The sequence below is a fragment of the Dasypus novemcinctus genome, chromosome 6 (genome assembly GCF_030445035.2).
Source record: "Dasypus novemcinctus isolate mDasNov1 chromosome 6, mDasNov1.1.hap2, whole genome shotgun sequence".
In the NCBI taxonomy this organism is placed as follows: Eukaryota; Metazoa; Chordata; class Mammalia; order Cingulata; family Dasypodidae; genus Dasypus; species Dasypus novemcinctus.
In genome coordinates, this window is record NC_080678.1 from 96,433,045 (window position 1) to 96,577,223 (window position 144,179).

Genomic DNA, 144,179 nt, shown 5'->3' on the forward strand with positions numbered 1-144,179 from the left:
CCATCTACTGGCTCTCCTATATTCAACTTCCCACCTCCCTTTCTTCGATCCACGAAGGGTCTAAGTCTTAATTTCTAATACCTATGCTTTGTTTTCTGTCTGTTATCCACTCTTGAAACTATTACCTTTCTTTTCTCTTTCCCTCTCTCACGAAATCAATAGCTTTTTAGCTCATACCATATTCCTCCCATATTCAATCATCTACCTCATAATAGGTACTCTACCTACTGCTATAACTCTACACAATTTACATGAATCTAAACTCCATCCTCCCAGATCTCATATTCTTGCTTTGTTAACATATATCACCAATACTACTTTACACTTTTCCCTTGCTTACATAATTGCCTTTCCCCAACACTAATACTTTCCTTTAAAGTGAACTTAACCAACAACAAGAAACTAGAATAAGAAGAAAAAAGTGACAAAGAGAAGATATAACACCTATGCAAAAATAACAGCTAATTAACCTCCAAGAGCGACAAAGAAGCTAAAGAACTGATTAAATCCATCAAGATAAAGAGATGACCAGAAAGCAACAAAAATCTACAAACCAAACCAGTAATCAGGAAAACATGGCTGAATCCAATCAACAAACCAATAATCACAAAGGGGAGCAAAACTTGGCACAAGCAATGAAAGATCTCAGAACATTTATCACCGACAAATTTGATGAAGTAATGAAAGAGGTTAACAACATGAAGACATCACTTGGAGGGGAAATTGCAGACATACGCAAAAACATAACAGATATGATGGGAATGAACACCACAGTTCAAGAAATCAAAAATACACTTGCAGCAAATATCAGCAGACTAGAAGAGGCAGAGCAGAGAATTAGTGATGTGGAAGACAGTGCATTGGAAATCAAACAGATAGTAGAAGGGGTCAATAAGAAGATAGAAAAAATCCAATTAGGATTTAGGGACCTGAATGACAATGCAAAACGCTCAAACATATGTATTATAGGCATTCCAGAAGGTGAAGAGAAGGGAAAGGGGTCAGAAGGAGTGTTGCAGGAAATAATGGCTGAAAATTTCCCAAATCTACTGAAAGAGACAGATGTACATATCCAAGAAGCACAGCGCACTACACTAGTCATAAACCCCAACAGGCCCACCCCAAGACATATACTTGTCAAATTATCCAATGCTCAAGACAAAGAGAAAATCCTAAAAGCAGCAAGAGAAAAGAAAACCATCACATACAAGGGAAGCTCAATTAGATTAAGTGCTGATTTCTCATCTGAAACCATGGAGGCAAGAAGGCAGTGGTATGATATAGTCAAGGTACTAAAGGAAAAAAATTTCCAACCAAGAATACTCTATCCAGCTAAACTAGCATTCAAACATGATGGAGAGTTCAAAATATTCGCAGACAAACAGAAACTGAAAGAGTATACCAACAAGAAACCTCCCCTTCAAGAAATTCTAAAGGGAGTTCTGCAGGAAGAAAGGAAAAAACAGGAAAAGCAGAGTTGGAGGAGAGTATAAGACCAACAACAACAACAAAAAAATATACAAACAAAATATGACAAACACAAATCCAATCAAAATATGGCTAACACAAATAATTCCTTGATAGTAATAACACTGAATGTCAACGGATTAAACTCACCTATCAAAAGATTCAGACTGGGACATTGGATAAGGAAATATGACCCATCCATATGCTGTCTACAAGAGACACATCTTAGACCCAGAGACGCATGGAGATTGAAAGTGAATGGCTGGAAAACAATCATAAAGCTAACAATAACCAAAAAAAGGCAGGAGTAGCTATATTAATATCAGACAAAATAGACTTTAAATGTGAAACAATTGTGAGAGACAAAGAAGGATACTACATTTTAGTGAAAGGGAAAATCTGTCAAGAAGATCGAACAATCATAAATATTTATGCCCCTAACAAGGGTGCCTCTAAATACATCAGGCAAACGCTGGAAAAACTAAGTGAAAGAATAGATACATCTACAATTATAGTGGGGGATTTTAATACACCACTATCAACTCTGGACAGAACATCTCAAAAGAGAATCACCAAAGAAACAAAACATCTGAATAGTATATTAGAGGAGCTGGATCTAATAGACATATATAGATCGCTACACCAAACACAGCAGGATATACATTTTTCTCAAGCACACATGGATCATTCTCCAAGATAGATTATATGCTAGGCCACAAAGAAAGGCTGAACGAATTCAGAAAGATTGAAATCATACAAAACATTATCTCTGACCACAGTGGAGTCAAGCTAGAGATTTGCAAGGGACAGAAGCCCAGATTTCACACCACGATTTGGAAATTAAACAGCACACTCTTAGAAAAACAGTGGGTCAAAGAGGAAATCTCAAAAGAAATCAATGACTACCTTGAAACAAATGATAATGATAACACAACATACCAAAATTTATGGGATGCTGCAAAAGCAGTACTGAGAGGGAAGTTTATAGCCATAAATTCATATATCAAAAAAGAAGAAAGAGCAAAAATTGAAGAACTAACTGCACATTTGAAGGAATTAGAAAAACAACAACAAAGTAACCCAACAGGAAGAAGAAGGAAGGAAATAACAAAGAGCAGAACTATATGAAATAGAAAATAAGAAAGCACTTGAACAGATAAACAAGACCAAGAGCTGGTTTTTTGAGAAGATTAACAAAATTGACAAACCTTTAGCGACACTAACAAAGAAAAAAAGAGAGAAGGTGCAAATACACAAAATAAGAAATGAGAAAGGCAATATCACCACTGACCCCACAGAAATAAAGACTATCATAAGAGGATACTTTGAAAAACTATATTCCAACAAAAATGACAATTTAAAGGAAATGGACAAATTCCTAGAAACACATAAGCAGCCCATATTGACAAAAGAAGAAATTGATGATCTTAACAAACCAATCACAAGCAGAGAGATAGAATCAGTTATTAAAAATCTCCCAACTAGGAAGAGCCCAGGGCCAGATGGCTTCACAGGTGAATTCTACAAAACATTCTGGAAAGAACTGACACCAATCCTGCTGAAACTATTCCAAAAAAATTGAAACAGAAAGAACATTACCCAACTCCTTCTATGATGCCAACATTACCCTAGTACCAAAGCCAAACAAAGACATCACAAGAAAGGAAAATTAAAGACCAATTTCTCTAATGAACCTAGACGCAAAAATACTTAACAAAATACTTGCTAATCATATTCAACAACACATTAAACGTATTATACACCATGACCAAGTGGGATTCATCCCAGGTATGCAAGGACGGTTCAACATAAGAAAATCAATCAACGTAATACATCATATAAACAGATTGAAGGAAAAAAATCACATGATTATATCTATTGATGCAGAAAAAGCATTTGACAAAATACAGCACCCTTTCTTGATAAAAACACTCCAAAAGATTGGAATACAAGGAAATTTTTTGAACATGATAAAGAGTATATATGAAAAACCTAAAGCCAATATTGTTTACAATGGAGAAATCCTAGACTCCTTCCCTCTAAACTCAGGAACAAGACAAGGATGCCCACTGTCTCCGCTCCTATTTAACATTGTCTTAGAAGTACTTGATCGAGCACTGAGGCAAGAACCAAAAATAAAAGGCATTCAAATTGGAAAGGAAGAAGTCAAAATTTCATTATTTGCAGATGACATGATCCTATACATAGAAAACCCTGAGAGATCTACAACGAAGATTCTAGAACTCATAAATGAGTTTAGTAAAGTCGCAGGTTATAAGATCAATGCGCAAAAATCAGTAGCATTTCTGTATACCAATAATGAGCAAGATCAGGAGGAAATCAAGAAACAAATACCATTCACAATAGTAAATAAAAAAATCAAATACTTAGGAATAAATTTAACTAAAGAGGTAAAGAATGTATACACCGAGAAATATACAAGATTGTTCAAGGAAATCAAAGACCTGAATAAATGGAAGACTATTCCTTCTTCATGGATAGGAAGACTGAACATTATTAAGATGTCTATCCTACCAAAACTGATCTACACATTCAATGCAATCCCAATAAAAATCAACGCAGCCTTCTTTAAGGAACTAGAAAAACTAACTACGAAATTTATTTGGAAAGGAAAGAGACCCCAAATAGCCAAAGACATACGGAAAAAGAAAAACAAAATTGGAGGAATCACACTACCTGACTTCAAAACATACTACAAAGCTACAGTGGTGAAAACAGCATGGTATTGGCATAACGAGAGACACATAGACCAATGGAATCGAATTGAAAGCTCTGATATAGAACCTCACATATACAGCCACATAATATTCGATAAAGCCACCAAACCCTCTCAACTGGGAGAGAGTGGCCTATTCAACAAATGGTGTCTGGAGAACTGGATAGCCATATGTAGAAGAATGAAAGAGGATTACCATCTCACACCTTATACAAAGATCAACTCAAGATGGATCAAAGACCTAAATATAAGAGCCAAGACCATAAAGATCTTAGAAAGCAGTGTAGGGAAATCTACAGGACCTTGTAATAGGAAATGGATTTATGAATATCTCACCAAAAGCACGAGCAGCAAAAGAACTAATAGATAAATGGGACTTCCTCAAAATTAAAGCCTTCTGCACCTCAAAGGAGTTTGTCAAGAAAGTAAAAAGGGAGCCCACACAGTGGGAGAAAATATTTGGCAATCATATATCTGATAAGAAACTTATAACTTGCATATATAAAGAACTCCTATATCTTGAAAATAAAAAGATAAACAACCCATTTAAAAAATGGGAAAAAGACTTAAACAGACACTTCTCCGAAGAAGAAATACAAATGGCAAGAAAGCACATGAAAAAATGTTCCAAATCTCTAGCTATCAGGGAAATGCAAATCAAAACTACAATGAGATACCATCTTACACCCATAAGATTGGCAGCTATGAAAAAAACAGAAGAATACAAGTGCTGGAGAGGATGTGAAGGAAGGGGAACACTCATCCACTGCTGATGGGAATGCAGAAGGATCCAACCATTCTGGAGGATAGTATGGCGGTTTCTCAAAAAACTAGCCATAGATTTGCCATATGACCCAGCAATACCACTGCTGGGTATATACCCAGCAGAACTGAAAACAAGGACACAAACCGATATATGTACACCAATGTTCATAGCAGCATTGTTCACTATTGCCAAAAGTTGGAATCAACCCAAATGCCCATCAACAGATGAGTGGATCAATAAAATGTGGTATATACACACAATGGACTACTACTCAGCTGTAAGAACAAACACACTACAAACATATGTGATAACATGGGTGAATCTTGAGAACCTTATGTTGAGTGATGAACCCAGACATTGAAGGACAAATACTACATGACCTCAATGATATGAAATAACCAAGCTGCCCTAGATAGCAAGAGACTGAACGATAGGCTTACAAGAAATTGGAGGGTGGAGGAAGGATGTGAGCCGATGTCTGCAGGGGTGGAATATAAGATGAGATGGTGGTAAGTATGAACACAAAGAAGAGATAAAAGGGGGGCAATGGGTTGCCTTTGGTTGGGGCTTTGCAGGTTTGAGGGTGGCTGGGGAGGGACGGATGGGTAACATTGCCCAAAAGTGGGGGGAGGGAGGGGTAGCATACAAACACAGGAGAGGGTCAGGTGTTGGTGGAGAGTAAACTGCCAAGAAAATCATATCAAAATATAATAAAGAGGGTTACCTGTTTAGAATGCTCGGAGTGGAGGGTCTGATGCAGGACGGGCTCCTGGGGAATGTCTAAATGTTCATTCTGCCAGAGTGGGTGACACCATGGGGTAGAAACCCAAGTAGTGAGAGTGGGGGTGGACCCACATCCTGGGGAGGACTAATGCCATCAAATAGAGGGAACTGTATCCCTCGAGAGAAAGGGTGGCTCCCAGGGCATTGGGGCAGTTGAGCAAGTTAGGCCCTGAACAATATTCCATCTATCTCTGGAAGTGGCTCCTCAGGAAACGGAGGTTGGCTGTCACTGTGGGCACCAAGCTGGAAGGGAAAATGGACGGTAATTGTGTGGAACCAATGTAAATGGGGGGTAAGAGAGGAGTTTCTTGAGAGTACACAAGGATGGATATAAAACATGTAATATTACACCATAACATATAGGAGATGACAGACTGATAATGTAAACCATAATGTAAAACATAGGATAACTAAGAATGTAAAAAACTGTGTATCCTAAAGTATGCACCATAATGTAAGCACAGATGTCACCTTGTTAGAAAGCTAGTGTCTCAGACTCTGTACATCACGTTAAGTAAATATGATGTGAATAGGGTGTAAGAGTATCGCTGTGGAAGGGAAAAGGTTTTGTGGTGGATGTATGGGAGTGCTGTATATTATATATATGCACTGCTGTGGTCTAGGGCTCCTGTGAAGAGAAGCTGAAAAATTAGGGGAAAAAAAAAAAAAAGAAAAAGATAGGATGTAGAATTTTTTCCAAGTCAACACGTGTTCTTTATCTAAACTTTAAACCCATCGCTATATGCCATTCCCTAGTAAGGGACCCTGACATTATATTGGGCTTCAAATTTCAGGGAGTTCTGGATCACAGAGTGTTTCAACAATGGCAATGGAGGGATACTGGTATGGGATGCCATTGACAGGTGATATATGGCTGACAGGGAGCTGTACAGAACATATGTCCAGGGTGCATGGTAATGTTTGGATATACTCATAGTGGCAACAATTAAAAACCTCAGCAGGGGGGGTACTGGGTTCCTGGCCAGTGGTGCTCTGTCGTGGTCCCTAGGGGAGCAGTGACAGTCTCCTAGGTGCAGCGGTAGTGACCGGGAGGGAGTGAGGGTTCAACAGTGAGTCCCTGATGCTAATGACTATGCTTGTGAGCTGATAAGCCTAAAATAAGAACAAGGCCTAGAGCAGCATTGTGCCTGGGAATTTCCTCCTGTCAGCCTTCACGTTACTCAAATGTGGCCAGTCTCGAAGCCAAACTCAGCATGTAAATGCAATGCCTTCCCCCCAGCGTGGGACATGACACCCGGGGATGAGCCTCCCTGGCACCGAGGGACCACTATCAACTACCAACTGATGATGCAACTGGAAAATGACCTTATATGGAAGGTTCAGTGGGGATCAGCAGAATATCCCTGTCTACATAAAATAACATGACTTTAAAATGCTGTTTGACCTAAAGTAAGGGGGAAATGGAAAGGAGAAATGAGTTTATATGGCTACGAGTTTCTAAAAAAGAGTCTGGAGGCTGGCAGAAGGATCGCCCTTATGCACAACTGAGCAGAGTCAGAGAGACAGATAAAGCAGATACAACCCCCAGATATTGGTTCCTTCGAGGGCTAAAGAGACCCATGGGAGTTATGTTCATGGCCGATGGGTTTAACTACCAGGTCAGAGGGCCCCTCTTTGGAAATGGTGTTTATGTGTGATGAATCTGGACTCAGATGGGATCTCCCTTCATAAGACTTTCATGCTAATGTGCTGAAGGTGCAGTTAATGTTGGGGTTAAGATATATTTAGGGGATTTGAATCTCTGGACTGACAATGTGATAGCCAGGTCCTGAGCCTCAACAGACTCCAGCACCTACAATCTGACTTATTGGGCTCACCACACTCAGCTAAGATGGAGTTGAAGAAGGACAACCATCACACCATGGAGCCTAGAGTGATTACAACTGAAAGTGGGAGGATTGCATCCAGCATCCATGTGGAATCTGAGCCTCCTCTTGACATAGAGGTGCAATGGACACAACCAATCCAATGTCCACATAGAAGAGGTGGCATTGGATTGGGAAAAGTGGACATGGTGGACGATGGGTATGGGGAAAGGCAGGAAGAGATGAGAGGTGGAGGCATCTTTGGGACATGGAGCTGCCCTGGATGGTGCTTCAGAGGCAATCACCAGACATTGTAAATCCTCACAGGGCCCACTGGATGGAATGGGGGAGAGTATGGGCCATGATGTGGACCATTAACTATGAGGTGCAGAGGTGCCCAAAGATGTACTTACCAAATCCAATGGATGTGTCATGATGATGGGAACGAGTGTTGCTGCGTGGGGGGGGGGGGGAGTGGTGGGGTGGGGGGGGGTTGAATGGGACCTCACATATATGTTTTTAATGTAATATTATTACAAAGTCAATAAAAAAAAGAAAGAAAAAAAGTTTAGTATCAAGTAGTATACTAATGCAAAGTTAAAATTTTCTTTCTCAAAGTCTCTCAAGTCATTAGCCTGTTTTGGTAAAAGTTTATAAACAGTTTTCATCTTGAATAATCAGTATACAAAGAAAGTCTGTTTTATCAAAATAGTTTCTTTTGCTTTAACCTCATCATTTCCTCAGTGTTCAAAGAAAAAAAGGTCTCATCTCTTTTAAAGGAAATTAATTTTCAAACCTGCTTTCTTAAAATCAAATCCTGAAAAGTAGCTTTTTATTCCAAACTAATTACAAGAGATTTGTTTTTTTAACTTGAAAGAAAAATTAAATAGTTGAGTTCATTTAATATGTTATAAATTGAATGGAAGGTGTTTAAAAGTGTTATAAAATTAACCGGATTTTTAAACTCTGTTATCTAAAGTTGTATGAGTAAAAGATTCATATGAATGCTTAAGAGTGTATAAATTTACCAATATTTCAACATAATACTAAACAAAAGTACAATATGATTAATTATGGCTTTAATTAATATAAAAAGGTGTGTGTCATAGAAACAACTTCTTATCATAAATTGCAGTAATACCATTGTAGTATGGAGCAATACCAAATATTGCTAGTTTGTTGCAAAAAAATTAATATCCAGCTATGCCACTACCACTTTGTTTTAAAATGTGCTAAGACTTTCTTTAGTAATTCCTTAGGCAAGCCAAGCCAGCCTGCATTCTCCTACCTGTAGAAAAGTCAACAATAGGCTTTTGCAGTGCCTCCCCAAGGGTGTGTATATAGCCCAACCATCTGCCCTGGCCTTGTGGCAAAGAATCTGGCTGTGCAGAAGAAATCTGTGGCTAAAAAAATGCTACTGATGATATTATGTTAATAAGTAATCATTTTTTCAAAATTAAAAGAAACAGCAGAAAGAATGGTATCTTATCTTGAGAGCCTGGGGTGGGCAGACAGTTGGGGTGGACTGTGACATCCCTGCTGCTCTAATAAATTCTTCAATGTTGTTTAGTTGGGTAAAACAAAACTGTAACCTCTGCTGTAATTGATAAAGTACAATGTTTTCTCATGTTAATGTAGTTTGTAATATGGTTGGAATACTGAAAATCTTTCATCCCTCACTTAGCTCAAATATTAAAACCATTGTATGTATTCATAGGGAATAGTCCTTCATGGAAGTAGGAAAACCTCCAGCAACCTGCTTTAAATAATAATAAAAGGAAAGTAAACTGTGGACATTAACTTAGCCTATGAATTGGATGTGGCAAGTACCAATATTGGCTTTGGGTGGAGTTTGTGGCAAAAGCAAAATTCTAAACAAGTATCCCTTAAATTTTAATTGCAATTCTGGAAAGAGGCCGAAAGTGCAACATAAAAAAGCAATTGTGTGCAGCATGGGAGGTCCTGCTAAAAGTGAAATATTTAAACCAATAGTGTCTGGTCACTCTAAAGACTGCCATCCCTATCCAGGGGTGGATTGCAAATACTAAAAGCAAGACAGAAATGATGGACTGTTGTAAATCACTCTCAGATTATGAAAAAACACCTGGGATACCTGCTAGTAGTAACAGGTGGCTGTCATGTCCCTGCCCACTCCACTAACAACCCTTTTAGGACTGTTGACACAGATGCCTTTGTAAAGATCCAGGGCCATACCACTGAAACCGGAGAAAAGGAAAAAGTGGCTCCACTGTAAAGGTGAATATCAATGAAGAAACAATAGTGATGGTCAGAAGAAGAAAAGGCATCTGGATACCTGTGAGAATGATGTGGAATTAGGCAGTCATTTCCTGAAAGTCAGTTATTGCTACATATGGCACAAGAATTCTTGAAATGGACTGGATGCTTTCTTGGACTGCTTATTATAAGCATTTTGGGGATGATTAGTATCATTACAGTTGCTGCTATTGCTGTGATAGCTTTACATTAAAGTTCGAACAGAACAATATGTACATAACTGGCATAAAAATGATAGTGATTTGTGCCATAGTCAAGAGCATATATGAAGCTCCGGGTGTTCGGGGTCGTCAGACGTGCTGACCTGGTGCTCCAGCAGGGCCAAACCCCACGTGTGGGGCTCTGCGTGTGCAGGGCTACACGTGTGTGGGGTGTGTCTGGCCCACGAGCAGGCGAGCAGAGAGCGCTGGCCCAGAACCCTCAGGCGGAGCATACGGCCCCTCCTCAGACGCCCGCCTGCGTCCGGCTCGGAGCCCGTTTTGGCAGTCATGAACTTGCTGTGGGAATCATGGTATAGCAATTTGTCTTGGATAGATATCTCAGAGTGGAACTAGCAACAATGATTGAACTTAACCAGCAATAAGAAATTGGAATAGGAAGAAAAAAGTGACAAAGAGAAGATATAACACTTACGCAAAAAAACAACAGCTAATTAATCTCCAAGACTAGACAAAGAAGCTACAGATCTGATTAAACCCGTCAAGGAAAAATGATGACAAAACAGCAACAAAAATCTACAAACCAAACCAGTAATCAGGAAAACATGGCTGAATCCAATCAACAAACTAAAAATCAGGAAGGGGAGCAGAACTTCGCACAAGCAATGAAACATCTCAGAACATTTATCACTGACAAATTCGATATAGTAATGAAAGAGGTTAACAATGTGAAGACAACACTTGGAGGGGAAATTGCAGACATGCGCAAAAAAAATAACAGATATGATGGAAATGAACACCAAAATTCAAGAAATTAGAAATACACTTGCAGCAAATATCAGCAGACTAGAAGAGGTAGAGCAGAGAATTAGTGATGTGGAAGACAGTGCATTGGAAATCAAACAGATAGTAGAAGTGGTCAATAAAAAGGTAGAAAAAATCCAGATAGGACTTAGGGACCTGAATGATAATGGAAAACGATCAAACATACGTATTATAGGCATTCCAGAAGGAGAAGAGAAGGGAAAGGGGTCAGAAGGAGTGTTGCAGGAAATAATGACTGAAAACTTCCCAAATCTACTGAAAGAGACAGATGTACATATCCAAGAAGCACAGCGCACTCCACTGGTCATAAACCCCAACAGGCCCACCCCAAGACATATACTTGTCAAATTATCCAATGCTCAAGACAAAGAGAAAATTCTAAAAGCAGCAAGAGAAAAGAAAACCATCACATACAAGGGAAGCTCCATAAGATTAAGTGCTGATTTCTCATCTGAAACGATGGAGGCAAGAAGGCAGTGGTATGATATAGTGAAGGAATTAAGGGAAAAAATTTCCAACCAAGAATACTCTATCGAGCTAAACTAGCATTCAAAAATGATGGAGAGTTCAAAATATTCACAGATAAACAGAAACTGAAAGAGTATATCAACAAGAAACCGCCCCTTCAAGAAATTCTAAAGGGAGTTCTACAGGAAGAAAGGAAAAAACAGGACAGTCAGAGATGGAGGAGAGTGTAAGAGCAACAAAAAAGACAAAAATAGAAGGAGAAAATAAAATAATACAAACAAAATATGACAAACACAAATCCAACCAAAATATGGCTACCACAAAGAATTCTCTGAACGTAATAACACTGAATGTCAACGGATTAAACTCACCTATCAAAATATTCAGACTGGGACACTGGATAAGGAAATATGGCCCATCTATATGCTGTCTACAAGAGACACATCTTAGACCCAGAGACTCATGGAGGTTGAAAGTGAATGGCTGGAAAACAATCATACAAGCAAGCAACAACCAAAAAAAGGCAGGAGTAGCTATATTAATATCAGACAAAATAGACTTTAAATGCGAAACAATTGTGAGAGCCAAAGAAGGATACTACATTTTAGTGAAAGGGACAATCTGTCAAGAAGATCGAACGATCATAAATATTTATGCTCCTAACAAGGGTGCCTCTAAATACGTGAGACAAACGCTGGAAAAACTAAGTGAAAAAATAGATGAATCTACAATTATAGTGGGGGATTTTATTTTTTTTTTTATTTTTTTTATTTTTTTTATTTTGAGAAGGAAAAAAGGTTTATTGACAGCCGGCCAGATGCGGGAGCTTTCTGTTTCAATCCCGAGCCCCAAACAAGACTTTCAAGTTCCTTTTATACAGGGTGGGGAGTCAAATGGTCCTTTTGTTTCAGTTTTCAATAGGCTTGAAATAGCATCTATCTTCCACATCCTAGGTAAGCTTTTAGCATGGACTTCATACATTCTAGATAAGCTTTTAGCACATTTGGTTTTCATTTTCCCTGAATATTTAAAGTTTATAGAGTTTGCATTGCTAAACTGTTTCTCCTGGACTGGAGTTGTTGTCATGGTCACCAAAGGCAGGTCTGCAGCCTCTTACCTTTCCACACCCACAAGTCAGGACAGACAGTTTAAGTTAAGGTTAGCTCTGAAGAGACCAAGAGCCTCCCACCCATAGCCCACATCATTTTCCCCCTTATGCCAAAGTTTAACTCACTAAGCTTTGGCATAATTATTGCTGGAACTATGAGGTGGATGGCTGTCTGTTGTTGTTGTTTTTTTTTTTTTCCTTTAGAAACTTTTATTTTATTTTTTTTTAATTAATTTTTTTTATTGACTTTGTAATAATGTTACATTAAAAATATATATGTGAGGTCCCATTCATCCCCAACCCCCACCCCCCCTCTCCCCCCCCAACAACACTCGTTTCCATCATCATGACACATCCATTGGATTGGGTAAGTACATCTTTGGGGATTTTAATACACCACTATCAACTCTGGACAGAACATCTCAAAAGAGAATCACTAAAGAAACAAAACATATGAACAGTATATTAGATGAGCTGGATCTAATAGACATATATAGATCATTACACCCAAACACAGCAGGATATACATTTTTCTCAAGCACACATGGAACATTCTCCAAGATAGACCATATGCTAGGCCACAAAGAAAGGCTTAATGAATTCAGAAAGATCGAAATCATATAAAACAATATCTCTGATCACAGTGGAGTGAAGCTGGAAATTTGCAAGGGATGGAGGCCCAGACTTCACACCACAATTTGGAAATTAAACAGCACACTCTTAGAAAAACAGTGGGTCAAAGAGGAAATCTCAAAAGAAATCAATGACTACCTTGAAACAAACGATAATGATAACACAACATACCAAAATTTATGGGATGCAGCAAAAGCAGTACTGAGAGGGAAATTTATAGCCATAAATTCACATATCAAAAAAGAAGGAGCAAAAATTGAAGAACTAACTGCACTTTGACAGAATTAGAAAAACAACAACAAAGTAACCCAACAGGAAGAAGAAGGAAGGAAATAACAAAGATAAGAGCAGAACTAAATGAAATAGAAAATAAGAAAGCACTTGAAAAAATAAACAAGACCAAGAGCTGGTTTTTTGAGAAGATCAACAAAATTGACAAACCTTTAGCGAGACTAACAAAGAAAAAAAGAGAAAAGATGCAAATACACAAAATAAGCAGTGAGAAAAGTGATATCACCACTGACCCCACAGAAATAAAGACTATCATAAGAGGATACTTTGAAAAACTATATTCCAACAAAAATGACAATTTAGAGGAAATGGACAAATTCCTAGAAACACATAAGCAGCCCATATTGATGAAAGAAGAAATTGATGATCTTAACAAACCAATCACAAGCAAAGAGATAGAATTAGTCATTAAAAATCTCCCAAGTAAGAAGAGCCCAGAGCCAGACGGCTTCACAGGTGAATTCTACAAAACATTCTGGAAAGAACTAACACCATTCCTGTTGAAAGTATTCAAAAAAATCGAAACAGAAGGAACATTGCCGAACTCCTTCTATGATGCCAACATTATCCTAGTACCAAAGCCAAACAAAGACACCACAAGAAAGGAAAATTACAGACCAATTTCTCTAATGAACCTAGACACAAAAATACTTAACAAAATACTTGCTAATTGTATTCAACAACACATTAAATGAATTATACACCATGACCAAGTGGGATTTATTCCAGGTATGCAAGGATGGTTCAACATAAGAAAATCAATAAGGTACACCATATAAACAGATTGAAGGAAAATAATCACATGATTATATCTATAGATGCAGAAAAGGCATTTGACAAAACACAGCACCCCTTCTTGATAAAAACACTCCAAAAGATTGGAATACAAGGAAATTTTTTGAACATGATAAAGAATATATATGAAAAACCTACAGCCAACATTGTTTACAATGGCAAAATCTTGAAATCCTTCCTTCTAAACTCAGGAACAAGACAAGGATGCCCATTGTCTCCGCTCCTATTTAACATTGTCTTGGAAGTACTTGCTCGAGCACTGAGGCAAGAACTAGATATAAAAGGCATTCAAATTGGAAGGGAAGAAGTCAAAATTTCATTATTTGCAGATGACATGATCCTATACATAGAAAACCCTGAGAGATCTACAACAAAGCTTCTAGAACTCATAAATGAGTTCAGCAAAGTCGCAGGTTATAAGATCAATGCGCAAAATCAGTAGCATTTCTGTACACCAATAATGAGCAAGATCAGGAGGAAATCAAGAAACAAATACCATTCACAATAGTAAGTAAAAAAATCAAATACTTAGGAATAAATTTAACTAAAGAGGTAAAAAACCTATACACCGAGAACTATACAAGACTATTCAAGGAAATCAAAGAGGACCTAAATAAATGGAAGAATATTCCTTGTTCATGGATAGGAAGACTGAATATTATTAAGATGTCTATCCTACCAAAACTGATCTACACATTCAATGCAATCCCAATAAAAATCAACACAGCCTTCTTTAAGGAACTAGAAAAACTAACTATGAAATTTATTTGGAAAGGAAAGAGGCCCCGAATAGCCAAAGACATACTGAAAAAGAAAAATGAAATAGGAGGAATCACACTTCCTGACTTCAAAACATACTACAAAGCTACAGTAGTGAAAACAGCATGGTACTGGCATAAGGAGAGACACACAGACCAATGGAATTGAATTGAAAGTTCAGATATAGAACCTCATGTATATAGCCATATAATATTCAATAAAGCCACAGAACCCTCTCAACTGGGAGAGAATGGCCTATTCAACAAATGGTGCCTGGAGAACTGGATAGCCATATGTAGAAGAATGAAAGAGGATTACCATCTCACACCTTATACAAAGATCAACTCAAGATGGATGAAAGACCTAAACATAAGAGCCAAGACCATAAAGATCTTGGAAAGCAGTGTAGGGAAACATCTACAGGACCTTGTAATAGGAAATGGCTTCATGAATATCACACCAAAAGCACGAGCAGCAAAAGAACTAATAGATAAATGGGACCTCCTCAAAATTAAAGCCTTCTGCACCTCAAAGGAGTTTGTCAAGAAAGTAAAAAGGGAACCCACACAATGGGAGAAAATATTTGGCAACCATATATCTGATAAGAGACTTATAACTTGCATATATAAAGAACTCATATATCTTGAAAACAAAAAGATAAACAACCCATTTAAAAAATGGGAAAAAGATTTAAACAGACACTTCTCCAAAGAAGAAATACAAATGACTAAAAAGAACATGAAAAAGTGCTCCAAATCTCTACCTATCAGGGAAATGCAAATCAAAACTACAATGAGATACCATCTTACTCCCATAAGATTGGCAGCTATGAAAAAAAAACAGAAGAATACAAATGCTGGAGAAGATGTGAAGAAAGGGGAACACTCATCCACTGCTGGTGGGAATGCAGAAGTATCCAACCATTCTGGAGGACAGTTTGGCAGTTTCACAAAAAGCTAACCATAGATTTGCCATATGATCCAGCAATACCACTGCTGGGTATATACCCATCAGAACTGAAAACAAGGACACAAACCGATATATGTACACCAATGTTCATAGCAGCATTGTTCACTATCGCCAAAAGTTGGAATCAATCCAAATGCCCATCGACAGACGAGTGGATCAATAAAATGTGGTATATACACACAATGGAATACTACTCGGCTGTAAGAACAAATACACTACAATCACACGTGATAACATGGATGAATCTTGAGAATCTTATGTTGAGTGAAGCAACCCAGGCATTGAAGGACAAATACTACATGACCTCAATGATATGAAATAAGCAAATTGCCTCAGAGAGCTAGAGTCTGGAAAAGAGGCTTACAGAAAATCAGGGGGTGGAGAAAGCATGTGAGTTAACGTCTGCAGGGGTGGAATCTGTGATGAGCTGGCGGTACGTACGAGCACAAAGAAGGGACAAAATGGGGGCAAGGGGTTGCCTTTGTGTGAGGCTTTGTGGGTTTGAGGGGGGCTGGGGATGGGAAGAGGGGTAATATTGTCCAAAAATTGGGGGTAGGGAGGGGCAACATATGAACATGGGAGAGTGTCAGGTGTCCGTTGAGAACAAAATGTTGAGAAAATCGTATCAGAGTGTAAGTAGGAGGGTCACCTGGTTAGGATGCTCAGGGGGTATGGTCTGATGCGGGACAGACTCCGGGGGAATAGCTGAAGGCTAATTTTGCCAAGGTGGGTTGTAACATTGGGAAGAGACCCAAGAAGTGAGAGTTGGGGTCGACCCACATCCTGGGGAGGACTAATGCCGTCAAATAGAGGGAACTGTATCTCTCGTGAGAAAGGATGGCTCCCAGGGCATTAGGGCAGTTGAGAAAGTCAGGTTCTGAATACTGCTACAAGTATCTCTGGACATGGCTTCTTGGGAAATGGAGATTGGCTGGCATTGTGGGCCCCAAGGGGAGGGGAAAAGGGATGTGGAATGGATGGAACCAAGGTAAATATGGTGGCAAGAGAGGAGTTCTGTGAGAGTACACGAGGATGAATATAAAACATGTAATATTACACCAAAAACATATAGGGGACAACAGACTAATAATGTAAACCATAAGGCAAAACATAGGATAACTAAAAAATTTAGAAAACTGTACAATCTAAAGTATGGACCACATAGTAAGCACAGATGTCACCTTGTTTGAAAGCTATTGTCTCAGAATCTGTACATCAGTTTCAGGAAATATGATATGAATAAGCTAAAAGATTATCGCTGTGGAAGGGAAAAGGTTTTATGGTGGATCTGGGGAAGTACTGTATATTGTATATATGAATTTCGGTGATCTAAGACTCTTGTGAAGCTGACATTATGTTGGGATTCACTTTACAGGAAGTTTTGGATCACAGAGTGGTTCAACAATGGCAGCGGAGGAATACTGATATAGGATGTTATTGACAGGATATATATAGCTGACAGGGAGTTATACAGGGCATATGCCCAGGGTATATAGTAATGTCTATATATACTAATAGTGGAAACAATTAAAAACAACAGCTGGGTGGGTACTGGGCGTCTGGCCGGGGGGTCACTGTCATGGGCCCTGGGGGAGCAGCGGCAGTCCCCCAGGGGCAACAGCAAGAACCAGGAAGGAAGGAGTGCCCAACAGTGGGTTCCTGATACTAATGGCTATGCTTTTGAGCCTATACATCTGCAATAAGAACAAGGCCTAGAGTAGCACTGTGCCTGGGAGTTTCCTCCTGACAGCCTTCATGTTACTCAAATGTGGGCACTCTCACAGCCAAATTCAGCATGTAGATGCAGTGCATTCCCCCCAACGTGGGACATGACACCCGGGGATGAGCCTCCCTGGCACCGAGGGATCACTACCACATACCAGCTGAAGATGCAACTAGAAAATGACCTTGAATTAAAGGTTCAATACGGATCAGCAGAATATCCCTGTCTACATATAATAACATGACTTCAAAATGCTGTTTGACCTAATATAAGGGGGAAATGGAAAGGAGAAATGAGAATATAAGTCTATGAGTCTCTAAAAAAGAGTCTGGAGGTTGTCAGAAGGAATGCCCTTATGCATAACTGAGCAGAGTCTAAGAGACAGATAAAGTAGATACAACCCCAGGTATTGGTTCTTTTGAGGGATAAAGAGACTCTCGGGTTCTATGGTCATGGCAGATGGGGCTCACTGCCATGGCAGATGGCCCTTCTTTGGAGCTGGTGTTTCTACATGATGGAATTGGACTCGGAGGGGATCTCTTCCCACAAGACTTCCATGCTACTTTATTGGAATTGTAGTTGGTGCTGAGGTTTAAGATATATTTAGCGGATTTGAATCTCTGGACTGATAATAAGACACCCATGCCCAGAGCCTCAACAGACTTCAGCTCCTACACTTTGATTTATTGGACTGACCCCACTCAGCTAACATGGAGTTGAAGAAGGTCAACCACCACAACATGGAGCCTAGAGTGTCTACAACTGAAAGCAGCAGGACTGCATCCAGTATCCATGTGGAATCTAAGCCCCCACTTGACATAGATGTGCAATGGACACAACCAATCCAATGTCCACAGAGAAAATGTGGAATGGGTGTGGGAAGGGTAGCCATGGTGGCTGCTGGGTTTGGGGAATGGGAGGAAGAGATGAGATGTGGAGGCGTTTTCAGGACATGGAGTTGTCCTGGGTGGTGCTTCACGGACAATTACAGGACATTGTAGATCCCCCTAGGGCCCACTGGATGGAACGTGGGAGAGTGTGGGCTATGATGTGGACCATTGACTACGGGGTGCAGTGATGTTCAGAGATGTACTTACTGGGTGTAATGGATGTCTCATGATGATGGGAGAGAGTGTTGCTGTGGGGGGCGTGGGGGGTGAGGGCGGTGGGGTTGATTGGGACCTCGTATTTTTTTAATGTAATTTGTAAAAATAAATAATTTTAATAAAAAGGCATATAGATTCTGGACAGTTAAATAATTGTGTTAATGACTTGAAATCAGCTGTGTTACATATTAAAAATCAATTGTATAATTTGAATTTGTTAAGGGGTTTGAGATGTGGTTGGAATGAAAGTAATTTCTGTTTAACTCTTCTTGAATATAATACATCAGATATAGTATGGAAAAAAGTAAGAATCATTTATTAGGCAATAAAAGTAATATCTCTCTGGAAATAACTGAATTACAAAGGAAAATATTAGAGATTCTCATAATCAAATTCATGTAGCAAATGATAAGGATATTTTCTCAGATATGATTTCACATATTACAAAATTTAACCGAGTTAATTGGTGGAAAGCACAGCATTTCCTGTCAGCTTTAGGAATAGGGCTAAACATATTTGTTCTATTGCTCATGGTTCTTGCCTGTGCTGGACAGTGCTTTCAAAGAAAATTGCAAAGTGTAACAGCCATGGGACATGCAAATAATCTGGTGCTAGCCAAAGCACTTCAATAATCTCCCCAAGTCAAAGAGCTTGGCAGGTAGTCAATGATAAGTAATACTTTCGAGAGGAGGACAACCTAAGACAGGCATGGTCACCTCAAGTAAAACAAAAAGGGGGGGAGGTGGACTTGGTCCAGTGGTTAGGGTGTCTGTCTACTACAGGGGAGGTCCGCAGTTCAAGCCCTGGGCCTCCTTGACCTGTGTGGAGCTGGCCCATGTGCAGTGCTGATGCATGCAAGGAGTGCCGTGCCATGCAGGGGTGTCCCCCGCATAGGGTAGCCCCATGTGCAAGGAGTGCACCCCATAAGGAGAGCCACCCAGTGCAAAAGAAAGGACAGCCTGCCCAGGAATGGTGCCACACACACGGAGAGCTGACACAACAAGATGACACAACAAAAAAAACACAGATTCCTGGTGCCACAGACAACAACAGAAGTGGACAAAGAAGATGCAGCAAATAGACACAGAGAACAGACAACGGGGTGGGGGAAGGGGAGAGAAATAAATAACTAAACAAAGAAACAAATAAATAAAACAAAAAGGGAAATTTTGAAAACTGAGGCACAGTAGTCTCACAGAGAGAGACATGCTGTTTCCATGGCTATGCTTGCAACCTAAGGAATTCGGTAATAAATAGTTCCCAGCAAACAGGAGGAAGCTGTTAAAGGCTGAAAGAAAAGATGAGCAAATACCTTTTGTAGTAAATTGAACAGATTTTGTACCTTGAGATAAGATTTTTTGAATTCCTTAGACTATGAGTAATACTGATAGTTAACTGCATGTTGCTGCTTGTTCTCATGTATACTGAGGTATATATAGAGCCCCTTGTAAACAATAAAGTTGTCTGATGAGTCTCCACTCATGGACCCCCTGATCCCAGCTCTCTCACTTTCTTCCTCTTTCTTTCATTCTTCTTTTTCTTTCATTCCTGATACCCTTTGGGCCCAAATCTCCAACACTCCCCATGTCTCTAGTGAGGGCTTTTAATAGTTATATTTTGATTTTCATAAACTTGAAATGATAACTTTAATTGTAATTGGGTATAAGGTTAAAGTTGGAGATGGTAGAGATTGTATAAAGTCCATTTAAAGATGTTTAAAGAGTGCTTTTTCCAAGGTATTTGACACCTCTTGAACTTTCAGTTTTACAAGTGTTGTGAAGTTGACAGATGGAGCAAGGTAAATATGCTAACCTTACTTTTCATTTAAAGTTTATTTATTTATTTATTTATTTATTTATGCTGAAGTTAAAAAAAGCACCAGAAGAATACAATGTAAATGGCCAGGCAACTTGGTTATTTTGTGGAATGGAGCATTTTATAAAGAATAACTTGAATGACTAATAATACCTCACTCTTGTATAATACCTTACAAATCTGCACCAGTGCCTATCATGAGCAGTAAAGATCTTGACAACTCTCTAAGAACTTCATATAATTTCTGAAATGTTTATATGAATAACTTTTTTGCCCACTTAAATTTAACCAAGAGAAAATTAGAAAATTCTTTTTAATTTGACAACACATCCCATGCAAGTCACAACATATCAAATAATCCTAACAACTTTTAAATTTTCTCTTCTTATAAGGTAAAAAATTAACAATTTTTTGTCAGAGTCACAGACCCAAAGGGTATCAGGAATGAAAGACAAAGAGAGATTGGGATCAGGGGATCTGAGGGCATTGAAGCCTCAAGCTCATCAGACAAGTTTATTAATCTCAGGGGCTTCTTTATATACCCAAGCAATCATGAGAACCAGCAACTATTCTTGCTAATTATTCCCATTACCTCAACCTGTGTAACACAATGGATCAAAATCTATGATTATAAACAAAGTTCAAAATTTCAATGTTCTATTATATTGTTGAGAAAACATAGCCATAAATCTTGTTGCCCAGGTTGTTCCATTCTACCTAGTCCTCATTCCACCTGAATGTACACATCTCCTGCTAGATTTATGACCTGCATGTATAGCTATGGAGACAGCATGACTCAGTGGTCAAGGAAGTAGCTTGCTTCCATGGAAACAACATACCTTTGTTTCCCACAATTTTTTATTTTCTGGGACCCCTGCAGAAATCTTTGATCAAGGAGATATACTTAGGATTTGGTTGAGGGAATGCAAGATGTCAAAATTGCCAGGAGGTTTGTAATGTATATGAAATAAGATCATAGGTCACCATGAACAAAACTCAGCTCCTTATTTAACCAAAATGACAACGAAAGATTAAAACAATATTCTGGCAGTAGTATGATCCTTTACAAAAATAAATATTTTAAAAGGGAGATGAGGGGAAGCAGATGTGCCTCAAGTCATAGGGCTTCCACCTACCATATAGGAGGACCTGGGTTTGACCCCTGGGACCTTCTGGTGAAAAAGAAGAAGAGGAAGCATGCCCCACATGATGAGCCAGTGACACAGTGAGTCTGTGTCTGTAGTGACCCAGTACCCATGGAAGTGCATACTACAGCAAGATGATGATGCAACGAAAGAATGATGAAGGGGAGAGTCAAAGTGAAGCACAGTGGAGACCAGAAACTGAGGTGGCACAATTGACATCAAACCTCTCTCCACATCAGTGGTCCCCAGGAACAAATACTGTTGAGTCCTAGAGGAGAAAAACACAAGAAGAGAAAACCAAAAGAGAAATAGATGCAGAAGATTACACAGTAAATGGACATACACAGCAAAAATAGCAGAGTGGTGGGAGAGGAAGAGGATTAAATAAATAAATAAATATTTTTTTTTTTAAAAGGAAGATGACTTGATTCTCTTAAAAATGCATTCATATTAAAGACTACATGCAGGGCAGTGAATTGTGATAAGAAACATAATAAATGCCTTCTAGGCCAATTACTCATAAGGCAAATAAAACTTTTTTCAATCACCTACGAAAAGCAGAACAATAATCCCAGAAAATGCTGTCATTTTAATGGGAAAAACCAAATTTCAAATTTGCATGCATATGCTGTTCATAAAAATCTTATTGGAAAACCCATTATGTCTTATCCAGCAATAACCATGAAAAACAAAATTCTTTTTCTGCAAATCCTTTGCAATTTTCCTATTCTTTCAGGTTTTATCCTGTATTTTTTCTCTTTAAAATTTTCCAATAGCCAATGATTTTGCTTTAAGAAAGAACTATTCTCTTATTTTTCTCTACAAAACCATATCCTGCATACCATGTGTATTAGTCAGCCAAAGAGGTGATGATGCAAAATACCAGAAACGGGTTGGCTTTTATAAAAGGTATTTATTTGGGGTAGGAGCTTGCAGATACCAGGCCATAAGCATAAGTTAATTCCATCACCAAAGTGTATTTGGAGCAAGATGGCTGCTGATGGCTGCAAGGGTTCAGACTTCCTGGGTTCCTCCCTTTCAGAGTCTTGCTTCTCTCTGGGTTTAAGGTTCCTTTCTTCCAAGGGTTTGCTTCTTCCTGGGCTCAGCATTCCTCTCTTCTCTGTGCTGGCTTCTCTTTCCTCTGTGAGCTTACTTCCCAGGGCTCCAGCTTAAGGCTTCAGCATCAAACTCCAACATAAAAACCCTCATGAGAGAAACAAAGGCATGTTGTTTCCATAGAAGCAAGCTACTTCCTTGACCACTGAGTCATGCTGTCTCCATAGCTATACATGCAGGTCATAAATCTAGCAAGGAGATATGTACGTTCAGGTGGAATGAGGACTAGGTAGAATGGAACAACCTGGGCAACAAGATTTATGGCTATGTTTTCTCAACAATATAATAGAACATTGAAATTTTGTACTTTGAATTATAATCATAGCAGTTGATCCATTGTGTTACACAAGTTAAGGTAATGGGAATAGTTAGCCAGAATAGTTGCTGGTTCTCACGATTGCTTGGGGTATATAAAGAAATCCCTGAGATTAATAAACTTGTCTGATGAGCTTGAGGCTTCAATGCTCTCAGATCCCGTGATCTCAATCTCTCTTTGTCTTTCACTCCCAATACCCTTTGGGTCCACGACTCTGACATCTGGCACCCAACGTGGGGCCCAAAGCAGTGACTGCAGCAGAGATTCTTCCATGGCAGTATTGGGAACATGGAAACTGAAAACCTTCCTGAAAGGTTGAGGCGTCCATTGAAAGGTGACTCGAGTCTGACAATACAGTGGTGAGAATCTTAAATTAATTTTGCTTTCTGCTAGCATCAGGGTATGGGGAATCAACCAGGGTGTCTGGAAGAATATTCACAGGACTAAAAACTCTTTTAAATACTGTTGGAGCCTCAGTGAAAACTGCTGATTTACTTGAATTTTTGCTCTAGTACAAAAACACTGTTATTGGTTTCAGCCACAAGGAAAAAATCTTTTAAATCTTAAACAGTGGAAACAGGTAATGAAGGTGCTACATAGAGTATACCAAAAAGGAGAGACTATACCTCTGTTGGTGTGGGCTTTAGGGCAACAGATTGCAGCAGCCTTAGATCCACTGCAGTCTGAAGCAGAGGAGGAAGAAATTACCATCTTTTCCAGGGAGTCCCATGACACCGGCCATCAGAGGAGGAAGAAATTACCATCTTTTCCAGGGAGTCCCATGACACTGGACAGGGAGGAAATAGAGGACAAGGATGAGCCCCCCAATGAGAAAGAAACTAGCCCCTTTCTGCCTAAGCAGATGTCTAAATTGAATATTTCTAAAGCCAGTATTTACCCTAATTTGTGTAATGCAGGCCCTACAGTCCCACCGGTTACAATGCCGACAGCCCCGGGAATATTTACTGATGCCATTGACACCAGGCCCTACACTAACAATGTATTTGTACCAAATCCAGTTCCAACTACTCCCTTAATGCATTGTTTGCTGCAAGGATCTCGACAGGGGGATCCTGAAGGAATGCAATTACTAACAGCTTTCCTGGTAAATATTCAACAAGTTTCCCCAGAGGCAAACAAACCTCAAGGAGGATATAATTTTCATCATGAACCCTTGCCAGTTAAAATTCTGAAAGAACTTAAACAAGCCTGTGCACCATTTGGAACTAATAGTCCTTACGCTTTTGACTTAGTGCAGGGATGGCTCAAGCTGACTGACTTATCCCCTGGGATTGGGACATGCTGGCTAGAACCGTTTTAAGCTCGGCTGAGGTTTTGCAATTTAAACCTGTTGGACAGATGAAGCCAATATGATTGCACACTGTAATGCAGTACAGAATCCTCCCATTCTTATTTCTGCTGAACAATTATTGGGTATTGGTGATTGGTCTGGAATTCAAAGACAGCTCCAATGCAATGATCAGGCCATAACACAAGTGCGCAATTCATGTTTGGCAGCTTGGAAATGGATTTGTGTACCTGGAAAGCCTACTCAATCTTTTGCCAAAGTGATCCAGGGAGTTAATGAACCATATGTGGAATTTGTAGCCCGATTAACTGACATTTTGATTCAAACAATTGAGATACCAGAAGCAAGAGAGTTAATTTTGTTAATGCTTGCTTTTGATCAGGCTAACAGTGAATGTAAAAAGGTGGTCTTGGCCGTAGCCTTTAAAGGTAGCTTGAAGGAGGAGAGAAAGAAAGGAAATTGTTTTGAATGTGGGAAGCCTAGTCACTATCAGAAAGAATGTAGATCTTTCTAGCCCTAGAACATTGTCTGTAGAGGCTGAAAAAGAACTGGCATTGATAGAGGATCAAATCTCTCAAGGGCAATTAACACAAATAGAACCCGACAAATCTGTTGATTTATTTTCTCAACCCCTCAATCTTCTACAGCTTTATTTTGGCAAGAAGGTATACTGGAATGGTTTTTTGGGTTTTTTTTTTTAACCTAATAATAAACAAAAGAGATTGCAGACATATCTCCAAAAAGTTATTTCCATCCTAGCAAAAGGCTGTGTTAGATTGTTACAATTAAAGTGCTCTGATCCAGACAGGATTATTTGTGATCTTTCTCATGAAGAAATTCAACACTTATATATAACTAATCCTCAATGGCAAATTGCTATTAGTAATTTTCAAGGCATTATTGATAATCATTATTCTACTTCCAAATTGTTAACGTTCTTATGAAGAACCACTTGGATTTTACCAAAAAATGTGAAAACCGTTCCTATTGAAAATGCATGTACAGTATTTACTGATGATAGTAGTAATGGAAAAGCAGCATATGTTACCTCTCAAAAGGAACAGGTTTGGCAGACTCCTTATTCATCTGCTCAACTCACAAAGCTTTCAGTCATCATTAACGTTTTACAAACGTTTCAGGAGCCCTTGAATATTGTCTCTGATTCTGAATATGTGTGTTTAACTGTAGCTCATATTGAAACAGCTCATATTTTTATTACCGATGAATTGTCTCAACTCTTTGCTGACCTTACCAAGCCCTCATTTGGCAAAGAAGTCAGCCCATATATATTACTCATATCTGGTCTACTTCTTCCCTTCCTGGTCCTCTAGCTACCCAAAATGCCCAAGCTGATCTGTTAGTGGGATGTTTGCAGGATGCAACTAAATATCATGCATTAATTCAATTAATACTAAGGGACTTAGACATAAATTTTCTCAATCAACAAAACATCAAGGTCAAGAGATTATTCAAACCCATCCCACCTGTGGACCTTTGGCCACAGTGCCTTTTCAGGCTGAAACTGATCCCAGAGGCCTGGCTCCTAATCAACTGTGGCAGATGGATGTTACTCACATACCATCATTTGGTAAATAACAATATGTCCATGTCTGTATTGACACTCTCATTTTTTTCGGGGCTACTGCACAAAGTGGTGAATGTTTTCATCACGTTCATTCCCATTTGTGGTCTACTTTTGCTGTGATGGGATGCCCCTTGAAAATTAAAACTGATAATGGCCCTTCTTACACGAGTAAGCCTTTTGCTTCCTTTTGTTCTATGTATGCTGTTGAACATGTTACTAGTATTCCTTACAATCCTACAGGTCAAGCCATAGTTGAACAAAGCCATCATACCCTAAAAACTATGCTTTTAAAACAAAAAGGGGGAGATGATGGTATTATAACACCAAAAGATCAACTGGCAAAAGCTTTATTTACTTTAAATTTTCTTAATGTTATAATTCACTGACACCTGCAGAACGTCACTTTGGAAAATGTCAAACATCTACAGTGGATACTGGAAATGAAGATCAACCAATATTCTGGAAAGATATTTTAAGCAATGAATGGACAAAAGGCAGGATTAAAGTATGGGGGCGAGGCTATGCCCTTGTATTTCATAAAATGGAGAGGAAATTTGGCTACCTGTGAAGAAGATTAAACCTTGGAATGAAGAGATGGGGTCTCCTACAACTTCTGATGATGGTGATCATAAGTAACGAGGAAGCCATGGGTAATTACTCCTATTGGGTCTATATACCTAACCCCCCATTACTCAAAGTGTTAACCTGGAAAGATCCATCCTTTCCTGTTTATCTGAATAAGACCCATATATTTCCTGGACCAATTGATGATAGGTTACCAATTAAGTCCCATGAGGAAGGATGAAGAATCTATAATCTCATATTACCATTTGATTCTCAACCCTTATGCACTGTAACCATCCTCTATGTATGTATGTTAAAAATTGGACTATGATTATCTTCAAAAATAATAATACTAAATCTTTAGTGACGTTATTTCCTTCTTATATGGTGACTAAAAAACCTACCTATAACTGTCTGCAAAGTGATATTGGGGATAAAGAAGGATGGCAAGAATGTCATATAGGAAGAGGATCTGTCATTTTTAATGATTCCTATGGAATAGTGTGGGAAAGTGCCCCTATGGGGAGTCCCATCAAATATAATGGCAGATTTATTTGGTATGGTCTAAATAGTAAAGAACAGCAAATTAGTAATATGCAATATCCCTTTCATGAATCCCTTGAACTGGATGAAAAAATAATTTTTACCAAAAATAATAGTGTTTGGAAATATAAAGGAAAAGGGATCCCTTCACCATGGTGTAATATTACATCTATGCATAGTCAAAAGAATTTGTGGAAAGGTTTTCTGGGAATAGCACCTACTATAGAATGGATTGGGAATAATAGAATGGTCAATATTTGAGTTTAGATCAAACTCATCATTTTCAATCATGTGTAAGAGATCCTTATGTGTTTGTGGTTGGAAAACTAACTATAACTGAGAATGCTCTGTTTTATAAAAGTGGGGTGTTGTATACCTGTTTGTCTGAGAATATTTTACAGAATGGAGATTTCATTACAATGGCTTGAAGGTGGTGGGGAGTATGGATTCCAGTGCGACTGAACCAAATTTGGCAATTGTCACCTGAGAGTCAACTGCTGTTCCATATGGCTCAAGAAATCCTGAAGCGCTCAAAGTGATTTGTGGGACTGTTAATAGCTGGCATATTGGGACTGATTGGTGTTATTGCAGCTGCTGCTACAGCTACCGTGGCCTTGCATGAGACTGTGCAGACTCAGCAATATGTGCATGATTGGCATAAGAATGTTACTGACTTATGGCATAGTCAAGAACACATAGATGAAGAATTAAACAATAGAGTTAATGATCTAGAATCAGCAGTTTTACATCTTGGAGATCAAGTATATAACTTAAATTTACTTAGAGGTTTAAAATGTGATTGGAAAGAGAGTAATTTTTGTATTACTCTGCTTGCTTATAATAATTCTATTTTTGACTGGGAAAAGATTAGAAATCATTTGATAGGTCATAAGGGTAATATGTCATTAGAAATAGAAGAATTACAGAAAAAGATATTGGAAATATCTCAATCAGATTTATGTAGCTGATGATAAGGATATCTTTAATGATTTTATTTCTCATTTCAATAAGTTTAATCCAGTAAATTGGTGGAAGTCTCAACATTTTTTATCAGCATTAGGAACAGGACTTTGTATGTTAATCTTGTTGCTTATTGTTGTTGCCTGCCTGGGACGAGGTGTTTGCTGAAGCCTGCACCATGTGAATGCTATGGGACAAGCCAATAATTTGGTACTTGCAAGAACCTTGCAATGAGTTCCCCATGGTCAGTGTGCTTGGCTGGTACTCAATGATGGGGTAAGCCTCTCAGAGGAGGGCAACCTAAGACAGTCACAGCCATTCTGACTAAAACAAAAAGAGGGAAATGTGGGAAACAAAGGCATGTTGTTTCCATGGAAGCAAGTTATTTCCTTAACCACTGAGTCATGCTGTCTCTACAGCTATACATGCAGGTCATAAATCTAGCAAGGAGATGTGTACATTCAGGTGGAATAAGGACTAGGTAGAATGGAACAACCTGGGCAACAAGATTTATGGTATGTTTTCTCAACAATATAATAGAATATTGAAATTTTGTACTTTGAATTAATCATAGCATTTGATTCATTGTGTTACACAGGTTGAGGTAATGGGAATAGTTAGCAAGAATAGTTGCTGCTTCTCACGATTGCTTGGGGTATGTAAAGAAGCCCCTGAGATTAATAAACTTGTCTGATGAGCTTGGGGCTTCAATGCTCTCAGATCCCCTGATCCCAATCTCTCTTTGTCTTTCATTCCCGATACCTTTTGGGTCCGTGACTCCAACACCCTCATATCAAAACTCCAACTCTGTCCTTCACCATGCGCTTTATCTGTGAATCCCCACCCACCAAGGGGTCGGAACCCAAAGCCCTAATGATGTGGCCCAATCAAAGCCCTAATCATAACTCAATCATGCCCAGGTACAGATCAGATTACAAGCATAATCCAATATTTCTTTTTTGAATTAATCAATTAAATCAAACTGCTACACCATGCAAACTCAATTTAGCATAAGCCCAAGGTTTTAAGGTATCAACAGATCTTAGGCTCTGTCTTAAAGTAGACAATTTATACAAAACTCAAGTACTGTTGAAATCAAAGTTTGATTCCCTTTCATTAGGTTAAAACTTATTTTTTTCTACCATAAACATCTAAGAGCATGTTATAAGGAATCTTTTAAAGATGCTATTTTTGAATCATTAAGCCTTTTAGAACTTCTGAATATCAATCAAATATGCACTCCCTAATTTGTTAAAGACTAGGAGTTTCTTTTTCAAGTACACACCTCAAATGGTTGTCCCTGGTTAATTCAAACATTCCCCAAGTAGCCCCTGCAAACTCAAGTCATCCTTGGTGAGATTCACCCATGTATTCAGAAAAAAATATGAACTGATACCACAGTGAGAAAAGAGATATTAGAGAATTTTTCAGGAAAGAAGAAAAGAGATTTAGATTATGAAGTCCCCATGTTTAAGTAAAGGTTCCAAAAATGAAAATTGTATAGGCTTGTATTAGATTCTCTAGGGAAACAAAACCAACAGAGGATATCTGTAAATAGTTTGAGGTTTTATAAAATTGCCTCATGCAACCATGGCAATGCATAAGTCCAAATTCTTCAGGGCAGGCAGCAAACCAGGGGTTCCAGTGAAGGTTTTTGATGAGTTCCCAGGAGATGTTAAAAAAGAGATAGGACGTGCCTTAAACCAGTAACACTTCCTTATTATATTTTCTAAAGAGTTCTTTTCAACATTATAGTTTCAACCACATACCCGACAATCTCCTGTGTTCACCTGCTACCCCTTAATCCTTCCCCCAATTCCATGGACCATCTGACCCATCCTCCCAACCCTAGCTCCCCTGAAGCCTGCAAAACCCAAACCAATAATATCCCTATGCCCCTGTCTTATTCCTTCATTGCACAACTATGTACCTCCACTTTATCATAGATTTTGCCTGTGTGGGCATTGGCTCACAACCTTTCTCTCTCCCCATATTTTCTGTAAGCCTATCTTCCAGTCTCTAGCTATCTGAGACAGCTTGATTTGCTTAATTCTTATCAGGGAGGTCATGTAGTATTTGTCCTTCAGTGCCTGGCTTGCTTCACTTAACATAAGGTCCTCAGGATTCATCCATGTTATCCCATGTGTTAGTACTGTATTCCTCCTTACAGCTGAGTAGTATTCCATTGTACGTATGTACCACATTTTGTTTATCCACTCTTCTGTTGATGGGCATTTGGGTTGATTCCAACTTTTGGCAGTAGTGAATAATGCCGCTATGAACACTGGTGTGCATGCATCAGTTCATGTCTTTGTTTTCAGTTCTAGGTATATATCCAGCAGTGGAATTACTGAGTCATATGGCAAATCTATAGCTAGTTTTTGAGTAACTACCAAACTGTCCTCCAGAATGGCTGGATCCTTCTACATTCTCACCAGTAGTGGATGAGGGTTTCCATTCCTCCACATCCTCTCCAGCACTTATAGTCTTCTGTTTTTTAATAGTTGCCAGTCTAATGAGTGTAAGATGATGTCTCATTGTACTTTTGATTTGCATTTCCCTAACAGCTAGTGATGTTGAGCATCTTTTCATGTGCTTTTAGCCATTTGTATTTCTTCTTTGTTGAAATGTCTGTTCAAATCTCTTGCCCATTTTTAAAATGGGTTGTCTTTTTATTTTCAAGATACAGGATTTCTTTATATATGCTTGATAGGGGCAACTGGCACAGGGTTCACCTGGGGCAGGCTTCTAGGGAGTATATGAGTGCTTATTTTGCCATACTGTGTTATATCAGTGGGTGGAGACCAGTACAATGAATGGAAAGGTGTTATAACCCCATCCTGGGTAGGCCTGATATTCTCAAACAGAGGGGAGGGTGTCTCTTGAGAACATGGGTGGCTCCCAATGGGGAAGGACAGACTAGTGTGTCAAGCCCTCAGCATTGGTGCAAGTATCTATGAATCTTGTCTTTCAAGCAGTGAAGATTGGTTGTCACTGTGGGCCCCAATGGAAAGGGAGAGAGGAATATAATGGGTGGAAGAGGGGGTAACTGGTGGCAATGGAAGTATTCTGCATGATCCTGCAATGATGGATACAGGCCATGTTAAATGTCACCAAAAATTTATAAAAGTGTATAGTCTAAAATGTAAACCATAATGAAACCATGGTTAGTAACTATGTATCAATATTTGTACATCAGTTGCAGCAAATGTGACATCCATGTGTAAAAAGATCATTGATAGTGAAGGGGGAAAAGTGTTTGATGTTGTCTATATGGGAGTCCTATATATTCTAAATGTGACTTTACTGTGATCTAAAACTTTTTTGAAAACATCATTTTAAAAAAGGAGGGAGACACGGGAATAAATGGAAAAGATTGCCTTGCCACTGTACATAACAGGGCAACAACTAATACAGTGATGAAAGGCAAAAAGTAAAAAAAAGTTTTGAATCACAGAGGGGTTCAACTATGGCAGAGGAGGAGCACTGACGTAGGATGTCATTTAAGGAGGATGCATGGATGGGAGGGAGTTTTCCAGGGCATGCATATAAGTTATAAACATATGTTTGGATGTTTGTTGGGTATTGACATAGTGGGTAGAGTTTCACATGATAACAGAGGGAGTGCTGCCCATTTTAATTGTTCTAAAGTGACCCTGCTGCTATATACTACTGGTATACAAGATATCAAGAAGTACAAGAATGAAGTGAAACCACTGTCTATGATCTGAGCTTCCTGCCACTCTGAAGAAGGTCCATAGAGTTTTCTTGTTTATTTCCGTTGGTTAAAATAATATATTTTGCATGATTTCAATCACTTATAATTTTTGAAATTTGTCTTATGACTCAGAATATACTCTTTTCAAATATTTCATACACACATGCAGACATTTTATTCTGCAATTCTTTGGTAGAGTGTTTTATAAATATCTTTTGGTTATGCTGCTGATTAGATAGGTCAAGTCTTCTCTATATTTTTAATGACTTTCTGCTTACATTCTATTATTTTTTAGGGTGGGTTTTGAAATAGCCAAATAAAATTGTTGATTTTTCTGTTTTTCCATTCAGTAGTAGCAACATTTTTTTTTCATGTAGTTTGAATTAAACAGTATATAGTCCTGATGAATTGAACTCTTTATTATATTGAAATGTTGCTCTTTATCCCTTGTAATTTTCTTTGCTCCAAAATATGATTTTTCTAATGTTAACACAGTCATTCCAAATTTCTGTTTGTAGATCTGTACATGATAACCTGTGTTTATAAATATAAAGTGGGTTTCTTATGGAAATAATATAATTGGTTCTGCTCTTTAAAATAAAATCAACCTCTTCCTTTTACCTGAATTGTTTAGACAATTTTTGTTTAATACAAAAATTGGTATGGTTGGGTTTAAATCTATTCTTTTGGTGTTTGTACTTTTTTCCTATCATTTTATTTGTAGAATGACCATTTTTTTCTTTATTAGAGAAGTTATGGGTATAGAGAACAATCCTGCATAAAATTCAGGATTATCATATACCACCCCACCACCTTGAAATGGCATGCAACATCAGTTACAATTCATGATAGCACACTTTTACAATTGTACTATTAATTAAAGACCATGGTTTAACTTAGGGTTCACTGTACAGTGTAGTTCCTTAGATTTTTTTTAAGATTAAAAAAAAAAGTGTAGTTCCTTAGATTTTTTTTAAGATTTAAAAAAAAATTATTTCTCTCCCCTTCCCCCCCCTCACCCCGGTTGTCTGTTCTGTGTCTATTTGCTGCATCTTCTTCTTTGTCCACTTCTGTTGTTGTCAGTGTCATGGAAATCTGTGTTTCTTTTTGTTGCATCATCTTGTGTGTCAGCTCTCCATGTGTGCAGCACCATTTCTGGGCAGGCTCAACTTTCTTTCACACTGGGTGGCTCTCCTTACAGGGCACACTCCTTTTATGTGGGGTTCCCCTATGTGGGGGACACCCCTGCATGGCAGGACACTCCTTGCGTGCATCAGCACTGAGTGTGGACCAGCTCCACATGGGTCAAGGAAGCCTGGGGTTTGATCCTTGGACCTCCCATGTGGTAAACGGATGCCCTATCCACTGGGTCAAGTCTGCTTCCCTCCTTAGATTTTTAAAATAAATTTTCTTCTGTTACCATAGATACAATCTAACAGTTCCCCTTTTAATCATATTCTTATACATGTATCAGTGCTGTTAATTGCATTCACATCATTGTGCTACCATCTCCACTATGCATTACCAAAACATTTCCATCATTCCAAATAGGAACCCTGTACAGTTTAAGCCTTAACTTTCCATTCCCTATTACATTCCATCCCCTGGTAAACTGTATTCTAGATTCTGACTCTAGGAGCTTTCTTATTCTAGTGATTTCAAATCAGATAGCTCATACAATAGTTTGGCCTTTAAGTCTGACTTACTTCATTCAATGTGAGGTCTTCAAGGCTAACCCATGTTGACACATGTATCATAATTTCATTCTTTTTAGCAGCTGAATTATATTCCATTGTATGTATATACCACGTTTTATTTATCCGTTCATCAGTTAATGGTAACTTGGGTAGCTTCAGTCTTTTGGCAATTGTGAATAATACCTCTAAGAACATATTGTTTGCAAATATCTGTTCAAGTCCCAGTTTTCAATTCTTTCAGAAATATATCTAGTAGTGGGATTGCCAGTTCCTGTGGTAGTTCTATATTTAGTTTTATAAGGAACTGCCAAATTGTGTTCCACAGCAGCTGCACCATTTTACATCGCTACAAACCATGAATGCCTGTTCCTGTTCCTCTGCATCCTCTTCAATGCTTACTCCCATTTTTTTTTAAAGTAGTCATTCCAATGTTGCTGAAATAGTATCTTATGGGCTTGATTTGCATTTCTCTGAGGGTTAATGATGTTGAGCATCTTGTCATATGCTTTCTGATCATTTTTATATCTTCTTTAGAGAGTATTTAGCCCATTTTTAAATTGGGTTTTTAGTCTTTTTGTTGTTAAGTTGAAGGATTTCTTTATACATACTATATATGAATCCTTTATCAAATATGTGGTTTCAAATATTTTCTACCATTGTGTAGCTTGTCTTCTTTTATGATAAAATTCTTTGAGGACAAAAGGTTTTTATTTTAATAAGAACCATATATCAATTTTTTTTCTTTTTGATGCTTATGTGTACTTTGTGTACAAAGTCTAAGAAAACATTGCCTAACACAAGATCCTAAAGATGCTACCTTTCTTTTTCTTCTAGGAGTTTCATAGCTGTAGCTTTTATATTTAGGTCTTTGATCTATTTTAATTTGATTTTTGCATATGGTGTGAGGTAGGGGTTCTCCTCCTCCTTTTTAATTTATTTTCATTTTTGAAGAAAGTGTTCTTTCACAATTGAGTGGTTTTCCCTATCTCAAAAATAAGTTAACCATAAATATGAGGGCTGATTTCTGAACTTTCAGTTCTATTCCATTGGTTTATATGCCTATCCTTATGCCAGTACCAGGATATTTTGATTACTGTGGTTTTGTGATATATTTTAGGTCAGGAAATGGGGCTCCTCCAAGTTCATTCTTCTTTTTCAAGATGGCATTATCTATTTAGGACACTTATCCTTCCATATAAATTTGATGATTGACTTTTCCATTTCTGTAAATAAAGTTATAGGAAGTTTATTGGGATTTCATGGAATCCACAAGCTGCTGTGTGTAGTCTTGGCAACATAACTTATTCAGTCTTCAAATCCATAAACAGGAAATACACTTCCATTTATTTAGGTTTTCTTTCATTTCTTTTAGCCTTTATAGTTTTCTGCATGCAAGTCCTTTATATGTTTGTTAAGATTAATTCCTAGATATTTAATTCTTTTAGTTGCTACTATGAATGGGGTTTTCTCTTGATTTCTTCTGATTTTTCATTGCTAGTGTATAGAAACACTACTGATTTTGAGTGTTGTACCCCACTATTTTGTTGAATTCATTTATTTGCACTAGGAGTTTTACTGTGGATGTTTTCAGGAATTTCTGTATATAAGATCACAGCATTTGCATATAGGGAAAGATTTACTCCTTCCTTTCCAGTTTGGATGATTTTTGTTGCTTTTTCTTGCCTAATTGCTCTAACAAGAACTTCCAGTACAATATTAAGTAACAACGGTAACAGTGATCATCCTTGTTTTGTTCCTCATTTTAGAGGGAAAGCTATCAGTCTTTTAAACCATTAAGCAGCATGTTGGTTGTCAGCTTTTCATATATGCCCTATATCATGCTGGGGAAGTTTCCTTCTATTCTTATTGTCTTAAATAGTTTTATCAAGAAAAGGTACTCAAATGCCTTTTCTGCATCAATTGAGATAATCATGTGTTTTTCCCTTCATTTTTTAATGTGGTATATTACATTATTTGAATTTCTTATGTTAAACCAACCTTGCATATCAGGCATAAATCCTACTTGATCGTGGTGTATAATTCTTTTTAATACGCTGTTGGACTCAGTTTGCTAGTATATTCTTGAGGATTTTTGCATCTATATTCATAAGACATATTCTTTAGTTTTCTTTTCTTGTGGTATCTTTATCTATGAGGGTGAGGTTTGCCTTGTAGAATGAGTTAAGAACTGTTCTCTCTTCAATTTCTTGAAAGAATTTATGCATAATAGGTATTAAATCTTCTTGGAATCTTTGGTAGAATTCCCCTGTGAAGCCATCTGGTTCTGGGCTTCTCTTTGTTGAGAGGTTTACTGTTTCAGTCACTTTACTAATTACTGATTTGTTGAGATTTTCTATTTCTTCTTAAGTCAATGTAGGTAATTTACATGTTTCTAAGAATTTTCCATTTCATCTATTGTATTTAATTTATTGGCATACAGTTATTTATAGTATCCACTTATAGTCCTTTTTTTATTTCAATGGGGTTGGAAGTGCTGTTCCCCTTTTCGTTTCTGACTTCCGTTATTTGTATCCTCTCCCTTTTTTTCCTTTATTGATATTTTCAAGAACCAACTTTTTTTGTTAGTAAAAAGAATTCATTGGGAAATGGGAGAAAAGAACAGAGCTTGCTGAGAAATGGAAAAGAAGGATGAAATACTCATCAAGATTTGATGCAGGGTCTTCTAGACAGGGAGTGGGTTTTGACATGTGTGGTCACCTTTTAAGCTATTAATTATTCCTCCCTTGCTAATGCTAAGGGGAGGGGCCTCAGATGTTATTGACTACCTCACCAGTGGTGGGGGTCAATGGTGTGGCCTGTTTGGAATATCCAGGACCCCTCTCAATTCTCAGACCATAAGGTCAAGGTCAAGGTCTTGGCAGGTTCTCACTGCCATGTTGTCTGTCAGCCAGGTTGCCTGCTGGGCCTGCTGCCTTTGCACTTTCACTGTACTAACTTGCCTCAACTCCTTCCTCAGAGAGTTCATGCCCTTATTCCTAAGGGAACTCTGAGGAGCATTGGTTATTCTTCTGTAGCTACTTCTTATTGAAGAACCAACTTTTGATTTTGTTGATTCTATCTCTTATTGTTTTCTGTTTCATTTATCTCTGTTCTCATATTTAATTCCTTTCTTCTGCTTACTTTGGGTTTAGTTTGCTTTTTTCCCCTACATCTTCTACTTTTGAGGTTAGGTCACAGATTTGAAGTATTTTTTTCTTTTTCACTGTAGGCATTTATATTTATGTCACTAAAATTTCTTGAGTCTGATAACTGCACTTAAGGTGATTAAATAAGTGAATATCCTTCCTAAGAGACATAAAAGGAAGCATTGTGTTTGAGGATTACATGTACAACCTGCTTTCAAATGTTCAGATGGTAGATAGATAGATAGATAGATAGATAGATAGATAGATAGATAGGTAGATAATATAATGATATGACCAAAATGGAAAAAATGTTAAAATTTTTGGATCTGGGTATCTGGGTACTTTGAGTGTGGGATTATGTTGGATTTCTCTGTATAGAGTTTGTATTATTTCTGCAACCATCTTGTAGATTTGAAATTATTTCAAAATAAAAAGTTAAAAAAAAATAGTATGTTGCTAAAGAGTCAGATGCCAGCTAGCAATGCTTGTGATCAATGCAGCCCTTGTGTGAACAGTGAAGAGAAAGATGAGAAAGAAACCAAAGATCACACAGACAGAATGTACATCCTTGAAATATAAGGACTTTAATATTCCAATATTTCTAGTTAGTTTTTAAAGATGAAATTAGTAAAGTGAGTTGAATCTCTGTGCAGGGCCTGTCATAACCCCTCTCATACTCATAACACACATTCAAGGCCAGGCAGACACAAATTAAGGAGGACACTGACAGTTGGAGTCTCATCTGATCACCATGGGTTGGCTTAGGTGTCCTAGGCCACGAAATGAAAAGTTTATGTGGCCAGCATTGGGGGTCTGCAAGTCCTCTACCATGAAACCTCCCAACAAATAATTCAAATGGTTACAGGTATGGGAAGACACTTACCTCTTTCTTTTCTAAGGCAGTAGGGAAAAATCTAGGGTGGCCATCCCTGCCAGCCTACAGAGCTTAGTCCACATCCCCTGGGTCATGAGATGTGATCACTGATTTGTGGGTCAAGGTGTGGGAAAGATGGAGGCATTGTTTTTCTATACCCCTCCCCCACCTCCACTAAGGTCTGCCTTGGTTGCCAGGCAGTTGGAGGTTCTGGGCAGGATGCTCACCATGGGGTTCTATCTTTTGTTTTGGGAACAGGTTCCTGGCAACCTGAGGTGACTCAGCAGAGGCCTTGGGAGCATAGTATGGTCTGCTGATAGTCATGATGCTCTGTGCAATCCTGATCTTGGTGACCTTGTGTCTGGTGTTGGCAGCTCTGCTAGAGGACTTTATACAAAGCCTAGATGTCCAGGGAATGCTGTGGAAATTGGTGGCTTGGATAGTTATAGTGGGGATTTTTATTATTAAATCTTATTATGATGGGAGGAGAGACAAAAAACTGGCCACTGACATTTCTGCTCTTCTAGAGGGAACACAACAAATTGTTGATGTTTCACTACATTGAAAAATAATTTGGAGACCTTAACTCAGCTATAACATAAGACAAATTGAAGAATGAAGTATCAGAAATTGTATATGTGAAACAACCCATGAATAAAGAACTGGAAATCTACAACTCTTTACTTGGACTTAAAGTAGATGAGTCTAGAAAATCATGGAAAAGAGAGACATCTAAATGTTTACAAGACGTTCACCTGATGGTTGACACTACAAGCAAAACTCTGACCTTAGAAGACTCAACAAGGCAAATCCAACATCAAGTAGTTCCAAACAAATCATCCTTCAAAATCTCTCAGGCAAATATAGAACAGCTTTCCACATCCGTGACAGGAACTTTGGAGGAAAATTCCAGGTTTGAAAGAAGCATAAAATTCTCTTCACAGGAATCTCAAAAACCGAAGGTAAGCTGGGCACATTTACTAAAGAGAGAAAAATCTCAGAAAACTCTAAACTACCTATGAAACCAGTTCTTAGTAATAAAGTGGGTCAAATCAAACCTCCAGATGAGCGTTTGCTTAAGATTTGTGATTCAGCTGCTGTTCTTGAGGAAAATAATATAGATCTTGGGAACATGGAATTGGATATACTGAAGATATCAGAAAATGGAGACCTCATAGTGGGAGAATCCAAAAGAGTGTTGATTGATGCCCTGGAGTTAAATACTTACTTACAAAGTCTTAAGGAAAAAAAAGAGAAAGGCATGCAAAATTAGAAGAAGAAATTATAATAATCAGTGAACTTGAAAATCATGTAGAAAGATTCCAAACTGAAAAAGCTTTGCTCCAGTTAGAACTCTCCTAACTGGAAAGGGAGAGGCAAAAGCTCCAGCAGAAACTTCAAGTCCATCCGCATCAAGAAAAGGAGACAAGTTTTAATCAAATTGTCAAGTTAAAGAGAATTTACCCCATAAAGATGGAGGAATATTTTTCCAAAGCAAATAAAGACATCAGCAATGGATGTGAAAAGCTGAAAACTTATAAAATTCAAGCAGAAATCATTGCAGAAAAAAGTTGATAGAATCACTGAGTATTATGAAAGCCTTATTTCCCAGAGGCATAAAGCTCATGATATGGAAATAAGAGCTGTGATAACTGGGAGAAACCTATTTCAACTGAGAAAAGAAAACACATCCATGGCACAAAAACTAATCAAGGAAGAACATAAAGTTTCTGAAAATTATCATTCCACCCCTCATGTTTCAAATGGAGCATTCAGCAGAGTCCTGGAACCACAACCAGGAGCCCTCTGGATCAACAGTTCCCCAAGGGAGGAGGAACATCAGGCTGAAATGGTAAAGCCATGCCCTGTATCAACCAGTTACCACACCCTGGGGTCCCTGAAGTTGGGTCAACCCCATGCAGAGTCAGCAGGTGCCACAGGAGGTCAAGACAGATCTTGTCTTGTAGCTCCTCTCACAAGCAGAAGCAGCTCAATAGAATCTTCTTTAACCCTCTCACCTTATAGGGGAGCAGCCAACCCAGGCTCTGTTCTTCCACATTGCCCTCCTGTCAAATGTGAAAGGTTAAGAAGAAGTCCCAGGAGGAATGTTCTGAGAAGGTGGTATGCTGTGCTTCCCCCTATTCTGGAAAGTGGGGAGGAAACTCCCCAAGTCCATTTACTAAGGGGATTCCTTGGCTTAACACTAATCTCTACTGGTAACAACAATGTATCAACACCAACATCTTTTTTTTTTCAAATTCTACTCAATTTATTCATTTTTTTAGATATTACATTAAAAAAATTTGAGGTCCCCGTTTGCCCCCACCGCCCCCACCAATAACACTCTCCCCCATCATCACGTCACATCCATTGCATCTGGTGAGTACATCTCTGGGCATCGCTGCACCCCATGTCCCGTGTTTCACACCATAGCCCACACTTTCCCATGTTCCATCCAGTGGGCCATGAGAGGACATACAACATCTGGCAGTTGTCCCTGGGGCACCACCCAGGACAACTCCAAGTCCCGAGAATACCTCCACATCTCTTCTCTTCCTCCCCTTCCCCATACCCAGGAGCCACCATGACTACTTTTTCCACATCAATGCCACATTTTCTCGATTATTAACCACAATAGTTCATGAATAGAATATCATTAAGTCCACTCTAACCCTTACAGTATTCCTCCTTCCTGTGGACCTTGGCTTGGTTGTGTCCATTCCACATCTATGTCAAGAGGGGGTTTAGATTCCACATGGATATTGGATGCAATCCTCCTGCTTTCAGTTGTAGGCACTCTAGGCTCCATGGTGTGGTGGTTGACATCCTTCAACTCCATGTTAGCTGAGTATCACCAACCTCTTGACTCCAGCTTCTGTTTATATAACCTGGAAAGAAATGTAGCACCTGCTCTGTGGATCCTGATTCCAAAGAGTCTACTTTGAAGACCCACAACAGCAAGACCTTTTGTCTCAACTGATACATTTTATTTTTTCTCATTTAGTCTTATTCTATTAAGAGATTATAAAAATGGCTTAATTGGATATTTGATAAGTTATAGCTGTTAGTGTATTTCATAACTGTGTATTATATAATATGAATCTATAAATTTATTCTATTCTATTTAAATATTGTTTATACTATTTATTTATTCTATTTAATTTTAATTATATTTCTAGGTAGGTTTACTCATCATTTGTAACATCAACTGTAGTAGAGTTTCATATGAGAATGTTTTTTTCTCTATATCAGGGGGTCAATACCCTCTGGTTATAACATTAATGAAATTTACCATTATAAAATTTGTATAATTAATAAAACAAAGTTCATATAGCTTCTGTGTGCTGTTTTGATTAAACATCAGAACGTGGGATGTGTTTATCAATAGTATACAACTTAATCCATTTTACTTACTAGAAAGGCCTATGTTTCCTGAACAGTAATTCATCATGTGGTGACCTTTATTTATTTGTCATATTTCTGTATGTCTGCATTTCTTAACAGATATTCTGAAAGAAGTCTATCAGGCACATGAAAAATGCTTCCACATAGACCACATATTTGTCCTGTAGTTAGGTCCCATGATTTCAGGGAACCACCTGCCCTATTTATCCCTGTTTACCCAGCATCAAGAGTAGTTCCTGATAGGAGCAAGGACCCATAAATAATAGTTAAGTAAATGACAGAAATCAGTTTTTTAAGTGTGCAATACTTTCACTCATCTTTCTGAACCCATTCATTTCCTTTCTCTAAAATATGTATAACAGCTTTATTGAGGTATGATTTACATACTGTTGTAGATTGAATTATCTACCCCAGAAAAACAAAATCACATTCCTAATACCAGTCCTGTTGGCATGAACCTATTGTAAACAGCACCTTTTGAAGATGTTATTTTTTTTATTAAGGTGTGACCAACTGAATCAGGATGGGTCTTAATCCTGTTTTTGAAGACCTTATAAAGACAAAGTCATGGGGAGAAGCAGGAAGTCAGCAGGAACACCCAGATATGAAAAGACAGGATATACCCTTGGGCTTGGAAAGCCAAGGAACCCAAGAATTTTCAGATTGCCAGCCAGCCAGAATGCTACAAACTCTCAGAGGAGGCAAGCCTTCTAGCCTCTGAAACGTTCAGCCAGTAAATTCCTGTTGTTAAGCCAACCTATTGTGTGGTATTTGTCATAGCAGCTGTGAAAACTAAGACACATATCATACAATTAATTTAAATTATAAAATTCATTCTTTTTAATACAGTCACAGGGTGTGAAAATGGTATCATTGTCAATTTTAGAACATTCTCATCACTAAAAGAAACTCTTTACATTAGCAGTCCCTCCCCATTTCTCTCCAAGTCCCCTAGTCCTATGTAAGCTTTAGTGCTTTCTATCCCCATAACTATTCCTCTTTTGGACAATTCATATGAATAAAATAATACAACATGAGGTATTTGGTAGAAAAATATAGAATTATAGGGCATGAGTTGAATGATTTTAAGACAGCTCTTACAAGGCAGAGGAGTGTGTGAATGTGGGCAGAAATTATTTAGATTGGGGAATGTAGCAAGGACACTTTCTTGAAGAGAGTCTTGAGGGGCAAGCTCTTTGTCTTGATTCTTAAGCCATTTAGATCTTTCACAGTTTTAATTTCCAAGAGCAAGTATTCATGGAGCATCCATTTATACTACTTTGGCTTGGTCTCAGCATTGTTTAACATAAGAGAATTATCTTGGCTTTAGTTATTAAGCCCTTTAATTTTTTCCAACAAGATATTTTTATTTATGTTATCTATATTAATTAGTGCCTCCTCATAATACATGACAAGGATGTGTTGTTTCTGATTTTAAAACAGATGCTTCCAGGTGGTGGACTTGGCCCAGTGGTTAGGACGTCCAACTACCACATGGGAGGTCCGTGGTTCAAACCCCAGGCCTCCTTGACCCATGTGCAGCTGGCCCATGCACAGTGCTGATGCGTGCAAGGAGTGCCCTGCCATGCAGGGTGTCCCCCGCGTAGGGGAGCCCCATGCGCAAGGAGTGCGCCCCATAAGGAGAGCCACCCAGCACAAAAGAAAGTGCAGCCTGCCCAGGAATGGTGCTGCGCACACTGAGAGCTGACACAACAAGATGACGCAGCAAAAAGAAACACAGATTCCTGAGCCATTGACAACAACAGAAGCGGACAAAGAAGAACATGCAGCAAATAGACACAGAGAACAGACAACTGGGGTAGGGGTGAAGGGAAGAGAAATAAAAAAAAATAAATAAGTAAATAAATAAAACAGATGCTTCCAGTAATTCTCTATTATACTCTTGGATTTATTTAAGGGTTTTATAATTAGTGAGTTTTCTTTTCTATTATACTTTCTACCTTTATTTTTATTACATATTTATTTTTATTACTACATGCATATTGTGTTATTTGGAATATTCAATTAAATATTCATTATGGATTGCATCCTTTACTATTATTTTTTAAATATTTATTTATTATTATTATTTTTAAATTACATTAAAAAAATATATGAGGTCCCATTCAACCCCACCGCCCCCTTTACTATTATAAATTATACATCATCATTTCTTGGCTTTTTTTTTTTTTTTTGTCTTTTAGTTTTCCCTTTTTGTATTGCCCTATATTCATCTTTTGGGAGCACTCCCTCCAACTCTAAGTTGACATGGTTTAAGTAAGTTTATTCCACATGTGGCTCCAGGGTGATGATACCTTCCAATGGTGACTTGTCAAAGTATGGGTAACTGCAACAGGGATACAAATAGAAACAAAACCATAAAAGTGAGCAAGAGCACAGGGGAATTTGATCAAAGAGAAATAGACTCTCCGATTTTTTTTGCTAAACTGGAAATTGATACTCCTAGAACCGATGGTGTTGGGTACATCCTGCCTTAGAAAGAAACCAATATAGATGTAAGCTTCAGAGAGAAGTAGATAGATCCTTACAACATTCCTGAGCAACTAGATCAAGTCACAACTTCAGTTATCAGTACCTTTTGACATTTAATCAATGTGATCCAATAATTACACTGCTTTGGGGTTGATTTGTGTTATTTACCACTAAAATTACCCATTCCAATACAAGCAGCAGTTTTTCTAGGGTCCTATTTTTCCCCTCAGTGTCAAAGATGTCTTCCACAGAACACAAATCATTTTAAAATTCATTGAAAGTCTTTGGTTAACTTCCAGAATTCTAAAAATGTTAAAATGTTGACTTGGACAACTTTTGCTGGGCTTTTTTTTTTTTTTTTTTTTTTTGGCTTTTATGGTGGTGTAAATTTTCAGAGGCTCTTAATCCACCATTTTGCTGATGTCCTATACAAGATTGTTTATCATAGCATAGTTTATAACACAAAAAAGAAGAAACATACAATTGCTAGTCAACTCATTTAACAACATATGAAGCCTTTAAAAATAATCATATATGGAAATATTTGTGATATTCTTATCACAAGATTGAAGAAAATAACTTAAGCAACAATTATTGCTCACTTTCACATGTCAAACATGTGATACATGCTTTGCATGCATAACCCCATTTTATTTTCACAACAATGTCATGAGGAAGATATTAAGATATCTATTTTACAGGTGATGAGACTGAAGCTTAAGGTTAAGTAGCTTTTCCAAGGTCAGAAAGGGAGCTAATGTCGGATCAAGTATCCAAACTGAGGTATGTATGACTCTAACAATGTCTCAATGACTAAAACCCTAATCCTCTAGATCATCCCCACTCCTTTCTTCCATGCAGCCCTAGAAGCTCTTGCATTTCCCTCACAAGGTAGATATATCCATTATCATAACTATTTAACTGTTAGACCTCCCATTTAAATATGGGCTTCCTGAAGAGATGAGCTATCTTGATCATTACTGTGTCTCACAGATCAGGCACTCAACATGAATATAATAATTATTTTTCAGTTATCAACACCAAATAAGTAAATGAGTTAAGGGGTATATAAAATTTTTATAGTTTTGTGGTTGGTAGCATCATCAAAATTGTATTCAATGATAAAATGCACTACTGGCAGATAAGAGGAAAAAGCATTTGAATTGTCTGCATGATATTATTAGCATGAAACATTCTTCAAGATTCCTAATAAAATAGGAGATTGTAGGAGCTGCTCTAAGCTCTAAGGAAGTCTTAAGACAGACTATTTGAGAGACAGATATACATTATAATAAGTGAGGTTTAGGGTGCAAACTATAAGGTGAGTTAATATCTAAGAGACTGAAAATGCCTCTCTGGTGAAAAGGTGATGTTTAAATTGTGACCTAAATATAAATCGCCAAGGCAGCAAAAGAGAAAATTACCAACTGAGAAAATAGCACATGCAGTTCTACTGGGGTGTGAGAAAATGTAATAAACTTGAGGTACAAAAAAGAGGGGGATATAAGAGGTGGAAAAGAAAACTGAAGTCTGAGGAGTAAGAAATGGATCCCAAGGCTGCATGGGGTCTTTATATGTTATTTTAAGTATTTTGGATTTGCTTATAAAGACAGTGGAGGTCACTGAATGGATTTAAACAGATAATTAACATTCCTAGAATTACATTTTTAAAAGAGAAACCTGGCTGTACTGATACTGTAGAAATAAAAGAGATCACAAGAGGATACTATGAATAACTGTACACCAAAAAACTAGATAATGTAGGTGAGATGGAAAAATTCCTAGAATGACCCTAGAAGAAATAAAGTACCTCTCAGCAAGCCACAAGTGAAGAGACTGAAACAGATATCAAAAACCTCCCAAAGTTGGGACCAGATGGCTCCATAAGAGAATTCTACCAATCATTCAATCTAAAACCAATCTTTCATAAGCTCTTCCAAAACGTTGAACAGGAAAGAATACTACCAAAGTTGTTCTATGAAGTTAACATTACTCTAATACCAAAACCAGATAAAGATACTACAAGCAAAGAAATTTACAGACCAATATCTTTAATGAATATAGATGCAAAATACTTACAAACAGAATCCAAAGGCACATTAAAATAATTATACACCCTGATCAAGTAGGTTTTATCCCAGGTATACAAGGGTGGTTCAACATAAGAAAATCAGTTAATGTAATAAATAACAATGATAAATTGAAGAAAAATCACATGACAATCTGAATTGATACATAAAAGGCATTAGACAAAATACAACATCCTTTTTGATAAAAATATTCCACAAGATAGGAATAGAAGGAAGCATTCTCAATATGTTAAAGTACATATATAAAAAGGCTACAGCTAGCATTGTACTCAATGATGGAAGACTGAAGGCTTTCTCACTGACCAGGAGCAAGACAAGGATGCCCAGTGTCACAACTGTTAGTCAATATTGTGCTAAAAGCTCTAGCTAAAGCAATTAGGCTAGATAAAGAAATTAAAGAATCCCAAATAGAAAAAGAAGTTAAACTCTCCCTATTCACTGATGATATGATCCTATATTTAGAAAACCCTTAAAAGTCCATAAAAAAGTGACTAGAACTAATAGATGAGTTCAGCAAAGTTGTGGGATACAATATTACTATGCAAAAATTAATAGAATTTCTATACAACACTGATGAGCAAACAAGAAAATAGAAAAAATTTTCTGTTTACAACAGCAACTAAAAGAACAAATAAAAGGCAATGGAGGAATACTGGTATGGGATACCATTGACAGGGGATATATGGCTGACAGGGAGCTGTACAGAACATATGTCCAGGGTGCATGGCAATGTTTGGATATACTCATAGTGGCAACAATTAAAAACCACAGCAGGGGGGGTACTGGGTTCCTGGCCAGTGGTGCTCTGTCGTGGTCCCTAGGGGAGCAGCGACAGTCTCCCAGGTGCAGCGGCGGGGACCGGGAGGGAGTGAGGGTTCAACAGTGAGCCCATGATGCTAATGACTATGCTTGTGAGCTGATAAGCCTAAAATAAGAACAAGGCCTAGAGCAGCATTGTGCCTGGGAATTTCCTCCTGTCAGCCTTCATGTTACTCAAATGTGGCCAGTCTCGAAGCCAAACTCAGCATGTAAATGCAATGCCTTTCCCCCAGTGTGGGACATGACACCTGGGGATGAGCCTCCCTGGCACCGAGGGACCACTATCAACTACCAACTGATGATGCAACTGGAAAATGACCTCATATGGAAGGTTCAACGCGGATCAGCGGAATATCCCTGTCTACATAAAATAACATGACTTTAAAATGCTGTTTGACCTAATGTAAGGGGGAAATGGAAAGGAGAAATGAGTTTATATGGCTACGAGTCTCTAAAAAAGAGTCTGGAGGCTGTCAGAAGGATTGCCCTTATGCACAACTGAGCAGAGTCTGAGAGACAGATAAAGCAGATACAACCCCCAGATATCGGTTCCTTCAAGGGCTAAAGAGACCCATGGGAGTTATGGTCATGGCCGATGGGGTTAACTACCAGGTCAGATGGCCCCTCTTTGGAACTGGTGTTTATGTGTGATGAATCTGGACTCAGATGGGATCTCTCTTCATAAGACTTTCATGCTAATGTGCTGGAGGTGCAGTTAGTGTCGGGGGTTTAAGATGTATTTAGGGGATTTGAATCTCTGGACTGACAATGTGATAGCCAGGTCCTGAGCCTCAACAGACTCCAGCACCTACAATCTGACTTATTGGGCTCACCACACTCAGCTAAGATGGAGTTGAAGAAGGACAACCACCACATCATGGAGCCTAGAGTGATTACAACTGAAAGTGGGAGGATTGCATCCAGCATCATGTGGAATCTGAGCCTCCTCTTGACATAGAGGTGCAATGGACACAACCAATCCAATGTCCACATAGAAAAGGTGGCATTGGATTGAGAAAAGTGGACATGATGGCTGATGGGTATGGGGAAAGGCAGGAAGAGATGAGAGGTGGAGGCGTCTGTGGGACATGGAGCTGCCCTGGATGGTGCTTCAGGGGCAATCACTGGACATTGTAAATCCTCACAGGGCCCACTGGATGGAATGGGGGAGAGTGTGGGCCATGGTGTGGACCGTTGACCATGGGGTGTGGGGGTGCCCAGAGATGTACTTGCCAAATGCAATGGATGTGTCATGATGATGGGAGGGAGTGTTGCTGGGGGGGGGGGAGGTGGGGTGGGGGTGGTAGGGTTCAATGGGACCTCATATATATATTTTTTTAATGTAATATTATTACAAAGTCAATAAAAAAATAAATAAATGAAAAAAAAGAGTAAACTTAACTGAGGACATAAAGGACATATATTCAGAAAATTACAAAACATCGCTTAAAGTTACTGAAGAAAACTTAAATGGAGATTCCATGTTCATGGACTGGAAGACTAAATATTAAGATGTTAATTCTACCCAAACATATTTACAGATTCAAGGCAATCCCAATAAAAATCCTAACAGACTTGTTTGCAGAAATGGAAAAGCCAACTATCAAACTTATTTGGAAGGATAAGGGACCCCAAATAGACAGAAATGTCTTTTAAAAAAAGAAGAATGAAGTTGGAAGATTCTCACTTTCCAACTTTAAAACATTTTACTTACCTACAATGGTAAAAGTAGCATGGTACTGGCATAAAGACAGACAGATTGACCAATGAAACCAAACTGAGAACTCAGAAATCACCCTCACATCTACAGTCAAGTGATTTTTGAAAAGACTGTCAAGCCCTCCCAGCTGAGTCAGAAGAGTCTATTCAATAAATGGTTCTGGGAGACCTGGGTATCTGTAATCAAAAAAAAAGAGAAGACCCCTATCCCACACTTTATACAAAAATTAACTCAAAATGGATCATGGACCTAAATATAAAATTGATAACCATAAATTCCCAGATGAAAATGAAGGAAAACATCTTCAAAACTTTGTGGTAGGCAACAGTTTCTTAAACCTTACAATCAAAGCACAAGCAACAAAAGAAAAAATAGATAAATGGGTCTTCCTCAAAATTAAGCAATTTTTCACCTAAAAGAACTTTGCCAAAGGTTGAAAAAGCAATCCACTTAATGGGAGAAAATATTTGGAAATCACATATCCAATAAGGGATTAATATCCATGACATACAAAGAGATGCTAAAATTCAGTATTAGAAAGACAAACTACCTGATTAAAACAATGGCAAAAGACCTGAATAGACAATTATCCAAAGAAGAAACACAAATGGTGAAAAAATATATGAAAAAATGTTCAACTTCACTAGTTGTAACAGTTTGATACAGTTTTGAATTCCAAAAATAGATATTGGATTATGTTTGTAAACCGATTTGTACCTAGGCATGATAAAATTATGATTAGGGCTTTGATTGGACCATGTCAGTAGGGCATTGGCATGGCAAAGGACAGAGTTGGAGCATTTTGATGTTGAGGTTTTTAATGTTGGACTTTTGATGTTGGAGTTTGATGCTGAAGTCTTTTTCATTTATTTATTATTTTTTTACACTTTTTAAATTAAAGTTAATAGATCACAAAGACTGTTACATTAAAAAACATAAAAAACATAAGACCTTCCCATATACCTCACTCCCCACCACTCAGCCCATTATTTTTGTAATTTGTATTTTTTTGAAAATAAATGCATCACAAAAAAATGTTACATTAAAAAATATAAGAGGTTCCCATATACCCCAACCCCCCACACTTCTCTCCCACCAACAACCTCCTCCATCGTTGTGGCACACTCATCGCACTTGGTAAACACATTTTGGAGCACTGCTGCTTCACACAGATAATAATTTACTCTGTAGTTCACGCTCTCCCCCAGTATATTCAGTGGGTTATGGCAAGATATAAAAAGTCCAGCATCTGACCCTGCAATATCATTTAAGACAACTCCAAGTCCCAAAAATGACCCCACATTACATCTCTTCTACCCTTTCCCTGCCCTCAGCAACTACTGTGGCCACTTTATCCACCTGAATACTACAATTTCTCCTATTACTAGTCACAATAGTTTTATACTAGAATATCAGTAAGTCCACTCTAATCCATATTTTTTTATTGACTTTGTAATAATATTACACTAAAAAAATATATGTGAGGTCCCATTCAACCCCACCCCCCCACCCCCCCCTCTCCCCCCCCAACAACACTCGTTCCCATCATCATGACACATCCATTGGATTTGGTAAGTACATCTTTGGGCACCTCTGCACCTCATAGACAATGGTCCACATCATGACCCATACTCTCCTCCATTCCATCCAGTGGGCCCTGTGAGGATTTACAATGTCCGGTGATTACCTCTGAAGCACCATCCAGGGCAGCTCCATGTCCCAAAGACGCCTCCACCTCTCATCTCTTCCTGCCTTTCCCCATACCCATCGTCCACCATGTCCACTTTTCCCAATCCAATGCCACCTCTTCTATGTGGACATTGGATTGGTTGTGTCCATTGCACCTCTATGTCAAGAGGAGGCTCAGATTCCACATGGATGCTGGATGCAATCCTCCCACTTTCAGTTGTAATCACTCTAGGCTCCATGATGTGGTGGTTGTCCTTCTTCAACTCCATCTTAGCTGAGTGCGTTGAGCCCAATAAGTCAGATTGTAGGTGCTGGAGTCTGTTGAGGCTCAGGACCTGGCTATCACATTGTCAGTCCAGAGATTCAAATCCCCTAAATATATCTTAAACCCCAACATTAACTGCACCTCCAGCACATTAGCATGAAAGTCTTATGAAGGGAGATCCCATCTGAGTCCAGATTCATCACACATAAACACCATTTCCAAAGAGGGGCCATCTGCCCTGGTAGTTAACCCCATTGGCCGTGACCATAACTCCCATCGGTCTCTTTAGCCCTCAAAGGAACCAATATCTGGGGGTTGTATTTGCTTTATCTGTCTCTCTGACTCTGCTCAGTTGTGCATGAGGGCAATCCTTCTGCCAGCCTCCAGACTCTTTTTTAGAAACTTGTAGCCATATAAACTCCTTTCTCCTTTCCATTTCCCCCTTACTTTAGGTCAAACAGCATTTTAAAGTCATGTTATTTTATGTAGACATGGATATTCTGCTGATCCGCATTGAACCTTCCATATAAGGTCATTTTCCAGTTGCATCATCAGTTGGTAGTTGATAGTGGTCCCTCGGTGCCAGGGAGGCTCATCCCCGGGTGTCATGTCCCACACTGGGGGGAAGGCATTGCGTTTACATGCTGAGTTTGGCTTCGAGACTGGCCACATTTGAGTAACATGAAGGCTGACAGGAGGAAATTCCCAGGCACAATGTTGCTCTAGGCCTTGTTCTTATTTTAGGTTTATCAGCTCACAAGCATAGTCATTAGCATCAGGGGCTCACTGTTGAACCCTCACTCCCTCCCGGTCCCCACCGCTGTACCTTGGAGACTGTCGCTGCTCCCCTAGGGACCACGACAGAGCACCACTGGCCAGGAACCCAGTACCCCCCCTGCTGTGGTTTTTAATTGTTGCCACTATGAGTATATCCAAACATTACCATGCACCCTGGACATATGTTCTGTACAGCTCCCTGTCAGCCATATATCACCTGTCATTGGTATCCCATACCAGTATCGCTCCATTGCCATTGTTGAAACACTCTGAGATCCAGAACTCCCCGAAATTTGAAGCCCAATATAATGTCATGGTCCCTTACTAGGGAATGGCATATAGCGATGGGTTTAAAGGATAGATAAAGAACTTGTCTAATCCATATTTTATTCCTCTATCCTGTGGACCCTGGGATGGTGATGTCCCACTCCACCTCTAGATCAAGAGGGGGCTTAGATTCCACATGGATGATGGATGCAATTCCTCTGTTTACAGTTGTTGGCATTCTTAATTCCCCGATGTGGTGGTTCACCATCTTCACCTCCCTGATCGCTAACCTGGGTAAGCCCAATGAACCAGAGAGTAGGAGTTGCAACTCTGCTGAGGTTCAGGGCCCAGAAAGCACATGGGCAGTCCAGAGATTCACATCCTCAGAGTATGCACCATCCCTAGCACCAACCACAGGTTCACTAAAAGTGACAGAAGAGGCATTTGTAGGAAGGTCACATCTGAGTCCAGCTCCATCACACAGAGCACAAATTCCAAAGTAGGGCCCTCTGACATGGCACAGAACTCCAAATCCATCTGCCATGACCGTATACCCTGTGGATCCCCATAGCCTTCAGGAGAACCAGAACCTAGGGTTGTATCTACTTTGGCTTTCTCTGGGGTCATGCTTACGCACACCTCAGCAGGACCCCTCTGATGACCTCCCAGCTCTTTTTGGAAGATTCTTAGACATTTAAACTCATTTGTCTTTGCCATTTCCCACTTTTATTCTAGGTCAAAAAACAGTTTTTAACACTTGATCCAACATGTAGGCTGAGATATTCTGCTGGTCAGTGTTGACCCTTTTATTCAAGGTTTCTTTCTGATTGGAACACCAGTTAGTGATTGGTAGTAATCCCTCGGCACTAGGGAGGCTCTTCCCTGGGAGTCATGCTCATGCTGGGGGTAAGGTAATGCATTTACATGCTAAATTCAGATTAGAGAGTAGCCACATTTGAACAACATGGAGTATTTGAGGAAGTAACTCTTAGACACCCTGCAGCTCTAGGCCTAGTTCATATTTCAGGTACGCAGGCTCATAAGCATAGTCATCAGTATCAAGGGCTCATTATTGGACCATCCTTCATTGTTGGTCTTTGCCAATCCACTTGGAAGATTATTGTTTTTCCATTGGGGAATGTGACAGAGCTCCCCAGGTAGGAACTCAGCACTCCCTCAATTGGAGTTTGTAATTGTAACTACTATTAAAAAAACCCAAACATATCATAACATTTTTATGTCCCTTATGTTTATGCCCTGGAGAATGCCCCCAAATCAGGTGACCCCCATCAATAACACCCCACACCAGTGTTCCTCTCCTGCCAATAGTTGAACCTCTCTGTGGTCCAAACCTTCTTCAAAAATGAAGCTTAATATATTGCCAAATTCAATTAATAGGAAATTTAAATATAGTGATGGGTTTAAAAAGTTTAGAAATAGAATAATTTAGAAATACTAAAATAAAGTAAAAATAAATTGGTGTATTAATAAAATGAAAAATATTATAAAGCTTTGTTTCAAACATTTTGCCTTTCGTCACTGTAATAGGTGTTGCCATGTATGTACAGTGGCAAGGCACTTTCTTTCATTTCTTCCTCAGTATCTACATCCTTTCTTTCTTTTTTCCCCCCTAATGTTTAATTTTGTCTTCAAAAAAGGTTTAGATCACAGCAATTCACATACACAATATAGGGAACTCCCATATATTTAACATCAAACCCTTTTTCTCTTTACTCAGCAATGATCTTTTTACATGTTCTTGTTATATTTGCTGCAGCTGAGGTACAGATTTTGAAACATAGCTATCAAACATGGTTTCATTTTGGTTTACATTATGGTTTTTATTTTAGACTGTACAAATTTCTAAATTTTTAAATTTAAAACATTATGGTTTACATTTTAGCGTATAGACTTTTATACACGTTTGGTGTAAGTTAACATGTCCTATATCCATCATTGCATGATCTTGTGGAGCGCTTCCATTGCCCCTCAGTTGCCCTGCTTCCATCTGTTCTATAACTCTCTCCCCCTTCCCTCAGGGCCCACAGTGATAATCAATTTTCTCTACTTGAGGGACAAGATTTACAGATACTACAACAATGCTGAGGGCTTGGCATACTAGATTGTCCTAACTAATTGGAAGCCACCAATTCTCTCGAGAGACATAATTCCCTCTATTTGGGAACATCAGGTCTCCCCAGGTTGTGGGCATACCTCCACACTCAATGACATAATACACTATGACAAAATGAGCACTCACACTCTCCCTAGAAGCTTGCCCTTGTACAAGATGCCCCCCTTAAGCACCTTAAACACATAATCCCTCCTTATTATATTTTCTAAAGAGTTTTCTCAACATTATAGTTTCAAACATATACCTGACATTCTCCCACATTCAACTGTTCCCCCAAGCCCTCCCCCAAATTCCTTGGGCCATCTGATCCTTCCTCCCAACCCTAGCCCCACCCAAAGTTATCCCTATGCCCCATCTTTTCCTTTCCCTGTACAAATACTTACCTCCAACTTATCATAGACTTCACCCATGTAGGCATCAGCTTGCAACCTTCCTCTCCCCCACAAATTCCTTTAAATCTATCTTCCAGTCTCTAGCTCTCTGAGACTGCTCAGTTTGCTGGTTTCATATCAAAGAATTCATATAGTATTTGACCTTCAATGTCTGGCTTGCTTCACTCAACATAATGTCCTCAAGATTCATCCATGTTATCACATGTGCTTGTACTGTATTCCTTCTTAAAGCTGAGTAGTATTCTATTGTACATATATTCCACATTTTATTTGTCCATTCATCTGTTGATGGGCTTCTGGGTTGATTCCAAGTTTTGGCAATAGTGAATAAAGCTGCTATGAACATTGATATGCATATATTGGTTTGTATTCTTATCTTCAGTTCTCCTGGGTATATACCCAGAAGTGGAATTGCTGGGTCATATGGAAAATCTATAGCTAACTTTTTGAGAAACCACCAATCTGTCCTCCAGAATGGCTGGACCCTTCTGCATTCCCACCAGCAGTGGATGAGTGCTCCCATTCCTCCACATTCTCTCCAGCACTTGTAGTCTTCTGTTTTTTTTTTGATAGATGCCAGTCATATGTGAGTAAGATTGTATTTCATTGTAGCTTTGATTTAGTCCCTAAGTCCCTGCTGGATTTTTTCTTTTTATCAATCAATTTTATTATCTGTTTGATTTCAGAGGTACTGTGTTCCACATCAAATCTCCTGTTATTTGATGAGTGTGTATTTTTTTTATTTCTTGGATTGTGCTGTTCATCCCCATCATTCTGTTATCTTTTTGCACATGATTACAATTTCTTCTGTATGCTCTGCAAGTTTTTTTTGAAGATTTACTTTTTTAAAATTTCTGTCTCCTTCCCCTCCACCCCAGATGTCTGTTCTTTGTGTCCATTTGCTGCGTGTTCTTCTTTTTATCTGCTTATGTTGTCAGTAGCATGGGAATCTGTGTTTCTTTTTGTTGTGTCATCTTGCTGTGTCAGCTCTCCATGTGTGTGGTGCCACTCCTGGGCAGGCTGCACTTTCTTTTGCACTGGGCTTCCTTATAGGGCACACTCCTTGCATGTGGGGGATGCCCCTGCATGGCAAGGCATTCCTTGTGTGGACCAGCACTGCACGTGGGCCAGCTCCACATGGGTCAAGGAGGCCTGGGGTTTGAACCAAAGACCTCCTATGTGGTAGACAGATGACCTATCCACTGGGCCAAGTCTGCTTCCCAAGTGTTTTCTTAATATGCTGAATCTCTTCCTTCACTTCATTGAATTGGCCCATGATGCATGTCTTGAGAGCTTTAATTATTTGTTTGGTTTTCCACTTTTCTTCTTGGTTTTTAGTTTGCTCATTGGATTGGGCCATGTTTTTCTGATTATTGATATGGTCTGTAGTTTTTTTTTTTTTTTTTTTTTTTTTGCTGTCTGGTCATCATTTTATCTTGTTGGGCTTATTCAGTTGATTAGTTTCTTCATCTCTGGATTTAATTAGTTGTTTTTTGTGTGTGTGCTAAGTTTTTATCTTTGCCACTTTGTTCTTCTTATTCTATTTCCTTGTTGTTGGCTAAGTTCCCTTGAAGGAAAATATTAGGGTCAGAGAAAGTAAATGGGGTAAGAAAATAAAATGTAGTAGTATTGCTAGTGAATGTCAGCAGAAGAACCATGTGAGATATAGGAGAATGGATATTTAACTCACATAAGCTGTGTATAGCTATAACCTAAAAAAGTGGAGCACCTATAATGAGATAGTAAACTGAATATAGGGAGAAATATAGTATGAATTAAAAGGCCAGAGTGGTGAGGAGAGAGGGAAAGAGAAAAGAAAGGATAACAAGGTAAGGAGTGAATAAAAGATAGAAAACAGATTAGAGATATTAGATATAAAATGTCAGAAATATTGGGGGCTAAACAAAGAGAGGTGGAATGTAACAGAAACAATAAAGGATGGAGGATAGAATGAGATAAAGGAAAGGGGATACTGTTAGTAACCAAAATCAGTACACAGGGAATAGAGGAAATTAAAGATGAGGAAGCACAGCAAATAAGAAATGTTGCCTGCAGCACTTAATATAAAGAAAGAAAAAAAGTTTCAAAAAAGCAAGCAAAAAAAAAAAAAAGAGAAAGGAAAAAAAGGGGGGCCATGGGGTGATAAAGAGGAAAGAAAACAAGAAAACAAACCAACAAAAAAGACCAGCTAAGGCCTCAGGCAAGGAATCCTCTTTGTAATTGAATAAACTGCTTAGGAATCTGACCTTCCCCTTTTCTCCCTTCCTCACTTTCCTCTCTCCCAGGGCTATATGAAGGGTATAGTGAGGGCTCCTGTAGGAAATTCAAATGGGTCCCTGGTGAACCAACTCACCTCAGAAAATAATTTTTCTTAATTTCTGAGAGAGAGCACCCACCCCTTGCCAGGAACCCTAAATATGCTATGGAAGCCTGCATAGTACATCCTACTGTCCCTCTCCCTTAGGTGTACTACAGGGGGGCTAGTTAATTTTCTGACTCCTCCTTCTCCCAGACCAAGTTTCCTATCCCCAGGCAGTTAGGTAAATCAGGGTCTCTCAGCAGATTCACCTCTTCTCTCTTCTTAGGCTCTCCCCAAGTCAGCTGATATGCTCCTCTAAACTCAATAAAAGGGGGAGACCAGAAAATTGAACCTACATTCTTTGGGTCCCTCTGAACCTCCTGCTTACACTCTCCCACTCCTGGAGTTAGTCCCAGACCAGAGAGGTAGGACAATGCCAGATTTCTGGGAGTGCTGGGCTCAGAAAACAAAGGCCTGGGAGAATGTGGGCTTGGGGTATGTAGGTATGTGAAGTGTGGGTTGTGGGGGTTCAGGGAACATGGACTTGGGGTTAATGTATTTGGGAAACATGGGGCTTGGGAATGCTGCCACATGACTCTAGCTTTCCTGGAGTGCTATGCCCTCAGCCCTAGGGGGAAGAGATTTACCTTCCCAGGGCTTCCAAGTTCAGTGTTAGAAACTCACAATTCTACCTTGAGCAAGCACTAATTATGCTGCAGTCTCTCCAGATCAATGTCCAGACAACCCCTGCCATGTAGGTTCTTGAAACAGCCTGCTCCAGCAGAATTGTCACCATACAGCCTGTCCTTTACAGGAGAGATGATGACAGTGTACTTAGATGCCATCTTGCCCTGCCTCCTGATGCTGAAGTCTCAAGTTGGAGCCCCAGGAAGTAAGCACACAGAGGAAAAGAGAAGCAAGCCCCAAGCAGAGAAGTACACTGAGTCCAGAAAGAAGCAAGCCCTGGGAAGAGAGGAACCCAGGAAGGCTGAACCCTGGCAGACATCAGCAGCCATATTGCTCCAACACGTGGAAATAGACTTTGGTGAGGGAAGTAACTTATGCTTTATGGCTTGGTGTCTGTAAGTTCCTATGCAAAACAAATACCCTTTATAAAAGCCAGCAGATTTCTTATATTTTGCATCAGCACCCCTTTGGCTGACTAATACATTAGTGATTAGGAAAATGGACATCAGAACTACAATGAGATATCATTTCACACCTATTAGAATGGCCATTATTAAAAAGTTGGAAAACTAAAAGTATTGGAAAGAAAGAGGCTAGATAGGAAAGCTTATTCTTTGTTAGTGGGCATGTAGAATGGTACAGCCACTCTGGAGGACTGTTTGGCATTTTCCAAGGAAGTTGAATATAGACTTGCCATGTGACCCAACAATATCACTACTAGGTATAGATGCAAAAGAATTGAGAGAAGTGATATGAACAGAAGTCTGCACACTAATGATCATAGTGTTACTATTCACAGTTGTCAAAAGATGGAAACAACCCAGGTGTCTATCAACCAATAAATGGTTAAATTTGTATACACACATTGGACTATTATGCAGCTGTAAGAAAAAATGAAGTCATGAAGTGTACTTACAACATGAATGAACCTGGAGGACATTATGTTGAGTGAGGTAAGCCAAACAAATAAGGACAAATACTATATGACTGTGCTATTATGAGCTAAATATATTATGTAATCTCATGGAGTTAATAATTAGAATATGGGTCACCAGAAACCTGAATAAGGGTAGAGAATGGAAAGCTGGATGTTAATCTGTGCAGAATTGGTAAAAAGGTAGTTTACAAATTTTTAGAAATGAATAGAAGTGTTGAAAGCACATCATAGTGTTTTTAACTAACATAGATAAGGGTATGACAGTGATTGAAAGAGAAAGTCTAAGGACAAGTATATTAGTAGCAGGAAAGCTAAAAAACTTAACATGGAACTGTATAACATAGTGAAACCTCATGTCAAATACAAACATGAGTAATAACGCATATAAAAGACTGTTTTTAAAAAATACAAATACTAATAAACTAAAGAGAAAGAAACAAAATAGCAGCTATGTACAGCAGAAGCACAAAGATATTGAGAGGTGATTATTTTGTTTGCTTATTATTATTGATTTAATGAAAATACTTTCAGACTGATTGAAGTAATGAATGCAATGCACAACTATGTGATTGTATCAAATCACATCGATTTTTCACTTTGGATGGATTTATGCTTTATTAAAATGTATCAATAAAATTGATTTGTTGAAAAATGTATCAAAGACATAAATATAAGAATCAAAACTATAAATCTCCTAGAAGAAATATTAGGGAAGTATCTTCAGGACCTTGTGCTAAGCAATGGCTTCTTAGGTGTAACACCAAAAGCATGAGTAAAAAAAGAAAAATTAGATGAATGGGATGTCATCAAAATTTAAAGCTTTGAGCATCAAAGAACTTCTTCATGAAAAGTAAAGGACAACCTACGGAACAGGAGAAAATATTGGGAAATGATATATCTGATAAGAGTTTAATATTCAGAATATATATATAGAAGTCCTACAATTCAATAACAAAAGATAAACAACCTTATTGAAAAATTGACAAAAGAATTGAATAGTCTTTACTCCAAATAAGATATACAAATGACCAAAAGTACATGAAAATATGTTTAAAATCATTAGCCGTTAGGGAAAACAAACCATAAACACAATGAAATACCATTTCACACACATATGAATGACTAATATTATTTTAAAAATGGAAAGTAGCAAATATTGGAAAGGATTCAGAGAACTAAAACCACATATTCATTGTTTGTCAGACTGTAAAATGGTGCCACTGCTGTGGAAAATGGTTTGTTGGTTCTGCCGAAAACGGTTTGCCAGTTCCTCAGAAAGTTATGTACAGATTTACCATAAGACTTGGTAAGCCCACTTCTAGGTATAAACCCAAAATAACTAATAGCTGGGACTCAAATGGTTATTTGCACACCGATGTTTAGAGCAGAGTTAATCATAATTCCTAAAAGACGGAAGCAACCTGTGTCCATCAAGAAATGAGTGAATTAAAAAAATGTGGTATATCCATACAATGGCATATTATCGAAGAATGAAGTTCTGATACATAATACACTATGGATGAACCTTGAAGACATCATTTAGAGTGAATTAGATCAGACCAGAAGGAAAAATATTGTATGTTCTAATGGATGTGAAATAATTAGAATAAGCAAATTAGTAGATTCTGAAACTACAGTATGTTTTACCAGGTATTAATCTGTTTAACTAGTTTCTCTTTTGGGTGATATACAGCTTTAGTAAAAAATGGTGTTGTTGATAACACAACATTTTCAATGTAATTAACACCACTAAAATATATAGTTGAATGTGGTTGAAAGGAGAAATTTTAGGTTGTATATATATTACCAGGATAAAAATATTTAAGAAACCCTAAGACTGTACAACACAAACAGTGAACCCTAATGTAAACTATGGAATCCAGTTAATAGTACAATTATAATCATATTCTTTCATCAATTGTAACAAAGTTGCCACACTACTAATGCAAAGTGTTAACAATAAGGAAAACTGTGTATAGAGGGTAATATATGGAAACCCTGTATTTCATGTATGAATGTATATATGTTTCTACAAGTAAAAGAAAGAAAGGAAGAAAGAGGAAGAGGGAGGGAAGAAAATGAATGAGATGGCAATTAAATGCAATACATGATACTGGATGGGATCTAAGAATGAAGAAGTTCAAAAGGACATTATTGAGACATAAAGAAATATTAGAGTGTACTCTGTTTTCACTGGGTGCAATGTTCTATATATGTCTGTTAGGTCTAGTTGGTTTATCATTCAAGTCCACTACTTTCTCATTGATCTACTGCCTAGATGTTTGTCCATTATTGTGAGTGGTATGTTAAATTCTCATACTATTTCTGTAGAACCATTAGTTTATGCTTTCAAATAGGCCAGTGTTTGCTTCAAACTTTTCTGGCTCTGCTGGTAGGAGCATATACATTTAAAATATTACATCCTTTTATTGAATTGTCTCCTTTATCAGTATATAATGACCATATGTACCCCTTGTGATTGTTTTGTCTTAAAGTCTATTTAATATGGTACTAATATAGCCACCACAGCTCTCCTTTAGTTATTCCTGGTGTGGTATATTTTTTCCCATCATTTCAACCTCATACTACTTGTATTTTTTAATTTAAGGTGAGTCTCTTGCAAACTGCATATAGTTGGGTCATGATTTATTATCTAGTCTGCAAATCTCTGCCTTTTGACTAGAGAGTCTTATCCATTGACATTTAAGTCACTAGTGATAAAACAGGACATTCTCCTGACATGTTTCTATTTAGCCTCTGAAGGTCTTACCTATTTTTTTGCCCCTTACTTCCAGTAAAGTCTAATTTTATATTTATTTGTTTTCTTGTGTTGTATCATATTTAGTGTTGGATATATTTTTTTCCTTCTGTTTTCCTTGTGGTTATTATAGAGCTTAAATTTAACATCCTAAATATATACCATATTTGGTTTGATACCAAGCTAACGTAGTAGCATGCACCTCTGCACCCCATGATTTTTCTGTACTTGTTACTACTTATATCTTCATACATTTATCGTTACCTTTTATGCATTTGCATTTTAGCACCAGTAGGAACTAAGGCATAAGTTACATACAATACAATACAATACAATACAATACAATACAATACAATACAATACAATACAATACAATACAATACAATACAATACAATACAATATAAAGCAATTTAATAATACTGACATTTATAATTACCCAATGGTTACCATTACCACAAGTCTTTATTTCTTTACACTGCTTTCAACCACTCTTTAGTGTTCTTTTGTTTCAGTTTTAAGAACACCCTTGTTGTTTTGGTGTAAGCAGTGAGTTCTGGAGCTCCCTACTCTACCATATACCCCACAAGTTCTCTTCCTGCATTCTTTTTGACTGGCAATGGATCCTTTCAGTAATTTTTTTTCTTAATTTTTAATTTTGTGTTTACAATTCTAGGTTAACTTTTTTCTTTCTTTCTCTACATTAAAATGTCCCTATGGTCTTGGCAGATGGCTCTGGTGTTCAGTGCCATGTCGGTGGGACCTACTTTGGAATTTGTGTTCCTGAGGGTGATGAGGTTGGACTCAGATGTGAACTTTCTACACATGCCTCTTCTGTCACTTTTACTGAACCTGTGGTTGGTGCTAGGGTTGGCGTATACTCAGGAGACTTGAATCTCTGGACTCTCTGTGTGGCAGCTGGGCACTGAACCTCAGCAGAGTTGCAACTCCTACTCTCTGGTTTGTTGGACTTACCCAGGTCAGCTAACAGGGAGGTGAAGATGGTCAACCATCACACCAAGGAATCAAGAATGCCTACAACTGCAAGCAGAAGAATTGCATTCATCATCCATGTAAGATCTAAGCCCCTTCTCAATACAGAGGTGGAGTGGACATCACCATCCTAGGGTCCACAGGATGGAGGAATAAAATATGGATTAGAGTGAATTTACTGATATTCTACTATAGAACTCTTGTAACTAGTAATGGAAAAAATTGTAGCATTGATGTGAAGAAAGTGGCCATGGTATTTGCTGAGGGCAGAGAGAGGGAAGAAGAGATGTGATGTGAGGGCTTTTTTGGGACTTGGAGTTGTCCTAAATGATATTGCAGGGATGGATGCTGAACATTATATATCTTGCTACAACCCACTGAATGTACTGGGGGAGAGTGTAACCTGCAATATTATCCTTGTGGTACAGCAGTGCTCAAAAATGTATTCACCAAATGCAATGAATGTGCCACAATGATGAAAGAGGTTGTTGATGTGGGAGAAGTCAGGTGGGGGATGGGATATATAGGAACCTCTTATTTTTTTAATGTAACTTTTTGGGGCTCTATGTATCTTCAAAAATACAATTAAAATTGATGGGGGTGGGGGGTGGAGAGTGGGATATATGGGAAGCTCATGTTTTTTAATGTAACATTTTCTGTGATCTAATAAACTTGAAAAAAGATAATGAAAAAATTAAATTAAATTTAAAAAAATTGTAGTGCAAACCATAATGTAAACTATAGACAATGATTAGTAGTGATGTTTCAATATTTATGCATCAATTGTAACAAATGTACCACAGTAATGAAAAATGTTATTAATAGGGGAAATTGTGATAGAGAAATGGGGTGGGGTATATGGGAACCCCTTATATATATACTTTTTAAGATTTATTTTATTTATTTCTCTCCTCTTCCCACACCCCTGCCCACCTGCCCACCCCAGTTGTCTGTTCTGTGTCCATTTGCTGCATGTTCTTCTTTTTGTCTGCTTCTGTTGTTGTCAGCAACATGGGAATCTGTGTTTCTTTTTGTTGCATCATCTAGTTGTGTCAACTATCCATGTGTATGGTGCCATTCCTGGGCAGGCTGCACTTTCTTTCATGCTGGGTGGCACTCCTTGCACATGGGGCTACCCTATGCACAGCATGGTACTCCTTGCATGGCATGGCACTCCTTGCGTGCATCATAACTGCACATGGGCCAGCTCCACATGGGTCAAGGAGGCCTGAGGTTTGAACTGTGGGCCTCCCATGTGGTAGACAGATGTCCTATCCACTGGGCCAAGTCCACTTCCCCCCTATATATTTGATGTAAATTTCATGTAACCTATACCTTCTTTAAAAATAAAAGAAAATTGTCAGAAGAAAAAAATGTCATTCCATTATTTTCTGGCTTGCAAATGTCATTATCAGAAGATATTTTCACCCTTAAGTTTTTATTCAGTTGATAATATGTCTTTCATTTTACATTGCTGGGTATAAGATTTTTATCTTCATCATTGTTTTCTTGTGAATTTGATTGTGATGTGCATTGATTTTTTTTATGTTTTTCTGCTTGAAAACATTTTTTCATCAAATTTAGAAAAATTTGTTTTTGTTCTTCCAGTATATTTCCTTTCTATGTCCATCCTATTTCTTTCTAAGTACACAAAAATATATACTTAATATTTTATTACAAGTGAATTATGCTTTGTTCATTTCTTTAAGTTATTTTTCTTTTGATGTTTCTTTTTAGGGATCGAATCTATTACTACATACTCATGTTCACTTATCTTTTCTTCTGTGGTCCTATTTTCCATTTTAGATACTGTATTTTCATTTCTAGATTTTTAAAAATATTTTATATTTCTCTTATCATGATTTTTTCCTCTGCATTTTTAATCTGATGAATTCTTTCATCTATCATTTATGTGTCTCTTTCTAATAATTAATTTATTTAACTCTCAGAAATGTTTGTTTTCATGCCTTGTAATTTTTATTTGATACTGGATATTTTCAATTTTATGATGCTTAATGTTAGATGTTAGACTTTTTGTATTCTTTTATATATTGATGGTTTTTCTCTGTGATTTAGTTAAATTAACTGAGTTAATTAGACCTTTTCAATTCTTGTTTTATGCTTTGTTAGGATTGGTACAGAGCAGTCTTTATTGCAGGGCTAATTTGGCTAATAAAGTGACATCAAGTATTTCTTAAGAGTTTCACTAGTGGCCCAGACTTGGGAGGCAAGGCAGATCCAAAAATCTTTTGTTCCTGGGGAACATCCTAATATATTATAGTAGGAGGAAGAACAGGTAAAGCAGAGAGTATCTGAAAAGGACTGAAATTCTGATTATTCCTAATCTCAATTCTACTGACTTTCCAATCCCTTGCTTTTGTTAACACTAGTTTGACATTGTGTAAAAAATCAATTAAAAGGAGCAAAACACTGAAACAATAGACTTATCCAGAAACAAGATTATTCACACTTTACTACTTCATTCACATGAAATTCTAGAGAGGCAAAAGTGACATATGGTTGGCAGATATCACATCAGTTGTTAAATAAAAAGGTTCACATGGGAATTCTCTGGAGATGATAAGACAATTGACTAGGGGAGGTGGTAACATGGATGTATGTATTTTTCAAAATTCATTTGTCTATACACTGGAAATGGGTGCATTTGAAATATAAAATTACCTCAACTGAGTTGGCTTAAATTGAAAAAAAAAGAATACATAAGGCATATCAAAATTAGAGATGTCTACCTCAATTGAGTTGGCTAAGAATGAAAAAAATTAATACATAAGGAGTGTCAGAATTACAGAGATGAACAGACTCCAGCACCTACAATCTGATCTATTGGACTTACCACACTCAGCTAAGATGGAGTTGAAGAAGGACAACCACCACACCATGGAGCCTAGAGTGATTACAACTGAAAATGGGAGGATTGCATCCAGCATCCATGTGGAATCTGAGCCTCCTCTTGACATAGAGGTGCAATGGACACAACCAATCCAATGTCCACATAGAAGAGGTGGCATTGGATTGGGAAAAGTGGACATGGTGGACGATGGGTATGGGGAAAGGCAGGAAGAGATGAGAGGTGGAGGCGTCTTTGGGACATGGAGCTGCCCTGGATGGTGCTTCAGAGATAATCACCGGACATTGTAAATCCTCACAGGGCCCACTGGATGGAATGGAGGAGAGTATGGGCCATGATGTGAACCATTGTCTATGAGGTGCAGAGGTGCCCAAAGATGTACTTACCAAATCCAATGGATGTGTCATGATGATGGGAACGAGTGTTGTTGGGGGGGGAGAGGGGGGGTGGGGGGGTGGGGTTGAATGGGACCTCACATATATTTTTTTAATGTAATATTATTACAAAGTCAATAAAAAAAATAAAAAAAAGAATTACAGAGATGAAAGTAATATACTCAGGTTTGTCAGACATTCCAGCTGCCAATTAAACAAATTTTACTTTATGAAATTAGAAGCATATTTAGAATTAGAGGTTTCTATTTAGGATATGGAACATTTAAAGAGGGGATTCTAGCCAATAGCTGCACCTTAGAATTGATAGTGGAGATATTGAATAGACTAAGATCTGCCTGGGCTCAATCCCCAGAGAGACTGATGTAATATTTCTGTTGAGGAAATCAGGATATAGTATTTACTAAAAGCAGTCAAGTAATTCTCATGACCACCCAGAATTGGCACTTCTAATATGAAAAATAGTTGATGTTATGGCAGTAGATAAGAACTCTTCCAGATTGCTCATAAAATGAAATAAAGAACAGGAGAAAATATCATAGCTTGGAGATACCATTAAGATCTTAGTTTAAATATTAGGATGATGTGGCAATGAACAAAGCCTTTAAAGTGATAATAAGATAATACTATGAACAATTCTATGCCAATAATTTTGACAACTTGAAATGGACAAATTTTTGAAAATACAATTTATCAAATCAACACAGGAAAGAATAACCCTATACCTATTAAAGAAATTAAAATTTGTATGAAGATTCCCAAAAAGAAAACTCCAGGCCTGGCTAATTTCACTGGTATGTTTTATCAAAAATATTCAATCAAGAAATAGTGCCAATCTTACATAAACGATTTAGAGAAAGAAGGATCACTGCCCAAGTCATTTCATGAGGCAAATATAATGCTACTAATAAATTCTGATAAGTGTATTACAAAAAAGACTATACCGCACTGATATACATGATGTCAATAGATGCAAAAAATCCTTAACAAAATATTAGCAGATCACATGAAATAATTCATAATTCATGATATATTATCTCTGGAGTACAGGGATTAATTATCCCAGAAGAACCACATAGAAAAAGGGGTAGCTCCCAGGAGGAAGATGGGAATTTGACAAAAATAAAAAACTAAAAAAGCAAAAACAATTAATGTCTACTACAAATGGTAAAACTTCTGAATATTTTTAATGAAATTATGCACATTAACCCAGAGTTAAGAGAGAAAAAACAAAAACCAACAACAATGTTATGTTGCCCCAAGGGAATGAATATGCTTTGTTTTCTCAATTTCACTGAGAATGTTACCAAGATAGAGAAAAGATTATGACTCATTAATGAGGATCCTAAGGCATTAGAGTGTGGTAGAAACAGGAGCTTTAACTCTTCATCTTCATTTCAGCACACTCCCTGAGTTAAAAATTAAATTAACAAAAATTATTTCTAAGTTCTAAGTCTTTCATACACTCTCCTTTTAAAGTAAACTTACTATACTCATTATAAATCGTGGCTTAATTACTACACAATATATTATCCCTCAAGCAAAACACATTTAGATGTTTTTTGTCTTGTCTGTTGGCTGTAATCATCATAAAACTTTCTTAGCTGTGGAATATGTTGCTTATCTGTACTGTCCATGTGGTGCAGCGGTGCTCCAGAATGTATTCAACAGGTGCAGTGGATGTGCCACGATGATGGAAGAGGTTGTTGATGTGGGTGGGGTGCGGGGGTATATGGGGACCTCGTATTTTGTTAATGTAACATTTAAAAGAAAATAAAGAAGAAAAAAAACCCTATCATAATCATGACCTGTAAATATAGCAGTATATAGCTAATTCAGCCTACCATACATAGAATGTGTGAAGTTTCAAGAAGCATGATCTTTTATGTCATTTCAATTAGATTTCAGTTCATACATCCTGTGATCTGTCTTCCACTTCCATATTTATCCTTTGTGTTCTTGGCTTGTATAGTAGAAATTTAAATTAAAACCATTTTTTATTTGCTCAGCAACCATCAGATTTAATCTAGTAACAAAATTATACAGTAGTGACTTCTTTATGTGCCAACCTTCAATCTTACCAGAAAATTAGAAAAGAAATGGAGAACAATTTCAGAAACTGGACAGAGCACTTGGCTGGTTAAATTTACAGCTTCAACATGTGCTAAGTAGAGGAAAGGTAGAACTGCTATAGCTTATGCTATCTTAGTCCATAGCTCAGAGGAAGTAACTTTTATTTACCACAGTGCTGATGATGGAGCTATATATTTTCCCAGGTTCTATTCAATTGGAAAGAGATAAGGGAGAAAAGCAGGGGAAATTTAATGAAAGGAAAGATAAAGGAAAAGGAAACAGGAGGCATAAGGAAAAATATGATTAAAAATATAAGGACAACTCCAAGTCCTGAAAATGCCCCAATATTACACCTCTTTTTCCCTCTCCCTTTCTTCAACAACTCCCATGGCCACTGTTTCCACACTAATGATATAATTTCTTCCATTGCTAGAGTCACAATAATTCTATAGTAGAATACCAGTAAGTCCACTGTAATCCATATTTTTTTAACTTTTTTATTCATTTTTAAAAAATATTACATTAAAAAAATATGAGGTCCCATTCAACCCCACTGCCCCCACCCCACCACTCCCCCCACAGCAACACTCTCTCCCATCATCATGACACATCCATAGCATTTGGTAAGTATATCTCTGGGCATCGCTGCACCTCATGGTCAATGGTCCACATCATAGCCCATACTCTCCCACCTTCCATCCAGTGGGCCCTGGGAGGATCTACAATGTCTGGTAATTGTCCCTGAAGCACCACCCAGGACAACTCCAAGTCCCAAAAATGCCTCCACATCTCATCTCTTCCTCCCATTCCCCACACCCAGCAGCCACCATGGCCACTTTTCACACACCAATGCCACATTTTCTCTGTGGACCTTGGATTGGTTGTGTCCATTGCACATCTATGTCAAGAAGAGGCATAGATTCCACATGGATAATGGATGCAATCCTCCTGCTTTCAGTTGTAGGCACTCTAGGCTCCTTGGTGTGGTGGTTGACATTCTTCAACTCCATGTTAGCTGAGTGGGGTAAGTCCAATAAATCAGAGTGTAGGAGTTGAAGTCTGTTGAGGCTCAGGGCCTGGCTATCATATTGTCAGTCCAGAGATTCAAATCTCCTAGATATATCTTAAACCCCAGCACCAACTACAATTCCAGTAAAGTAGCATGAAAGTCTTGTGTAATCCATATTTTATTCCTCCATCCTGAGGATCCTGGGATGGTGATCTTCACTCCACCTCTAAATTGAGTGGGGACTTAGATCCCACATGGCTGATGGATGGAATTCTCCTGCTTGCAGCTGTAGTAGACGCTCTTGATTCCCTGGTGTAATGGTTGAGCATCCTCACCTCCTTTTTAGCTGGCCTGGTTAAGTCCAAAGAACCAGAGAGTAAGAGTTGCAACTCAAGGACAGATGCTGGACATTATATATCCTGTTATAACCCACTGAATGGACTGGGAGAGAGGGTAAACTACAATGTAAACTATAATCCATGCTGTGTGGCAATGTTTCAAAATGTGCTCATCAAATGCAATGAAAGTACCACACTAATGAAAGAAGTTGTTGATGAAGGGGGTACAGGGAGTGGGATATATGGGAACCTCTTATATTTTTTAATGGAACATTTTGTCTAATTTATGTATCTTTAAAAAAGGTAATAAAAATATGATAAGGAAATAGAAATAACCAGACATTCTATAGAAGCTAGTGCTAGAAGACAACTGTAGTGGTAGGCTAGATAATGCTGTAGTAGTAAATAACCCCAAATTTCTGTGGCTTACTGTATGTTATGTGTCTGTCATGAGTTAGCAGAAGGCTTCAACTCACTGCCATCATTCAGGCCCCAGGCTGGTGAAGCAGCAACCTTTGGGAATATCATCAGATCCATTCCAGAGTGGAAAATTCAACTCTGCTCTTAGTTTTTCCAGGGAATGATCTATATCACTTATTTCAATGTTACTGGCCAAATTAAGAAGCATGATCCACATCTAATTTCAAGGAGGTAGAGAAATACCATCCTGCAATGTGGGAATCTTAATTTTTTGGCCAAGTAACACATGATACTATTAGTTGTCACAGTGCAGATAATGAAGTTTATATGCCATGTAGAGCACTGTACTCAATTGGCTACTGGAAATCCAATCTCCCTTTATCCCTTACAAGAAGTAGTATTTTCCCTGAGATAGTAATCTGAACACTTGAAAACTGCATTTTAAAATTCTTCTTCTGTAGATAGAGGTAGCAATTGACAGAGGGTCAGCCATACATTTCAGTGGACTCCATTAGGTGGGGCTTCTAAGAATGCTCTGTAAAACAGGCACAGCCTCAACTGACTTTCGTCTGCCATAGTTGTGATGCCAGGGGAGTTTGGGAAGAGACATCTTGTGGCATGAGAACAGGAGTTATGCCCTACTGTATTATACTGTAAGCCAGGGGCACTAATGGGACTGTTGTGCTGATGCACCAGGTTTGGATTACCAACTTTCAAATTCCCCATTGTGTGAGAAAAAAATTAAAATTTTAAAAATCTGTTTTTTCAGCTTCTTCAAGTATAGTTTTCTTTTATATGCTGTTGGACCTATTCCTGAGTGATAAAACTTTGAAATCAGTGAGGTGATGATACAAATAGCAGATACTAAACTTTAGAATTGACTTATTGAAGACCTTAGAAGAGCAGGAATTATGAATCCACCCATTTTTCCCCTACATCCTATTCATTACTATGGTGTTGTAGAATTTGAGAGAAGTTCAATTACTTGAGTATAGAGAGGCCAGGACTCAGGAATGATTTTGAGAAGGAAAAATGGTTTATTGATGGCCAGCCAGACTCGGGAACTTTCTGCTTGAATCCCGAGCCCCAAACAAGATTTTTTGAGTCCCTTTTATACAGAGAGGAAAGGCCAAATGGTCCTTTTGTTTCAGTTCTCAATAGGCTTGAATTAGCATATATTTCCACATCTTAGTAAGCTTTTAGCATGGGCCTCAGGCATTTGATAAGCTTTTAGCATATTTTCTTTGCATTTCCCCTGAATACTTAAAGTTTATAGACCTTGCATTGTTAAACTGTCTCCTGCTCACCAAGGGCAGGACTGCAACCTTTCAGCACCCCACACCCACAAGTCACAGATAGTTTAGGTTACCTCTGAAGAGACAAAGAGCCTGCCACCCATAGCCCACATCAATGGCAGCAAAAGAATATTTTTTCTCTTTTGAGTATCTAGGATCACTTTCCACATTGTCTTTTCATGACTCTGTTTCTTTGCACTAAGGAAAGTAGAGAAAAGGAGGATAGCCACAGTTTCTGACTAGAACCTTATTCTGAGATATTAATCTCCTTAAACTGATTGACTTAATTAAATGAGTTTTATCAGTTAGTCTTGGGTAGTTTATCCTTTAAACTTCCTCCCCTCTTTGGAACCTCACATCTCTGAATCTCTCCATTTATGTTGCCCAATGTGACCCCAACCTCTTTAAAAGCCTTTGATGTGCTTTCTAGTCATTATTCAAAAGCAGGGATGAATACAATGACATTAGAGTGGGTTTCTAAAGGTGGAAGCATATTCTCAAGACTAGAGGGATAAAGGTAAGAAGGCAGAAAAGGAGATGGAAGTTCTATTTCTAGAGCTACCACTGGGAGCATTTCACAATTGCAATTAGATTTATCAACTTTTGTATATTCAACCTTTTAAAAATATTCCCAAGTTTTTCTTAAAATTATATAAATGTTGCCACAGTTGGCCTTTGGAAAAGCTTTCTTAGTAAAATGTTCTTTAGTTATTTATTATATGTGAATCCCATCTGTGAGATATTCCTCTCATGTAGATAACAGTGTTACACAGAGTAAACATTAATGGATGGCTCTATATGGAGGTACATTTTCAGAAAACCAAAGAAAAAGTAATGACCCAGTAAGAACTGAATTCAGTTTTTCTGTTGGAAATAGAGGTAACTGTATGCCTTTCTCTCTTGAGTTCCTTAATCATTCATTCATTCAGCACTCTCTAGCAAGTTTCTTTAGGGGTGAAGTCATGTTATCAATTTATGATCTTTATTCTTTATTAAGTTAGACATTTACAGGTATTCTTTTTCTGGTGAGCACTGCATTCACTGTAACCTATAAGTTTTGGTATGTTGTGTTTTAGTTTTCATTTATCTGAAGATATTCCCTAATTTCCCCTGTGATTTCTTCTTTGACCCATTGGTTATTCAATAAATTTTAATTTCCAAAAATTTGTACATTTTTCATTTTTTTCTGCTATTATTGAGACTAACTTTATTCTATGGTTGTCTTAGAAGATATTTGTATTATTTCAATATTTTTAAATTTATTAAGATTTGATCTGCGGCCTAATGCGGTCACCCCTCAGGCTGAAGTGTGGTTTGCTGGCCTGGCGAGGGGCGGCAGCCGCGGTAGGCCTATTGCAAACTGCTGCCCCCATAATAGGGTGGTTGGTCGGGCCCACCGCCACCCCTGAAGGAAGCTCGGCATGGGCGCAGAGTGCCCTCGGGTCTCCCCTTCTCGGCAGCCATGCTTCCGCGGCCGCCCCTCCTCCCGGATGGCACCACACGATGCCTTGTGGGGCGGCACCCTTCTTCTTCTTTCTCCCTGCGCAGGCGCAGGGCGGAAAATTCCAGTCTGCCCTTTTCCCCTCCCCCGACAGCAGCAACAGCCAGGCATGGGTGGAAAAATCCAGTCTGCCCTTTTCCCTTCCCCCGACAGCAGCAACAGCCAGGCGTGGGTGGGAAACTCAAGTCTGCCCTCTACCCCAGCAACAGCAGCCACCAATCACTAAACCCTGCCACTTCCCCCAGCAACAGCAACAGCCAATCCCTAATCACCACCCCTCCCCTGTCCAGTACCGCCCACTGACCTTTCTCTGGCAACCAATCAGAACAGGGCGTGGCTTCAACCAATCAGCCTTCCCCAGCCCCTATAAAACTGTTGCCTCTCCCTCAATAAAGTGGACTTGCGTGTTTACCTTGTCTCCGCGGTAGTTCTTCTGCCGTGCGCCCTCCAGTCCTGAGAGCCCCCGACAAGGGCCTGGCCTCCCTTGTCCCCAGTTCATTGCCTGCTTCTCCGGGCAACCCCTTCATCGCCGGCTTCGCTGGGCGACCCCGTCAGCCGAACCGCGCAACCCCTGTGAGACCGACCCCTCGTCTGCTGCCGGACCGACTGCTCGTCCCAAGTGGGATCGACCCCTCGTCCCAAGTGGGACCGACCCCTCGTCCTAAGCTGGACCGACCCCTCGTCCACAGCCAGACCCCACCTCTACTGACCGAGCAAACCGTCATAGCCTAACATGAAATATATCCTGGAATATGCTCCACTTGCACTTGAGAAGACTTGTCTTGTGCTGCTGTTGGGTAGAGTGTTCTATAGATGTCCATTAGGTCCAACTGGTTAATAGTGCATTCATATACTCCACTTTCTTATTGTTTTTCTATTTTTCTGATCTGTCAATTATTGAAAAACATGTATTAAACTCTACAACTATTTTTGCAAAACTATTTCTTCCTTCAAGTCTGTCATTTTTTGTGTCATATATTTTGGGGTTTTGTTGTGACATACATATATGTCTATAATTGGTACATATTCTTGCTAGATTGAACCTTTTATCATTATGTAATATCTTCTTTGTCTCTTGTAATCTTTTTGAGTGACAATAATATAGCCACTCCATCTCTCTTTGGATTGCTGCTTGCATGGAATATCTTTTTTCACCCTTTCACTTTTACCTCTTTATGACCTTGTACCTACACTGAATGTCTACTAGCACATAGATGGATCATGTTTATTATCCAAACTGCAAATATCTGCCTTTTAATGGGGGAGTTTAATCCACTGATGACCAAGAAGACAGAATTTATGTCCACCATTTAGCTATTTGTTTTCTGTATTTTATGTATGTTTTCTGTTCTTCAATTTCTGCATTACTGTCCTTTTTGTATTTGCTTTCTTTTTGTATTGTATCCTTTTGATTCCCTTCTTTCATTTTCTGTCTATTTTTCAGATATTTTCTTAGTGGTTACCTTGGTAATTACCATTAATGTCTTAAACTAAACACAACCTAGCATGACTAGCACCAAAGTAGTTTCAGTAATACACAAACTCTCTACTCCCATAAATCTCCATCCCTCTCCCTTTACTTTGTTATTGTCTCAGATTACATCATTATATGCCCATTGTATTACTTATCCAAAGGGGTGCTGATGCAAAGTACCAGAAATTTTTTGTCTTTTATTGTTTGGGGTAAAAGCTTACAGTTACAAGGCCTTAAAGAGTCCAACTCAAGGTTACTTCCTTACCAAACTGTTGGCATGTGTTGAAGCAAGATGGCTGACAATGTCTGTGAGATTCAGCCTTCCTCTTCCCTCTTAAGACTCTGTGGGTCCAGCTTCTTCTGATCTCAGCTGTCAGCGGCATAAGGCTCATATCTCTTCCTGGGGCTCATTTCTTTCAGGACTCAGCTGTTCTGTTCTCTCCACAAGGTCAGCTGTAAACTATCAGGCAAATGGTTCACCTCTCTTCCTGGGAATTCTGCCATGTCCGTGGAGCTGTCTCTCTTCCTCTGTGTTCTTCTGTGTTTCTCCTTCTGTGTTCTTGATTAAACATCCATTTATATAGCTCACCAAGGGGGTACTCAACCGTGCACACCCTAATGACATGGTTAAATTAAAGCCCTAATCTTGATTTAATAAAGTAAATGTAAGCCTTGTATTTAAATCAAAGGGTATCCCAGAGGAATAGACCAGTTTACAAACATAATATCTCTTTTTGAAATTCATAAATAATATCAAACTGTCAAACCCATATGTTTTAAATGTTTTTTAAATATTTTCCTGTTCCATTATAGGGGGAAGGGTGCAGTTACAAACCAAAAGTAAAATAATATAGGATTTTATAAATACCTATGTAGTTACCTTTACTAAAAATTCTTTATTTCTTTCATGTATTCAAGTTACCCATAGTGTCCTTCCATTTCAGTTGAAGGACTCGCTTTAGTATTTCCTGTAGTATTTCTGGTAATGATCTCATTCAGCTTTTGTTTATCTGTAAATATCTTAATTTCATTTTAGTTTTTGAAGGATAATTTTGCTAGTTTTATTCCTGTTGACAATTTTTGCTTTAAGGACTTTAAATATGCCATCCCACTGTCTTCTGGTCTCCATGGTTTCTGATGAGAGATCCACTTTAAATCTTATTATGGAATCTGGTATGTGACAAGTCACTTCTCTCTTGCTGCTTTCAAGTCCTCTCTTTGTCTTTTTTATTTTGACAATTTCACTATAATCATTCTTGGTGAAGATCTCTAAGAGTCTATCCCGCTTAGAGTTTGTTAAGTTCCTGAATGTGTATGTCTTTCATCAGAATTGAGAAGATTTTGGCTATTATTTCTTCAAATACTTTTTTCTGCCCCTATCTCTCTTGTCCTTCTGGGTCTCCAATGATGCATATATTGGTATACTTTATGCTATCCCACAGCTACCTCAGGCTCTATTCATTTTTATTCATTATGTTTTCCTTTTCTTCCTCACACTGGATAATTTCAATTGTCTTTTCTTCAAGGTCACTGATCCTTTCTTCTGCCTGCAAATCTGCTGTTGAATCCATCTAATTCATTTCATTTATACACTTTGCAGCTCCAAAATTTGTTTGTTCCCTTGTTTATAATCTATCTTTCCATATTGTTCAGGCAACATTTTCCTAATCTCCTTTAATTATTTCTTTAGCTCATTAACATGTTTAAGACAGTTAATTTCAAGTCATTGATTAATTGTTCCAATGGATGAGCTTCCTCAGGGATGGTTTCTGGCAAGGTCTTTTATTTGTCCCTATGAATGAGTCATACTTTCCTGTTTCTTTGTGGGTTTTCTAATTCTGCGACTGCTGGAAAATACGAGTGTTATGTTATACTCTACCTCTGGAAATCTAGTTCTGTCATACCTCTGAGATGGCTAGGTTTTGATTTTTCTGGTTTTTTTTTTTAATTGAAGTCTGGAGCCATCAATTTGTGACTTTTCCAGACTATTTTTCCCTTTAATCAAGAAATGGAAAGAGAAAAGAGAAAAACAAAAGGTACTGCTTCTTTAAGAATCTTCTACTGGTTTGCCAGAGGGGGTTGAAACAATTGCTACCCCGAGAGCTGACCCCACCAATGATCCGAAGGAGCTAATCAAATGCTATGATCAGCAATTAGATGGCACATCCCCAGACTATGGCATCCTGGTCCCTATAGCCCACTCATGCACCTGTAAGCTGTACCAGGAGCCCTGGCTGAAGTCCTCACTGCTGACTGCCATGTAGCTGGGGTCTATGGGATGGTGGCTACTGCATGGAGGGTGAAATATGCTGATATTTATCACAGTTTACCAGCATCTTCCTCTGGCTTTTCCCTAGAATCTACAGTGCTGCACTAGACTCCAGAGTTCCAAAATAGTTGATTTCACACAGTTCCTGCCAGCTCAATAGTTTGTCTGGGTGGAGAGACTGATTCCTGGAGCTTCTTCACACAATCCCATTTTTAAATGACAGTTTTCCTAGATAAAGAAACTTTTATTTTTTGACACTTTCCACTGATTTCTGGTCTCCATTGTTTCAGATAAAGTAAGTCATTAATTCTACCAAAGCTTCCCTGAATTAATTAGTCATGTTCTCTTGTTTCTTTGAAGATTTTCATTCTTTCTTTCTCTTTCAACTGTTTGACTATGAAGTGTCTCAGTGTAGATTTTTTATGATTATCATACTTGGAGTTTGCTAACCACAGGGCATGCTTTTCTGTGAAGGCACATTCTCTGTGACTGCTATCACCAATTCTGTCAAAGCTCTGAATTTATTTTGTTCTGGAAGTGTTAAAGAATATATTTTATGAGAAAGGGTGATTAGTAGAGCTGTTACTATTTTTAGTATGTAATCATTACTCAGAAGCTTTTATTAATATAATAGCTCTCAATCTTAATGAATTTCATGTTATCTATAGGGGCAAACCCACCCTTCTGTAGATATTTGACCATCTGAAGTATGTGTATTACCTTTAACCTAAGAAAATGATAATTGAAAGTCTTCAGAATCTGATCGGATTTGTTGACATAAATTTTAATTTGAAACTTCACAGTTCCCATGTGGCTAGTATCCAGCATTTTAATGTGCCATATAATGGCTTGGAAGATGGATATTTATTTTTATTTGCCATATTTATATAGATTATTGGGAAGAGAAAGCATCAAACAGTTATGTAATTCTTAAAACAAAAAAGGGAAACTAAACTTGCTATTATCAAAGAAGCTTCCAGATGGAAAACCAGTATGGATTGAGAAAGAGTTAAGGTGCATGATTCTTATTCCCAATTCCTTTACGTTTATGAACTATTATTAGCACAGGCCCACAGAGAGTATATTTTAAAAAAGCATAAGTTCAATGGTTAAACTCTATATTTAACAAAATTTCTTAGTTGAGTTTTTTTGAGTCTAACTTAAAATATGATCACAAAACCTCAAGTCTAAGCTGAAAAATACTTAAATAATTGGACAATTTTCTAAATTTAAAAAGTTATCCAATAACTTTTATCGACAATTAGGGGGGAAAATGATGTTCTCAGAGTTGAGATATAGGAAGCATCATTTTATTCAGTGAAGAAATTGAAGTACAAAAGCCAAGGTTTCGTAACATAAAATTAACAGAAGGTTGCTTTGGCATTGCAGGGTATGAGTGCTTACAGTGCATGCTGATGTGTGCACATACCTGTGTGCTGTGTGCATGTGCCTGCATGCTGATGTGTGCCCATGTGCATGCGCCTGCAAGCCTTTGTGTCTGTGTACCATGTGTGCATGCCTGCATGCTTATATGTGAATGCCTGCATGCTGATGTGCGTGTGCCATCAAGCTGATGTTTGCATGTGCCTGCATGCTGTGTGCATGTGCCTTTGTGCTGTGTGTGTGTGCTTGCATGCTGATGTGTGAGTGCCTGTGTGCTGTGTGTGTGTGCCTACATGGTGATAGGTTTGTATGCCTGTATGCTGCTCTGCCAGAACCTGCAGGAACCCAGTGTTAATGAGTGGGCACCTGCATCCGCCCCAGTGTGCTGTTAGCTATGGCCAGCCAGTGGTGCTGGTCTCTGTTTGCTGCACTGCCACGTGTGCTTGAATCTCCAATTGCAGGACTTAGTGCAGTGCAGGGCAGTGCAGTCAGTTTGTTTCATGTGATGCCAGAACTGATGGGGGTGCGATGGAAGCAGTGGTCCCAGGCATGACCGTACGATGGGCCCAGGAGGTGGCCAGGGAGGGCCAAGAGGCGTGTCTCAGGGACAAGCCCTGGTGGGGGGAGGTTTGGGTCAGTGAGCAGCGGTGGGCCTTGGAAATCATCAAACACCCATTCCATTTTTACAGCACATTCTCCAATGTGAATTTTTTGAACCATGGACTTGTTATGCCATTCATCATTACTCTTAGTGGTTCTCAGGTATAAACGCAGAAAGGTAACTGCTGATTATGCATTTGACTAGATCTCATAATACAAGTGATTGTTAGGAAGTGACTTGGTTCTTGGGCTGCACAGGCTGCATGTCTTAGGACGACAGAGGTTCACTCCACTGCTGTAGAGCCGAGGTAGAGCCTCTGCACCCCTCGTGGCTGCTGGCGGGTGCTGGCTGCCTTCTGGTGCCCCAGCCTCATTGCCACGTGGCTTTCTCTCCGGGGCCTGTGCCCAGGCCCCTCCTTGAGGACAGCTCATGGGTGAGGCCCACCTACCGCTTTCCTGGGGTGGGGATCAGATTGGGCATGTCCTTCTGGGGCATGTAACAAAAGCAAATACAAATGCCTCTGATTTCCCAAGGCCAATCTTGAAGATGACCTGATCTGAACAAGCTTGCACACGCATGTGTCCTTGCACACTCGGGCACAGGCTGAACGGTGTGTCTGGACAAAGGCCAGGTGTCCAGCCACCTTCTGGCTTCATAGCATTTCCAAACTTCATAATTTATGCAATTCGTATGTCTTATAATATGATCGGTTATTTCACTTACAATTTTAAATCCATGTGCATTTTACTTTTTTCACTAATAAGCTAAAAAGACTTAAATTTTTCTAGTGTGCTTTAAAAAGGATCATGACTGACTTCAGTTTTAGGAATTTAAAACCTTAGCTCACCTTCACCTTTTTTATATCCCTGACCCCAGTATCATTTATACTCTTTCAACTCAGCTTAACCCCCTCCCCCATGAAAAGCAGCACGACCTTCTCATGAAGGTAAAGGAGGTCTAACCTGTGGACACCTGTGCGCTGGTAATGATCATTCCTCCCTCTCCTCTGGATGCGCAGGCCTCCTCCCTGGGGTTCCACGGGGGGACTGGGAGCCGCCACCCGCTGGATTCCAGGGCTGCCTCTGAAGCATCTCTATCAACGCCTGGGAGGTGGATCTGATTTCTGTACAGCAGGGGGCGCTGGGGAACTTCAGCCACCTCCAGATCCACTCCTGTGGCCTCCTTGACAGGTACGGGCATCTGCTTTATTCCAGCGTCTTTGCTTGCAATGTCCGTGTTAGAGTATGAAAAAACCACACAGTTGGAAAGCAGTCCCTCTCTCTCTCTCTCTCTCTCTCTCCATCACCTCTCCTGCTTCAGCTCCCGTGGAGGTGACCTGTTCCTTTGATGTGGGGAACGGGCCCTGTGAGGTCACAGTGCAGGCACCTACCTCCCTCAGCGACAGCTGCTGGCACCAGTTCCAGGCCCAGAGGAACACCAAGGAGGCTTCGCTGCAGGTGGACAAGTGCCCTGGCCACGCGCGGCCCATGCCCACTGACGGGCACTGGCTGCTGCAGCTCAACAGCCAGCTCTTTGTGGGTAAGCCGCCCCCTGCTCACAGGCCCTCAGTCCAGGGTCGTGGGAGGAAAGGGGTGAGGGGAGGCAGAGGACGTGCACCAGGGGGCGGTGCCTGGGGCTTCTCTCACTGACTCCAGAGCCTTCTCTGCCTTCGCATCTAACTGTCCATTGTCAGAGTCGACGGTCCCGAAGGGTTTTGGGAATGAAAGACAAAGAAGAGATTGGGATCAGGGGTTCTGAGAGCATTGATTTCTCAAGCTCATCAGACAAGTTTATTAATATCAGGGGCTTCTTTATACACCCCAAGCAACTGTGAGAACCAGCAACTATCCTAGCTAACTATTCCCATAACTTCATTAATGAAAACACAGTGCACAGTGGATATGATAGTAACTAAAGCCCAAGATGTTCTATTATGTTATTGAAACAAGTATACTCATAAATCTTGTTGCCCAGGTTACTTGAGATATCAAGTCTGGGTTCTGCTGGAATGTTATGTTTCCCAGAGATTTTAGCCACCTGCATGTACATCTCCAGGGACAACATGACCCAGTGGTCAGAAAGTAACTTGCTACCATGGAAACAGCATGCCTTTGTTTCCCTCAGTCCAAGAGTCTGTCCTGCGTGGAGCTCATTGAGCTTCCTGGACCGGTGGCCATGTCTTTTATCAGCATGGAGAGTACAGGGCCATCATTCTCCAAATGCTTATTCTGCCGCCTTCTCTCTCTCATCCTTCTGGGCTCCAGTGATGTGTGTGTCAGTTTGCTTGTTGGCCCACAGGTCCCTCCAGCTCCAAGCATTTTTCTTCATTGTTTTTTCTTTCCATTCCCTACACTGGATAATTTCAATTGTCTTGTCTTCAAGTTTGCTGATGATTCTTTTTTCTGCCTTTTCAAATCTGCCGTCGAATCTGTCTAATGAGTTTTTCATTTCAATTACTGTACTTTGTAGCTTAAAAAATTCCTGTTTGTTTCCTTTTTATAATTTCTATCACTATACTTTGTTCAGATGTTTTCCTAATTTCCTTTAATTCTTTGTAAATGGATGCCTTTAGCCCATTTTACATATTTAAAATGGTTTATTTGAAGTCTGACTAATAGTTCCAATAAATGAGTTTCCTTAGGGATGGTTCCTGGAAAGCTCTTTTTTTTTCCTGTGAATGGGCCATACTTTTGATAGCGTCCATTTGCCCGATGTGCACAGAAGCCAATACCAAGCCACCAGAATTTCAAGAAAAGAGTTCATTGCATGGTTGGCCAGCAAGGAGGCTGGAGGAGAGCCTTGTCAGTCTCCCTGAGAAATGTTGGGGCTGGGGTTTTATACCAATAGGGAAGGCAGGCTGAAGGGAGTGGCTAAGGTTGGGGTGAAGTGCCTCAGGCCACTCTGGTTTGGCAAAGGTGGGTGAGTGGCAGGCTTAAGGATGACGTGGGCCAATCCAGCTTGAGAAAGGCAGGGTTAGACGAAGCATGCTCACTTGCAATTGTGCTTGGTCCTAACATGGGGGTCTAGCAAGCTTGGTGACTAGAACTGGTTAGAGCTGGCTTCAGAAACAGTAACTTTTCTTGCAAGGCGAGAACCCTCTTATGAATAAACATGAAGAGCTAGGCATTTGGATGAAAATTTCTAGAAACTTCTACAAACCAGTAAGTGAGAGACTAATCTGAAAAGTGGGTTAGTGAGTGGCAGTTTCAAGGGGGTTGGTCCATAGCAGTTTTAATCTCCCCTTCTGTTTTCACATTCTTCAATCTTGATGTATGGGACAATGATGGCTCTAGGTACTCCCTGCTGATTCAGGGTCTAGGTTGGGATTCAAGGAATGGAGAGGCATCCACAGGTTCTGGGCTGAGGAGGTGGCTTGGGCTGTCCATCTTCCCCACTTTGGCTGTTGAGGCACAGACTGGTACCCCTGTTCTCCAAGAGTAGAAGAGTCCAGCAGACCACAGTCTCTGGGATACAGATTTGACCATAGGGTTTAGAACCAAAGGTCTGAGCATAAGAGGCACAGCTGTTTCTGTTATTGAAGTTAAAATGGGTGAGAGCCAAGACACCTTGATTCCCAGAAGGTTTGTGTGGATGGGTTATTAACCACCTGTGGCCAGATAGCCTGACTGTATATTTAGCTCTTGCATATTTAACTCTATCTGGCTGGAGGTAGGTGCCCAAGTACAACATGAGGTGTTAGCTGCAGTGCATACTCTTATTCAGCTAAAAGATAGTCTAAGGCCATCTGATTGTCCACAACAACATTGGACAAAGAGTCGATAGAGACGTGAATGGCCTCAAGTGCAGGAGCAGTGGAGGTGGCAAGTTCCTCAACCATTGTAATTAAATTGCATAGAGCAAACTGCCCCAAGGAACTAATAGTCCTATTTCTAATCCTAATCCACCTGCAATTATGCCTAGTGCCTGTTCATGCTGAAAATGGTTATTGAAATATCCAACTTCAAATACTGTAGAGTACACTTTTATCCATACATTATTTACACACTGGAGCATTCTAACCTGGGTGTCAAAGATGCCTTCTTCAAAACCTTTAAAAGGTAAATGGGGCTGTGGGTGTGTGGGGCTCAAACAGTTGTGCATCTGCTTCCTACTTGGGAGGTCCTGAGTTCAGTTCCCAGTGCTGCCTAAAAAAACAAAACAAAACAAAAAAACAGCAAATAAATGAAGAAGCCAAGTCAGGGAAGCTGATGTAGCTCTGTGGTTGAGCTGAGTGCCAGCTTCCCACCTACAAGGTCCTAGGTTCAGTCATGGCCCTGATACCTTAAAAAGAAAAAGTAAATGGTTCATAGGGTTTCCAAAGATATTCAATGCTTGTGGTCATGGAGACTGTTATATTTTCTATGACCAGAGTGAGGTTACACATAGTTACTCTATGAAAGGCAATTTTCCCCCATGGGGTTGTGAATCCCAAGGTAAGAAATATACTGGCAAAAATTAAGCCAATGCATGTTTTTATCAGGGTCCAGGAGATTAGAACAGGAGTAGTAAGATAGTAGATAACTAGTAAAATCCAGATAACTGCCGTGGCATGCCTATACTATATTTTCTCATTATCCACACATAGAAAAATGTACCCTGGTTGGGTACAAACTTGGGCCCATTGTTGATTCCACATAGCCATGTGGCTGGTTTTTAGTGTCTGGGTGTCCTTAGGCTTCTCAAGAGCTTTGGTGCTTGAGGATTTGCACAACTGTGGCAGCCTGTGACATCTGATTGAGACCCACATAAGATCAAACTTGAGAATCAGCATTCAACTCCATTTCAAATCTTTTAGCCAAAGGAACTCTACTTTGTTTTAACATTTTCCCTTTTGATCAAGATCCTTCTCTGAAAGCATTGCTGACCAAAATTTGATAGTGCCAGGGAGGCTCATCCCTGGGAGTCAAGTCCCATGTAGGGGGGAAGGTATGAATTTATTTGTAGAGATCAGCTTAGAGAGAGAAAGAATACAATTGAGCAACAAGGAGGTTTTTCTTCAGGGGGTGACTCTTAGGCATTAATTACAATTAAATTTAGTTTCATCACTATAGAAATGTTTCATAAATGCAATATTCAGGGTCAAGGGCCTGGCTTTTTAGCCAAGCTGCTTCTGTGAGGAGGGCTCATATATTCCAGAGTTTATTTTCATAGGTGTAGCAGTTTGATATAGTTCATGAATTCCAAAAATAGATATTAGGTTATGTTTGTAAATTGGTCTGTACCTGGGAGTGATTAAATTATGATTAGGGCTTTGATTGGGCCACATCAGTAATGTGTTGAGTCCCTGCCCCTTGGTGGGTGGGGACTCACAGATAAAAGGCATGGTAAAGGACAGAGTGGGAGATTTGATGTTAGAGTTTTGATTTTGGGGTTTGATGCTGGAGTCTTGAGCTGGAACCCTGGGAAATAAGCAAACAGTGGAGCTTGGTTGTGAGAAAGAGAAGCAAGCCCTGGGAAGAGAGGATCCCAGGAAGCCTGAACCATGGCAGTTGGCAGCCATCTTGCTACAATACATGGCAAAAGACATTGGTGAGGAAAGTAACTTATGCTTTATGGCCTGGTAAATATAAGCTTCTATCCCAAATAAATACCCTTTATAAAAGCCAACTGATTTCTGGTATTTTGCATCAGCACTGCTTTGGCTGCAAGGAGACTGGAGGCGAGCCTCAGATCAGTCTCTGTGAGCAACATGGGGTCTGGGGTTTTATACCATCTGTGGAAGGCGGGCTTAAGGGAGTGGCTAAAATGGGGTGAGGTGCTGTGGGCCCATCCAGGTTGGGAAAGGTGGCTGAGTGGCAGGCTTAAGGATGACATGGGCCAATCCAGGTTGAGAAAGGCAGGGTTAAATGGAGCATGCTCAGTTGCAATTATGCTTTGTCCTAAAATGAATATTTAGCATACTTTGTGACAAGAACTGGTTAAAGCTGGCCTCAGAAATAGTAACTTTTCTCAGGAGGCAGCAAGTTTCTTATGAATAAACATGAAGAGGCATGCTTTTGAATTAAAGTTTCTAGAAACTTCTACAAATCAGTAAGACAGGGACCGAAAGGTAAGTGGCAGTTTCACTTTCCCATTTCTTTGGGTGCTTTGTAATATTTTGTTGTGAACTGGCTATTTGAGTATTATGTTATAACTCTGGAAATCTAGTTCCCCCACTCCTCTGGTACTGCCAGTTTTGTTTGTTTGTTTTTTTTGTTGCAGAGAGCTGGAGCCATCAATTTGTGACATTTCCAAACTAATTTGCTCCCAAATGAGGAATGGAAAGTTTCCAGAGGAGAAAACATGGCCAGACTCCTCGGCCACTTTGCCTGAGGGCACTGGAACAGTGGCCACCCTCAGAACTGACCCCCAGCGATCTAAAGCAGCTGACCCAGCACAGAGATCAGTGAGCAGACCACACACTCCTGGGGTTTGGAGGACGAGGTCCCTGTAGCCACCCTGCCCTGGCTTCCAAGCCACACCAGGAGCCAGGGCCTGCCCCACTGCTGCCGGCTGTGCTGTGGGCGCTGGGGCTGGGGCTGGGGCTGTGCAGAGGGGAAATTCACTGACACTCACTGCAGTTTACCAGCCTCTGAGACTGGTCTTTCTCTTTTGTACCAATGTGTTTTGATGAAAAGATGTATTAGTACTGAATGAACTTTTGGGTTAAAAAATTATTTTTTTTTAATGAATAGTACCTCTTGTGTCTGGTATAAAAAACTATTGTCATCCCAGTCTGTGAAGATATTCTCTGATGCTTTCTTTAGAAAACAAAGCTTTTTAGAAGTTTAATATTTTAGGATTTGTTTCAAGTTCTATGATCCATCTCGAAATAGTTTTTAGATGAGGTGTGAGGTAGGAGGTAAGGTTTATTTTTCAATAAAAATTTCTAATTTTTCAGCACCATTAAGTGAAAAGAGAGTTGTTTCTGTCAATAAACTGCTTTGGCAATTTGTTGAAAGTTGGGTGTAATGTGTTTGTAGGTCTACCCTGTTTTGCTACATTGACCCATTTGTCTACCCTTACGCCAGTGCCATGCTGTTTCTGAGGTTTCATGGTATGTCTTGAAATCTGGTAGAGTATTTCTCCATTCTATGCTTTTTCAAGATTTTCATGGCCATCCTAATACCTCTGAGTTTCCGTACAATTTTAGAATCAGTTTATCATTTTCTACCAAAAGCCTTCTGAAATTTTGATTGGGATCATATTGAATTTTCATTTTGAAAATATTGAACTTATATTCCATGAAGATTATATATCTCCTTTATTCATTTAGTTTTTCTTTAAGAGTTTTCAGGAATGGTGGGTAATTTTCAGAGTAAAGATTTGGTACGTTTGATTCAATTTATTTGTAGGTATTTAGTGCTTGATGTTATTGTTAAAGGTAGCTGTACATTTCCTAGTTGTTTACTGATAGTAACACAAAGAAAATGGATTTTATTATATTGATCTTAATTCTTTGGTCTTATTGAATTACTTGTAGATTTCTTTGGATGTTCCATACACAAGCACATCATCATTGACTCAAAAATTGTTTATTTCTCTCTTTTCAAACTTAATACATTTTATGTATTTAACTTATTACACAGGCTAGGATTTCCAGTACCATTTTGAATAAAAATATGAGCATTGACATCATAATTTTTCCCCTAACTTAGAATGTAGCTGTTCAATATATCATTTTGTGTCCTATGAATTTTCTTTTTCTTCAAAGATACTTTTTATCAGATTAGGGGAGGTTCATTATATCATGGGATTGCTGAGAGAAAAAAATGTATTGGTTTATTTTGCTTCAGTTGAGATCATCATATTTGGTTTTTTCTTCTTTATTGGGTTAACATGATAAATACATCAATTAAGGTTTTTTTAAAAATCTATAATTTTTAACGCATATTTTTAATTATGCCACACTTTTCTATTGCACAGTTATACTTTTCCAGTTTCAATTACTTTTGGATTTTTTCATGACATAATCCTTATATTAAGGAAATGCAAAACACATTGCATCTAATCCTATTATCCTCATATAATCACTGATTTCACTTTACATTTTTCCTAATTATCTATTTTCTTACTAAAAATTATAATTGTTATGAGCATATTTTTTTCTTTTTAATGTGTTTTTATTATAGAAGCTATGAACTTACAAAACTATCATGCACATGTATAGAATTCCCACACAACAACCCTTCACTAACACACCACACCCTTGTGGCACATTTGTTACACACTATGATATAATATCATCAGACTATTAGCACTACTTATGGTCCATAGCATATATTCGGTATATTTTTCCACACCCCCCTATAATTAGCATAGTATATCTTTGGCATTGATGCAAGAATATTACAGTATTGCTGTTAAGTATAGTCTGTAGGTTATACTAAGTGAATTTGTCCCATACTTCTCCAAATTCTCACCACCCTGCAATTGGGAAATACATCTGTTCTAGCTCATAGAAGTACATTCTTGAATTTGTACTATTAGCCAAAATTCTCATCCACTTCTGGGTTTACTGTATTATTCAACCACTAGATCAGTCTCAAGCTTTCTTTCAGTTGACATTTATATTCCTCGACTATTCTTTTCAGCCACAATCCCATTTATAAACCAACTGCTTCTCACTATAATCACTATAATGTGTTACCATCAACTCTATCTTTTTCACATATTTCCAGTCAAGTTAATTAAAACTTGTATGTATATTAAGCATCAGTACTCCTTCACAGCCCTCCTCTTATCACCTAATAACCTATTCTCTAGGTCTAAACTCCATGCATTTATTTCATATTTACTTCATTATTAGTAAGACCATGCAATATTTGTCCTTTTGTGTCTGGCTTACTTCACTTAGCATAATGTCCTTAAGATTCATCCATGTTATCATATGTGTCCCAATTCCATTTCTTCTTACTGCAGCATGGTATTTGATCATATATATATACCACATTTTGTTTATCCATCCATCAGTTGATGACAGACACTTGGTTTGTTTCCATCTTTTGGCAACTGGGAATAATGCCGCAATGAACATTGGTGTACAGATGTCTGTTCATATCACAGTTTTCAGTTCTTCTGGATATTTTCCTAGTAGAGGAATTACTGGATCATATGGCAGTCCTGTAGATAACTTCCTGAGGGACAGCCAAACTGTCTTCCCCAGAGGCTGCACCACACTACAGTCCCAACAATGGAGTATTCCTGTTTCTCCACATCCTCTCCATCACTTATTCTTTTCTGTTTTTTTTTAATAATGGCCATTCTATGTGTTATGAGATATTAGCTCATTGTCATTTTGATTTGCATATCCCTAATAGCTAGAGATATTTAAAATTTTTTCATGTGCTTTTTGGTCATTTGTATTTCCCCTTTCAAGAAATGTCTATATAAGTCTTTTGCCTATTTTTAATTGGATTACTTGATCTTTTATTGTTGAGTTGTATGATCTCTTTATATAGAATGGAAACTAAACCCTTATTGAATATATGGTTTCCAAATATTTTCTCCCATTGAGTGTGTTGCCATTTCATCTTCTTGATGAAGTCCTTTGAATCACAAAAGTGTTTAAGTTTGAGGAGGTCCCATTCATCCATGTTTCCTTTCATTGCTTGTGTTGTCAGTGTAAGGTTTAAGAATCCACCATTTACCACCAGGTTCTGAAGATGTTTTCCTACATTTTCTTCTAGGTGCTTTCTCATTCTAGCTTTTATATTTAGGTCTTTGATTCATTTTTAGTTAATTTTTATATAAGGTGTGAGATAGGGGTCATATTTCCTTTTTTTGACTATTGGTTGAATAGTCACTCAGTTTCTTTTATTTGTGAATTTTCTAATCTTGTCCTCATTTTTGAAAGGCAATCTTGCTGGATGTAAAATTCTTGGTTAGTAGTTTTGCTCTTGCATTATCTTAAATATATCATACCACTGACTCCCTGCCTCCAGGTTTCTGATGAGAAATCAATATTTAATCTTATTTGGTATCTCTTATATATTATGCATTGTTTTTCTTTCGCTACTCTTGGAATTCTCTTTGTTTTTGTCATTTGACATTCTGATGAGTATGTGTCTCAGAGTTGGTCTATTCAGATTTATTTGGATGGGAGTATGTTGTGCTTTTGGACATGGATATCTATGTTCTTCAATAGGGTTGGGAAACTTTATACCATTATTTCTTCAAATATTTCTTCTGTCCCCTATTCCTTCTCTTCTCCTTCTGGGACTCCCATGACATGTATGTTTCCATGTCTCTTGCTGTCATTTAGTTCCCTGAGACCCTGTTTAGATTTTCCATTCTTTTCTTCATCTGTTCTTTTGTATGTTTTGAGGCCATGTCTTCAAGCTCACTGATCCTTCCTTCGACCTCCTCAAATCTGCTGTTATATGCCTCCAGTGTATTTTTAATTTCATTTATTGCAACTTTTATTCCCATAAGATCTGCTATTTTTCTATGTCTGCTTTTAAATTCTTCTTAATGCTCACCCAGTGTCTTCTTAATATCCTTAATCACTTTAGCCATCTCACTGAATTTAGTAAGGAGATTTGTTTGAACATCTGTGATTGGGGTTGTCTCAACTCCTTTGTGTCACCTGGAGCCTTATCTTCTTCCTTTAATTGGGCCGTAGCTTCCTGTTTCTTGGTATGGATTGTAATTTTTTGTTGGTGCCTTGGCATCTGGCTTACTAGATATATTTATTCTGGGTACAGTTTCTCTCTTTAGTTTAGGACTTTCTTGCCTTTTCCCTTGCTGGTTGTGTTAGGAGCCGAGGATGTAGTTGATGCTGTAAGCTGTGGAGACTGGAGCTGCTCACATTGCCCCAGAAAAAGTGAGATGAAGTTTCTCTCACTTTTCTCCTCTTCCTGGGGTAGGGAAAGAGCTGCAGCCATGTGTATTAATCAAAGCTTTATAGGACAAGACTGCCTGTGGTTGCCCAGATAGACTCATGAAGCTTCATACTCCCTTCCTCCCCTACCTGGGATAGGGATGGAGCTGCAGGTGTGGACAGCAAACTAAGCTGTGTGGGGCTAAAATAGTTGCCCTGGTAAACTGATCTAGCACCTTCTCCTCCCCCTCCTGGGGGTGGGGATGGACCCTCTGGAATGGCCAACAATTGATTCCATGTGAACCAAATATGCCTGTAGTTGTCCTGAGTGGATGAGAGAGTACTGTTCCTTCTGCCCTTTAGGGGGTGGGGATGGAACCACAGGCACTCAGCAGATCAGTCCCTGTAGGCCAAAAGTACCTGCTCTTGTGGAGAGGCTCAGGTAACACCAGCCCCCTCCTATCCTATTAGGGGATGGGGGCAGATCCACAGGTGCCCAGCAGTTCAGTCTATGCAGGCCGAAGGTGCCTGCCATTCCCTGGAAAGGCTGAAGAAACCCAGCTCCCTGATGTCCTATTTGTGGGTGAAGATGGAGCTACAGGTATCTAACTATTTAGTCTGTGTTGACTGAAAGCACTTGTGGTTATCCAGAGAAGCTGGGGAAACACAGTCCCTCTCTTGTCCTATCTGGGGTGGGGTAGAGCCACAGGTATCCAACTGTCAAGTTCATGCTGGCCAAGAGAACCTGAAGTTGCCCTGAGGGCTGAGGAAGCATCAGCCCCCTCCTATCCTATGGGATAAAGGGGTGGAGATGGAATTGAAGGTGCTCAATAAACCAGTTTGTGCAGGCTGAAAGTACCTGCAGTTGCCCAGAGAGGAAGAGGAAACACAGCTCCTCTCCCATCCTACTGGGGTATGGGAAAGGATCTACAGTTGTCCAACTGTTCAGTCTGTGCTGGCCAAAAGATCCTTCAGTCACCTGGAGAGGCTGCAGGATGTACCCCACCCTTTGTCCTCCATGCAGGACATGGGCCTGGGACCTAGGCCAGAGCCATAGTCTGATCTCAGTGGAAAGAAGCTGGTCCCTACTGTCACTGTGATTTTCAATCAGCCCTTCTTCCCCTCATGGTAAGGGCAGAATCAAAATGGCAGCTACCAGCCTCTTTCTGACTTGGATAGGCTCAAACTTTAGCTGTTCCTAGGATTATACTTTAGCCCACTGAATTTACTAATCAGTAGTTGAAGTCAGTGCCCAGCCATCTCTTCCTGCCTCATTTTTTAGAAATGGAGCTTCCAATTCTACCACAGAATATTTCTGAGGCATCTTGTGCCACCAGTGGAGGATGGTGTGGAGTGTTCTACTCATGAATCTTTACTGCAGATTCTCTTAAGGATCTTCCATTCTTTCAAGAATGTTGCAGGATGTTCTTCTGGACTCCTGGAGGCCCCAACAGGTGCTTCAGATAGCTCTGTGTGATTACTAACTGCTGTGTAGCATGAGGTGACTCCTGGAGCTCCTTACCCAGCTGCCATCTTACCCCTTCTTTGTTGGCAGTGTTTTTATCTTTCAACCTGGTACAGCCCCTGCTCCACCTTTTGTGGCTGGCATTGTTTCTGACAAGAAATCTCCTCTCAGCCTTCTCTCTGTTCCTGTGTGTGTAATGTATCTTTTTTCTCTGGATGTTTTAAATATTTGTTATTTATTGATACTTTTAAGAAATTTTTAAATGACTTGCTTCAGTCTATTTTTTGTTTCTTGAGATAGGGCTTGTGATGGTTAGGCTATTGTGTCAACTCAGTCAGATAATTGTGGCCAGTTGTTTGTTCAGGCAAACATTCAGCTAACTGTAATACAAGGGCATTTATGGACTTTAGTCACAATTGACTTTACTGCAGTGGTATATCCTAAATAGCTGGTTATAATTACATCAGTCAGGGAGATTACATCAGTCAGGGAGATTACATCAGCAGTGAGTGACGCTTAGTCCAATCAGCTGAATCCCTTAAAAGGGGAAGTGATTCCAGCATTGAGAGAGAATTTCCCAGCTCGTCTTTGGACAGCCAGCATCTCCCAGGACTCATCACAAATCTTCTTTGGACTTTCATCAGAGCTCCTGGTGGAACCTGGACTTGTGCATCCCCACGGTCATGTGAGATACTCTGATAAATCTCTTACTATCAACAGATATCCCTTGTTGATTCTGTTTCCTGAGAACCCTGACTAATACGGGGCTTAATATTGAGTTTCATAGATGGTAGGTCTATAATTTTAATCATATTTGGGAATTTTTCTGCTAAGATAACTTTTCTGTTCCCAGTCCTCCCCTTTCAGGAGCTCACATTAATGTATTTTGGGCTGTTAAAATTGTCCCATAGCTCATGGATACTCCATTCATGTTATTTTTCAATACTTTTCATCTGTGATACCTTTTGATTAGTTAACAAGTATTCAAGTTCACAAAGCTTTTCTTCTGTAATACCTAATCTTCTCCACATCCTATTTAGTGCATTTTCTTTATCAAAATTTTAATTTTTCTTCTCCAAGTTTGATTTGTACTTTGCAATTTTGTCTATGTGTCTACATAAAATGTTCAGTCTTTTCTCTAGCTTCTTGAAAAAATGAAATAGTCATAACTGCCTTAATATCCCCATCTGTGATAAGTTTCAGTTGATTGTATTCACTCCTCAAGATAGTCTATTCTCCTGCTTCTTTGTAGGCTTGGTAATTTTTTTGTTTGTTTGTTTTTAATTTCATTGGGTACTAGAACTTATCAATTTTCATTGTCTAATGCTGAATATTTTTGTATTCCTTTAAATATTCTTGAACATTCTATAGATATAGAATGAAACTAAGTTACTTTCAAACAGTTTAAGGGGGGGGCTTGTTTTTAAGCTTTTTCAGGTGAGAACTAAGAAGCAATTAATTTAGGATTGTAGCAGAACCTCTTTTTGTTCTATACCTGATGCCCCATGTATTATGTGGTTAGTCTTGCTGGCTTCCAGGGAGAGGCAGTTTCCCCCGTCCTGTGTGCGTCCAGAACTGTTCCCTCCGATCCTTGTCAGTGGTTCTGTCCTGGCCTCTGGATTTTCCTCCCGTGTATGTGCTGGTCAGTCCTGAGTGCAGGACTTGAGTGGGGCCCTGGGCAGGTCTCCTGGGCTCGTGGGCTCAGCCCCCTCCCCATTCTCATCCCCTCTGTCCTCAGCCCCAGAGTTCCGTGCCTGGGCTCCTGCATCTTACCTGGAAGCATCTCCAGGAGGTAACTGGAGGGCAAACCAAGGCACCATCACAGCACATCAGAGTACAGTTATCACATTATTGGCATTTTATTAAATTGTTTACATCATTCTAATGTGACTAACTTAAAAATTAATTTCCTTAGTTGAGAAGAAATCTGTTTAGAATAAGCATTAACCAAACTCAACGTAAAAATACTCAACTGAATTAATGGTTAGAGTTCTTGAACATTTCCCAAAAATGTCCAGGTTTATGTGTCCAAAAGTGCCTGTCCCCGAGGCTTGTGCCCGTTTCCACAAGCCCCTCTGCTCGCTGACCTCCTTTGTCCTGTGCAGGCGGCTTGGCCAGCGGCCGGTGGGGCTTCCTGGGCTGCCTCTGCTGCCTGCAGCTGAACGGGCGGGCGCTGGACCTCGAGGAGGGTGCCCATCTCACCCCGGGGGTGGAGCCCGGCTGTCCAGGCCACTGCAGCACCTATGGACACTTGTGCTGCCACAGGGGGCGATGCCGCGGGAGGTGCCGCGGGTTTCTCTGTTGAGTGTGACCTCTCGGCCTATGTAGGCCCCTTCTGCGCAGATGGTGAGTGCAGGGGAGAGGAGAGGGGGGGCATGTGAGGGGATTGTGGGGGAAGGGAGTAGGGGAGGAGAGGGTGGGTGGAGGTGAGGGTAGGGAAGGTGAGTGGAGGGGGAGGGTGGGGGAGGGGAGAGGGAGAGGAGGGGGAGGGGAGTGGAGGGGAGGTAAGGGTGGGGGTGTGAGGGCAGGGGAGATAAGTGGAGGAGAGGGGAGTAGAGGGGAGGGGGGAGGGGAGCAGGGGGAGATGAGGGTGGGGGGAGGTGAGGGTGGGGGGAGGTGAGGGTGGGGAAGGTGAGTGGAGGGGAGGAAGGAGGAGAGGGGGGTGGGTGGGGGAGTGGAGGAGAGGTGAGGGTGGGGGTATGAGGGCAGGGGAGATAAGTGGAGGAGAGGGGAGTAGAGGGGAGGGGGAGGGGAGCAGGGGGATGTGAGGGCAGGAGAGGTTAGGGGAGGGAGAGGAGGGCAGGGGAGGGGAGTGTGGGGGCCTGAGTGCAGGGGAAAGTGAGGGCAGGGGAGGTGAGGGCGAGGGGCCTGAGTGCAGGAACCCTGTAGCCACAGCTGGCCCAGCTTGTCTGGAAACATGGAGTGGGACTCAGTGGCTCTTTGATGCAGCACTTCGGCTCCTAAATCCCCTTTAGGATGGATTTAATCTTATTAGGAAGTGCTGGAGTCTGTGCAAGCCAAAGCCGCCCCTCTGGTATCTGGAGGGACCTGGCCCCTTGCTCTGTGAAGCTGCCCTAAGGCCTTTGTCTCTTTCGATATTACATTAGTTGTCTTTATTATCTAAAGTAATAGCCTCTAGTAATAAAGAAGAATTTTCCAAAATGTGTTCTCAATGGTATAAAATTAATAAATTTTCCATTAAACATTGAGTCAGACTAAAACAGAGACCTTCAAAAACCTTTATATGCAGAATTGTCAGTGATCTTTGGTGAGAGTTAAATGGTAGAATATCTTTCGTTCTCTCTCATTCTGAGAAGTCACAGCGATGCTTTGAAAAGGCAGAGGGGGCGACTGTAGGATCAGACTTCTAAGGATGTACTTATGAGCTTCATAGATGCTCACAGAAACAGCATCAAACAAAGCAAACTTCAGCACCTGCATTTGGGAGTCTTTGGGCTGTACTATTTTGCCACTAAAGTCCGCTGCTCTTTGGAGTACAAAATTAGGTATGGATTGATCAGCACTTGACTTTCAAAACACTTAATGGGAATTAACTGCTGAGAAGTGGTAAGAATGTGATCATAAAAACTATACTTGATGGTAAGGCTGTGATGGCGAATGATGGTTTTCTGTCACCATTCCAAGACATTTTTCACCTGTACAGGTGAAATCCAACTGTGCCAAGGAGGGTTCTGATAATGGCAGAATGATGTGGCCATATAAACCCACCCCTTCCCCACAAATGACAATAAACAGAACTGGAACCCAAAGTAGAAACTGAGGGAAAGCAGTGAAAAGATCCAGATCGCCATGTCCTCTTGGAACTGAGCTGCATGAGAGATCTGCAGAGCCAGGCGTTGGCGGATGTGACAGTGTGGTCGGAGGCTCGGCCACTGAGCCCTTGGGCCGGGGGTGCAGAGGGCAGCGCGGAGAGCCCAGACAGCTCTGTGTTCAGGTGTGGGCCCTTTAGCTCCAAGAACCCCAGGGTGGACGTGCCGGTGGAGCGTGGTTTCTGCCCTAATCCTTTGCTGAACCCTGAGTTCTCCAAGCCCGGGAGGACACCGAGGGCCAGGCCCCAGCACAGAAACCAGCATTTCCACTGCCCACTGGAGCAAACACGAGGACAAGGAGGAGAACCAACAGAATTAACTGCATTTGCAATGAGGTATCGACAATGTCCATTCCTCAATAGAAAGCACCACACGTGCGAAAAATCAGGGTATGTGGTCCTCATTCAGGAATAAAAATACCGTACAAGAGGAACTGACTCTGAGCAGATCCATTTGAGGTTTCAGCAAAGATATGGAGTCACGTTCAGATGCTCAATCAAAGGAAATAATGTTCAGAGAAATAGAATTCTAGGGCTGAAAAAGACAACTAGGGAAATTTTAAATTATACCTATAACAACAAAAACTGAGAGTCAGTGTGCATGAAGACAGAGCAAATATAACTGACCCAGGGTGAAGCCTTGAAAAGACTGGAGAAAATGCGTGAGTTGAGAGGCTCAGAGTCTTATGGACAATATCAGTTAGATAATTCACTTCTAAGCAATCCATGTGTTAAAGAAGAACTCATAAGTAAAACTAGAAAGAATTTTAATTGAATGATAATGAAAAACACACCATATCAAAACTGTAGTGGTAATGCTATTGCAGTATTTACAGGGAAATTAGGACTTTAAATTCCATTATTAGAAAAGGATAAAGGTGTAAAATCAATGATACAAGCTTCTCATTTTGAAACCAAGAAAAGAATAACAAAATAAAACTCAAAGAAAGTAAAATAAAATAAATTATAAAAGATAAGAGCAGAAATAATTGAAATAGAAAACAAAGGAGAAAATCAATGTAATTAAAGTTGGTCAGGGAAGATATCAATAAAATTCATAAATTTAAAAACTCTCAAGTTAAAAACATGGAGGACACAAATTACAAATATCAGGAATAAAAGATGTGACTCCAAAGCAGGTGCTACAAACATCAAAATAACAACAAAGTGCCTTTATGAACAGCATATGACAATAAAGTTTACAATTTATATGACATGGACATATCGCCTGAAAAATGCAATTTACAAAAACTGACAAAAAATAAATGCAAATTTCAATAACTGTTAATTAAAAAGTTAAATTTCTAATTAAAACATTTCCACCATGAAAACTCCAGGTTCGAATGGCTTCACTGATGATTTCTATAACACATCTAAGAAAAAAAAAAATTAGCCCTACACTAGCTACTTAAGAATAGAGATGAGGGGAGCCTGCTTTCTAATGCATTATATGAATCCGCTTTTGCTCTGATGCTGAAATATAACAAAGACCTTACAAGAAACAAGCAAACAAAAAATCCCAGGACTATATCTTTTGACTACTGACCCCCAAATAGTTAACAAACTGTTAGCAAATTAAATTCAATAATTAGAAAAAAAGTAATAGATCATGAAAATGGAACTATAATATCAATCTAATTTTGTAAAATATTTCCATGAAATTCACTATATTAACAGAATAAAAGAGAAAAAAATAATCCTCTCAGTTTATCGGGAAAATGCATTTGACAATATTCAGCATGAAAACTGGGAATGTAAGGTGTCTTCTTCAACCCGGTAAAGCACATCAACCACTGTATTGATGGTGAGAGACTGGGGGCTTGGATGCTTTCCCTCTTAATTGGGAACAAGACCAATGCCCTGTCCCACCGTTTCTTTTCACCCTGCTAGCGATCTTATCCAGTGGAATAAGACAAGAGAGAGTTTACTTCCCTCATGCAAATGAAGAAAAAAAAAAACTCTCTTAATCACAGAAGATGTGATCACCTATAGGGAAAATCCTTTTAATTTATAAAAACTTACTAGAAGTAATGAAAGAACTTAGTAGGGTCAATATGCAAAAATCAATTGACTTTCTATATGCTAGTTACATATGAATAGAAAACAATTAAAATACAATTATATTTACAACCTAATCTGAAAATGCAAACTATTCACAGAAAAATTGAGAAAAATATATGTAAGATATCTAAATTAAATCTGAAAAAATTAACATCTAAGTAAATGTAGGAATATATCATATTCATGAACTGGAAGATTCTTACTGTTACTCTATCAATTCTTCCAATATTGATTTAAAGATTCAATGAACGCCATTAAAATCTTAGTGATTTTTTAATTTTTAGTAGAAATTTCCAAGCTAATTCTAAATTTTATAGAGAAATGTATGAGGACCTTGTATTCCCAAAGCAAATTTTATATAAAAAGCAAGTTAGCAATGGAAAAGAGTAATGAGACATAGATGGACTCCTACATCTATGGTCAACTGGCTTTCTGCAAAGGTGCTAAGACCATTCAAGGGGGAAAAGAAAGTCTTTTCAGCAACTGGTTCTGGATTACCTGGACATCCAAGTGGAAAAAATGTTTATAACTTGACAATTTACTCATACCACGTACAAATATTACATTGAAATGGATAATAGGCATACATACTAAAACTAAAATGATAGAAATTCTAGTAGAAAATATAGGAGAAAAACCTCTGTTACCTTAGAAAGACAAAGGTATTAGAACACAAAAATATAAATCATAAAATAATGAATTGAAATCCATCAAAATTAAGGAGTTTTATTTTTCTTATGTTAGAAGCCAAAATCGTGCTGTGGGTGAAGAGGAAACAGCCCTCTGTCCTGAGAGTGGTTTGTAGGGTGCAGCGGCGTGCGAACCTTCTGTGCAATGGGGATATGTGGGTCCAGGGATTACACAGACCAGCGGCTCTCACCGCCTCCCGTGCACACACGTCTGCATACACATGAGAATTCCTCTTGTTTGGGCTACAAGGACACTCAAACTGTTTAGGGAAGCAGGGTCAGCCTCCTGGGCCCCTGCTGGGAGACGATGACCAGATTATGCGGTGCGGTCAGCTCAGCATTCCATTTCCAGTGGGCAGTAAAATAAACAAGAAATGAGAGAACTGGGTGCTGCTCTGCCGTGGGGAGGGAGACCCCTGACCTCTGACCATTCCTGCTCCTGAGGAGGACGGCAGATGCTCCCGCCATAGGCTACAATGGAGGGATTTGAAGAACCGAAGTAGAAGACGAAGCCTGTGACCGCCAGGTCGTTAGGTTATTGCCTCCAACCAATAAAGCACATATTGAGCTTGAAATTATGACATTATACTGAAGAACAGACATTTATAGCTTTAAGATATTTTGAGAATTATCCTGGTGTTTTCATTTACTAACTGTGTTTTTCATTTTGAGATGTATAGATATTGGTTATAATATTCTCTGCTCTTAGTGATTAAAATTTCCTGAAATTTAATCTAAATGTCTACAGACATACTTAATAGAGACCCCTAATCCTTTTAATATAAAAATATTATTTCAGAGATTTCTGCATATTTTGGAACTGGCTCCTCTGTGACTTACAATTTTCAAGAATATTATTCCTTAAATACCAACTCCAGTTCCCACGCCACCACACCCTATGGGGACACGACCCTAGCCAGGGAGAGGCTCGCGTTCAGTTTCCATACCGTGCAGACCCCGAGCATGCTGCTTTATGTGGCCTCCTTCTACAAGGAATACCTCTCAGTCATCCTTGCCAAAAATGGTGAGTATCATTTTATGTCAGAAAAGTAAATTTTATCATTAGAATTGTAGTAATATGAGGTTTTTAGTGTTTAAGCCTCTCAAACTACAAACAAGGAGAAAATGCATGCTCACTTAGTGTAATTTTGGTTGTATCTGTTTTATTTTTCCAGGATTATAAAAATATTATGACAAAATGTTTCATTTAAGTAATTATATGAAGATCCTTTCTGCTATAGTATTTTTGATAAATTTGCATATTTCTTGTAAACAGAATTTTTGTTATCCCTGGAAGCTCTTCATTAGAAGTATAAGGTATCAGTTACATGTGGAAAACATTTCCTCCCCCTTCCAGGCAAGGGGGGAAGAATTGAGGTGGATGCTAACACAGTAAAGTGAGGTAAAAATAGCTGTCCTTGCACACCAAATGAACTGTTTTAACTGCTGAGCTAAATCATGCTGTATCCATCTCAAGAGGAAAAGTGAATTGCAGCTAACTGCACAGCCAGCTCCTCTCTCCATGGCAGTGGAATGAGGCCTTAAACCTTTAAATAGAAAGTCAAGACACCTATTTAGTATCTGGTAATAGGAATTTAGTACAGGCCATCAGACGATTGGGGGCTTGAGGCGAATGTTTGCCAAAGCCAAGTCAGGAGATGCTAAAGTGCAGAACTCTTAAATCCTAGCCCAAAGGCTTCTTCCTGTATCCCACCTCCCACTGCCTGGTGAGGGATGCAAATTCCAGCAATATGACCTCTGGAGTGTGAATGGACTGTCGATGTGTGGCCAGAATTCCAGATATGGCCTTGCCCATTCACATCAAAATCTACCTAGGAATTCTAACCTCTATAGGGATATTTAAGCTTAGGTGTAGATTTCGGGATGTAAACTGCCTAAGCAGTAGGAGAATTTCATTGATATATTGGAAGTTACTCTGGCAAGCACAGTACTTGGCCTCCTAGCTTGTGGATGAGCAAGGAGAATCCATTTTAGAGGTGCATTCGTTTCCCACTGGTCAGAGTTCAGGTCCAAGGCTTCACCAACAGGGAGTACCTGCCACAGGCCTTTGACAGCCACGTAGCAGCTCCACTCTTCATAGGCATGCTGTGTGGAATTCCTCAATTATTCACCTTTCAAAATTTCAGAAGTACACTCAAGGAAAACAAGACTACAGGAACGGGAAGTAGCTTCAGTATTGCTCAAAGCTCCAGAATTTCTTAGTACAATGTTCTTTCAGCAGGAGTGGGTGGAATTTACAATTGACTATGTGCTTAATTTATGTATTTTCTTTTAGAAAATTAAGAGTTGTAGGAAAGAGGTGCTTATTTTCAATAACATTGGTCTTGACCCAAAAATAGCATGATTAGGCTTGGAGATTGGCAGGAGCAAAACTAAAGAACAATTAATTGCTTCAGGGAAGATAATGATTCAGGATATGATAGTGCACCCAAGTGAACAGTGTTGAATAGATGTAAACTGCAAAATGCCATCCCTAGAAACAAATAAATAACAATAAAATTGTAGTATGCAAAAGCAGTTTTAAATGCATTTTATTGAAAATTGTTATTTCTCTATTTTATGGAGTTTGCAGATTAGGTATAAGCTAAATACACATCAAGATCCTGATATGTTTAACTTTAATTTCAAAAACATGGCGATGGGCATCTTCATCATGTGAAGATCAGTAGAGAAGAAGCGCTGGTCTTTGTCGAGGTAATTTCATGTTTGACCAAATAATATTAAAATATAGTTCCCCAGGATGTATGATCTAAAGTAACATTTTTACCATGAAGCATAATAGAACAGGCTCCTTTCAGTGCTATTTTCTCTTGTGTCATGGACAGGAAATCAAATATAATCCAGATAAAGGGAATCTGCCCCATATACTATAAATATTTGACTGCTAAACTTTTCTTCATCTGTTTCTATTTGTTAGGGAAATGTTGTCTAGTTTACCATGGGGTGTTACTGCTAGAATCTTTAAAAGGATTCTGCAACAGGAATCTAAATTAAAATTTGCAAAACTAACCAAATACAGCTGAGGTATTGAAGGGTAAGTGAAATCACTGTCAGTGATTTTGAGGAAAAATATTGTCATACTTGCTCTCTATATGGGAAAAACAGTCCTTGGCTTCATGTTTCATGTATTATTTTTAGATAAACCTAAACACTTTGGACTTGAAAAACCTATTTACATCTTTGGGTGGGTTGTAACAATTATAGATAATTTATATCATCCAGGAAGTAATAGGGGCTGTGAAAAAAAACATGTCAGAGTAAGGAAGCAGACATGGGGTGAACTATCTAAGACAACCTAGGCGCGCCCATGAACTATGTTCCTGCTGTGGAAATATGAGCTCCTTATAACGAGGTTCCTCAGTCCTGTGGTGGCACTGCCAGGTCTTCAGAATCTCTCTGCCTTGTCTGCCTTTGCTTCCTGCCACATTGCTGGTGAACGGTGCCCGCATTGGCATCTGCTTCTTGTGCGGCAGGTGGACCAGGAGCCAAGGAGACGAGCGAGTCTGCTGTCGGGCACAGAGTTCAAGGCCCTCAAGTCCCTGGTGCTGGGCGAGCTTTCAGGCAAGTAGGTGCAGAGCCTTGAACAACAGTAAGAAATCGAACAACTGCCCCTCCCCTCATCCCCTCAGGACCGCCACGGCGCCCCACACGCACCAGAACACCTTCCTCATTTTACGTCCATCACACCGTTAGTGCCAATCCCATAAACTCATGAGAAAAGGCCTCCCACAGGCTGCACGCGCGCACCCCCTTCCAGCAATTCCACACCCCTCCTTCAGCAGCCAAGCACAGTGAACCACAGTGCTTGTGTCACCCCTCAACGCACACCTGAGCCAGAGTGTGGATTAAATGCAGCTGGTCCACAGCCTTCCTGGAGGAAAGGGCAGTTTTAAAAGTGCACTGGCTGTCTTGCTGCCATCGACTGCGCCTTGGGCCGTGGCAGGTCCTGCTGAGCCGTGGTCAGGTCTGGGCCATGTCCACGTGGGATGCCCTCTTCAGAGGCATGGCCTGGAGGTCTCAGCCCCAGGGCCCAGGACGCCTGAGCATAAGGGCACTTGTGCCACCCAAGGAGCAAACGTGCCTCACCCTGCCGGGTCTCCAGGTACTAACATGGAAAGGGGGCCACTTCTTACAGGGTTTGCTTTTTAGTTATGAGTGAACTATATACGTCATGTGTGTCTATAGATCACTTTAGGGAGAATGCTCTTGAAGTTTGTTTCATAATAATAATCCAGTATTTGACACTAATCTGACAATAATCAATTGGATTATAAAAGATTTTCATTTACTTTTTGGTCCTTCATAGTGTTCCTCAAACTCAGAATTCTGTGCAAGTAGATGGATGGGTGGTTGGTCAAATATGAACCATTGAATAGGAAGGTAGTTATATTTTAAGTCTATTAATGTTAATGGACTTTCAAACACTGTGTTGGGCATTAAAATTATGCATTCCTAGTCTTTGATAGGAAAAAAAGTTATGAATTGTAATTATTTACCATGTTGCTTATTGGATAGAAAAAAATACATGAGAAGCAGTGCTTGTACATGGCAAGCTTCACTGAAAATCCAAAGTGGGCCAAATGGTGTTATACAGAGGCCTGCACATCTGCTTTGTGAAGGGAGCACCGTCATTGCTTGCCTTCAGGATAAATACGTAAGCCACAACAACATTCATTTAAAATGATTCTCTTTGGAAAGATGCTTCTAGGATGATTAAAAGTCCAGGCCCTACAACTTAGCAACAGAGAATCAGTTTGCATTTACGCTTGTCCTGAGATTTTCAAGTTTTATTTATGGAAACAAAAGCTGGAGGTGCCATCAAAGAAACGGCAATAGCAACGGCAGCCACAAGAGCAGCATATTTGTTGTGTTTTTTGTTCATAATTGAACAAGTATTGATCAATTGCCCAATACGTGCCAATGACCCAGGCAGGGCCCCTCAGGAAACAGCCCAGATGAAGCGCCTGTGACCACGCAGCTTACACCCCAGTGGGGTCCCCTGGTGGACGTGCAGGTGAACACGAGGGTGTGCAGGCCACCACGCACGATGCAGGACGGGGTGGCCTCCCTGAGAAGGGAGAGGAGAGAAGACACCTGGGAGGCAGGCAGGGCCCTCCTCAGGCCAGCGCTTGGCCTGGACCCCAGTGTGGCTGGAGGGCAGCTGGGCACAGGTGGAGAGAGCGGGCACAGAGGTGGGAGAGGGTCACAGAGGAGGGAGAGGGGACACAGAAGAGAGAGAGGGACATGGAGGAGGGAGAGTGGATACAGAGGAGGGAGGGGGCATAGAGGAGGGGGAGACAGAGGAGGGGGTATGGAGGAGGGAAAGGGGACACAGAGGAGGAAGAGGGGCATAGAGGAGGGAGGGGGCACAGAGGAGGGAGAGTGGGCACAGGTGGGGAGAGCAGGCACAGAGGAGGGAGGGCACAGAGGAGGAAGAGGGGCACAGAGGAAGGAGGGGGAATACAGAGGAGGGAGGAGACACAGAGGAGGGAGAGTGGGCACAGAAGAGAAGGACATGGAGGAGGGAGGTGGCACAGAGAAGGGAGGGGGCATAGAGGAAGGAGGGGGCACAGAGGAGGGAGGGGGCACAGAGGAGGGGGGACAGAGGAGATGGGCACAGAGCAGGAAGGGGCACAGGGGGGAGGGGGCATGGAGGGGGCACAGGTCCCCTGGACCCACAGGCACTGGAGACTGTCAAGGGTCAGCTTCTGCTCATGGGAACCGTGGGGCCCCAGAACGTCACAGTCTGACCGTCCCCGTCAAGGAAGCCGAGCCTGGCTCGGTGTTGGGAAGTGGGGAACGGGGAGAAGGGGGTGCAGTCGGAGGCTGTCACAGTACCCAGGTGAGGGCCAGGGAGGCAGCAAGATCCGGGTGAATTTTATACGCTGAGATGACGGGGTTTTCCTGCAGTGGGGTTGGATGGAGACCACCTGGCCCTCCCTGAAGTAGAGGGGGGAAGGAGCTGCCTCGCCTGGGGGACTGCAGGTGCAGCTGGTTTCGGAGCTGCTGGGCCGGGGCAGGGGTGAGGTGGTGTCTGGGGGAGCTCTGGGTGGGGAGGGGGTTGGAAGCTGGAGAATGCGCAGCTCCGGCTCTGGATGTGCTCCTCCAGCGCTGATGGAGAGCCAGCATGGCCCTACCGTTAGCACATATTTTATTCCATTTTTAAAGCTATGGCATCACATAGGAGCCATGAGATTGTTCAAAAATCCTAAACCGACAAAACCACAAAATCCCTCCCAACGAGGGGCCATCAGGGACCTAGATCCCACGGGGGCAGCTCCGTTGTGGGGCAGACTCGGCCCCAGCTGTTGGTTATTCTCTGCTGCCCGAACAAGGAAGTAATGGACAGTTTTAGACCAGTCCATGTGCTCGGCCCTGGGCAAGGCTGCTGAAGGTTGAAGAGAAGAATTCTGTGAATGGAGCGAAGGAGGCCGTCTTCCATCACTGATTTAAAATCATTCATGGAGGGAAAGGGCTGATCAAGTGCCCTCTGCCCGGTCACTCACAGCAGGTGTTACAGCGGGTGTGGTCCAGCAGCATGGTCCAGCAGGTGTGGTCCAGCGGGTGTGGTTCAGCAGGCATGGTCCGGCAGGTGTGGTCCGGCAGGTGTGGTCCAGTGGGTGTGGTGCAGTGGGTGTGGTCCGGCAGGCATGGTCCAGCAGGCGTGGTCCAGCGGGTGTGGTCCGGTGGGCGTGGTCCTGCAGGTGTGGTCTGCCAGCGCCAAACCCCAATCTAAAGATGCCGCATCTGACACCCTGAGGCTGGAAGATAAACTTTTTCACACAGGTAACAAGCAAGAAGAATTATTTAAAACTTTGACAAGAGATTATTTTAAAATACAATTTATGTTCAAATGCAATGTAAAAATTATTGATAAAAAGACTGGAACAAGGTCTGATATATTGTGTCTTGAACTAAGAAAATGGACTATATTACATAAAGAACAATGACTAAAAATGTATGTATAAAATTAATCATGTATTTCTCCTAAATTAAATGAGTAAAGTACAGGAGAATGGAATTGAATACACTGATATTTTAATTCAAAAATTAGATATTCATTGGTATATTATTCAGACTCTCAAAATACGGTTGAAGTTCAATTTCAGCAATATATTTTAAGCTTGAAGCAATGTGTTTCATGAAATTTTGAATAAAAATTCATTTGCTGTATGCCTGGGGTGTGTGGATTTTTCTAATAGCACTATCTGCATGTTGACAGTTTAAGACCTGCCCTGCCATAAACCTCATAAAATTTCCAAAGCATTTTGTAATCCTAAGAAAACTGAAACTCTGTGCGCAGAGTAGAGTGGTGCCTGAGGGACCTCGTGGCCGAGGCCGGTGGGAAAGGGCTGTGGTTTTGCAGAGACGTTGGCCTGTGCTGAGTGGCTGTGCTTCTCGAGTGACCCCAGCTCCACGGTGCCCCCTCCCCCCCCGGCAGATGGGGTGGGCATCTGCTGCAGATTCTGGACCCAGCGTCCACCTGTCAGGGAAAGCCTGCCCGCCGGCTCTCACAGCCGAGGCGCGCTTGAGATCAGATGATCCCAGTCGTCAGTGCCTGCTCTAGAGGGGGCCGGAATGACCCGGAACTATCTTCAGAACCAAAGTGCGCACTTGAAAGCTCTTCAGAAGGGTAGAAGCTGCCCCTTGCATGCAACATGCAATTCTCACTAGTTGTCAAATAGGAGAGACCACCTCAGAACTGAGCCCGTTGAGAATGTCGACTTCCTGAGGCTCCTGGAATCTGATCGTGTTCTTAAGATTTCCTTCGTAATGTTTTTAAAGTCTGTTTTTATATAAAATGACCTGGGCAGCTCTATGAAAATCACAAGGCAGATGACATGTGTCCTCAGCCACACACTCTACCTGAAAAGCCACTTCTCCAGGGACCACAGCCACTCTCTTGCCCCCTGCCCTTAGCACTGAGCCTGATCTCACAGGAGAGCAGTTCCTAAGCACAGAAGGAAAGTGGACCACAGAGGCAAGCTGGCCCACTTACCTGCCCCTGCATTTATACATCTTTGGGGAAAAAGGGTTTTAAGCTAAAGAAAGAGTGGCACGTTTTATTTTCAGGAGTCAGACACAGGGAAGATAACAGTTTTCCCTGTTTCCTGGCACAATTGTCAGTTTAGCCCCGAAAGCAAGCCAAACACTGGGGTGGGGTAGGGGCGGTGAGAAGCTCCTGTGAACTTTCTTACCTGCCTGGCCCTGGAGGGAGTCTGGACCTGCAGGGGGAGCTGGGGTGAAGCCAGGTGTGTGGATGCCCCTGGATGCTGGAAGCATGAGGTGCCCAGCCTCATGTCTCCAAGGACTCAAGCAGGACCAGGGGGTCTGGGCCACTTTTGCTACCCCAGGTGTGGAGGGGCTGAAGTCCCTGTGGTCTTGGACACTGCTGACCAGCAGGGGTCATCTTGGTGACACACTCACATTGCAAGAAAACAACTCAGTACACAGAGAGACAGAGACAGAAGAGACGGGGAGGGGAGAGAGAAAAGAGAGAGGGAGAGACAGAGAGAAAGAGAGGGAGGGAGGGAAGGAGAGGGAGAGACAGGGAGAGAGGAAAGGGAGAGAGAAGAGAGAGGGAGAGATAGGGAGGGAGGGAGAGGGAGAGACAGGAAAGGGAGAGAAACAAGAGAGAGGGAGAGACAGACGGGGAGAGACAGAGAGAAAGAAGAAAGAAGAGACAGGAGAGAAAGAGGGAGGAAAGGAGGAGAGAAGACACAGGAGAGAGAGAGAGACAGGGAGGGAGAGGGAGACAGAGACAGAGAGGAAGAGACAGAGAAGAGAGAAGAGGAGGGGGGAAGGAGGGAAGGAGAGGGAGAAAGAGAAAGAGGGAGGGAGAGAGGGAGAGAGGAGGTCCAGCATCAACCCCAGAGAGCCCGGCTGTTGGAGGAGCCAGGCACACCTCGGGTAAAACTTGATGAAAGAACATGAGCTTTAGTGGAGCAATGAAACCACCTCTCAGAATTCAGAATAATTTTCCAAACTGAAGCCCAGTAGATGAACTGAAAGAGAGAAGAGACTCGCTGGTCACAGAGCTTCATGCAGAAACAAAGTGTTGCAAAGACAAAGCTTCCCCTGGCACCCAAGGTGTCCCCTGCAGCGGCGGAGGGCATGTGGTCACCTACTGAGGAGGACACAGAGGCGCCCGCCAGCCACGGGTCGTCCCCCCGGGGATTACCTGCAGGCCACGGTGTCGCCACAGCCCCCTTAGGAGGGACATGCTGGGGCAATTCCTCTCCAATTAGAAACAGAGTAGGAGAGACGCGGGAAGATGGGCGGGGAGAGCACAGAGGTGCCAGGGGCCCACTGGGCGGGTGTTGAGTAAAGACGCACCCTGTCGTCTAGAGTTCAGCCTAAGCGGATACTGGAAAACAGAGAACGTGAAGTATAGACACTCAGCCAGGGGCCTTCAAGTGCTTTTTGAGCTGTGTGGAGGCAGATTGAGAGAAAGCTCATTGAACAGGAGGTGGGAGCTGACAGCTTGTTTCCCGTGGCAACGATCAAGGTTCAAACCCGGAAAGCCCTGAGGTCGATGCAGGACTTCAAGGGCCAATGGGTGCGTGTGAGGCCATTTTACTTTTTCAGAAACTTCATTAATGGAAATGAAAAGCACTAATCCCTGTTTCTTTTTCTTTTGAGTGCTTATTATTTAAATTTAAATATTATTTGCAGCGTAATTATAAAACTGAAAAGCAGTGTTTTTCTCTGACCTATTTCCTTCCTGCCACTGCTACAATCCTGTCATTCCAGGATTATTCCTCACATGATTTCAGGGTAGAGAAGCTCCAGTGGTGAAAGCCAGGCGTCCAGCTCCCACTGTCCCTGCGTCCAGAGCACCCCGCGCACCCCGTCCCCGCGCAACCCGCGCCCCTACCCCGCGGCCCCGGACTGGCACCCCGACCCCGCGCTCCTGCCCCACGGCCCTGTCCCGCCGCCCTGTTCCGCGGCCCCGTCCGTGCGCCCCGGCCCCGCGCCCCTGCCCCGCGCGCGTCCCACCCTGCTAACCAGAGCTCTCTGTCGCCCTCAGAGCCCGGCGGCCACGTGGACCCCGAGACGGCGCGGGCCGGCGCGAGCGGCTTCGCGGGCTGCCTGTCGGCGCTGCGGTTCGAGGGCGCGGCCCCGCTGAAGGCAGCGCTGCCTCCCGGGAGCCCCGGGCGCACCAGGGTGCGGGGCCCGGTGGCAGCATCCAGCTGCGCGGCGCAGGCGTGAGACGGCGCGTCGCGGGAGCGCACCCACGCGCGGGCAGGTGGGCGCTGTGGCCTGGGCCGCGCAGGGGCCGTAGCTCCTGGAACCCGCCGTCGAGCCGCCGGCCCTTGCCTCTAAACGGTCCCCAGCGCCGCACGTCCTGTATCTTAGGAGGTAGCTCTGCCCTGGCAGGCACTGGGGAACCCCTCACGTTCCTCCTGTTTTTCTTTCTAGCTTTGTAGAGGATTCGGGACCCGGAGAGGAGGGGCAGCCTGTGGCTGATGCGACCAAGGGCGACTCGGCTGTGATCGGAGGTGACAGCGCGGCTGTGCCACCTTCGTGGACACGGAGGATGTCCACAGAGAGCGCCCACGGTGGGCAGTGCAGCCCCTGGACACGGAGCATTTGGGGCTTATTTTATGATGTAATCTCCCTGAATCCAGCTTATTTGGAGATTGTCAGTATAAGTGATGGTTTCATCAACACACTTGTTAAGGAATTATTGTAAAAAATGCCTAATAATGGAAAAGCCTTAAATTGCACAGCCCGGGGGCCTGGAGCATCTACTTAAGGAAATGGCTTCCTGCCTCCCTGGGATTAGCTCAGCGGCCCTGTCTGCTTACAGATCCACCATGTGAGTGGTTTAGATATTGCGCAGGGCCCTTTTGTTTTTTAAAATAAAATGTTAGGCTTATAGACCAATGATGGCACCGAGGTTATTTTTCAACTGAAGAGGTAAAACCATCATTTTAAAATGAAAGAATTTTTAAAACATAATTTTTCAAAAAGCTGACATAAAAATCCAACCTTCCTTCTCCCTTAGTAGGGTTTTTGAGAAAGCACAATTACATGCTTGGACGCTGGCTGGTCACCTAAACGTTATTCAGCTGCTCTGCTCACGAGACATGACACAACCCTCCTGTGGCTGCCAGCACCACTGAAGCCCTGTCCTCGGCTGTAGCCCTGGACAGCCTCGGCCGTTCTCCCCACTCAGCCGTCACCACCTTGCTGCGAACCCTGGGGACTGTTCAGTGTCACAGATGGGCCCACAGCGTGATGACAGATGCCAGCCTCCTCTGCCTCCTCAGTCCCATAGGCGTGCTTTCCCACAAACAAGCCCAACAAAGGAGAGAGACTGCTCTCGGTCAACTGACTGAGGAGCTCATGTCTGGAAAGATTAGCTACATATGTGCGCTGCCTGTGAAATCAGACATCCAAAATCCAAATGTGCGATGCCCACAAAATTTGACGTGCAATGTCTGTGAAAACAGATGTGCAATGTCCATCAAAGGCCATTTAGTGTGAGGGGAGTTTTCACTGCTCTGCTGTGTCAAAAATAGGAGTCTCCTTATGACAGATTCTTTAAAAAATATCTAATACTTTCTCCTTCAGCACATCCAAACATGTGGATATGGCGCTGACTGGTGGGAAGAACCAGCATTTGTTCTGCAGAATTTTACACTCTCAGTGGCAATTGTTGCAGGACGTGCCGGGTGGGGCAGTGGTCCCAAGCTTGGTCACGGCTCGTTCTGGTGCCGTCCTCTCCCAGCAGGTCCTGCCAGGTGTCCAACAATGAGAGAAGAGGTACCGTCCAGCTCTGCACTCCCCTTCCACTGCCCCAGCCTTCTCATCTTCACACAATGCATTTTGAAACAGGATGGGCTGCTCTGCCAAGACCCAGCTCAGAGAACGCCAGAATGCCGCAGGGACGCTTGGCTTCCCTGTCGCTGGGTGGCTATGGGGGTGTACATGGCACCCATAGCCAGCTGGCCCTGGAGGGGCACGGCCAGGCTGCCGTCCACATCTTAGGGTTCTTTCTCTGTGTCAAGCACATGATAGTGTAAGGCGGAGAATCGATGCAATGGGGTTTGGAATCCTGGTGAGCTAGAGGCAGGAGAGGGCTTCCCGTGGACGGGCAGGTGGAGGACGGGTGGTGGGGATGGAACGAGACGTGCCGACCAGCACAGTCCACTGCAGCCTCTGCCAAAGGGTACATTCCCCGTGACTGTGGCATGCGCTGGACTGCATGGGTGCCCCACACCCTAGCCACACCATCTCAACGTGATTAGTCAATGGGTGAATTAGTTGTTCTCAACCACCACCATCCTGCCACGAGCAGCCACAAACTAGAAGAAAAACTGCTCCCCGTGGCTGCCGTTCTCCTGCCCCAGCCAATGTCAAGGTGACCGTGTTTTATATCCAAAGCCAGATAGTGCATTATTGCAATTGAGAACAGACCTTAACGTCAGGGCTGGGAGAGCACGCGCTCTCGAGCACTCACCTCCAGTGAGAGGCTGAAATGATTATGACCACCCCATTGTTTGTTCTGAGGTGAAAGGCCAAGTTCAGTGCTCACTCCGACTAAAGCACAGGAGGCTGTAGCATGTTTGTGCTGGATGTACAGGAGCCGGTGAACCCCTGCCTGGCGGGAGTGCCGGCAGTGAGCCCCTGCCTGGTGTGAACGCCGGTGGCCCAAATGCTTCTCTATCTGCTCAGTTTGCTGCAGCGCGCCCATCCCAGCAGGCTGGTCCTAACTAGCCCAGTCTGAGCTCTGAGTCTGCGGGACACCACAGCTTTGCAATCCTCCTCCACGTTGTTGGAAGAGACCTGACACTGCAGGACACACCGTCTCCTCCATGACTTGAGAAATCCCTGTGCTGTCTGACGTTCATGAATTGGAATATAAATCTACACCTGCATTAATCATCCTTAAATGTATAAAACTTGGAGACCACATTTTCAAGTGCATTTCTTAATATTCTGGAACTTATTTTTGATATTTTATTTTCTCTGGTGCAATAGCTCGAGTAAACATTTTGCTATAATATAACTCAGCATTTTTCAAACCTGGATATACACAGATATCACTGAATAGCTTTTTAAAGTTACTAGTCCTCCCATCCAGAGATTTTGGTTAAATTTATCTAATGTGCAGACAAAGTTGAGAACCACAGGTATTGGTTTCAATTATCAAAATATTTACAATTGGAGATTTCAAATAATCTGGATTCTGTAGAATTCCATGTTCCATATGTTCGTTCCTACAGTATATTTAGCAATAGGAGCTAGTCATACATGTCTAGTTATTAATCCCATATTAGTGTAATTTACTGTGCTGTACCCAAATTATTTTTAAAAATTCATGAAAATACATACATTTAGATTCCTTAAAATATATCGAAAGCTTAGTGGAAGCATGGTTCAATTTATCCTCTCACGACGATTTGGCCACATCTGCTTCTCCATGCACACATGTGGTCTGGGGTTGTGTGTGTGTCTAGGGGCATTAAATGGAATCCTGTCATGATTCGCCTTTGGAGAAAGGCGTGCAGGAGAGGTGAACGTGCTATGCCAATGGACTCAGGGGTAAACCAATGTCACAGCATCGCTGGACCTAGGCATTCCCAATGTTTTGTTGTTCCCAGTGTGGGGTAGGTAGAGACAATTTCATCTAGACTCTCTGGGCAGTGGCGCAGGCCACGCATCTGCCTGCACGTGCCACCACCTGTGTTCTGATGTCTCCCTTCTCTTCCCACCAGGTGCCATCGCCACGGTGGCGGTCATCTTGCTTTGCTTCGCTGCCATAGCCATTGGCTTCTATCAGCAGAAGAACTTGTACAAAAGCAAGGAGGCAAATAGGCCAGAGAACAAAGGCTGTGCCGAGGCCGTGCCAGAGTGCGAGCCCCACTTGCAGCGCCCAGTTGGCGAGAATCAGGAGTACTTCTTCTGACGGGTGCGGTGGCTTTGAGTCTTCTTTCTGCTTCTTGCCATGCCTGGCCCTCCACCACCACAAAGCACCCTTGGTACACGGCAGATGACGGCGCCATTGGGGGGCCCCACCGCACCATTCGTGCCGTGTGTATCTGAAACCACGATGCGTATCATCAGGGCCCTTGCTAGTTTCTGGCACGCCAACGCAGCTGTAAATGGAGTTGAACGACTTCATGACTGGGTTTTGAAAGGAAACATGCTACGAAGCTCTGAGTCAGAGTCAGGCATGAGCCTTCGCTGCACTCGCACACGCGGGCTGTGCTGTGGGACCTGTTTCCCTAGAACTGACTATACTTCCTAGTCATGTTTTTTGGACAGAACCTCTGCCACGAGCCGCAGCCGAGTGGCTGAAAACGAGCAGCCCTCTGCTTTCCTGCACTGCGGAGGCCAGCCCTAACTGGGAAGACTTTCATTTGTCGGTTGGTTGGTGTTTTATTTATTTACTCTTCCTGCTTGAATGCACATAATCATTTTGGATAGATCGAGTACTAAATGCCAGCTTTCAACTAGGAAACTACAAATTCTTAGGTAGCAGCGTTCCACTGGTGCACAGCTCACAAGGATGTGGTGTTTTGCCTTTTTCCTTCATCTGGTCATCAGGGTCTATTGCTGATGCTCAGTGCTCCCTCACAACATCACTCTCACAGAGATGTTTAAAGCTAGACTTGCAGTGCAGTTAGAACCATGAAATTTTCTTATGACCAGTGTAGTTTTATTTGCATCTGCAGTGCCTGAATGATACATATCAGTACATTTATTTCCCTAAAAACCTTGGGTGATTATGTTTTCTTTTTAGCGATCAATTCTTTTGTTTTTTGTTGGTTGTGTATTTTCCCTAGTGGACCTGCCAAGTGTTCCTCACTATCCTGAGTCTATTCCGTGCAGCTGCCTTCTCACATGTTAGAAAACTCACTGTGCATTGAATCGCATTTCCTTTCCAAATGTTGAGCTGCTTCCCTTGCATGTCAACTGCTCACAATGTTGAACTTTGACCTGCAACTGTATCCCCACCTGAAAACCAGAGCAGTCTCCAAATCCCTTATTCTAGCCCCAATTCCAGGATGTCGGTGTCAGGTTCTCAAGGAGCTCCCAAACCAATGTTTTTGGGTACAGACCGGGAGAGCAGAGGCTGACGGGAAACACTGGAGGTGGCCCGCAGCTCCTGCCAGAGCCTCCCTGGGTCCCAAGGTACCTGACCGAGCCCCCCTGTGCACCCCTCACCATGGGCTGCTGCAGGGAGTTCCATAGAGAAATACAGGAATTCCACGTTACTACTTCCGGTCAATTTCACAGCCGCTTTTCTGTGTTTCTTATGGGTTGGAAACCACATTGCCTCTGTCTTTATTCACTGTTAGAATTGCTGTCAGAGTGGATGTGGCTCAAGCCATTGAGCACCCACCTCCCACATGGGAGGTCCCAGGTTTGGTTCCCGGTGCCTCCTGAAAAAGCAAAATCAAACAAGAAAAATAAATTTAAAAACCAACTCAGGGAAGCCAACATGGCTCAGTGGCTACCTGCATACAAGGTCCCAGGTTCAATTCCTGTTGCCTGGTACCACAAAAAAAAGAAAGAAAGAAATGCTGCCAGTCTTATAATGCCTGGGCAATCTTGATTTTCTTTTTCCTGTAAATCTAATCCAGTAACTTAAGGAGGACAAGTCTTTTGAATCATTTGTATATTTTCTCCCAAAGACTTGTAATAGCTAGAGACAGATCCAAGAGAGCGATGGTAGGTTTGATTCACGGCACATTGTGCAGTCACGCTGGCTTCACAGCAGCTGTTCCAGGGCTTGCTTTGGCCCTGGAAGGGCTCCTGGAGCTGTCAGGGGGGTGGGCCAAGAGGGCCCAGTGCCTGCTGTCTGCCCTCCACAAGACGCCGCAGTGGTGGCATCATCGCACACCCACCGTCCTTCCTTGATTTGACAATTTTAGCTTCTTGTTCATAATAAAACAGAATTTGGGGGATGAAGTAAGAGAATTTATGTAACATTTAAAATTTATGAAATGAGCATTTCATATCAGTAAAAAAGACATGTAGACCTATGCGTTCTGTCCTGTTGTGTGTGTTACTTTATACCTCATGGACTAGCCTAGGATTTCTACTATTTGCAGACTAGTAACTGGTGCTGCAGTTACCAAGGTAAATAATGGCCCAAATTAACAGTGAAAGGGAAGTTATTAATACCTATGGATTGCTACAAGTAAAGCAGCCTGTGATTGTAAATATTTTATAGAGTGGAGCCCTTTGAGCCTGAGAACTGTCCCTATGCCATCAGCAGTGGACAGAGCCATCCGTGGGTGTCTTCCTCTTGTGAGTGCCCAGTGCTGCCTGGGGAGGCGCAGGTGTGCCCATCAGGGAGGGAAAAGCCAGGGACACACAAGGGCTGCCCTGACCAAATGCCAATGGCTGACGGATGCGGCGTAGGTGTGAAGCCCAAGCTTTCCTTTTCCTAACGCGGGTGGCGTGCTCTGGGTTCTCAGGGGCAGCTGCCCCTTGAGCGGGTGTGGTCAGAGGCGTGGTCCTCCAGGCCATCTCAGAGGCCATCTCGCCCATCCCCTGGCTGGGACTTGCCTCTGCATCTCTTGAGAGGAGGACCACAGGGGCTGGCCCTTGTCACAGCCATGAAGGGAAGACGTCGTGGCCTGGAGGGTGCTTAGACCTTTTATAATCCAATACAATCTTAGGAATGAGAGACCAGTACACATACTTCTCCAAGCAGCCAGTGCTAGTAGGTGGGAAAGCAGCACGGGCTCCAGCCACCCTTCCTGGCCCCACCAGGCACCCAATGCACCAGCTGTGCACAGCTGGCCCTCAGTACATAATTGTGGAGGAGAGGAACCTGGGTCGGGCCTGTGGTCTGAGCTGACCCATGATGACGCATCTTCCTGCGTCATTCCCGCCAAGCCTCAGCCAAGGACCGCTGGCTTTCATAAACAAGTATGTGTTACCACCCAGCTCTCCAATCGCTCCATCACCTACCATCTCTCTATCATCTAACTAACTTCAATATTTTTAGGTTATTCTAAGAAGTAAACATGTCAGCTTTGATTACACAGCTTAGTCACCAAATATATTCGAGAGAAAGGAAGAACGAAATGGACTCGCCCTAAATAAAGTATGTTTCATTGTTTTGCTGCTTAAAGCCGTGTTCTCCAGCCCATGGACAAAAGCGCATGCCCAGCCCTGCCCAGCACCCTGGCTTTCTGCTTTCCCTAGGGATGTGGGGAGTGTGGAGATGGCACTGAGGCTGTTCACGGCATGTTGGGGCATGGGTGGGTGTGAGCTCGCGCATGTGCAAGAGGAACAGGAGAGCACAAGGACCCAGAGAGTCTCCGTGTTGTCAGTGACTGGCCCTCGGGCTACAGAGGCACGCGTGGAAAGTCAGCACTTTAGGTAAGAACACGCATCTGCCTTGCTGCAGTGCCCCTGGCACCAACCCAGAGCTGCGCACTCAGCCCTCCCTCCCCTCGCCCACCCTTCCCTTTCCACCATCGCCAGGAGTGGGCGACGACCCTCCTTCCTGGGGGCCCCTCGGTGTGCAGACAACATGTGAAGACCTGTGCAGGCCTTGGTATCGGCCCAGGGCTCCACGGACGAGGCCAGTCCACAAGGGCTTTTCCAGGCTTAAGGTGCCACTGAATCACCTGAAAATGGGTGGCAAAGATTGAACTATCATGTAATCTGCCATGGAATGATGTGTAGAAGAAAGGCTTTTAAAAGTATTTCAGAAGAACCAGCAAGATTATGACAGAGTAAGGAGCTCCTAGAGTCAGCTCCTACCACAGGGCAAGTAGGAAACACCCAGAGCTCTCTGGAGCTGCTGAAGCACCTATTTGGGGGCTCCAGGAGACCAGAAGAGTATCTTGCAGTGTCCTTGAAGGAGTAGAAGGAGGAGACTTCCCATCTACAGAGAAGACTCAAGAGTAGATTGCTCCATGCCCCAGAGGCTGGTGCCCATCCTCCCCTGGAGGCACAAGCTGCCTCAAGAGCTGTTCCATGGCTGGAATTGGAAGCTCCACTTCCCCAAAACAGGGGCAGAAGAGATGGTTGGGCACCAACTTCTGCTACTGATGAGTAAACTTAGCAGGCTAAACTATAATCCTGAGGAATGCAGACTTAGCCCAGTGGATAGGGTATCCGCCTACCACATGGGAGGTCTGCAGTTCAAACCCCAGGACTCCTTGACCCATGTGGAGCTGGCCCACATGCATGCTGATGCGCACAAGGAATGCCATGCCATGCAGGGGTGTCCCTGCATAGGGGAGCCCCATGCCAAGGAGTGCACCCCATAAGGAGAGCCACCCAGTGCGAAAGAAAGTTCAGCCTGTCCAGGAGGGGTGCTGCACAAACAGAGCTGACACATAAGATGACATAACCAAAAGAAACACAGATTCCCATGCCGCTGATAACAACAGAAGCAGACAAAGAAGAACACGCAGCAAATGGACACAGAGAGCAAACAGGATTGTGGGGGAAGGGGAGAGAAATAAATAAAATAAACAAATAAATAAAAATAAAGCACAATCCTGAGAACAGCTGAAGTTTGAGCTGGTCCAAGCCAGAAGGAGGCCAGAAGCCACCATTTTAACTCAGTGCTCAGCATGAGGGGAAGCAGGTTAGACTGAGAATCCCAGTGCAGATGGGGACTGGCTTCTTTATCTAGATCGGACTGCAGCACCAGCCTAGGCCCCAGTGACACTCCCAGCAGAATGAACTGCGGGGACCTGCGCCGGCATCTCCGGGAAATTACTGGCCAAGCCATGGAAGCCGGTGATTATTCTTCTTTGGTAGCATGAGCCACCCCAGGAATTATATTCTGTTGTTGAAATTGGAAGCTCCATTTCCCAGAAACAGGGGAGAAGGAGAAGGTTGACTGCTGATTTCTACTACTGATTGGTAGAATCAGCTGCCTGAGAAATAGCCCTGGAAACAGCTGGAGTATGAATCAGACCAAGTCAGAAAGAGGCCAGTGGTTGACATTTTGACCCCATCCCCAGCCTGAGGGGAAGCCAGGCTGACCAAAAATCACAGTGATGGTAGGAACCGATTTCTTTCACCCAGATCAGCCTATAGCTTTTGACTAGTCTTCCACCCCACCTTTGGAAGGGAGGAGGCTGGTGGGCCCTGCACCAGCCTATCCAGGTAACTGCAGAGCCTTTGGCTGGCACAGACAAATTAAGAAGTCTATCAGGGCAACTGCAGTCATCTTGTACCTGCACTGCATAGATTGCTGCCCACACCTGCAGCAACATCCCTGCCCCAGGCAGGGGAGAAAAGGATGTGAAGCTTCATCAGTCTCTCTGGGCAGCTACAGTCTAGGCCTACATGACTTGGATAATTCACACAGCTGTGACTCTGTCTCTAGCCCTGGCAAAGGAGAAAGTTGGAAGAAGCTTATTTTCCTTGGTCAATGAGAGCAGCTTGAGCCTCCACAGCTTACAGCACCAACTACATGCTTGGCTCCTACTGCACAACCAGCAAGGGAGAAACAATAGGAAGCCCTAAACTAAAGAGAAAAACTACACCCAGAATAAATACTCTAGTAAGCCAGATGCCAAGACACCAACAAAAAAATTACAATCCACACCAAGAAACAGCAAGCTGTGGCCCATTTAAAGGAAAAAGATAAGCCTCCAGATGACATAAAGGAATTGAGACAACTAATCATAGATGTTCAAGCAAATCTTAATACATTCAATGAGATGACTAAAGAGATTAAGGATATTAAGAAGACACTGGATGGGCACAAAGAAGAATTTGAAAGTAGACATAGAAAAACAGCAGATCTTATGGGAATGAAAGGTGCCATAAATGAAATTTTAAAAACATTGGAAACATATAATAGAAGATTTGAGGAGGCAAAAGAAAGGATTGGTGAACTTGAAGAAATGGCCTCTGAACTTGAAGAAATGGACATAAAAAAGAATAGAAGAAGAAAAGAATGGAAAAAACTGAGCAAGGTCTCAGGGGACTAAATGACAGCAAAATGTATGTAAATATGCATGTCATGGGTGTCCCAGAAGAAGAAGAGAAGGGAAAAGGGGCAGAAGGAATTTTTGAAGAAATAATGTTAGAAAATTTCCCAACCCTATTGAAGGACTTGAATATCCATGTCCAAGAAGCACAACATACTCCCACCTAAAAAAAAATATGGAGACCAACTCCAAGACACATACTCATCAGAATATCAAATGACAAAGACAGAGAGAGAATTCTGAGAACAGCAAGAGAAAAGCAATGCATAACATATAAGGGATACCCAATAAGATTAAGTGCTGATTTCTCACCAGAAACCATGGAGGCAAGAAGACAGTGGTCTGATATATTTAAGATACTATAAGAGAAAAACTTCTGGCCAAGAATCTTATATCCAGCAAGGCTGTCTTTCAAAAATGAAAGCAAGACTAGAAAATTCACAGATAAACAGAAACTAAGAGAAATTCTAAGCAAGTGATGAGATTTTCAGGAAATGCTAAAGAGTATGCTAGAGCCTGAAAAGAAAAGACAGGAGAGAGAGGCCTGGAAGAGAGTCTAGAAATGAAGATTAAATCAATGAAAGTAGCTAAAAGTGTCAAAAGAGTGGTGAAAATAAAATATGACAGATAAAACTTAAATATGAATAAACTTAGCCAACAATGTGAAGCACTTATATTCAGAAAACTGCAACTCAATGTTAAAAGAAATTTTAAAAAGGCCTAAATAACTGGAAGTTATTATGGATTGGAAGACTAAATATCATTAAGATGTCAATTCTACTCAAATTGATAATTAGATTTAATGCAATCCTGATAGAAATTCCACCATCATTAAAGAAAAAAATTGAAAATGAGATCATCAATTTTATTTGGAAGGGTAAGTAGTTCTGAATAGCCAGAAACATCACAAAAAGGAAAAGTGAACCCTCATCTCCAGACTTTAAATCATATTACCTAGATATAGTGCTAAAAACAGCATGGTACTGGCATAAAGACAGACACATAGACCAATGGAACCAAATTAATGGTTCAGAAACAGACCCTCACATGTATGGTCGAGTGATTTTTGACCAACCTATCAAACCCACACAACTTAGGCAGAGCAATCCATTTAACAAATGGTGCTGAAAGAATTGGATATCCATAGCCAAAAGAAGGAAAGAGGACCCCTATCTCGTATCTTATCCAAAAATTAACTCAAAATGGATCAAAAACCTGAAAATTTCTTCAAGACTTGGTGGTAGGTGGTGGATTCTTAAAGGACATAAGAGGAGGACTGAGTGGGCTACTGATTATTTAATGTATGTAGAAGTTTTAATTAGCTTTACTGTAAAAGTGTGGAAATGTATAGACTATATGGTAACACAGTAAGTAACAGGTAGTTTATAAATGAGGATGTGACTGAAAATGGTAATCTAGGTATGTAAACGCCAGTTGACAGAATGCTAGAGAATTAGCTAAGAACTGGATAGCACAGTAAACCAACAGGTGGATGAGAAATGTGGTTGATGGTACAGACGCAAGGGTGTCCTTTGTGAGCTAGAGCAAATGTATATCACTACTGCAGGGTGTTGGGAATGTGGAGAAGCATGGGAAAAATACAGCTGGAGTGATCTATGGACTGTGGTTAGTAGTAATAATATAATGTTCTTACATTATCTATTCAAAAGATGTACTGCATTGATAATGCATCTGTTCAAAAGATGTACTGTCTTGATAATGAGGCAGTATGGAAAATGTGTACCACATGTACACTGTGGACATGGACATGGTAACAATCGGAAGATATTATCTTCCCTGTAGCAAATGTTCCACCACAGTGTGGTGTGTGGATGGAGGAGTGTTGTTTGGGAATTCTGCACATGTGCATGATTGTTTTGTCATAAAAAATATCTATTTAAAAAATAATAATAGGGTGAGTTTGGGGGAAAACAAACCAAATGTAAGATAAGGACTATGATTAGTAGTAAGATTTGACAATATTCTTTCATAATTTGTAACAAATGTCTCAGGACAATACAAGGTGTTGGTGGAGGGTTGATGTATGGGACCCCTGTATGATGTTATGCATGTTTGCTTTGTAAGTTCACAACTTTTACTATACACTTAATTGTTTATGTATGTTCATATATAAATGACATAAAGATAAAAATAGGGTTGGTTGGGGGAAAAACACATTGATTAGTAGTAATATTTTGACAATGCTCTTTAATCATTAGTTAAAAAGGTTTAACAACAATGCAAGTTACTGGTGGCAGGGTGAGTTATGAGAGTCCCAGATGTTATATATGTTTGTTTTGTAAGTTCACAACTATTATTATACACTTATTGTTTATGTATGTTTATGTATGAATGATATACTTCAATAAATCAATTTTATAAAAAGTATTATTTCAGAAAATTATATCTTTAAAAACATTCATGACAACCTATATGTTTAGTTCATGCAAAGTGGTTATTTAAAAACAATTAATGGGAAAGCGGACTTGGCTCAAAGGTTAGGGCATCCGCCTACAACTTGGGAGGTCCACAGTTCAAACCCTGGGCCTCCTTGACCCGTGTGGAGCTGGCCCATGCACAGTGCTGATACGTGCAAGGAGTGCCCCCCTTGTAGGGGAGCCCCATGCACAAGGAGTGCGCCCCATAAGGAGAGCCACCCAGCGTGAAAGAAAGTGCAGCCTGCCCAGGAGTAGCGCTGCACACATGGAGAGCTGACACAAGATGACCCAACAAAAAGAAACACGGATTTCCGGTGCCACCGATAAGGAGAGAAGCTGTCACAGAAGAGCACACAGCCAATGGACACAGAGAGCAGACAACTGGGGCAGGGGGCGGGGGGCGGGGGGTGGGAGGGGGCTAAATAAATCTTAAAAAAAATAAAAACAATTAATGTCATTTTTCCTCCATGCAAAGACTGTTCAATTCCTGGTCTGCTTCAAAACTGCCTTGTGGAGCCGAGGGGAGTCCTTGTCCCCCCCACCCCATCTTCAGGGGTCGATGGGGCTGCTGTGGCCATTGGTTCCCCAGTTGCCAGAGAGAGGCTCCCGCGCAGCCCCTGCCCTCGCCCTCAGTTCTTGGCACCTGAGCTTCTCCCAGCCCCAGAGGCACGTGGAGAGCCCTGCACGCCCCCGTGAAGGCATGTCCACTGTACACACGTTTGAAGATGTGCCCACCTGCACTCACCCGTGAAGGCGTGTGAAGGCATGCCCACCCAGCGGGCGCACCTAAGAGCGCTGGCGACACAAATAAGGCAATAATGGAAAGAAGCCGCCCTGCAGGAAGAGACAGCCTGTGGTGCACCTGGCGCCGCTTCTCCTTCCCTTCTTACATTTACCACATTAATGCGCATGGAGGTCTTGCGTGAGCGTTTTAACGCTGTCACTGCACTCTCTCTCTCTGCTCAGGTCCTTCCGTGTCAGCCTCCCCAGGCTCACGGGTCCTCCTCCTGCAGAGGGAAGCCAGGGACCAGTCTGAAACCACCGTTACAGCACAGGGGCCTGCACCTGGCGTCGTCAGGTGCACCCCTTCTCTGAAGGCACAGGCAGGCCCCAGCCGCCCCTTGGAACACATCTTTCTCTCCTCTAGACCAGCCTCCTCATGTCCAAAGTCAGACATACCTTTTTTTAAAGGCGGTACCAGGAATTGAACCCAGGACCTTGTACATGCAATGTGGGCACTCAACCACTGAGCGACACCCACACCTCCAGACATCCCTTCAGCAATGCACATCCCCATCACCACCAACGCTGGTTATTAAACCACTTTGCTCAGCCCATGCTGCCCTTCTGCCACCACACATTGTGCTCCACCCTCCTGGGCTATTTATAGAAGCCACACAGGCTAGTCTCGTGACTCAAACATGTCTGCCAAAAATGTGATTTTGGGAAACTGATGTGGCTCAAGTGGTTGAGTGCCTGCCCCCCACATTGGAGGTCCTGGGTTTGGTTCCTGATGCATCCTAAAAACAAAGATAACATGCAATCAAATGAGAAAACCAACTCAGGGAAGCTGATGTGGCTCAGTGGTTGAGCACCAGCTTCCCACTTACAAGGTCCCAGGTTCAATACCTGGCCCTGGTAACTTAAAAAAACAAAACAAAAAAAAATGCAGTGTGTGTTGGCACATGTAACATATATAAAATTATTTTAAGTGTCAAAACTATCAAAGAAGGTAAATAGATACAATGCATTCACTTTGGCATAAGTAAATATAATCTGGCTCTTTAAAAATAATTTAGCACCAATAAAGTAAAATTTGGTTATTTTAGGGCTTTGTGTAATCAAGAGTTCTCTGAGCTTTCCTTAATTAGGTACTGGCTACACAGGTTAATTAAAAATCATAAATGAGCCCATGAAGGCAGCTTATAAAAATTTGAATTTAAATGTAATGTACACTCTGTCCAGTTATTGCCTTCGAAAGCAGGTTGTTTGTGTGATAGGTGAGTTGCCCTTGGGAAGTCGATGTCTGCTTGTGCCTAATTATGCTTTATGGTTATTTGCCTGGTACCTGAGGTATAATTGGAACAGATATACTCAGAAACTTCCAGAAGCTCCATCTTGCTTGCCCCCCCAAATAGCAGAGAGGAACCTGATGGGGGCAGGCCCTTGTGGATGACCTCAGTTGGTAAATCTAAAGCAGACCCACCTCATCCCTGGCTGAGCCTTGGAAAGCTGAGCAGGACAGGAGGATGCCGCTTTGTGCCCATCTCTCCTGCATGCTGACTGTGAGCATGTGGGGCCAAGGTGGGTGGCTCCCAGAGAAGGAGGGGAATTACTGCAAATGTAACTATTTAACTCCCCTGCAATTCCAGTGATGGCACTGGAAGAAAATTAGCACAGCCCCTGCCACTGGGGATGCACCTTTTTGCCCTAGATAATGTGATTTTTCTGAACTAATTTGTTAAGAAAATCAGAGGATGGGTTTGGGAATGGCAGAGTAAGGACCTCAGAAAACGTTCTCTGCAAAAGTAATGCAAACACAGTGAAAAAAAAATCATCAAAATTGATTTTGTCAGAACTCTGGAAATTAACCAAAGGCTGGCAACAATCCAGGGAGTGCTAATTCAAGAAAAATGACTGAATCTTGGTTTAAAAGTGAGCTTTCTGGTGTTTAAATTTGCTCTTTTGCATCTCCTATCCTCACCTCTGCAGCAGCCTTTAAAACAGCAGTCTGGGAGCAAGATGTTATGAAGGTATTCTAACTGATTTACAGTCACGTTACACAGAATAGCCTATCTTTTTAAGAGTTCCCCTCAGAGCTTTGAATTAATCTCATAACTGTGTGGGGAAGTTGTCATTTTAAATATCTAAAACATGGTCAATAAAGGAATAGTCCCAAAGACCTAAACGAATCCTCCCTTTGTCTCTCAGGATTGCCTGATAATTAAAAGCCCTTGTCTTTCCTCCTAGAAATGTTCTAGAATCTTTGGAGAGTTGGGCCCAAGGGGAAGGCAGGGCCATGGCGCAGTGAGTTCTTCCACAAGCAGGTCACAGTGTTTGCCTTCTGTGCACAGTAGTTGTAGGATTGCTCTTCTGAATCTGCTCATACTGAGCTTTAAATTAGGGCACCTTTAATCAAGGCTATTCATTATACCACGTATACCGTTTAGTTTTTAATTTAGCTCTTGTAAGTTAAATACTAACATTTCCTTTAACAGTATCTGTTCTTTGAAAGCAGATTTCCACCTCTAGTTCTTCTTAAACAGTGTTTCCTTTAGCTTACAGAGACGTCTGATATTACCAAGCTTCCAGCACTGTGTGTGAGTATAGGATATTGAACTCTTCCACAGTCATTTTAAGTTTTCACTGCGTTATTTTAGTAGCCTAAACTATCAAGCAGACCTTGAGAGACTGTTGAGGCATGACCTTGAGTGGCTGTGGAGGCATTTCCTGTTTTCCATCTGTCGGAGTTGCTTGTACCCAATTAGGCTTCTCACAGTGAGCCCTGGAGCCAGATCTGCTGTTCTCCTGGTTCCCTGCTTGTCATTTTAAACTGAGCTCATCACTTTGTATTGTGTTTTATGATCTTAACATGAAGAGAATCTGTAATGGATGGAAAACCTACCCCCCACTCCCCCCCAAAAAAAGTACGGCCTTGGGTCTGCATTAAATGGTATAATCCATGTCCATAAAAAAACAAAACAGCAATCTGCAATCATGGGGGAAGCTAGCATTCTAGCAGCTACTGGAGGGGCCAGCGCTTACTCAGAGTCCCATTGCCAGAGAAGTGCGTTATTTGCATAGCCTGAAAAAGCCCATTCTCAAGGTTTGTCCTTATTGGATGTGACTCAGAGCTCACAAAGCAAACAGACTTTTCCCTGGGGCATGTTTGTCAAAAGCAATTAATAACAATTGTTCAACATTGCAGATTCCTGAGGTGGCAATTGTGGTTGGAACAAACAAGTTAACCAACAAAATTAAAGGGAAAAGCTGTGAAATGTCATGTCCACAGTCCACAGCTCCAGCACATTCCTGGGAGTCTAGAGGCCTCCTGGTGCCAAGCGCCTGCCCTGGGCTGTGCCTCAGGAAAGACCTGGCAAGGCCCCGCATGCTCCTCTACGACCATGTGGCCCCACACAGCAGGGAGTGCAGACTAGGCAGCTACTGTCAGCGAAACGTGGAAGGCTCCTGGGCAGGACAGCTTCACATCTGAGGAACTTGCTGACCAAAATTGGCCAGCCACTAAGGCAGCTAAACACAGATTTGACTGAACAAACAACAAAGAATATACACGTTACATAATCAGTTCAGGCAAGTCATTATAAAGGAAACAATAACTGTCATCACAACAAAAAAAACCACAACAAACCCTGTGGCAGGGGCGGATCTAATTTCAATAGAAACCACATTATATTATTTTAAATGATGAATTTTAAACAACAAAAACAAGAAAACATATATAGAAGAAAGAAAGTATGGTCAGTACCCAGGGGGATAAAGCAGTTGACAGAATCATCTGACGGGAAGCCAGATGTTGGACTTACTAGAGCAGACTCAAACCAGCGTTCAAGTGTGTTGAAGAACTAGAGGAAACCCCATCTTATGAACTAAAGCTATCTTTGAGAATGAAGTCTCACCAGATAGAAAAGATCAATAAAGAGAAATTGTAAAAAACCTGAAAAAATATGAAATTAAAAAGTTCAATAACTGAAATGAAAAAATGTACTGGAGAGGTTGAGCAACTGATTTGAGAGGCAGAAAAAAGAACCAGATAACTTGAAGACAGGTCAATTCAGCCTCTGCAGTCTGAGGAACAGAAATAAAAATGAATGGATAAAAATCACCAGGGCCTCGGTACCGGTGAGCCCAGAGCCAACCAGTACACACCTCCATGAGTCCCAGAAGGAGAAAAGAGAAAGGAAGAGTATTTGAAGAAAATATGGTGAACGTCTTCCCAAATCTGATAGAAATATTAATGTATATATGCAAGAAGCTCAAAACACTCAAAGCAGGATAGACTCCACATGTGCACATCACCATGAAATAATGAAGGAATCTTGAAAGCAGAAAGAGAGAAGTAACATAATGTTTAAGGGATCCTCAGTAAACTTAATGGCTGACTTCTCACCAGAAACCATGGATGCCGAAAAGCAGTAGGATATCAGTGCTGCAAGAAAAGGAACATTAACAAAGAACACTGTATTAAGTAAAATTATTCTTCAAAATGAAGGAAAAAATAGAAACTAAGAATCTGTTACTGCTCTACAAGAAACACTAGCAGGTGTACTTTGGGGAGAATTGAAGGGATGCTAGACAGAAACACAAAACCACATAAAGAAGTAAACAGTGCAGTAAAGGTAACAACAACAATACATAGAAAAGACAGTATAAACATTTTCTTTACTCTTCTGCTTCTATCAGATTTAAAAGATATTTACATAAAGTAGTAGTGATAAATCTGTGTTGATGGGCATACACTGTATGAAGATGCAATGGCATAATGATAGCTGAAAGGAGGAAAGCAGGAATGGAACTGTGTAGGAAAAGAAATGGTATATAATATTGGAATCAAGTTGTTATTAATCAAAGTTAGACCATTATTAATTAATATCATCATTGTAATCCACACGACAACCACTAAGAAAACAACTAAATCATAGCAAAAGAAATGGCAAGTAAGTTAAAATGGTACACTAGAAAATATTTAACACAAAATGAAGCCGCAATGGAGGTGTGGACATAAAACAAAAGACATAAGAAATAAAGAGAGCAGGTAGAATGGTAGACATAAGCCCAACCTTATTAGTACTTACTTTACATTTAAGTAGATTAAACTCTTCAATCAAAACTAGAGATTGGCAGAAAGGAGAAACATAAAACAGTACTCAACTATGTGCTGCCCACAAGATACACAGTTTAGAATTAAATACACAAGTAGGCCTGAAGAACGAAGAAAAATGCCATGCAAATAGCACCCAAAGAGGAGCTAAAGTGACGATACTAGAATCAAAAATAGACCTTAAGACAATTCTTACTAGACACAAAGAAGGAAACTTTTAATGACAAAAATGCCCTTCCATTAATAACCTAAAACAAATACAAACATAGATGCCCCTAGCAACAATGCCCTGAAAGACATGAAACAGAAACTGGTAGAACTGAAAGGAGAAATAGACGATTAAAAAATAATAGTTGGAGACATCAGTGACCCACTTTACATAATGGATGACTAAAAAGAAAGAAAATTAACAAGGAAATAAAAGATGTTCACAACACTACCTACTGAAAAAATTTAACAGACATTTACAGGACCTGGGTGGAACTGGGTGGACCTGACTTAATCAGTTGGGAACCCAGGCCTTTTAAATTGAGGGACTCCAAACAGCTGCTGGGTCTATGGTTTCTCTCCTTGTGTTTTTCTGACTACACGGACATCTAGCGTTCACCTGTGCCTGTGGGATCCAGCCTGCTAGTTATCTTCCTTCCTGACCACCCAGCCTCCAAAGTTGCATAAGCTAATTCTTTGTAATAAACACTCAATTAATATGTATTCCTGCTACTGGGCTTATTCTCTGGCTGAATGCTTACTGATACAACCTCACTTCAACTAATAATAACATCTTTAAAAAGTCAAATTTACAAGTGGGTTCAAATCCACAGCACTGAGGATTAAGACTAAGGGCCTGACTTTTGTGAGGAACCTGATTCAATCCACCAGGACGGTTCTACCTTAGAAGGACCGGTCACCTTCAGTCGTCCTTTCCTTGTGGTGCGGACAGAGGTTGTGGCCTCGGAATATAAGGGGAAGGCTTGGAAAATCTTTTAGGGACTTCTGCTCCCATTTTTTTCACCATTTAACTATTTTTCCCCATGAAACTTTGTATTCAAAATAATGCAGCGATCATTTTCACCTCAGATTTTAACATCCCTTCTTGGTGGTATGAGGGCTGTATGTCTTCCTGGCTGGTTAGAGAGCTTTCAATTTGAGTGTTTCCTGAGTGGAAACATGGATTGCATTTTTCTAGAAGCCTGGGATTTAAGACCTCATGTACATGCAAATAAAGCTTTTTTAATTTACCAGGGATCTGAAAACAATCCTCAAACTATAATGACAGATGCATAGAATTTAGTTATCCTGTAATCAAGGAGTCTGAGCTCATGTTTCAAGAATCGTTTGCAAAGTAATTTTTTAAAAACCATAAAAGTGAATTTAAAAACATATATATATATATATGTATTGCTTCTGGCTTTTAATCCAGCATCTGATCTACATGCTTGCTATAGTATTGCTCTGATAAATGATTATGCTATAGGTCAGATGATAAGGTAGGCAGACATTAAATATTCTAAAACTTCAGGTTTAAAACACATTTATAAAGAAGTAAGATGAGGTTCATCATAAATAAAAATTGAGGCTGAGTTTACCTCGTCTCTGAAATGGGACATGAGTATTTAATACACATCTGGGAGACGGGTCACCTCACAGTGGGAGCTTCGGCACAAACGGGACATTCACCACCACCTGGTGTCCTCCTGATGCCCCATCTCCAGTGGCCTGTGCTGGTCCAGAGGTGCAGGTGGCTTTGGGAGTGCCTCTCGCCATCACTGGGTGCCGCCACCCCACGGGGTGCTTGGGAGACCCTGGTGTCGGGGCCAAGTCTGAGCAGGAGGCCCTGGAGAGGCGCTGGGGACCAGGGCCCAGCAGTGTGGGGACTCGGTGGGACCTGGCAGCTCGAGGTTCCTGCTGTGGCCCTGCCATGACTGGGGGTGGCTGGGTCTTCAGAGCAGCGCGTTTTCCTTTTCTGCAGGAGAATGCAGCAAGTGTCCTGAAGCACAGACTCAGCTCCCGAGAACGCTGGAGAGGCTGAAGGGAAATGGTCTTTGAAGGCAGTGAACAGGTGGCATTTACTTGGCGACAGAGGGGTGGCCACAGCGCAGAAGCCAGGGCCAGGGGCCTGCCTGAGGGGACCGAGCAGCAGAGGACCTGACCCTCAACCACCTTGAACCCTCGTCAGGGCCCGGCAGGTGGATGTGGGGCAGCCAGGCCTGGGGGCCACCCCTGGGGGCCGGGGAAGAGGAAGCAGCATTGGGGATCCAGTGGACAGGGGGGCTCTGGGACTGGCAGGGGGGGGGTGCCTGCAGAGGAAACAGCGTGAGGCCTGGCAGCTGTTTCTGAGACACTTCCCTGAGGGTGTTAGGCCTCAAAGCAAGGCCTTTATGGATAAGCAGAGATGGCATGAAGACAACTTCAACATGAGGGTTAGGCCAACTCACATTGTGTCTGCAGAGGTAAGGAGCCAAGGCCAATCCAAAGCGACTCAGACCCGACTCCCTCTGCTGCAGTTTCACTCTTGTTTAATACCCAAGTTACCACTTAGCATTTGCTTTGATTATGCATTAGTTTTTATACATATGGGTGAACACACATAGCTGGTTATATAATTCTATGATTAGTATGTTCAGGAAATGACGCTTGCACATACATTGCATGATCAAGAAAGGGGCGGATAACTCCACCCCTGGGTGGGAATTTTACTATGTTAATTAAGCGAGTTGAAGTGAGGGCAGCAAGGGGCTGCTTCTGCGCATGTCCAGCCAACTGGTTGAAGCTGGTTTTCCTACTTCATTGCTTCAACAGGATATTCTTGACTACAAAAAGTGGAATTTGGCCCAAAGAGAGCATTGCATTTCATTACCTTCTGATTTACATACAATTCTTTTCTTTGTATCCTAGCAACAGGAAGAGAAACAAGTTACTTTCAGGTATTCAGTCATCCTACATCCATCAAGGGCATCGAGGGACACACTGGGACCCCCAAGGGGGCCGCTGTGGCATCCCCAGCAGGCAGGGATGGTTCCCAGATGGCGGCCTCAGCCTGCACTGCAGCTGCCCCCAGGTCTCAGGCGTGGGGCAGCAGGGAAGTCTTGGGGTCGCCGTTACACGCTGTCCTTGAGGGAGCTCCAGCCACACCATGCCGTGGGCAGGAGGCCCTGGGCCCTCCACGAAGCGGGGATAAAAGCCCCCCCCACACACACACAGAGACCTGGGGGCCCAAAGCCTTAGGAAACGGCCTTGAGTTGGTGGTGCAGAGGTGGTTTCCACAGCCACGGGCGCATCAGCTCCTGGCAGCCTGATGTCCGCCAGGGCCTCTGATGGACACAGGGTCAGCTGGGGCCGCTAAGGAAGGGGAAGATGAGAGAGCGATGATGCTCACCGTGGAGGTGGATATGCTCTGTCCCAGGACAGGCTGGAGGACGAGGAGGGGAGCCTGGTCAGCTGAAGGATCTACGGTGAGAGCAGTCGCTGGAGCAGAGCGTGGAAAGCAAGTCCCCCTCAGCTAAACTTCCACTGCAAACGGCACCTGCAGCCCTCCCAGCCCTTATGGACCCTCTGCAAAGTCCAACTGCCATCCCACCTTGCTGCAGCCATCCACCTGGAGCCTGCTCCGAGCCACTCCTCCAAGCCCTCCCCCAGCCTCTGTGCAGCCTTGACAGTGACCAGGACACTCCCCAATCAAGAGGGGCTCAAGTGCAGAGTGGACAAGCATCTCAGCCATGCCACGTCTTGTGCCTTGAGGAGGGGACAAGCTCAGCACCTCCCAGGTTACTGAGGCTTTCGAACTCTGCAGACTGCCAGCCCCCAATGCCTAGGCCCCTGCCCCTGAGGCTCTTCAGAGGGGGACAGTGTAGGTCACTTTGGGTAGAGAATGCCCCATCCTGTGTATGGCCATCCCAGGCAATAGGAAGACAAGGCTTGTGTATCGGAGGAGAAGATAAGTGTTTCCATAAGTATTTACCTGCACCACCTTCATATTCCTCCTTTGCAAGATGCACCCAAATGATGCCAGCACATCGACCTGTAGTCCATGCATGTATGCATGTATAAGTGCATATACATGCAAATGTAATGCAGTCATTCATTTAGACAGATAGACGATAGAGAGATGATGGATAGATGAGAGAAAGATGGTGAGATACAAAAATGGTGGATAGTTGGATAGATAGATGATGGATGGGTGGATGGATGGATGGATGGATGGATGGATAAATAAATGATGGACAGATAGATGGTGGATAAATGACAGAAAGATAGATAGTGAATAGATGAATAGATAATGGATGGATGGATGGATAAATAGATGATGGACAGATAGATGATGGATAGATGATGGAAAGATAGATGGATAGATGAATAGATAATGGATGGATGGATAGATAAATAGATGGACAGATAGATGATGGATAGATGATGGAACGATGATGGAAATATAGATGATGGATGGATAATGGATAGATGAATAGATAATGGTGGATCGATGGATAGACAGATGGACAGATGGATGGATAGATGATGATCATAGATAGATATATAGATACTTAGATAGGTGATAGAAAGATGGATGGTTAGATGGACAGATTGATGATGGCAGACAGATGGATAGATGACAGGAAGATGGATAGATGGTAGATATGGATAGAGATGATCAGAAGATGAATGAATAGATAGGTGATAGATTGATGGACATGATTTTGCCCTGTGGGCTTCCTGCCCATTCCACCATGTCAACGCACAGACATGAAGACAAACACACAGGAAGAGAGGGCTCTGTCTATTTTTATTTTTATTTTTTGATGTACCATGGTTGGGAATTGAACCAGGGACCTCGTATGTGGGAAGCTGGTGCTCAACCACTGAGCCACATCAGCTCCCCTGAGTTGGTTTTTTTTTTTCCTTTGTTTTGCTTATTTTTTTTTCTGTTTTTTTTAAAGGCATCAGGGTCTAAATCTAGGCCCTCACATGTGGAAAGCAGGTACTCAAATGCTTGAGCCACCACCAGTCCCTACTTGTTGGTTTTTGCTGATAGTCTGCTAATTGTTTTTGCTCGTTGTCTGCTCACTGTCTGCTCATTGTTTGTTTTCTTTAGGAGGCACCAGGAACCAAACCTGGTACCTCCCATGAGAGAGGCAGGAACCTAACTGCTTGAGCCAAGCTGCTCCCCCCATCATTATATTTTCTTTAGGAGGTACCAGGAACCAAACCCAGGTCCTCCCATGTGGGAGATGGGCTTGAACCATACCTGCTCCCTGCTCATTTATTTTTGTTTTTTATTTTGCTCATTGTCTGGCTTGTTTTTTTTTTTCTCTCATTGTCTACTTGTTTTTGCTCATTGTCTGCTTGTTGTTTGTTTTTGTCTTCTTTAGGAGGCACTGGGAACCAAACATGGGACCTCCCACATGGGAGGCAGGCACCCAACTGCTTGAGCCACATCCTCTCTCCCCCTCTGTCATTGTTTTTTTTTTTATTTTATTTTATTTACTCATTTTTTAAAAAGTATTACATTCAAAAAATATGACGTCCCCATTCACCCCCACCACCCCCACCCTACCACTCCCCCCACAGTAACACTCTCCCCCATCATCATGACACATCCATTGCATCTGGTGAGTACATCTCTGAGCATCGCTGCACCCCATGGCCTGTGGTCCACATCATAGCCCACACTCTCCCACGTTCCATCCAGTGGGCCATGGGAGGACATACAATGTCTGGCAAGTGTCCCTGCAGCACCACTCAGGACAACTCCAAGTCCCGAAAATGCCTCCACATCTCATCTCTTCCTCCCATTCCCCGCACCCAGCAGCCACCATGGCCACTTTTTCCACACCAATGCCACATTTTCTTGATTATTAACCACAATAGTTCATGAATAGAATATCATTAATTCCACTCTAATCCTTACTGTATTCCTCCTTCCTGTGGACCTTGGCTTGGTTGTGTCCATTCCACATCTATGTCAAGAGGGGGCTTAGATTCCACATGGATACTGGATGCAATCCTCCTGCTTTCACTTGTAGGCACTCTAGGCTCCATGGTGTGGTGGTTAACATTCTTCAACTCCTTGTTAGCTGAGTGGGGTAAGTCCAATAAATCAGAGTGTAGGAGCTGAAGTCTGTTGAGGCTCAGGGCCTGGCTATCACATTGTCAGTCCGGAGATTCAAATCCCCTAGATATATCTTAAACCCCAGCACCAACTACAATTCCAATAAAGTAGCATGAAAGGCTTCTGAAAAGAGATCACATCTGAGTCCAGCTCCATCACACAGAAATACCAGCTCCAAAGAAGGGTCAACTGACATGGCAGTGAACTCCATCTGCCATGACCATAGAACCTGTGGGTCTCTTTAGCCCTCAAAAGAACCAATAGCTGGGGTTGTATCTACTTTATCTGTCTCTGAGACTCTGCTCTGGTGTGCATAAGGGCAATCCTTCTGACAACCTCCAGACTCTTTTTTAGAGACTCATAGCCATATAAACTCATTTGTCCTTTCCATTTCCCCCTTACTTTAGGTCAAACAGCATTTTTAACTCCTGTTATTATATGTAGAGAGGGATATTCTGTTGGTCCACGTTGAACCTTTAATTCGAGGTCATTTTCTAGTTACATCATAAGCTGGTACTTGGTAGTGATCCCTCGGTTACAGGGAGGCTAATCCCTGGATGTCATGTCCCACACTGGGGGGAAGGCATTGCATTTACATGCTGAGTTTGGCTTTGAGACTGGCCACATTTGAGTAACACAGAGGCTATCAGGAGGGAACTCTTAGGCACAGTGCTGCTCTAGGCCTTGTTCTTATTTCAGGTGAACAGGATCACAAGCATAGTCATTAGTATCAGGGGCTCACTGTTGGACCCTCATTCCTTCCTGGTCCTTGCCATTGCACCTGGGGGACTGCTGCTGCTGCTCCCCTAGGGACCACGGTAGAGCCCCCGCCCCCAGCCAGGAACCCAGTAACATGCAGCTGTTGTTTTTAATTGTTTCCACTATGAGTATATCCAAACATTTCCATGCACCCTGGACACATGCCCTGTATAACTCCCTGTCAAACATATGTCCCCTGTCAATAATATCCCACACCAGTATTCCTCCGCTGCCATTGTTGAACCACTCTGTGATCCAAAACTTCCTGAAAAGTGAAGCCCAATAAAATGTCAGGTTCCCTTGAGAGTAAAATGGAACATAGTGATTAGTTTAAAGGTTACATATAGAATACATATTGATTTGGAAAAATTCTACATCCTATCATTTTCTTTTCCTTTTTTTCTAATTATTGAGCTTCTCTTCCCAAGAGCCTTAGATCACAGTAATTCATATATACAATATACAGTACTGAGGAGAGACGTCAGGCCGAGGTGTGTCTCACGGCAGTGGCAGGGCTCGGCACACGCCAGGCGCCGGCGTGAGCCAGCCCGGGCGGCAGGCACGGGCGTACGGCCCTCTGCCAAGAGGGGAAACCGGGCGCTTTCCCGCCCTCCCCTCACTCCCCCACCACGATCCGGCTGCTGCCTGTGCCTCTCTCTCAACCCCCCCCTCCAGGGGCCTCCGTGAGAGGCTGCCACCATAGAGGAACCCTCGCGCCTCTTCCCCCCCTCCCACAACACGCAAGTGCAGACATAATCACCGCTTGCCACACCCCTCCCGGCAGGGCGCAGGCGTGTCTGGCAGTCACAGCCTGCCAGCCCCCGGCCCGCCCCTTGCCGGCCCCCCCTCTGCCCCATCTCCGCCCACTGGCCTGGATAGCGACACCTCCCAGCCATATTAGGGCATAAAGTCCATTCCCACCAATCCACACTCGCCCCAGGCCAGCCCCGCCTCTGCTCCCCCAGACTTAATATTTGCAAGCACTTTCTCAATAAACAGACCTGCGCATAGTCCTCATCTCCGTGGCGTTCTTCATCGCGTCGCGCATCCCCACCAAACCTGAGCAGCGAGAAGGGGCCTTGAGGCTTCGTGCCCGCTTTTCCTCCTTCGCCCGCGCGACAGCCCCATCCGGAGAGCCCGCCCGACCAGCCTCGCCGGCCCTCCCGGAGGCCTGAAACCGCCCGCACAGTACTCCCACATATCCATTATACAACCTTTTCCCTTCCACAGCGATAATCTTTTAACTTATTCATATCATATTTACTGAAACTGATGTACAGATATTGAGACAATAGCTTTCAAACAAGTTAACATTTGTGTTTACATTGTGGTTTATAGTTTAGGCTATATAGTTTTCTAAATTTTTTAGTTATCCTATGTTTTACATTATGGTTTACATTATTAGTCTGTCATCCTCTATATGTTTTTGGTGTAATATTACGTTTTATATCCATCCTTGTGTATTCTTGTGAAACACTTTTTTTGCCCTCACATTTACTTTGGTTCCATCTATTCAGTATCTATTTCCCCCTTCCCATTGGGACCCACAGGGACAGTCAATCTTCATTTCTTGAGGAGCCATGTTCAGAGATACTTGCAACAGTGTTGAGGGCTTGACTTGCTCAACTGCCCTAATGCCCTGGGAGCCACCATTTCTCTTGAGAGATACAGTTCCCTCTATTTGATGGCATTAGTCCTCCCCAGGTTGTGGGTCTACCTTCACTCTCATTATATGGTCTCTTCCCAATGTATAATCCACTCTGGCAAAATGAACGTTCAGATATTCCCTAGGAGTCTGTCCTGCATCTGATTATCCCCTTTGAGTATCTTAAACAGGTAACTTTCCTAATTATATTCTGAAAAGGTTTCTCAGCATTATACTCTCAACCAACACCCGACAATTTCCTATGTTCATGTGTTGCCTCACCCTCCCCCCAATTTCTTGGGCAATATTACCCATCCGCCCATCACTAGCCCCCCTCAAACCTCCAAAGCCCCACCCAAAGGTAACCCTATTCCCCCATTTTATCCCTTCCTTGTACACATACTTACCTCCAGCTTATCACAGATTTCACCAATGTAGATGTCAGCTTGCATCCTTCCTCTACCCCCCAATTTCCTGTAAGCCTATCTTCCAGTCTCTAGCTCTCTGAGACAGCTTGCTTATTTCATATCATTGAGGTCATGTAGTATTTGTCCTTCAATGCCTGGGTTGCTTCACTCAACATAAGGTTCTCAAGATTCATTCATGTTATCAAGTGTGTTTGTAGTGTATTTGTTCTTAAAGCCGAGTAGTATTCCATTGTATGTATATACCACATTTTATTGATCCACTCATCTGTTGATGGGCATTTGGGTCAATTCAAACTTTTGGTGATAGTGAACAATGCTGCTATGAACATTGGTGTGCATATATCGGTTTGCATCTCTGCCTTCAGTTCTGCTGGGTATATACCCAGCAATGGAATTGCTGGGTCATATGGCAAATCTATGGTTAGTTTTTTGAGAAACCGCAAAACTGTCCTCCAGAGTGGTTGGATCCTTCTGCATTCTCACCAGCAGTGGATGAGTGTTCCCATTTCTTCACATCCTCTCCAGCATTTATATTCTTCTGTTTTTTCATAGCTGCCAATCTTACAGGAGTAAGATGGTATCTCATTGTAGTTTTGATTTGCATTTCCCTGATAGCTAAAGATTTGGAGCATTTTTTTCATGTGCTTTTTAGCCATTTGTATTTCTTCTTTGGAGAAGTGTCTGTTTAAATCTTTTTCCCATTCTTTTAAATGGGTTGTTTATCTTTTTATTTTCAAGATATAGGAGTTCTTTATATATGCAAGTTATGAGTCTCTTATCCGATATATGGTTGCCAAATATTTTCTCCCATTGTGTAGGTTCCCTTTTTACTTTCTTGACAAGCTCCTTTGATGTGCAGAAGGCTTTAATTTTGAGGAAGTCCCATTTATCTATTTGTTCTTTTGCTGCTCATGCTTTTGGTGTGATGTTCATGAAGCCATTTCCTATTACAAGGTCTTGTAGATGTTTTCCTACACTGCTTTACAAGGTCTTTATGGTCTTGGTTCTTATATTTAGGTCTTTGATCTATCTTTAGTTGATCTTTGTATAATGTGTGAGATGGTAATCCTCTTTCATTCTTCTACATATGTATATTCAGTTCTCCAGGCACCATTTATTGAATAGGTCGTTCTCTCACAGTTGAGAGGGTTTGGTGGCTTTATCGAATATTATATGACTATATATATGAGGTTTTATATCAGAACTTTCAATTTGATTCCATTGGTCTGTGTGTCTCTCCTTATGCCAATACCATGCTGTTTTCTCTACTGTAGCTTTGTAGTACGTTTTGAAGTCAGGTAGTGTGATTCCTCCAATTTCGTTTTTCTTTTTCAATATGTCTTTGGCTTTTCGGGGTCTCTTTTCTTTCCAAATAAATTTCATAGTTAGTTTTTCTATTTCCTTAAAGAAGGCTGTGTTGATTTTTATTGGGATTGCATTGAATGTGTAGATCAGTTTTGGTAGGATAGACATCTTAATAATATTCAGTCTTCCTATCCATGAACATGGAATATTCTTCCGTTTATTTAGGTCTTCTTTGATTTCCTTTTTTTTTTTTTTAAAGATTTATTTATTTATTTAATTTCCCCCCCTCCCCTGGTTGTCTGTTCTTGGTGTCTATTTGCTGTGTCTTGTTTCTTTGTCCGCTTCTGTTGTCGTCAGCAGCACGGGAAGTGTGGGCGGCGCCATTCCTGGGCAGGCTGCTCTTTCTTTTCACGCTGGGCGGTTTTCCTCACGGGCGCACTCCTTGCGCATGGGGCTCCCCCACGCGGGGGACACCCTTGCGTGGCACGGTACTCCTTGCGTGCATCAGCACTGCACATGGGCCAGCTCCACACGGGTCAAGGAGGCCCGGGGTTTGAACTGCGGACCTCCCATATGGTAGACGGACGCCCTAACCACTGGGCCAAAGTCCGTTTCCCTTCTTTGATTTCCTTGAACAGTCTTGTATAGTTCTCGGTGTATAAGTTTTTTACATCTTTAGTTAAATTTATTCCTAAGTATTTGGTTTTTTTTATTTACTATTGTGAATGGTATTTGTTTCTTGATTTCCTCCTGATCTTGCTCATTATTGGTGCACAGAAATGCTACTGATTTTTGCACATTGAGCTTATAACCTGCAACTTCACTAAAGTCATTTATGAGTTCTAGAAGCTTTGTTGTAGATCTCTCAGGGTTTTCTAGGTATAGGATCATGTCATCTGCAAATAATGAAATTTTGACTTCTTCCTTTCCAATTTGAATGCTTTTATATCTGGTTCTTGCCTCAGTGCTCGAGCAAGTACTTCTAAGGCAATGTTAAATAGAAGGGGAGAGAGTGGGCATCCTGTCTTGTTCCTGATCTTAGAGGGAAGGATTTTAGGATTTCACCATTGTAAATGAAATTGGTTGTTGGTTTTTCATATATACTGTTTATCATGTTCAAAAAATTTCTTTGTATTCCAATCTTTTGGAGTGTTTTTATCAAGAAAGTGTGCTGTATTTTGTCAAATGCTTTTTCTGCATCTAGAGGTATAATCATGTGACTTTTTCCCTTCAATCTGTTTATATGGTGTATTACATTGATTGATTTTCTTATGTTGAAACATCCTTGCATACCTGGAATGAATCCCACTTGGTCGTGATGTATAATTCATTTAATGTGTTTTTGAATACGATTAGCAAGTATTTTGTTAAGTATTTTTGCGTCTAGGTTCATTAGAGAAATTGGTCTGTAATTTTCCTTTCTTGTGGTGTCTTGTTCGGCTTTGGTAATAGGGTAATGTTGGCATCATAGAATGAGTTAGGCAATGTTCCTTCTATTTCGATTTTTTGGAAGAGTTTCAACAGGATTGGTGTTAGTTCTTTCCAGAATGTTTTGTAGAATTCACCTGTGAAGCCATCTGGCCCTGGGCTCTTCTTAGTTGTGAGGTGTTTAATGACTGATTCTATCTCTTTAATTGTGATTGGTTTGTTGAGATCTTCAATTTCTTCTTTCATCAATATAGGCTGCGTATGTGTTTCTAGGAATATGTCCATTTCCTCTGAATTGTCATTTTTGTTGGAATATAGTTTTTCAAAGTATCCTCTTATGATAGTCTTTATTTCTGTGGGGTCAGTGGCGATATTTCCTTTTTCATTTCTCATTTTGTGTATTTGCATCTTCTCTCTTTTTTCTGTGTTAGTCTCACTAAAGGTTTGTCAATTTTATTGATCTTCTCAAAAAACCAGCTCTTGGTCTTGTTTATCTTTTCAAGTGCTTTCTTATTTTCTATTTCATTTAGCTCTGCTCTTATATTTGTAATTTCCTTCCTTCTTCTTCCTATGGGATTACTTTGTTGTTTTTTTCTAATTCCTCCAAATGTGCAGTTAGTTCTTCAATTTTTGCTCTTTCCTCTTTTTTGATGTATGAATTTATGGCTATAAATTTCCCTCTCTGTATTGCTTTTGCTGCATCTCATAAATTTTGGTATGTTGTGTTATAATTATCATTTGTTTCAATGTAGTCATTGATCCCTCTGTCATTGTTGATCCTGTCATGTGACAGAAAGGAGACACTCAAACAGCTGAGGCCCTGTGGAGAGATGAGCTTTTTCCCTGCTAGCTCACAGCTGAACTTGGGGAGAGAGCAGAATGGCTGAGGCTGATACAGGAGGCCCTAAAAAAGCCCAGTGCCAGCTTGCAGCTGAAATTGGGAAGAAAGCTGAGCAGCTGAGCCTGAGAGAGAAAACCTGGAGGGGAAGGATGAAACCTTGCAGAGATGGTGGCCATCTTGCTCAACACATGGCAATACACCAGGACCACCAGTAATTGACTTTGGGGAGAAAGTATCTCTGATGGTGCCTTGGTTTGGACTTTTTATGGCCTTGGAACAGTAAGCTTTTACCCCAAATAAATCTCCTTTATAAAAGCCAACAGATTTCTGGTACTTTGCATCAGCAGTCCTTTGACAAACTAATACAGCAGGTCTTGTCTGTCCAGAGGTTCATTGGCCATGTCATGGATGTTTAATGAGTGAATTAACAAGTATCAAGACAAGGCTATTTCAGGTGGCTCTAAATTCTGCACGTTCTTGAAAGACCAAACTTCCTAGGGGTCATATGAATCCCATTGCCCATAAATAAGCTGACAATGACATCTCCTGTTCTGGAAAGGGCTTAGCAAATTTTATTTTTCATCTTCCAATAGATACTACATCCCTTTCTCCCAATTCATATTACCTTCTTCTTCTTGGGTGCTCCCTCCATATTTCTCAGTAATAAAGGGGCTTCTAATAAGTCAGAGATTCCTCTTCAGAGTTCATTATCCTTTCAGCAACAATTTGCTGTTATATCAGGAATTTGTAGATAGTGATTGTGTTTTAGGAATGTTGACATTTTTCTAACCTCAGTGTAAACTGACTAATGAAGTCCACACCTTGGTTTTCTACATTGCTCGTCAGAATTCAGACCCTCGAGCCACTCCCACCAGACCTGTGGGCATGTGGGTGCAGGTGTGAGCTGTGTGAAAAAAACACACAGACTTGAAAGGATAAATTCATTTATTGTATTCACGTGTGAATTTCCTCTTTTCCTCAGGAGACATTATATGCTCATGTTCCCAGAGGACATTAAACGTATTTCTGGAAAACACTTTCTTTTATTTTGTAGGTGGTAGCAATTTCCACAGTTGACATCATTTTAACCAGGTTAAGTGCCCAGGTTTTCAAACATGTGAATGTAAGAAGTCTGTTGCTGTCTTGTCTACAAATGGCAATAAGAATGAAGGTGGTGATAATCACCCCTCTTCCTTCACCATAAAGCAAGGCAGCTGGGTCTCAGTGCCTTCTTTTCCTCTTAGAAGAGGAAAAGTAACTCTTTGTGGGAACAGCCTGTCTGGAGCCCCACACTTGACCTCCCATTTGTCTCACCAGAAGGAGCAAGACCCTGAAGTGGGCAGGTCCCAGCGTCACCTGTTGTGCCCAGGTAAGTTAAAATTATTTCTTCATGTAAACGGCACTTTGAAAATCAAGTTCAGACAATATCCCACATCACTTCCCATCCCAAAATCCTGTTAAAATTTCATCACATTCCTCAAAATATTGATTTCCTTCTGCAATGTGCAATGCCTTGAAGCACATCATCACATTTACAGACTTGCAAACACAGCAACATCGTGTAATTGATGTGGAATGACCAATACCAAGGCACTCTAGGGCTAAGTTACTTCCAAGTCCTGAATGAGATTAGGTTACTTTCTGAGGGAGGCTCGCAGCTGATTCTGCCAAATACCAGCAATGCCCACCCTCGGGCAGAGGGAGGGGCTAGAGCCCTGGGGCAGGGTCCCAACACATGGATTCAAAGGGCATGACTGGGGAGAAACCTTCAGCAGATTTGAGGCTGTAAAACGTGCTCCTCCAGTCTTTTTACTCAAAAGATGATGGCGTCTTCCTTTTGTTTTGGTTCCTTTCATTTTGCTCTTTCCAACAACGACTTTGATCCTTAAACATCAATGGAACTTGAGAATGCATCTGGCAGCCCCAGTCCAAGGAGCAACAGCTCGTCCTCCCCAACCTGACCTGTGACCTGACCTGACGGCTGGAGGGACGGTCAGGGGAGAAGGGTGGCCCTTGGCCCACTGCAGGGAATGCCAGCAGCCCAGCCCTGGAGCGGCTGCACCTGCGCTTCACACTGGAGCAGAGGGGCTTTCCAGGGCCACGCCCCCAGGTGCCTGGCACTCCTGTCCAACAGAGGGCAGGGAGCCCCGGGGCTGGAGCTCCTGCCCCTGCACATCCTCTCTGGTGGAGAGGGCCTTGGTCAGTGAGATGTGGGCTGAGTCCCTGGGGCTCCTCGGGGTGGGCCAGGGGGCTGTGGTAGATCCTGAAGGAGGAGGAGCTGAGGGCCTGGGTGCCAGCTCCCCTCCCTCATCCAGTCTAGGATGGCCTGGAAGGGAGGATGTGGGGACACAGGCCAGGGAGGCCCCATCCCCACCAGCCAGGCTCCAGCTGGTGGGCAGAAGGGGCAGCACCCCTGAACCTGCCTTTGGAGGCGACAGCCAGGGAGGAGCTGGGCAGGACCAGGGAGCTGCAGAAGCCATGAAGGCCCAGCCGGTGCCCAGCAAGACTGGGCAGTGGACTCGGGAAGTGCTCACATCCACGGGCAGGTGGGCAGGCGCTTACTGGACAGGTAGGAGGTCTGGGCAGTGTGGAGCCCAGGGCCTCTGTGACTTGAGCATGTCACGTCTCCTCAAGGGAAAGCCCACCTGCTCAAACCAGCAGTGGTGATGGCTGACGTCTGTCAGAGCATCTGTCACTGGAAACAAGCACTTCAAATGTCAAAACAAGTTTCAAATACTTATCAACTGACTGTCAGAGCAAGATCCCTGTAAGAATGAGGCCAGCTCTGCTCAGTTCATGAACACACAGTGATGTGTGCACAAATGTGGTGTGTGCACATACACGTGTGCACGAGTGATGTGTGCCTGTGGATCTGAGTGGGGGCATGCCCACACATGTGTGTTTGCATGTGCGTGTGTGTACATGACTACATGTGTGTGGATGCAAGTGCGGGTGTGCACACGTGCATGGGTCCATGTGGTGCGAGGGTGGGGTTGCTCATGTGTTTCGTGAAGTAGGAATCCTCACTGAGCACCTGCCCTCAGGTGGGAGGCTTAGGTCTGTTTTCACCAGGTCCTCGGACCCTGACCAGAAAGGACCAGGACCCTGAGCTTGTTACAGGGGGGTGCAGAGGGAGCGTCCACTCACAGGGTCAGCAGGAGCACCACCACCCAAACCAGCGCTGCGCAAAGTCGTGCTCCTTACCGGGGCGCTGGACCCCAAGTGCACTTCAGACATTTCCAGTATGAGCACCATCTTCCAGGTGAGCACCGTCTTTTTCCAGGTGAGCATTGTCTTCATTTTCCAGGTTAGGGCCGTCTTCCGGGTGAGCGTCGTCTTGCAGGTGAGCATCATCTTCCAGGTGAGTGTGGTCTTCCAGGTGAGGGCCATCTTCCAGGTGAGCACCATCTATGTTTTCCAGGTTAGGGCCGTCTTCCAGGTGAGCACCATCTTCCAGGTAAGCGTGGTCTTCCAGGTGAGGACCGTCTTCCAGGTGAGGGCCATCTTCGTCTTTCAGGTGAGCACTGTCTTCCAGGTGAGCGCTGTCTTCCAGGTGAGCGCTGTCTTCCAGGTGAGCCCCATCTTCCAGGTGAGCATCGTCTTCCAGGTGAGCATCGTCTTCCAGGTGAGGGCCATCTTCCAGGTGAGGGCCGTCTTTCAGGTGAGGGCCATCTTCCATGTGAGGGCCGTCTTTGTCTTCCAGGTGAGCCCCGTCTTCCAGGTGAATGCTGTCTTCCAGGTTAACGCCATCTTCCAGGTGAGTGCCATCTTCCAGGTGAGCTGTGCCTGAACCATTGCGCACTGGCATGCATAACATTTCTTATGATTATTTGTGTTTCATTTCATCTCTCATTTCACCTTGGCATACCACTTTGGGCTTGCATGATTTTTGTGGGCTGTGATTTCAGGTTTAGGATCAAATCTGTTCCCTAAGGAGGCAGTGGGTCCAGGGTCCTGGTCTTAGGAGTCCCTGTCTGCATGGGCCCCACTCTGGGGTGGGGGCACAGGTGCCCCTGGCTGTCCTTACGAGGCTGCAGGGAAATGATCCACCGGCTCCCATCCTCATGAAGATCGAATCCCCATCTGGGAAAAACACGTGGTGGGACCGACGGCAGGTCCCTTTGGCACCCAGGCCACAGGCTCCGAATTTTTGTTACTTTAATTCTTAATACTAGTGACTTAGGATCAAGATATCATTCCTTAAATGTTATATTTTGTGCTTAATTTAGAACATACTAAAATTTGTCCAGAAAGTCACAGGAAAATCTGTATTTATGCAAACCAAGCAACAGTTTAAGTGCAGCATTTCCAGACTGCCCTGGAGCCCCTCTGCCTTGGGTTCTGGGTGCCCTGAGAGGAGCCTTCTCCTGGGACTTGTGCCTCCTAAGAACACAGATTGCTCCATCCCGCCCTGCCAGGGCTCTTTCTTGGGGTAAGTCACTCCTGGAGGCATTAACTTGTCCGTGGTCACAAGATACGATAAATCCACATAGACACTGACAAGGAGTTCCAAGTTTTCCATCTTACAGCTCAGGCTGAAGGCTCGTCGGGATGTGCCCTGCCCCAGACCTGCTTTTATTGGAAACGGGGAGCTCTGGGCAGGAGGGCAGGACACGGCATCCATCCAGCCGGGCTGGACAGTCAGGACTCAGGGCCTCAGGGCCCGGAGACCAGCCCCCAGCATGTGATTGCGGGCACGAGTGCATGTGCACCAGTGGAGTGTCTGGGTGGTATGCGAGCAACGTGCCAGTGTGCACACGTAGGTGGCCGTGTGAGGGTGTGTCCTGAGAGGGGGCACGCTGGTGAATGGATGGGGCACATGGGGGTGTAGGTGTGTGTGGCGACTGAAGCCTGTGTGCTTGAGTGTGAAAGGCTGTGGTCCTGAGCATCTCCCCGGCCACCAGCGAGGCTCCCACGAGGGCGTCTGAAACTGTAGCAGGAAGGCAGAAGCTTCCAGAATGCCCACAAGCACCATGCTGGGGGCTGGGCTGGGGACAACCCCCAGAAGGCAGTGGGTGCCACAGAGAGCCGAGATGCACCCGGGTCCACTCAGTAATGCAACAGCAGGCACGGCCGACCTGTGCTGGAGCCGCGCGTCCAGAAGGCGCCACGCAGGGAGGGCACTGAGCCCATCGGCCCCAGCCGAGCAGCTGCGGCAGATGAAGCTACACGGAGCGCAGCTTCCACACAGGAGGCTCCTGGCTAGCGCCCCATTTGGGCCCCACAAGGACGCACGCCCTGAGCCGCTAGGAGCCCCTGGCTGCCCGGCCCAGCACCCCACGGGGTGTAGGCGTGAGGCTCCCCAGGTTTCCTTGAGTCTGTTCCTGGTCACTGCGAGGATGCAGGGCTCAGAGTTCAGAGCAGCCCCAGGGAGCACTGCCGCCCCGCTGCCCGCCCACTGCCCACCCGCTGCCCACTTGCTGCCTATCCGCTGCCTGCCTTCTGCCCACCTGCTGCCCCTGCCCCACTTCCCCCGCCGTTACTGCCCCTCCACTGCCCTCACCTTGCTGCCCCTGCCCCAATGCCCACCTGCTGCCCACCCACTGACCACCCTGCTGACCCTGCCCCACTGCCCCTCCACTGCCCCCTCCTCCACTGACCCCGCCCCCACTGCCCCCTCTGCTGCCCCTCCACTGTCCCCTCCTCTGACCCTGCCTTGCTGCCCTGTCCCTGCTGCCTGCCCACTGCCCCCTCTTCTGCCCCCACCCCACTGCCCCCTCCTCTGCCCCGCCCCCACCAACCCTCCACTCTTCTCCCTGAGCGCTCAGTCTTCTTTTCCTGCCAAGCTGTGCTCTTTGCCTTGTCCTTGGCTACGGCACATCTGTTCGTGACTCCTTTTTGAATGACGCCTGCCCAGGACCCCGCTCTCCACACCCCCCTACCCTGGAAACTGGAGTCATCACAGGTTCTTAGCGTGACTGTTAGAATGTGGAAACGCACCTTGCATTCCTCCCATGACTTCAGGCAGTGAGCAGTGGAGGAGGCACAAGGAATGCAACTGCCTGGTAGTAAAATCGTATGTCCTCCCATGGCCCACTGGGTGGACTGTGGGAGAGTGTGGGCTATGATGTGGACCATTGACCATAAGGTGCAGCGGTGCTCAGAGATGTATTCACCAAGTGCAATGAAGGTCTCATGATGATGGAGGAGCTTGTTATTATTGGGGGAGGAGTGGGGTGAGGGGAGTGGGGGGTATGTGGGGACCTCATGTTTTTTGAATGTAATATTAAAAAATAAAGACAAAAATAATAAACAAAAAAACTAAAAAAAATCGACTTTGTGTTAATTTGTTGCTCAATCTGGTCAATGCAGAATTTGCATAATGAGGTCCTTGTGCGTTTGCTCTCTTGAAGCCCCGAGGGGCGCACAGTGCGCTGAGTCCCTCAGCCAGCCGAGAAGACAAGGGCTTGTCAAGAAATGCCATGGTCAGAGATGTATTCACCAAATGCAATGAATGTCTCATGATGATGGAGGAGATTGTTATGGGGGGAGGAGTGGGGCAAGGGGCGGGGGATATATGGGGACTCATATTTTTTTAATGTAATATTAAAAAATGAAAGAGAAAAAGAAAAGAAAAGAAATGCCACGGAGCATTAGATTCCAAGGTCCTGTGGGTGGGGCACACACTTTTAACACCAAACCTTAAATGCTGCATTCACAGCTGAGCAACTTATTAACACACAGTTGGCACTATGGCCGATTTAGGAGATGGCTCAGTGGAGGGTAGGTTGAGGTGGAGAGGTTCACTGCAAATAAAGAATTAACTTGGTGCATTAGTGTCTGCCAACAGATAGGATAACTTTCATCCGCATCAAGCTCATTCTTCAGAATGCTTTGATGGTTCCAGTTGAGATGCTAAACCCACCCAGGGACAGGTAAAGCCTGCCAGTGCCCTGTCATTCAAACGCCATGTGAAGGCCTGCAGGCTCTTTGGGCTGCACCTGCCGGCTCTTTGGGCATATGCTCCTTTGGGCTGCACCTGCTGGGTCTTTGGGATGCACCTGCTGGCTCTTTGGGCATATGCTCCTTTGGGCTGCACATGGCCACTCTCTGAGTTTGTGCTCCTTTGGGCTTCATCTGCACAAGTTATAAGCATTCCTTACTCTGACTTTCCAGAGCCATAATAAATGTTGGACTATTTTGAAATACCAGACTTAAATTTCACAGTGGAGATATGGCTTACTTTTCTTGCTTCTGTTTGAAGCAAATCTTTATTCATTTAGCAAGTACATATTGAGGAGCTGTTTTACTGCTCACAGCAGTCGAGGCTCTGAAGAGGTGCACAGAAGAGGAGGGAGTCACTGCCTTGAGGTGGGGCAGGGCTTGTTGTTGGAAACTACATTTGAATTATTAAATTTTCACTTGGGAAAACTGCTCAGACTTTTCTATAGTAAACAAAGCAGGGCTCTACTTCAGGAGAGCAGAGAGCACAGTAATTCACATTTAAGTCACCTCACCTACACTCTGCTAATATACTTAAATGGTGCAAACTGTGTGTGCTCCTTTTTACATAACCTATAGATTGGCAGTATTCCTTATACACAAAGCATGCAAAAATATATTTCATGATTTAGAGAATTTTAAAGCCAAGTTGCACAGTATGCAGTTTCCCTTACTGCTGCTCTTAAAAGAACAAATCTCTAATTAGATGTTACCAGAATCCCCGCATTTTCCCTTTTCAGTGAGTGAGCCCCCAGACTTAGAGCATGTTGGAGGTTCTGGGACGTGTACGTGCATGTAAGCGTGTGA

At 41.8% G+C, this 144,179-nt stretch overlaps 1 protein-coding gene across 1 annotated transcript; it reads left to right on the plus strand.

Annotated features, from left to right (window-relative positions):
* The first annotated feature begins 51,273 nt into the window (after positions 1 to 51,273).
* LOC111760663 (contactin-associated protein-like 4) lies at positions 51,274 to 109,628 on the plus strand. Its single transcript, XM_071215558.1, is given in 11 exon segments — positions 51,274 to 51,316; positions 78,165 to 78,383; positions 91,216 to 91,412; positions 91,414 to 91,456; positions 96,489 to 96,717; positions 98,276 to 98,343; positions 98,346 to 98,404; positions 99,184 to 99,271; positions 105,741 to 105,951; positions 106,133 to 106,272; positions 109,438 to 109,628. Coding segments are annotated over 11 exon segments (1,488 nt in total).
* Positions 109,629 to 144,179: the final 34,551 nt, after the last annotated feature.